The sequence below is a fragment of the Staurois parvus genome, unplaced genomic scaffold, assembly GCF_062004578.1.
Source record: "Staurois parvus isolate SC_StPar_1 unplaced genomic scaffold, SC_StPar_1.0 ptg000262l, whole genome shotgun sequence".
In the NCBI taxonomy this organism is placed as follows: domain Eukaryota; kingdom Metazoa; phylum Chordata; class Amphibia; order Anura; family Ranidae; genus Staurois; species Staurois parvus.
This window is the reverse complement of record NW_028318058.1, coordinates 1587009-1719749: the sequence shown is the minus strand read 5'-3', so window position 1 is coordinate 1719749 and position 132741 is coordinate 1587009. Positions and strand designations below refer to the sequence as shown.

The window sequence follows — 132741 nt, the reverse complement described above, 5'->3', positions numbered from 1 at the left end:
TGAAGTCAAGCTAACCCTTTCTTAAAAATTTCTATTTAGAAATGTTCCATGTTGTGATTTTGTTAATCACCCTTCCCCCCTTTGAGAGTGAGCAGCTGACACTTTGCACAGCTGTTGTTCTTCAGTCCCATTTGTCTCTATGGTCCCCACTAATGATTGTTGTTCCTGATGATGTGATCACTGTTACTGATTACATGCAGACTGTAGGTCTTACTGAGATAAAATTTAAAAGTATATAAATGACAAAACTTCACACAAGCACATGCAGCGGCCGGCAGTGGGCAGATAGGCTTTACCAGGATTCGCATTCTCCCCTCCAGGCATACGAACACATAAGCTGCACTCTGCTTTCTTTTTCGTTGAACCACAACCAGCTCTACAACGTGTCATTAATCATAGAAGTCAGAAATATCCCAATCAAAATTCATGCCATTCAGAATGTGTTTTTTTTATGTAAAAATTAATGACACATTGCAAGGAGACCTGTCCTTCACCTTTGAAACTTTCAATGAAGATCTTGAAACATGAGGTATAAAATAGAGATTATACATTGGGAGGGGATTTACTAAAACTGGAGAGTGCAAAATCTGGTGCAGCTCCAGCTTCCAGGTTTTATTGTCAAAGCTTAATTAAACAAGCTGAAGTTAGAAGCTGATTGGCTACCATGCACAGCTGCACCAGATTCTGAGTGCTCCAGTTTTAACCGCATGCCGCCCAGCCACTGTACATATACGGCGGCAGGGCGGCACTCACAGGCAAAACCACGTTTTAAGACGTGTGTTTTGTAAACAAATAGGGGGCGCGCATGAGGCGCGCCGCCGCCCTATTTGTCCCGCGGTTCTCTGCCGCAGATGTGAGTCGCCGGGTCACAGCCGCTCCTTAGCGGCTATGTCCCGGCGATCGGCGGCAAACAGTGACAGAGAGCACAGCTGCAGTAGCTGTGCTGTCTGTCACTTCCCTGACAGCTCGAGGATGAGCTGATCGAGAGAGAAGAGTTTTTCTTTCTCGATCAGCCTTGTCCCGCCCAGCACACACCCCCGCCCCCTAGTAAAACACTCCCCTCACTCCTATAACCCTTCCCTGCTAAATAAAGTTAACCCCTTCCTCCCCATTGCCATTAGTACAGTGTCAGTTTTTTTTTTTTTTTTGCACTGATCACTGTATTAGTGTTTTTGGGGATATCAGTGACCCCAAGTCAGTACACCCCAATGTCAAAATGTCCGCCGCAGTCCCACCATAAGTCGCTGGTCACTGCCATAAGTCCCTGATCGCCGCCATAATTCGCTGATCGCCGCCATTATCAGTATTAAAAAACCCCTAAAAATCCCAGTATCTTTCCCGCCATTTGTAAACGCTATAACTTTCACGTAAACCAATTAATTTACACGTATTGTTTTTTTTTTTAGCAAAGACATGTCGCAGAATGCATTTTGGCAGAAATTTATGACTAAATTTGATTTTTCCATTTTTTTTTTTACTGGACATGTTTTATAGCAAAAAGTCCAAAATATTGTTTTTTTTTTCCTCAGAATTGTCAGCCTTTTTTTTTTTTATAGCGCAAAAAAAAAAAAACGCACAGGCGATCAAATACCACCGAAAGAAAGCTCAATTTGTGGGGAAAAAAAGGATGTAAATTTCATTTATGTACCATATTGCATGACCGCGCAATTGTCCGTTAAACTATCGCAGCTCTGTATAGCAGAAAAATGGCGGAAATTGCAGTATCTATACCATAGTTTGTAGACGCTATAACTTCCACAAAAAGCAATCAATATACACTTATTGGGATTTTTTTTACCAAAAACATGTAGCAGAATACATTTTGGCCTAAATTTATAACCAACTTTGAGTTTACTATATATTTTTTATAGCTGAAAATAAAAAATATTGTTTTTCTTCAAAATTTTTGGCCTTTTTTTGTTTATAGCGTGAAAAATAAAAAGCGCACAGATGATCAAATACCACCGAAAGAAAGCTCTATTTGTGTGAAAAAAAGACGTAAATTTCGTTTGGGTGCAGCATTGCATGACTGCACAATTATCAGTTGAATTAGTGCAGCGCCAAGTAGCAAAAAGAGGCCTGGTCATTAAGGGGGGTAAATCCTCAGGAGCTCAAGTGGTTAATATATTGTCCTCCTCAGGGTTACTTCACACCAGATGTACAGGGGTGCATTTTTAAACGCTTTTCCAATGCATGGCAGTCAAAAAAATAATGGTCCCCTATGAATGCAGTTTACACCAGCTAGCTCCATTGCATTTGCTTAGCACTGAAAAAAAAGTACAGAATGCACCGCCGTTTTTCAGCGCAACATGTTCAAATGCATGTAAACGACCTCAAACTAAATATATTTATATGGTGCATTTCTGAGATTACTGCTCAGCTGTACAGTAACAATAATATGATTTAACAGTTTATTGTAATAGCTATGTCTTTTATGTATTGCTCCTTTTTAATGCAGAGTTCCACCCAAAAGGGGAAGTTCCGCTTTAAAGACTGGTCCCCTGCTCCCCATTAAGTATTGGCACGAATTTGATAGGTACCTGCTCCCACTTCCGCTGCGATTGCCTAGGTGATCGGAAACGGACGTTGTCCTCCTACCCTCCCTCCCCGAAGTCTTGTGGGACATGTGACAGGTCCCAGAAGATGACGGAGCCATTCAGGAAGCGCAGCGCTACTCACGCATGCACAGTCCCAAGCCCCAAGCTGTCACAGCCGGGAGCCCACACTGAAGATGCCGGCGCCTGGAATACAGGACAGCCTGTGAAACGGGCTGTGGTGGGGGCAACGCGGGATCGTGGGACAGGTGAGTGGCTGTTTTTAAAAGTCAGCAGCTACAATTTTTGTAGCTGTTGACTTTTATTTTTTTACAGAGTGAGTGGAACTCCGCTTTAAGATCGATGCTTTAATAGCAGCTTTGAAGTTTAGGTATTGATATTTTTGCATGGTTAGGACCAATGTAAGTATGTACGTGCCATACCTGGAAGCTATAAATAGGCGTACTAAAGAGTGCTAATTCAGGGATTGCAACCAGCCAGATTGCGATGTCCCCTCTCCACCTCATCCAACCAGAGACCACTTTGAATTCTTTGAGAAAATGCAAAGTGTTGGTGCCAGTGCCAAACCAGCTGCCCTCTGTGTTTACTAAGCAGCAAGGCAGTTGCTTGGCACAGGACCTAGAAGCTAGCTGTGATCACTGTAGTAGCAGTGTCTTCTGTAGACATTTCCAACTTCCATAGGGATCAGCCAGGTGTAGCACAAGCTGGACCAATGTAATTATGCAAAAATGTTCATACCTAAAACTTTAATTTTAACTTTAATGCTGTTACATTGTAGGAGCATATAGTTTCCTATCCTCCTTGACTCATCCACCTCCTATTACACTGTTCAACAGGTAAAAAGTTTTGGGCATAAAATTAGCTAATCTTACATAATTTTGGGGTGCTGAAAACGAAAATGACCCTAAAAAATGTTGATTGGCTCTAGTTTCCATGATATATTCACCCATCTAATGACGTAAGCCATTCAAAATTATGATGCAACTTCAGCTGCATATTGCGCAATTGATACTGGTGACCAATAGAAAATTGCATGTATACTGAGATGATGCAATATTAGCCTTTAATTGCATCACTTCACTGCATAAAAGCTGCAGTATCTGTAGCTGATTGTAGTTCGACAGCGTCTTTACATTTCGTTTTATGCTTATATAGGCTACTCAGTAATGCCTCGAACTTGTGTGAAGAAAGCAGATAATTTCTGCTATATCTGCGGTGAAATAACTTTTATCTCACAAAAAAGGAGGATAACAGGAATGATTAAGAAAGCCTACAACTTGTATTTTGGCTGCAAGATAGGAGACCAGGACAAGAGCTGGGCACCACATATATGCTGCAATTCTTGTGGGACGGCACTGGTGCAATGGTTGAATGGAAAAAAGGCATCTATGCCTTTCGCTGTGCCAATGATTTGGAGAGAGCCAACAGATCATGTTAGTAATTGTTACTTTTGTATGGTGCCTCCAATTCTAAAAGAGCTAAATAAGAAGAAAAAGTTATCTGTGCACTATCCAAATATTCCATCGGCAATACGTCCAGTTCCTCATGGAGAGGGGCTACCAATTCCTAAAGCACCAGAATCCTTCGTGGTTGAGTCAAGTGAGGAAGAACCTGAAGCGTGTAGTCACGTGCAGTTGTAAGAGATAGCCCTTTCCTCGAATACAAGAGAAAAGCCAAGAGAAGCAAAACCGACACAAACTGAAGACAAAACTAGTGAGAATCCTAAGTATTAAAATGATTCAACTTAGCTTATGGCTATAATTTTTCTTGGTAATCCTATGCAATATATTATGCCATTTAGGCTTTGTTATGTAGTCAATATCACTTGCTTTATATTTGTGGAAAGACATCTATCTATATAATTATTGTGCATTATGTAGTCATTACGCCTATAGTAGAAAACTCCGTTTACAGAAAACCTAGAGCCAATTGACAAATTTCATTGTTATATTTGAACTCAGAATGTGAAATTCATTAAGAAATGGATCCTTTTGTTTCCAAAACTGGCAAAAAATAAAAATTTGTTGAACAGTGTTATTAAGCCTTTTGGGTGAAACGTCAGAGGACGAAGTCACATCTGCAGAAGAAGATTGTCTAACCTAATCTGGCAGCAATAAAGCTTGTTGCGGTTCAGCAAAGAAGAAAAAAATACATTAGAGTGCAGCTTTTGTGTTTTTTGAAAAATGAAAGCCGCCTTCTTATAGATAAATCATGCCAGGCTGTAATGTTCCTTCTGCAGCTCCAGCTATTTTTTCCCCCACAAAATAGAGCTTTCTTTCAGTGGTATTTGATCACCTCTGCGGTTTTTATTTTTTGTGCTATGAAAAAAAAGACAATTCTAAAAATATATATATATATATACAGTATTTTAACTTTTTGCTATAAAACATCCAGCAAACAAATTTAGAAAAATCTAATTTCATCATAAATTTAGGCCAAAATGTATTTTGCTATGTCTTTGCTAAAAAAAAAACCAATTCCAATACGTGTGAATTAATTGGTTTACGTGAATTTATCAACAAATGATGGTATGTATACTGGAATTTTTGTTTTTTATACTAATAATGGCAGCAATCAGCGACTTATAGCGGGACTGTGGCAGGCATTCTGGCACTGGGGGTGGGGGACTGACTAACTGCCCCTGACATCCCAATGACACTAATAAAAAGTGATCAGTGCTAATAAAAATCACAGGCACTACTAATGACAATGGGCAGGAAGGGGTTATTATCTGGGCAATCGAAGGGTTACTATGTGTGTTGTGTGTGGGTTTTACTTGTGAAGCATGCTACTATGTATTTTCCTGCTGTACAGAGAAATACACAGCAGCATGTTACTGCTGGCAGGAGAGAGACCTGTGTTTACACACACAGGTCTCTCCCCTGTCACTGGGACCCAGTGATCGATATCTGTAGCCATCAATGGCGGCGCGGGTAGGGCGGCACGCGCGCCCCCTACCCAGGAATGCAAATCACGTGTATATATACTCATGATTTTGCACAGCACTGCCTCCCTGTAGCAGTATTTATGCTATAGGGCGGCGAAGCGGTTAATAATTAGAAAAGACAAAAAATACATGAGAACAAAATTAAATGCATTGCAGTAGTTTAGACTATATCATGCATTTTGTGTGTTGCAGTAGTGCATTGGGTCCTAAACAATGTGAATATTTCCTCGCTAGCTTCACTAGGGGGAGTGTTTGTAACATATCCATAAAGCAGCAACTGCTTAAAAACAAGTCAATCCAAGTTTTGTTATGGAAGTGGTCTTATTTTCTATGGAATAGAATCCATGTCATGAAAAATATTGTATTTTTATAACTTTATGTGGTTAATACCTTTTTAATGACAGTATTCAGCACATGCTCGCTCTTTATTAAAATCTCATATGTCTTTTATATGTATTTCCATATTTAAATGCAGATCAAGTTAACAAGCAAATATGACAGATTGCAATAAACTAGAACAATGCCAGGTGTTTGAGTTGCATAATTTATAACGAACCTGGGCCCATCCAGCCCTTTGGCTGTCCCTATCCAGCCCTTGATGCTGTCAGCATGCCTCTCTGAGCCTGTGATCTTCTCACTGAGATTGGCATAGATGTGCGCAGAGCTGCAAGAACTTGTAGGAGAGACCTTAAGGAGCTGATCGATACAGCAGGGAGACTCAGTTCTGGCAGGTGAGCATTGCTCGGTAGATATCCTTCTGCTCTCCTGCCACTCTCCTACTGGGCCAGGTTCTTCCTTTCTTAGCGCATACGTGCTGAAAACCCCAGAAACCGTGCACCTGGTCTTTTACTCCGGGTCAAGGATCTGCAGACATCCCCACCATACCAATTTTCAGGCTTTCTCCTTCCAGTCACAGTTCTTTTCAGAGGGCATTTGATAAGTAGTGAGGAGGTGTTATGTTGCCTCCTCACTGACTGGTTTAACCCTATATTGCCACACTACCACTCTGCAATCCCATGCATTGCACACGGTTATGGCTAGGCCCTATTGATTTCAGTGAGCAAGTTTGACAAGTGATACTGCTTGTCAAAATCTGCATCACAAGTTAAAAATGCCATGACATGTGAACTGCCCCATCCAGCTGTTATTTTACATTGTGGATGGCTGACCGGGGGTAGTACAACCTCAGCTACCCATTTTTGCCACTGCCCATCTGAGAGAGACCTATTTTAGATTCGTTGTACCTATTATTCCTAGCATAAGGACTTCGTGGTTTTTACATATAACTTATTTTTCTCCATAAGACGCACTTTTTTTTCCCCCCACAAACAAATGGGGGAAAATGTCTGTGCGTCTTATGGAGTGGCCGGGCCGGTATTCCCCCCCCCCCTCGCCACCGCCGTGTTAGAATACCGGGCCGACCACTTGGCTCTACTGTGCAGAAGAAACCGCTCCTCCGCCCTACCTGTTCCTTGGTCCAGCGGTGTCCTGCTTCCATCGGCTGTCTTCTCTCCCTAGTGCCAGCATCTTCAGTGTGGGAACCCGGCTGTGGCAGCTTGTGCCCACTGCGCATTTGCGAGAAGCGCTGCGCTTTGTGAATGGCCCCGTAGTCTTGTGGGACCTGTCACATGTCCAGCAAGACTACAGGGAGTGAGGAAGGTGGGGGGGGGAGGACCTGTAAATTTCGGGTACCTGCCCCCCCTCCCCATAGGTCTGCACTCTATAGTCATCTCCTGTAGTATGTCTGCAGTCTCTGGTCATCTCCTGTACTAGGTCCGCAGTCTCTGGTCATCTCCTGTAGTGTGTCTGCAGTCCCTGATCATCTCCTGTACTATGTCTGCAGTCCATTGATTCACAATTTTTTTTTTTTTGTTTTCCTCCTCTAAAATCTAGGTCTTATGGTCAGGTGCATCTTATGGAGCGAAAAATACGGTATATATTCGTTATGGCCAAAAATATTGGCACCCCTGCATCTCTGTAAAATAATGCACCACTTCACCCAGAAAATTGTTGCAATTACAGATGTTTAGGCAATCTCATGTTTCTTTTGTTTGTATTGGTATGACACAAAAAAATGAGAAAAAATGCCAAAGCTGACACATTCCATGCAAACCCCAAATCAATGGCTTCCTGTAACCATCAATGAGTTTCTTATACCTCTCTACTGAAATTTTGGACCGCTCTTTTCACCAACTGCTCCAGGTCTCTCAGATTGGAAGGGTTCCTTTTTCCCAGCTGCTGTTTTGAGATCTCTCCACAGGTGATCTATGAGATCTGGACTCATTGTTGGCAAGTTCAGTACTCTCCAGAACTTTTGTCTGAAACCATTTCTGGGTGCTTTTTGATGTGTGCTTTGGGTCATTGTCCTGCTGTAGGGTTAATTTTGTTTTTCTTAAAACAATAGATTGATGGGCTTTACCAAAAAACTGTAATTTTGTTTCATCTGTCCACAGCACATTCACCCAAAAGGATTTTGGCTTCCTCAGGTAAGTTTTGGCAAACTCCAATCTGGCTTTTTTATTGTTTCTGTGTGAGAAGTGGGGTCCTCCTGGGTCTCCTACCATAACGTCCCTTTTCATTCAGATGGTAGCATATAGCCCGAGCTGACACCCTGTGCCTGATGGTCAGCTTGAATTTGTCTGGAAGTTGATTGAGGTTCTTTATCCACCATTCAAACTATTTTTCATTCCAATCTTTGATCACGTTTTTCTCTTTCGTCCAAGGAGATTAGCTACAGTGCCAATGTTGACAATGTTGCACACAGTGGATATCGTCTGCAAACACTGAAATCAAGTCCTTAATTCCAACCTCTATATCGGCAGTCTCCAAACTTTCTACTGTAAAAAAAAAAAGGGTCAGTTTACTGTCCCTCAGACATTAGGAGGACCAGACTAAAGCTGGGTACATACGATCCAAATGTCGGCTGGCTCCTGCTCAGGTCTGAGGACCGGCTTTTGTCAAAGGGAAATGCTGGAAAACTAGCATCTGCTTAATTGCTGCAAGTGCTGATTAGTGTGTTCTGGGGGGGGGGGGGGGTGAACACAAAGGAAGAGACCGCTGTACTAACATCGCTTAGTTTTTTGTTCAGCCCAGTTGAATGTGTATACAACTCTTAAGGCCAGTTGACGTACAATATGCTTCAGGAATTGTTTTTAAAAAACCACATGTGGTCAGTAAGAAGAGGGATAGAGCCTCATCATTGGTGTTAGTGGGAGAAACCGTGCCCCATCACAGGTGTCAGTTGGCGCAATAGTGCCCCATTGTTGGTGCACAGTGAAATGAATAGTGTCTCATCATTGGTGCAAGTGGGATGGAGAGTTCCCTAATAATATTATCCAGAATAACAGTCAAATGACTTACACAAATATACATAATAAAACCAGCAATGCAAAGTACACAGATATAAGGAGAGCATGGATCATAACACAAAGCATAGAGCTCTACTGTATTGAGGATATGTATAACGCTTCTATAGTAGACTCTCTAGAAACCACAGTTTAAACATTTTCTACAAAACTGACATAGTTCTGTTCCTATCCTCATTAATGTTTGTCATCAGAATACAAGACATTTATTTGTGATGAGGTTTATGGCAAATATTATTACTGGCTTGTCTAAATTAATGGATCAAAAATTTAATGTTATTGTTTCATAAAATCCCACTAAACTTTTTTCATTTTTTTTGTTTGGTGTTTCCAAGTTCTTTGATCATGTACCTAAAAAATAAAGTAAAATGAACATTCTGAAATGAATTTGTAATTAATACAGTATAAACATCAAATGCATGATATATGGGTAGATATTATCAACATTAAATGGCAAGTAAAAACATTACTTGGTATTTGCCTACACTGGCTTTGAAGCATGGATGTGGGCATGTGTTGCTCAACATGGGTTTATATGCTTGTGTGAAAGGAGATTGTGCAAATATATACAGCACAGGATATTTGCTCCCACCTTTGTGGGGAAATTTTGGGGATGGCCCCTTCCTGTTCCAACATGACTGCGCACCAGTGAACAAAGCAAGGTCCATAAAGACATGGATGAGTTTGGGATGAAGGAACTTGAGTGGCCTGCACAGGTTCCTGAACTCAACCCGATAGAACATCTTTGGGATGGATTGGAGTGGAGATTGAAAGCCAGGCCTTCTTGTCTGACATCAGTGCCTGACCTCACAAATGCACTTCTGGAAGAATGGTCAAACATTCCCATAGACACAAACCTTGTGGACAGCCTACCCAGAAGAGTTGAAGCGGTCAGAGCTGCAAAGGGTGGGCCAACTCAATATAGTGTGTATATGTGTATATGTATGTATGTGTGTGTGTGTGTGTGTGTGTGTGTGTGTGTATGTGTGTGTATATATATATATATATATATATATATATATATATATATATATATATATATATATATATATATATATATATAATTTTAACAGATGTGGAGTTTTCTGTCAAAGTAGACCAATGGTCACAAAATTACTCTGTGCATTTTAGGTCAGTGGCTTTATGATATATATATATATATATATATATATATATATATATATATATATATATATATATATAGCAAACTTGAGTCAAGAAAAATTATTTTGCCTACAGCGGCAAGATAAAAAGCAACTAAGTATAAGGCTAGGTTCACACTTGTGTGAGTTGTGCGGCTCACATTTGTCTAGGCACAGCCGCCCATTCATTCATTCATTTGTACTTGCGGGAAACGAGCGGAAAAATTCCCTGAACCTTTTTTTAAAAATGTGTGTGAAAAACCTTGTGAGCTGCTATACAGATTTATCCAATTAAAAGCTGCTAGTACCAAACACAATCCCATGGATTTTATGTGCTAAAATATATACAATTATAGTGCTGTGCTCATAGTAATCTTCACAAATAACGTAATTCTATTACCCAATATGTAAAAGTGAAATAAATCCAACAATCAATCATAATGAAATCCCTTAAAACATCATATACATGCACATACAGTTGTGTTCAAAATAATAGCAGTCAGACATCACTAACCTGATCAATCACTGTTTTTGGTAGAAATTATATTTCTACATGGCAAATAATTTACTAGCAGGTGTAGTAGTGTAATAGAAATCCAACAGACCCAACAGTCATGACATGCATGCTGCTGAATCTGTGTAATTGAATCACTAATTGAAAGGGGCATGTTCAAAATAATAGCAGTGTGGTGTTCTAATAGTGAGGTCATTCATTCTTTGAAAAACAGGTGGCAATTATTGCCCTTATTTAAGAAAGGAAGGCAGCAAATGTTGTACATGCTGGTTTAAAATGGCAACCAAAACCTGAAAGACGTGGAAGAAAGCGAAAAACTACCCTTCGAATGGATAGAAGAATAGCCAAAATGGCAAGGACTCAGCCAACAATCAGCTCCAGGAAGATCAAAGAAGGTCTAAAGTTACCTGTGAGTACTGTTACAATTAGAAGACGCCTATGTGAAGCCAAGCTATCTGCAAGAAGCCCCCGCAAAGTCCCACTGTTGAAAAAAAGACGTGCTGAAGAGGTTACAATTTGCCAAAGAGCACATTGACTGGCCTAAAGAGAAATGGCGCAACATTTTGTGGACTGATGAAAGTAAGATTGTTCTTTTTGGGTCTAGTGGCTGGAGGCAGTTTGTCAGACGACCCCCAAACACTGAATTCCAGCCACAGTACACTGTGAAGACAGTGAAGCATGGTTGCGCAAGCTTCATGATATGGGGTGTTGGGCCTATTTATCGCATACCAGGGATCATGGATCAGTTTGAATACATCAGAATACTTGAAGAGGTCATGCTGCCTTATGCTGAAGAGGAAATGCCCTTGAAATGGGTGTTCCAACAAGACAACGACCCCAAACACACCAGTAAACGTGTAACATCTTGGTTCCAGACCAACAAGATTGACTTTATGGAGTGGCCAGCCCAATCCCCGGATCCTAATCCAATAGAAAACTTGTGGGGTGACATCAAAAATGCGGTTTTGAGGCAAAACCAAGAAATCGAGAAGAACAGTAGAATGTAATCCAATCATCCTGGGCTGGAATACCTGTTCACAGGTGCCAGAAGTTGGTTGACTCCATGCAACACAGATGTACAGCAGGTCTCAGAAACAGTGCTTATACAACTAAATATTAATTGATTCAAAGGAAAGCAAAATCTTCAAACATTTTTCAGTTTATATAGTGAATGTTTGAGTTTGTAAAGAAGAATACAAACACTGCTATTTTTTTTGAATAGTCTAATATTCACTTTTCTTCAATTTTTTTAAAGGAACAACACAAATTTGATATATTTTTCTTCATGTTTTGATTTGGAATAGAATGTGTAGTGTTCCCAATGCATTTGTGTGTATGGAAATAAAAGCTATTAGAAGGATTCACTTTTTTCAACACACTGCTATTATTTTGAACACAACTGTATATATCCTTAAAAAATGTCCGCATGATAAAGTCACATATGTCTTCCAGTGCTTCAAATCATATAATTTTTTCATAATCACATTAGTGATAATCGGCAGTAAGTGCTCTTCATTGCGTAAAAATTGTGATTTCCCCCACCAGGTGTGCTCTCACCTGAATACCTCTGATCTTACTAAATGAGCATGATCAGTATGCTTTATTTGTGCCACAGGGCCCCAATGCGTTGCTCCCAGATAAACTTCAATCTCTCCTCTATTATGGTGTTTTAAGTGATTTCATTTTAATTGATTGTTGGATTTATTTCACTTTTATGTATTGGGTAATAACATTACCTTTTTAAAACCGTGCCCTGAACGGTTTTGCGGCACCATGTGATGCGATTTCACACACTTAAAACACATTCTGATGCATGGGGGCACCCCTGCACATCTGCAAAATAGCAGCACATTTTCCCTGCTTGTCATACTGATCACACGCATTTCCCAACCCACATATGTGTGAATCTAGGCTAACATTAATTTGATTAATTTTTTTGGTTTGTTTTGCAGCACAGCATTGGAGGAACATGGATTGCAAAGCCTCTAGAGGAGCCACTCTCGCTGTAGATTATGTCAAAACTTGCTGTAGATTACGTAAAATCTCTGCAGAACCAAAAGATAACAGCTGAAATGTTTGGATATACTGTAAAGCATAGAACATTCTACATCCAGTAACAAAGTTTAGTTTGGTTGATGGCACAATGTCTTGTTAAAATAAAGGAAGATCTTCCCTGAACAAACCTGTGCTTTGTCTGATGCCTGCCTTCTACCCATCATTGTGAACAATTCTTTACCTTTATAACAGGGTTTAAACTGAGTTTATATTCCACATAAAGTTGTGAAAGGTGAAAATATTCAGATTTCCAAAAAGTACAGCTTTTTAAAAAATAGTTTTATTTTTTTCTTTTTACAGAAATAAATGTAGTGCAATGTAATTCCAAAAAATATAATACTGATGGTGTGTTATTTTATCATGATGCAATTCATGCCATCTATTATCATGCAATAAAACATTTTTAATGTAAAAGCCAGTACTACATTAGAGTTAGGTTCTTTTTATTCAGTAAGTTTAGATAAACTCTTTACTACAAAACTACAAACAATACATGTCACTCATTTCTTTAATAAGTGCAAAAAATGGTTTCTACTTGAAAAATGTTGCACTATACCTAACATCGTAAGATTAGACATTTCACACATCCGTACACAGTTCTATACTTCTTCCAAATGATCTCAGTGACAGGACAAAGTTTTAGATGGATAAGCATTAGTATGGAATATTAACCTAAAGACTGTTTCTATTACATCTGTTTTTGAAATGCCCTCTTTAATTTTTTACATACTTCTCTGCTACTTGTTTAATATTCCAGTTACCTGTATGATAGTTCTGCTCTTATAACTTATTTTGTACAGTTGTTGCTACAGCAGGTTGCAGGGCCCTTCACATCACATGCATTGGGCTGCACTGATCAAACCAGACCCAACACAATGACAAGCTGAGTGCTATTTATATTTTTTAATAGGCCTGGTTCATATAAAGGCACTGCACTGGTGTGCGCTGGGTAAAACTGGAACATGCTTTACTAGCACTTAGCACACTCCAGTGGTGTGGATCCAGCCTCACGGTTCATATGAATCAAGGGTATAGCTATAGCCACAGGTTAAATTGCTTTGAGGTTAAGTAGTACAAGGTTGGGGGTGTATATCCTATCTAGTAGAACTTCCACAATGGCTCGCTGATGCAATGTGCAATATTGTGTCTTTGTATTACATCCATGTGATGGTGATACTAATGTCACTGTTTCTTGTCCCAAAGGGGTTGATTTACTAAAACTAGAGTTTGTAAAATCTGGAACAGCTCTGCATAGAAACCATTCAGCTTCCAGGTTTTTCCAAGCTTTGAACAAGCTGAAGTTAGAATTTGAGTGGCTACCATGCACAGCTGCACCACATTTTGCACTAACTCCGTTTTAGTAAATCAACCCCACATTAGGTCAAAAATGTTGCTATTACATTCAATAAAAGTTTATAATTTAGTTGCAACTACTTTTTTTTTTTTTTTTTATCAAGAAGAACTCAACTGGGTAAATTTCTTAATTCGGGTACATTTCCAAATCCGTTGTAGCTCTTGCAGCAATGAATCATGCCCAAGAGAGTGGCATATACACAAGTTAGTTCTGAGAGCTGACTTACTGTTACCGTCTCAAGAGAAATGTAGATAACAAAGGACAAAATCATAAGATATTGTACATAAGCCATGTACCACGAATATATATTATAAGAAAATATAATTGCTATAAAATATGGATCCAGACTGTGTTACATTCAGAAATCTTCAAGGATATTCATGAGAATCAACTACCATATACAATCTATTCAGTATAGATATTTAAAGACTAAAGTGTCTATAACTTTTTTATTATGGAAAAAGGACATCTCAAATATATGTCTTAGGAAAACACATTGTATATGTTATCTTGCTGCTTTTGTTTCATCATATCATTATTATATATCTTTTCCACATTCAGGACACAGAATATCATCTCTTTCTGTAAGGAAGCCACGGCCCACCAAGGAGATGGCACACTTCTTACAGTTAAAGCAATCGCTGTGCCACTGACGCTCCTCAAAGGATATGTATTTTGTTCCTCCGAGCCCTGAAAGATGAAAAGATAACAGAAAAAGCTGATTAAGACACATATACTGTTAAGCCTATTTTAACCACTTCAGTACTGGGCACTTTCACCCCCTTCCTGCCCAGGTCAATTGTCAGCTTTCAGAGCTGTCGCACTTTGAATGACAATTGCGTGGTCATGCAACACTGTACCCATATTACATTTTTTTTTCTTTTGCTGGTATGTAATCACCACTGGGGTTTTTATTTTTTGCTAAATAAATGGGAAAAAAACTGAATGTTTTTTTTTAAAAAACCTCACATTTTTCTTTGTTTTTGTTATAAAATTTTGCAAATAAACAATCTTTCTCAATAAATTTAGGCCAAAATGTATTCTGCTACATTTATTTGGTGAAAATAACCCAAATCAGAGTTTATTATTAGGTAAAGTATGTAAGAAAGTTAAAGAGTCCACAAACTATATTATATATACCTGAAAATTGAAAAATCTAATTTCTTGAGCCTCAAAAATGCCAGGACAGTACAAATATCCCCTAAATGACCTTTGGAAAGTGGACAGTCTGAAGTATTTAGTAAGTGGCATGGTGAGTATTTTAAAGTTGTAATTTGTCGAAATTTTTGGGAAAATTAAGAAATTACTTTTTTTTTTTTACATATTGTCACCAGTGCAGGACAGAGTCATCATATAACTGGTGTGTCGGTGACTGGTGACAATATATTAAAGTATTTATAACAATTCTTTTAAAATGTTTTACATTTTTTTTTCTTAAATGTTTTACTCTTTTTAATTTTTTTTTCAATACTGTTAACATAGCAATACAGTGTTACCTTAGTAACACAGTACTACTCTGGGGATGTGATAAGGATTTTTTTTTTTTTTAAAACACTATGATTGCTTATACCAGTGATTTTCAGTGTTATAAGCAACCATTTTTACTGAATGGAATTGCTTCATTCAGTTTTTACTATTGTGGTTAGCTGTGATTGGCCACAGCTATTCACATGGTAGAGATGAGTAATGATTGACCCTGTCCCTACCATGTGATCACTGTGACCAATCACAGAGCTCAACACAATGGATGGCATGAATGAATCCCATTCATTGTGTACAATTGTTATGTGATCTGCTGTGATGGTCACAGTGATTACATGGAACCAGCAGCAGACCAGTACACTAAACGGTCATCCACTGTGTCTGGTGGGTGGCAAATCACGCCGCAGTGCAACCCGTGGGGCACACACAATGCGCATTTTGGGGGGGGACATCATATGATCCCCACCCGGAACAAGTGTCCAGCTCTATGGGCCGGAAGGGAACTGGTTAAAGTTTAAATCTGGGCAAAATGTTCTCATTTAAGATTATAACCTCTGTCAGGTTTTTATTGGTGTCTGTGTCCTACTAGTGTCTTGGTGTCCAACCTGTGGCCTAAAGGCAGCATGTTACCCCTTGTTACGTACTGTGAGGCCCATGAGCCTTAGCAGCCTCTAGTGAATGTATGGCTTACCCGGGTGCTTAATAGGGGACAGTGAATGAGTATGCTTTAACCTGGGTTATAAATGCTTGGTTTGTTTTAAATGCACTTTCTTACCTTTTTGTGCCATTTATTCTCTTTACTCTTTTTGTGTATTTTTTTTTTTTTTGCTGACCTTTTATAAGGGATCTAGATGAATGGATATGATGTTGCAAATTTTAAGGGACTGTAATTGAGGTGATCTCTAGAAGTCTCTTGTAATGTGTACCCGGTCTCTGACAGTCTTCTGCACTCTCTAACTACTGTGGAATGCTGACCATATTCTGTAGCATTGGATACACTGAATGTTATGTGCAGCCCCAAGTGAGTGGCTACACTTAGGGTTCAAGTAGGTTGATCAACACTGTTTTTGGTGAGATTCATCCTCTCTGTTTTTCCTGGTGACTATTTATCGCTGGGGCAGAAAGTGAGAAGAAATCCAAAATTTAACAGTTTCTTTATCAACATAGAACCATTAAAAACTGTTATCTGAAATTAACATTTCATTTTCAAATACTTAAAGCGGTATTAAACCCAGAACCAAACATTTCTTAAATTGCCGCTTACTAATTCTTTTCTTTTTTTAGGCATTTCTCCTTCGTTCAACCTTCCTTGAACAGACCAAGCTGTCCAGCAAAGGTTGCAGGTAGAGGGTTTGAAACAAACCTTTCACCACTGACAGGGGTTCTTGCAATGGTCAGCTTTCATTCATTTATGTAAAACCTTTATCCCTCCACAAAAAAAAAAAACAGTTGCTGTAACTGCTTTTAAAGTGTTAACTGAAGTTCAGCTTCAATTTGTTAGTCAAATCCAGGGGCGGACTGACCATTGGGGAACTCGGGCACTGCCCGAGGTCAGTAGGGGGCCCCATGAGATGTCAATGGTACCTTTCATGGGCTTTTTTGGGTATGGTTTGAGTGTGGGCAAGGACACAGGGGCCCCATGATCCCTTATTGCCCAGGGGCCCCATGATTTGTCAGTCCGCCCCTGGTCAAGTCATCTAAATCTGCTAGTCTAAAGATGGGTAAACTGTAGAAAAAATTTCAAATGAAACCGATCATCTTAAGAACATTAATTTGATATTCTAATTGTTAGTGGGGAGAAATTGACCATACTAATGAGAACATTTAAAGGAACAGAACGAAAACATTTTCCTGAACTAACATTTCTTTATTAGTGTATGTGGTTTTCGTTTTGAGAAATTACATTCATTTCAAAATCAAAATATTAAAAGAAAGTGAAATTTCTAACAACAATCAAATATTTTGAAAATTTTCATTTGAAAATCTACAAGTTTATACCCAGCTTAAAACTATCCTCTCCCAAGAATGACAATCCTGCTGTCCAAAGGTGTCTGCTTTACACCTCCATCCAGAATGCAGACACCCCAAGACAGGAAGTGTGTTACTGGCAGGATCACCAGTTGAAATAAAGGAAAAGAAAGCCTAAAAATAGAAAAATAGAAAACTAATGCAACCAACACATTTAAGGATTGGTAAACTGCAATAATTAGCATTTTTGTTTTTGACCTTAATACTGCTTTATATCAAAATTAACATAGTTTTCTCGCTAATCCAGAAAAAATGCCATTGTTAACAAACAATAAAGGTAAAACAACATTTTGGATTTACCCCAACTTTTATTCTTTGTTATATTCTTGATTATGACAATTAGAGTAAATCTCTAAAGGAGACACAATGAAAAAGCATGGCAATAAAATCTGACAGCTTTTCTAAACCCTCATCACTCTATCCAAATCTATAAAAAATGCATTTAGTTTTACTTTAATGAGTATTTTGTTTTATATTTCCTAATGAAAATAAAATGAATCAATCTGAACTTCATTGAATACTTTAAAGTAATATATAATAATATAAACAATAAATAAATATAGTAAATACCACTTATGGGGGTAGTACAAGCAGCACATTTCTTGGCATACAAGTTGCAGAAGCAGTTCAGGCAATAGGCAAATTCATCTCTAGAAGTAAACCGCTGTCCCGACAGAGGTTTCTTGCATCCTGTACAAAGGAAGCATTCTTTATGCCAGGGCTGATCTCGGTAGGTGACACCTCCAGTGGTGATGGCCTTTAAGAGAAATAATAACTTTCACCAAAAAGTTTATTACTTTACTTTATTTATTCATTTTAATTTTGCAAGCATAATTTATTGAAGTTATAGATAGAGTCAAAAGAATTTTGTTTCCCTGTTTAAGGACAGTTCCTCTTTTGGACATAAATCATCTGTCCTTTTAAATATGGTGTAAAGAGTTGTACACATGAATGTGCTATCAACATTGTTCTTATTGCTCTCAACTTTATGTTTAAAGAGATACTGTCGCCTTGCCCATGCAGGACAGTGTCTCTGTAAAGGGCTCCCTTCATTTACCCCTTATAATCACCAGCTCTCCACTACAGCACATTGCTCCCCCAAAGTTAGCGAGAATAACTGTCACTTCCAGGTATGGGAGACCATGTGAATTTCTCCTTTGTGACAGTGTCAATGCTTATTACCAAACTGCAAGAATAAAGCAGCTGCATAACCATTAATACATTTTAAATGTAAGCAGTGAAAGTACCTGAATATTTAAAAATATTTATATTTTTTTTCTTCATATAATAAAAAATAAAAAAAACCCAATGGTTATTAAATACCACCAACACAAAGCTATGTATTCCAAAAATAACAAGATATTGAAGTACAGTGTTGCATGACAGACTATTTGTCAGTCAAGGTATCACAACACTGGGGAAAAGGTAGCCTAGTAATAAAGGGGTAATACAGGCTGGCACTCAAGTGGTTAATGGGCTGTTTATTTTCTCTTTTTATCTGAGGATGGAGTTCTTCTGCTTATATGTCCTGCACTACTCAAACTCAGGTTACACTTTTTAGATCTGAAAAGGGCTGCATATACCTATTTTACTGATAATATTTGAAAACAGTAAGTATATTAGAGGTGAATAAGAAATACACAAGAATTTAGTTAGAAATCTTTTTGCTCTCTTTTTTTTTATCAAACCTTGTAAGGAGTTACCTTTTTAGAACATCCATAGAAAAAATTATATAGAAAGTGTAATCAATGGAATATTTTGCAAGTCGTTATTGGCCTCTTTGTATTACGGCTGAATTGCCCTTCCTTCCTATCAGTTGAAGAGTGGATTTCCATTAACAAAGTGGTTATTTTCTGTCTTCTTGGCGCTTCTCTCATAGTAACATCCAAAAATCCCTTTATAAACCGCAACCGGGCCCCTAGAGAATCTCTGTATTTTATGGTTGTACCAAAAATATCTGACTTCAGAACCAGCTGGAGAAATGCAAGGTTCAGAAATCATAGATCTCATTTTAGATAAGCCCAGGACCATTGACAAGTATGGCAATCCTATTTATTAAAGCTGAACCCAAAGAAACCCAAGAAAACAAAGGACCCTTACCCATTTCAGGTTGTGGGTGGGCACTTGATGTTCTCCTTTACAATGTAGGACTGCTGGTCCTCGATTGTATGTGATGACAACAGAGTGCCTACGATCGTCAGCAGCAAAGAGAAGTGGCTGTAGGGAACCAATTGTGCAGCTGGAAGGAAGCCTTTGAGGGTGTGGAATAAAGTAAGTTGATTTGCTCCCCCTAGACCAGGGGTGGGCAACCTGTGGCTCTTCAGCTGTTGCAGGACTACAAGTACCATCATGCCTTTGCAAGTCAGAGCTGTAACTGTCGGTTTGCAATGTCTCATGGGAAATGTAGTTCCACGACAGCTGGAGAGCTGCAGGTTGCCCACCCCTGCCCTAGACAAAAGGATAATTTAACTCTTGTAATGTGGGAAGTGCCCCACCCCAAGGTTTTTCCCTAGTGTTCAGCTTTAAATACAGACTAGTATGGCTGTTTCTTTCCCCAGAAGTGCTCTCTCCTGAACCTGATACCACCCCTTCTGTAACCTGGCACTGCTCCTTCCCCAAAAAGCAGCCAAGATTTAGTAGACACAGTCAATGTTCTGCCTACATATTGACATAATTTAGGCAGAGTTCAGGCGGCACGAGTCCTGCTGCTGCATTGCCAGCATAGGGAGTGAGCTCCACCTTTCTTCTAGTAACGATAGAACAAAGGAATGGATAGATGATGTCATGCTGGTGATCAGAGTTTGAGAAGTAGAGTCCCATTGCTGGACTTCTCTAACTCTGCTCACTGGCATGATGACCTAATCCACTTATTCACTACTGGATGAGAGGCTGAGCTTGCTCCCCGTGCAATCCAGTGGCAAGACTCTTGGTTCAAATTAGTAGGACACAGCAGAATCATCTTGGGGTCCCAAGACCCTAGGATTTTTTTCAAAATGTGGGGCAGTTCTGCACAATTCGGGACCGTTAAGAGCTATTGTGGCAGTGTTATTTTACCCCCCCTTACCACAATATTGGTAAGGGACAACGTTATTTAACCCCACAGCACTGGTGGTCAGCGGTCAGGGTCACGCACTGTTCACTCTTTCCCTCCTTATTGCACCAGGACCAGGGGCGGACTGACAACTCATGGGGCTCCCGGGCAATAGGGGATCACGGGGCCCCTGTGTCCTTGCCCAAACTCAAAAAAGCCTATGAAAAAGGTACCAGGGGCATCTCATGGGGCCCCCTACTGACCCCGGGCCCTCGGGCAGTGCCCACGTTTCCAAATGGTCTGTCCGCCCCTGACCAGGACTATGTGTATCACTTCAACAGTGAAAATCATGGGACTGGATTGATAGAAATACAAAACATTTCGTAGGTAAATCTGCTCCCTTATATGAATATCATCTGTGTATTTAGCTGCTGAGTTCAGCTTTAGGCTACTACAGACTTGATTCCACTTTGTAATCAGAATAAAAGAAGTAAGGATTTCTAGTCATCATGTTTTCTACAAAAGGCAGAAGATATAGAGTTCCTGCCTGCTGAAAAGTTGTAAGCTATTCCTGCATATCTTTGACAAATATTTTGCCTTCTCTTGAACTATAACTAATGAGGAAAGGTTTAAACAGTGTGCAGACTGCACTTTTTTATGGTATGGGTTACAGAAAAAATGTTTTCTTCATTATTGTCCATAATTCTTATCTTCAGTGTATTGCTCAATATGCTACGTAGTCCAAGGCAAGGGAGGTTGATGTCAGCAAAGTGCTTTACATATTTTAAAGCACGCAATGTTGTTTGGAATCTTTAACAGATGGCTTGGTTGTCACTTACTTTTTTGCACTGGATGCAATGCATTGCAAACTGCTTTTCATAGCATGGCACACAAAAGTTTTGGTTCTCCTTAGGGATAAAGCTTTTTGTTCCTATTGGCTGCTGACAGCGGGTACAGACAAAGCAGGTCTCATGCCAGCTATTTCCTTTATATTCCATCTTACGTGTCCCTGTTTGGAAAACCATAGATTGTAAAGGTTAGTCATCATCACTTGACCGCACTTACAAGTATATTGTTCTTGTAATAGACACAAGTATGGGGCATATAAACTACATTGTCAAAAGTATTGGGACACCCCTCCAAATCATTGGATTCAGGTGTTCCAATCACCTCCATGGCCACAGGTGTATAAAATCAAGCACCTAGGCAAGCAGACTGCTTCTACAAACATTTGTAAAATAATAGGTTGCTCTCAGGAGCTCAGTGAATTCAAGCGTGGTACCATGATAGGTTGCCACCTGTGCAATAAGTCCATCCGTGAAATTTCCTCGCTACTTAATATTCCACAGTCAAAGCGTGGGATGCAGTGGTGTAAAGCATGCCGCCACTGGACTCTAGAGCAGTGGAGATGTGTTCTCTGGAGTAACGAATCACGCTTCTCTGTCTGGCAATCCGATGGACTTGTCTTGGTTTGGCCAGGAGAACGGTATTTGCCTGACTGCATTGTGCCAAGTGTAAAGTTTGGTGAAGGGGGGATTATGGTGTGGGGTTGGACTTGACCCCTTAGTTCCAGTGAAGGGAACTCTTACGGCATCAGCATACCAAGACATTTTGGACAATTTCATGCTCCCAACTTTGTGAGAACAGTTTGGGGATGACCCCTTCCTGTTCCAACATGACTGCTCACCAGTGTACAAAGCAAGGTCCATAAGGACATGGATGAGCGAGTTTGGGGTGGAGGAAGTTGACTGGCCTGCACAGAGTCCTGACTTCAACTCAATAGAACACCTTTGGGATAGATAGAGCGGAGACTGCGAGCCAGGCCTTCTCATCTGACATCAGTGCCTTACCTCACAAATGCACTTCTGGAAGAAAGGTCAAACATTCTCATAGACACACTCCTAAACCTTCTGGACAGCCTTCCCAGAAGAATTGAAGCTGTTAGAGCTGCAAAGGGTGGGCCCACTCAATATTGAACCCTACAGACTAAGAATGGGATGCCATTAAAGTTCATGTGCGTGTCAGAAAATCTTTATTTTCCTTTCAGAATCAACATTTCTATGGGACACTATACTGCAAAATACTCCCACAAATGTGGGCCATTGATTGCAAACAGGATTTGTTAATTTGCACACACAAAAAAGTATTTTTCATAACAAATTAACTCAAGACCATGTTGCAAATATGCATACACCCCAATGAAAGTCTTAGAAGCAAAGCTAAATTTTAGATAACAAAATCATAATTAACAAGAATTCAACTACAGGTGAGTCTAATTATTCATTAAACAGGTGTCCAGCAGACAGATAATTATAAAAGGGCATTACTTAACAAAGAAAACACCTTCCTATTTCATGCTGTCAGCAATGGCACCACATGGAAGAGAAATGTCTGAGAAAGAGAAAATAATTTATTTACACAAGAAAGGTGAAGGCTACAAGAAGATCAGCAAAGCTTTACTTATCAGTCAGAAAACTGTAGCAAAAGTTATACAAAAATTTAACAAAGATGGAACTGCAACCATCTCACAGGCCATCCATTGAGGTTAACACCTTGACAGGAGCATCTTCTGATGAGAAAGGTTGAAGAAAATCGCCATGCAAGTTCACTGCAGTTAGCTAAAAAAGTAGAAAGCTAAACTAGGGTGATTGTTTCCCGTGACACAATGAGGCATACGCTGCAGGGAATGCATGCATGGGTGTCGTCCATGAAGGAAGCCTCTCCTAAAGCCCATGCATAAAAAATTTGCCAAGGGCCATGCTGAAAAAGACGACTACTGGGATTCAGTACTCTGGAGTGTTGAGTCCAAGATAAATGTTTTTGGAACTGATGGCTTCAAAACTGTATGGAGTAGCAAAGGTGAGGAGTACAAATAAAAATGCATGGTGCCTACAGTGAGAAATGGTGGTGGCAGTGTCTTTTTGTGGGGCTGCATGAGTGCTGCTGGTATCAGGGAGCTGCATTTCATTGATGGGATCATGAATTCACAGAGGTACTGCTCTATTTTGAAAGAGAAGATGCTACCATCACTCAGTGCCCTTAGTCGTTGTGCACATTTCCAACATGACAATGATCCAAAACACATATCTAAGGCCAATGTTGCATTTCTGAAGAAGATCAGGGTGAAAGTAATTCAGGGACCAAGTATGTCTCCTTTAGGAACCCAATCGAACACCTATGAGGAATTCTGAAGAGACAAGTTGAGCATCACTCTCCATCCAGCATCCAGGGTCTAAAAGAGATCATTCTTTAAGAATGGAAAAAGGTAGATGTTGCAATATGTTGCCAACTTGTTCATTCCATGCCTAGAAGACTTGATGCTGTCCTTACAAACCATGGGGGTCATACAAAATACTGGATGTAGTAGTTTTTGTTGTGGGGGGTATTCATTTTTGCATCAACTAATCTGAGTAAAACTGAAGATTTTGTAATCTAAGTTATATTATTAACCTTACTTTCAGGTAATGAGCTACACAAATGTTCTATAAAACTTTTGTAAAAATGTTGAAAATTGTTCATTGAAATATAGATTAAAATCTTACTTTTCAAAAGGGGTGTACTCATTTATGCCGAGAACTGTATATGTGGTTATATAGTTATACAGACAACGACAGGCATTGACAGCAACTAAGGCATAATCTGCTATATAAATGTAGTTATCGTCATTGAATCTGACTAGGAGATGTGGTTCATCTGGTCACAACCTGTTAAATACATTCCACCAATGATTTTGGCAGTAGGCTGTTATATTCCTCTATGAAGATACTGGTGCCCTGGATGCTCTAAACCCTAAGGATTTTATGCTTGGCATCGCAAGTTCCATATCTTTAACAAACCTATTGCCCTACATGAGTTTCTGTACACAGTCCATCCAGTGGTTGCCAGGCTTCAGCATTAGCTTATCCCAAAACTCCTGCATAACAATAATAATACTGCAATTCTTTTCATGAGCATTGTCAAGGATTCAACCATTTTCAGAAGATCTGGAAGAGATGAGTAATCTCTCTTGTTACCTGCAACCCTACTCCATTCCCATTAGTCCTTTTACTGCTATCTGAATCGATGCTTGGTGGCTTATATTCTTTCTAGGTGACCACTGAGAAATCGCTTGATGGTGACATCTGTTCCAGTGGCAACTTTTATAGATGCAAATTTGCCCCCATTTTTGGGAGTTTTCCTTTCACATCCTGCTGTGCTCCAGAAGAAGAAGTGAGGGCAAATCTTTCAAATAGGTAAGCAGACATCAATGAAAAACACTTAAGCCTTTCCCTACTGTATCCAAAATTTAAAAAAAGTTTGAGCTGTAGATTCACTATGCCACAAGAAAATGTTCTATTACGTGGTATAATCACTAGGATAGAAAACTCTCCAAGTTATGAAGTCAAATTATACAGAAATTAGATGGATATTGATATACCTTCTCAAGCAATACAGTTTCATTCTTAGTATTGTTACTAAACTCTAAGCCTTTTCTGTCTAGTCTAATGTGCTATTTAAATCCAAGTCATTGTATAAATGTAAAAACACAGTACTGGTGGTCAGTGCAAATTAGAAACACTTGAGACTGCACATTTTGGAAATTCCACATGCCTTGCCTTTTGCCTTTTTTCTACCTCAAGGGGAATAGTTTCAAATAAGCCTAATGGATATCTATACAAACTGCACAGGATGTAACTACTCTAAAATGAATTTGGTAACTGTAAGCGGATTTGATTTTGGAAACGTGGTTGCTTGAAGAATGATTTATTACTTTGCTATCATGCTAAATATGTAACTGACATTTCTTCTTTTATTTGGTGAATCAGCTTTTATTACCCTGGACATTTACAGAACTGTTTTCATTTAAAAGCACAGACCTTGCTTAAAGCATACCATTATAATAACTTAGGTTCTATGCTCATAATTAAACTTTACTCAGGTGATTTTGCCACCCCCTTTGTGTATATATACAGTTGTGTTCGGACATCACTAACCTGATCAATCACTGTTTTTGGTAGAAATGATATTTCTACATGGCAAATAATTTACTAGCAGGTGTAGTAGAGTAATAGAAATCCAACAGACCCAACGGTCATGACATGCATGCTGCTGATTCTGTGTAATTGAATCACTAATTGAAAGGGGCATGTTCAAAATAATAGCAGTGTGGAGTTCTATTAGTGAGGTCATTCATTCTTTGAAAAACAGGTGGCAATTATTGCCCTTATTTAAGGAAGGAAGGCAGCAAATGTTGTACGTGCTGGTTACAGTGCATTTCTCTCTGAAATTCTGAGGAAAATGGGTCGTTCCAGACATTGTTAAGAAGAACAGCGTACCTTGATTAAAAAGTTGATTGGAGAGGGGAAAACATTTAAAGAAGTGCAGAAAATGATAGGCTGCTCAGCTAAAATGATCGCAAATGCTTTAAAATGGCAACCAAAACCTGAAAGAAAGCGAAAAACTACCGTTCGAATGAATAGAATAATAGCCAAAATGGCAAGGACTCAGCCAACAATCAGCTCCCGGAAGATCAAAGAAGGTCTAAAGTTACCTGTGAGTACTGTTACAATTAGAAGACGCCTGTGTGAAGCCAAGCTATCTGCCAGAAGCCCCCGCAAAGTCCCACTGTTGAAAAAAAGACGTGCTGAAGAGGTTACAATTTGCCAAAGAGCACATCGACTGGCCTAAAGAGAAATGGCGCAAACATTTTGTGGACTGATGAAAGTAAGATTGTTCTTTTTGGGTCTAGTGGCCGGAGACAGTTTGTCAGACGACCCCCAAACACTGAATTCAAGCCACAGTACACTGTGAAGACAGTGAAGCCTGGTTGCGCAAGCATCATGATATGGGGATGTTTCTCATACTACGGTGTTGGGCCTATTTATCGCATATCAGGGATCATGGATCAGTTTGAATACATCGGAATACTTGAGGTCATGCTGCCTTATGCTGAAGAGGAAATGCCCTTGAAATGGGTGTTCCAATATACATATATATATATATATATATATATATATATATATATATATATGGAGGCATACAGCTTTTATGAATACAAAGGGAAATGGGTGTACACATTTCCAACCTAGAGCTTGATTTTTTTTTTTTTAAGTAGAAGAAAGTGATGACTTTTTCCTGTTATGTTCATGTTAATTTTAAAATGTACATAGTTAAACTATGGATTTTTGTTTTTTGGGTGTTTTCACCTGTGCTCAGACAGAAACTGATGGTCATCAAAGTCAGCAGATGTTGGATCTTTACACCCCTATAAGCGTAAATGCAGCCTGACCTAGGCATTCAAATAGGTTGGGCACATAATGAAGAACATTGTAAAACTGGCCTAGACGTGATATGATTGGTACTTGATCCAGCTGTTTTCACTTGGATCGAGCAAAAATCATATGTGTATGGAAGCAACAGACATAGGCTGACCAAGTAGCCTTGGGTAAAATATCAATTTAACAGGTTTGAAACCCTTATCAATTTGTTTTTTTTCCTTTCAAGATATGCTGGAGCCAGTGCTATATACAGTACATGGTCAACACCCTCCTTTATATATTCCTTCACCATTCTGTAAGACATGCATGCTCCTACACACTCAAGTGCCTAAACATGCATGCTTGTGCCAAAACAGGTTATAAGATGATGGTTGGATCTTGCCTGCATATCTTACCGTACAGTTAAGTTTATGGCCACCATTATTCACTTGTCACACTATATGTATGCACTTGTACCCTTTGTACCATTTCCTCATCTACTAACCTGGCATGATTGTTTTCTTGCACTCATTGCACTTTGAAGAATATTCATTAGAATAACATTCTGTACAAATTAGGTGTTCATCTTTTGCTGCAAATGGTTTGTCCACCAAAGAGCGCTTGCACTGGAAACAATAAAAGCAGCCTTCGTGCCAGTGACGGTCCTTGTATGAAAGATCCTGAAACAACAAATATTCATGATGAGCATGATGTCCACTTGGTAAGATGCCTTAAAATATATATTTGATGTATAACCTTTATTTTTTCCCAAATTCTGCTGGTCTGTTCTGTGTGCCTATGGGTGAATGCAAGAGAGGCAAGCCCTTCATATTATTATGCTTACCCACAGTTTTGGGAAGTTTTGAACTTCAAGCTCCTCTTTATATGAAAGATCTTCTGTTTTCCACTGGATAAATAATTTTTGCGTACATTTTTTTCAGTCCAAAATATATCAGATCTGAGGGAAGTCCTAGACACCTCCTTAGCTTTGAAGAATCATATGACACAGCCAAGGACAAGACCTTGGAGGACTTCCTTCTCTCTGCTGGGCACCATTGCATCTGAGGTCTGTGAACACATTTCAGAAGGGGAAGGATGGAGATATTTGTGCTGGGATGGGGAGAGGGATTAGCTTTGGGGAAATCTGAGATGAGTGGGAAGGATTTGCACTGGTAAAAGGGGAGAGGAATTTAGCTCACGAAGGGAATTTGTACTGGGGAAGGGTGCTGAGGGAGGGACACTCTATGCGCTACCTTCACTTTAATTCACGTTCCAGTTCAATAATTTTTAGTAGGGTTTTTAAAAAAGTAGTGGAAATGGTATATTTCACTTTAACCCACATTCACACTAGTGTAGCATGACACCATTTTACACTTGTTCACGAAATGCAACAAAAAATGCATATTGTGCTTGTGTTGTCATTTTTTGTTACTGCCAAGCAAGAATCACAATTCTGCATGCATAAGAACGTATGGCAAACACAGTATTAAAAAATGTGTGAAGCTCAAAGCTTGAAAAAGCACTTGAGCTTTATTTCTACTTTTGTCACCTGTAGGGCATCCCAATGAAATGAATGGTTGCCCTATGTGTGAAAAGCGCACATATGCACAATGCTTGATATCTTGCTACAGTAGTGTGAATGGGGGCTAAACACCATTGTATTCTCCTGACCCCTGCATTCTGTACTTTTAATACTCCTGACCTCCTGCACTCTGTGAATTATGTACTCCTGACCCCTGAACACTGTGTGTGAAGTACTTCTGATTCCTGCATTCTGTGCATTATGTACTTCTGCACCTGAACTCTGTGGGTTACATATTCCTATCCCCTTCACCATGTGGGTTATGTACTCCTGTCCCCTGCACTCTGTGCTATAAGTACTCCAGACCTCTACGCTGTAGTGCTTTACATACTTCTGAATCTCTGCATTCTGTGCTTTACACATTCCAGACTCCAGTGCTCTGTGTGTAACATACTCCTGATTCCTACACTCTGTGCATTAAGCACTCCTGGCTATTGTGCACTGTGTATCACACTCTCCTGACCCATCAACTCTGTGTGCTACATACTGCTGAACTCTGTGCATTATGTAGTCCTGACCCCTGCACTCTGTGGGTTACATATACTTTACCCTTATGCACTGGGCATTACACACCCCTGACCCCTGCACACTGTACATTACATACTCCTTACCTCTGTGGTCTGTGCCTTACATTTTTCAGACCCTTGAACTTTACACACTCCTGACCCCTGAAGTTTCTGAGTTGCTTACTCTTGACCACTGCATTCTGTGCATTAGATGCTCTTGATCCCTGCACTTTGTGCTCTTGATCCATGTCTTTGTACATTATATTCTCCCAATGCTGTGCTCTGTGCTTTACATTCTTCTGTACTTTATTACTCATTCCTGTCCACTGAATTTTGTGCATTAAATATTCCTGCCCTATGCACACTGTGCTTTAAACACTCCAGATGCCTGCACTCTGTGCATTATGTACTCTAGGCCCCTGCACTGTGTGCATTATGTACTTCAGACCCCTGTGCTCTGTGTATTATGTACTCCTGATCCCTGTGCTCTGTGCATCACAATCACCTGACCGCTAAATTCTGTGCATTGCATACTACTGACTGTTGAACTCTGTATGCTACATATTGCTGAACTCTGTGCATTACATACCCCTGACCCCTGCATTCTGTGCTGTACATACTCCTGACCCCTGCACTCTGTGCCTTACGCACTCCTGATCCTTGCTCTAGGTGCGTTATGTACTGCTTTCTCCTGTACACTGTGCATTACACTCTCCTTTTCCCTTAACTCTGTGTGTCACATACTCCTGACCCATGAACTTTATGTGCTTCCTAATCCTGCCCTAAAAAACATGTGAAGCTCGAAGCTCAAACCTCAAAAGGGTGCTTGAGCTTAATTTCCTCTTTTGAAATACAGTCAGGTCCATAAATATTGGGACATCGACACAATTCTAACATTTTTGGCTCTATACACCACCACAATGGATTTGAAATGAAACGAACAAGATGTGCTTTAACTGCAGACTGTCAGCTTTAATTTGAGGGTATTTACATCCAAATCAGGTGCACGGTGTAGGAATTACAACAGTTTGCATATGTGCCTCCCACTTGTTAAGGGACCAAAAGTAATGAGACAATTGACTTCTCAGCTGTTCCATGGCCAGGTGTGTGTTATTCCCTCATTATCCCAATTACAATGAGCCGATACAAGGTCCAGAGTTCATTTCAAGTGTGCTTTTTGCATTTGGAATCTGTTGCTGTCAACTCTCAAGATGAGATCCAAAGAGCTGTCACTATCAGTGAAGCAAGCCATCATTAGGCTGAAAAAACAAAACAAACCCATCAGAGAGATAGCAAAAACATTAGGCGTGGCCAAAACAACTGTTTGGAACATTCTTAAAAAGAAGGAACGCACCGGTGAGCTCTGCAACACCAAAAGACCCGGAAGACCACGGAAAAACACTGTGGTGGGTGACCGAAGAATTCTTTCCCTGGTGAAGAAAACACCCTTCACAACAGTTGGCCAGATCAAGAACACTCTCCAGGAGGTAGGTGTATGTGTGTCAAAGTCAACAATCAAGAGAAGACTTCACCAGAGTGAATACAGAGGGTTCACCACAAGATGTAAATCATTGGTAAGCCTCAAAAACGGGAAGGCCAGATTAGAGTTTGCCAAACGACATCTAAAAAAGCCTTCACAGTTCTGGAACAACATCCTATGGACAGATGAGACCAAGATCAACTTGTACCAGAGTGATGGGAAGAGAAGAGTATGGAGAAGGAAAGGAACTGCTCATGATCCTAAGCATACCACCTCGTCAACGAAGCATGGTGGTGGTAGTGTCATGGCGTGGGCATGTATGGCTGTATATTTATTGATGATGTGACTGCTGAAAAAAGCAGCAGGACGAATTCTAAAGTGTTTCGGGCAATATTATCTGCTCATAATCAGTCAAATGCTTCAGAACTCATTGGACGCCGCTTCACAGTGCAGATGGACAATGACCCAAAGCATACTGCAAAAGCAACCAAAGAGTTTTTTAAGGGAAAGAAGTGGAATGTTATGCAATGGCCAAGTCAATCACCTGACCTGAATCCGATTGAGCATGCATTTCACTTGCTGAAGACAAAACTGAAGGGAAAATGCCCCAAGAACAAGCAGGAACTGAAGACAGTTGCAGTAGAGGCCTGGCAGAGCATCACCAGGGATGAAACCCAGCGTCTGGTGATGTCTATTCGTTCCAGACTTCAGGCTGTAATTGACTGCAAAGGATTTGCAACCAAGTATTAAAAAGTGAAAGTTTGATTTATGATTATCATTCTGCCCCATTACTTTTGGTCCCTTAACAAGTGGGAGGCACATATGCAAACTGTTGTAATTCCTACACCGTTCACCTGATTTGGATGTAAATACCCTCAAATTAAAGCTGACAGTCTGCAGTTAAAGCACTTCTTGTTCATTTCATTTCAAATCTATGGTGGTGGTTTATAGAGCCAAAAATGTTAGAATTGTGTCGATGTTCCAATATTTATGGACCTGACGGTATATGTGGCTCACTGAAATGAATGGCTGCTCTACACATGCATAAAGCAGGCATATGTACATAGTGTAAATGGGAGCTTACCACCACACTCTGTGCATTGTATTCTGAAGCCTGCACCATTCTACTTTAAGCCCCTCCCAATGTGATTCTGTGACCACATATTATTCACTGCAGCACTCTATGCACATCTATATCATTATTCTTCTTGAAGTGCCTTTACATTCCTTGCATCACCCCTGGCAGCTCTCTCTAGTTTTTCCCATACCGTTTATCCATTTCCCCATGGCCTAGCTGCAGTGTTTCAGGAGACATCGTTAATAACGTACTCATCAGTAGATGGTGGCTATCAAATGCTACTTGACTTTTTTTTTTACTATAGCAAGACCAAGGCTTTAATGAGGCAGATCAGCGAATCCCAGCCCTATCCAATGAATCCTACCTACAGTCTAAACACATACTCCCAATGCAGTTTTACTATACACGCCCCTGATCATTTAGGAGGACATAACTGTTCCATTGCCCGGTAGTCTAAGGGAACCATTGCATACAGAAGTAAAATAAGAGTGATTACATGGAACTAAAATTATTTATTTCAGGTACTTATATAGCGACGTCAATTTGCGCAGCACTTTACATATATATTGTATATTCACATCAGTCCCTAACCCTCAAGGGGTGTACAATCTAAGGTCCCTAACTCACATTCATTCATACACATGCTAGGGCCAATTTAGACAGGATCCAATTCACTTACCAGCATGTCTTTGGAGTGTGGGAGGAAACTGGAGTACCCAGAGGAAACCCACGCAGGCACAGGGAGAACATGCAAACTCCAGGCAGGTGGTGCTGTGGTTGGGATTTGAACCAACGACCCTAGTACTGCCAGGCAGAAGTGCTAACCATTTAGCCACTCTGCTGCCCCATTGACTGACAACAGGTTCCCATTCAGGGTCCCTTTGAAAATCCTTATTTTTTATGCTATTTATTACACTTACATAAGGTAAGTGCAAAATAGCAACAAGCCCCCCTGACAACAACGGGGAGAATGTAGACACCGGCACTGTAAAGCCCTTCTTATTCTGAAATAAAAAGAAGTATGATGAAAGAACTTTGCACTTTAGTTCTTCCTTTAGTGATTCCTAAATTGCCTTAGCTGTTCACAGAATAATTTTGACTTGTTGCCTTAAATTGTTTCTTTTTTGACAGCACACGGAAATCATCTCTTTATACCTATGACAGTTATTCTGTGATTTTGTAATTCATTAGGACTTGCAGCACACAGAATAAATCTGTCACAGTATGAACTGGGATTTAGCAACAAAAACTTGGCAAACTCAGAGCAACCAGCTAGCACGGCTCATAAATAATAAAGTGACTAAACAGGATATTTCCCAATGTGTTGTCATTGCTAATAACCCAACAGAGACTATTCTTTATTCCACTGGATAGTTAAACCACAATAAAATGTGAATCTTTTTATATCATGAAAAAAAACATTGCTTGCGCACATAAACTATTGATGGTAATCGCGAGAAACCAATAAAAACAGTCGTCTACATCAGTGTTTCCCAACCTTTTTTCAGTCAAAGCACCCTTTAAAAATTATGGACAGTCCCGAGGTACCCCATTCTAAAATAGGGTGCCTCAAGACTATCCATAATTTTAAAAGGGCACCCCATTCTAAAATATGAGAAACTATTCTAATAGTGTTATATAACGCAGCAACATCCACACTTGTAGGACACCCAATATTAGAGGTGATTTATTAACTAAAATACAGGCCTGTCCATCCACTTACAAGTTTTGGGCAATTTTTAGACATTTTGCCAAGGCACACCTGAAGAAAGCTCAAGGCACCCCAGGATGCCTGGGCACCCTGGTTGAGAAAGGCTGGTGTAAACCCTTCACACACTCAAATGTGTCAAATGATACCATAAATATTGTTTGCGCACATGTTGTAGATATGTATTATTAAAGATTATTTCTACCATGAAAAAGATTTTCTAATGTAACTTAGAAGGGTTCAAATGATTTTGACTCCACCATAAAATAACTCAGAAGCTCCTTCATATACAATCTCCGCTTTGGCAGAACTGTGATCCACCATTAAAGTGCAAAACATTTTTATTGTTTTTTATTTTGGATAGTGTAAGGGGTTTTTTTTTGCTACCTGTGTCCTATTGGGATGATTTCCCTTTACTTCCTGTCCCATAACCAAAACAGGAAGTGATTGGAAATCCCTCCAAAGTGAGGGAATTTCGGTGTCTCACCAGGGTCACTGGAACTAGTGTCTCCATTAGAATATTTTCCCTTCATCAGTGTTCTAATGACAACCCAAAATTTTAGATTTTCTTATACTTTTTCTTTCAATGATAACAGTAAACAGCACAAATAGAGTGAATCTACCTAACGGGGGGCAAAGACAGCAATAAAGACCGACAAGTGTTCTAATCCCTCTCCACTCTATCCAAAATTGCCTTTAGTTACACTTTAAAGTGGTTCTAAAATCTGGACATTTTTTACCTAAATGCACACCCTGCATTAACCCCTTTACGCCGACATCACACAAATATGCGGCCTCACAGAACTGGGCTTTTTTCCGTGGGCCACATATTTGCGTATCTGTCTTTCTGCTGGGAGTGCACCGCACAGCGCGCTCCCAGCACAACGACCGGGGTGTCACTGAGAGCCCCAGGTCCCATTCTAACGATCAGAACCTGGGACTCCCGATTTCGGGTCACATGATCGCTGTGATAGCCTCTGATTGGCTATCACAGTGATCAGTCACTGTACAGCCTGGCCCCCTTGTTTTTTTTTCTCTCTATAAATGGAGGAGAGAGTTACATCTCTCTCACGCCTGGCATAGAGGGGGAAAAAAAAGGTATGTAAAAAAGAAAAGATAAATAAATATTAAAAAATAAAAAAAAATAAAGAAAAATTACCTAGATAAAGGTTTGATCTAGTTCAGTGCCAGGGTAAGTGTTTGGGTCAAGGTCAGGGTCAAAGGTCAAGGTCAAAAGGTCAGAGTCAAATGTCCGGATTTTCTTAAAAAAAAGAAATTGGTATTAGTGTCAGTTAGTGTCAGTGTGTTTTAGGTAAACAAAAAACAAAATGCGCACTATTGTTTCTGGGCTGTACTACGGGTACAATCAACAAATAAAATACACGTATATGGTATCGCTGTGATTGTCAAGAGCTGGAGAATTTATTTTGGGTTGTTTTTTGGTGGTAGGTTATGGTAGTAACAAGAAACACACAGCTGATTATATTTTTTTTACCTTTTTGGGACAGTGTTTCTTTAAAAAAAATCAGGAGATATCCATTACCATTTACCACCAAATGAAAGCCCAATTTGTCCTGAAAAAAACAAGGTATAATCAGGGGTAGACTGACCATTTGGAAACTCGGGCACTGCCCGAGGGCCCAGGGTCAGTAGGGGGCCCCATGAGATACCCCTGGTACCTTTTTCATAGCCTTTTTGGAGTTTGGGCAAGGACACAGGGGCCCCATGAACCCCTATTGCCCGGGGGCCCCATGAGTTGTCAGTCCGCCCCTGGGTATAATTCACCTAGATGTACAGAGTAGTTGTAATGATATGTACAATTTTACTAACACATGTTGCAAAATTGTGCTTGGGCATTAAGATTTGTTTTACCCTTAGGCATGAAGGGGTTAAAATAAAAAATGTCCTAGTGTTTGTATTGTCCTCTCACCCCCTTCCCCCTTTATACTTCCCCATGTCCTATCTCAATCCAGCACTGTGCCCATCTGCAGTGGTTCTGCTTTATCTCTCTCTGGTCACAGAGGAAACAGCGGGAGCCATTAGACCCTGCTGCTCTCGAACAAATCTGTGAGCAGAGAAGCTGGCTCGTGGCTGAACCAATGGGTGTGTGACCATAGGAATTGGCTTCCTCTGGTGGCACACTAAGAGGATTGTAGTGTAGGTTTTTAATGGTTATTCATTTACAAAAAAACTTAGGGATAGTTTTATGTTATCAATTATGTTAGTGCACAGCCATGGCCAAAAGTTTTGAGAATGACACAAATAATACATTTTCACAAAGTCTGCTGCCTCAGTTTTTATGATGGCAATTTGCATATACTCCAGAATGTTATGAAGAGAGATCAGATGAATTGGAATTAACTGCAAAGTCCCTCTTTGCCATGAAAATGAATTTAGGCCAGCCATACATGGGTCGATTTCCAAATTATTATTATTATACAGGATTTATATAGCGCCAACAGTGTTTTACAATATAACAGGAGACAATACAGCAACAATACAGTTCAATACAAGAGGGAAAGGAGGGCCCTGCTCCTTGGAGCTTACAATCTAGGAGGGAGGGGCTAGTGGTACAAAAGGTAGTAACTCTGGGGGATGGACTGGTTGGAAGAGTAGAAGATTCCATTATTAGCTGAGGGCAGGATAGGCTTCCCTGAAGAGATAGGTTTTCAGAGATCGCCTAAAAGTGAACAGAGTATGATTTTTCGTTCGAAAATCAGACCTAAGAACAATTGACCGATTTTCACACTGTTAGTGGGGCAATGGCACCGGCCGATTTTCATGGTTCCTCCCCATTTCATTTATCAGATATGTTGGAAAATTCATGAAAAACAACCGATTTTCGAAATCACTGGTGGCACCATCGGATTACAGAACAAACGATGTTTTCAATTTTCGATCGAAAAATCGTTTGGAAGTCGACCCATGTATGACCTTCTTTAATCCCCCAAAAAAACAAATTTTCTCCCTGCCACAAAAGGACCAGCTGACATGTCAGTGATTCTCTCGTTAACACAGGTGTCAGTATTAATGAGGACAAGGCTGGAGATCACTCTCTCATGCTGATTGAGTTAGAAAAACGGACTGGAAGCTTTAAAAGGAGGGTGGTGCTTGAAATACTGCTACAGGGCAGCAGGGATGCGCAAAATCACATATATAGATATATATATATATATATATACATGATTTTGCATTTTTGGGTAGTGGCGTGCGCAAGCCCCGTGTGCGCCCTTTGCAGCCGTTCTCAGCTATCAATCAACGGGTCCCTCCCGGTAATTACTCGCCCAGTGATTTCTGATGATCACCGACTGGGAGGAGGACTGTTTTGTTTACTAACAGTCCTCCCTGTCAGCTCACTGCACAGCACAGCCATCCAGAGCAGTGTGATTACAGTGAAACACCCCCCCTCCGCCCCGTAGTAAAACACTCCCAACACACAGTTAACCCCTTGATTGCCCCTCATGTTAACCCCTTGCTGCCCAGTGCCATTAGTACAGTGTCTGTGCTTCTTTTTTTAGCACTGATCACTGTATTGGTGTCACTGGGGATGTCAATGACACCAAGTCAGTTCTCCCCAGTGTCAGAATGTCCGCCACAGTCCCGCTATAAGTCGCTGATCACTGCCATTACTAGTAAAAATTTAAAAAAAATTAAATTCCAGTATATACACTGCCATTTGTAAACTTTCACGTAAACCAATTCATTTACAGGTATTGGGATTTGTTTTACCAAAGACATGTAGCAGAATACATTTTGCCCTAAATTTATGACAAAATTTGTTTTTAAATTTTTTTTTCTGCATATATTTAATAACAAAAAGTAAAAAATATTGTTTTTTTCTCAAAAAGGTCGCTCTTATTTTTTTTTCATAGCGCAAAAAAATTAAAAAGCACAGGCGATCAAGTACCACCGAAAGAAAGCTCAATTTGTGGGAAAAAAAGGACGTAAATTTCATTTTGGTGCAGCGTTGCATGACCGCGCAATTATCAGTTAAAGTAACGCAGCGTCGTAAACGCAAAAAATGGCCTGGTCAGGAAGGGGGGTAAATCCTCTGGAGGGAAAGTGGTTAACCTTACCTGCAAGGAAACGTGTGCAGTCATCATTGCTTTGCAAAAAAAGGGATTCACAGGCAAGGATATTGCTGCTACTAAGATTGCACCTAAATCAACCATTTATTGGATCATCAAGAACTTCAAGAAGACAGATTCAATTGCTGTGAAGAAGGCTCCAGGGTGTCAAAGAAAGCCCAGCAAGTGCCAGGACCGCCTCCTAAAGTTGATTCAGCAGTGGGACCACCAGTGCAGAGCCTGCCCAGGAATGGCAGCAGACAGGTGTGAGTGCATCTGCAGACTTTTGGAGGATGGCCTGGCGTCAAGAAGGGCAGCAAAGAAGCCACTTCTCTCCAGGAAAAACATCAGGGACTGTCTGATATTCTGCAAAAGGTACAGGGATTGGACTGCTGAGGACTGGGATAAAGTCATTTTCTCTGATGAATCCCCTTTCCGATTGTTTAGGCATCTGGAAAAAACCTTGTCCAAAGAGGAAAAGGTGAGCACTACCATTAGTCCTGTGTCATGCCAACAGTAAAGTATCCTGAGACCATTCATGAGTGGTGTTGCTTCTCAGCCAAGGAAGTGGGCTCACTCACAATTTTGCTTTAGAACACAGCCAGGAATACAGAATACTACAAAAACGTCCTCCGGGAGAAAATTCTTCCAACCATCCAAGAACAGTTTTGTGACAAACAATGCCTTTTCCAGTATAATAGCGCACCTTGCTATAAGGCAAAAGTGGTAACTAAGTGGCTTTGGGAACAAAACATCAAAATTGTGGGTCCATGGCCTGGGGACCTTAATGCCATTGAGAATTTGTGGTCAATCCTCAAGAGGCGGGTGGACAAACCCCCCCACCCCCCACACACACACATACACACACACATACACACACACAAATTCCGACAAACTCCAAGCATTTATTATTCAAGAATGAGCGGCCATCAGTCAGGATGTGGTACAGAAGGTCTTGAAAATGAAGGGTCAACGCTGCAAATGTTGACTCTTTGCATAAACTTAATGTAATTGTCAATAAAAGCCTTTGACGCTTATGGAATGCTTGTAATTATACTTCAGAATGCCATAGTAGCATCTGACAAAAAGAACTAAAAACACTGAAACAGCAGACTTTTTGAACATTAATATTTGTGTCATTCTCAAAACTTTTGGCCAGAGCTGTGTAAGTAAGTACTTCTGACTATATACAACATGTTTAATGTATGAGACATCTGACTTCATTATTCTGTGGGAAGTTGGGAACATCTGACCTTTATATTCTATTCTATGGTGTGGCTCAAACTAATATATATATATATATATATATATATATATATATAGCTGAAAGACAAAGGGCTATCTGAGTTCTTTCAGGATATTAAGCAATAATAATCCTGAAACACGGACAGAGAGGACGATCACCTCCAGGAACTTCAAATGAAGAAGTTAAGGACTCCTCCTGGATTGAACATGATGTATTGACACTATTTATATTTTTTATCATTTGTAAAGCCTCTTTAAACCAAGTTATGTAAATATTTTTTATTATATTATACTTTTGAGTTGTCTGAAACTATTGCACTATTGTACCATAATCCAAATATCTGAAAGGTTAAACAGAGGAACATTTAATAAATCCAACCCTTTATTACAAGGATGAGCCTGGAGCAGTGGCGGGGACCCCAAAAGAGGTATTTTCAGACCGTGCTGTGCCAAACTATTGCATAGAGCAGGCAAGTATAACATGTTTGTTATTTATATTTTTTAAAAATTACCTTTAAAAATGCTTTAAGGTAAATTTTGCAGTTAATGGGGTTGGGAGCAGCTTTTAAGAGTCCCACTCATGTTACTAATTAGATGCCTCCAATCCTGCCAAAACCATTCAAATATGCTTTTGGGTGAACATGCTACTTTTATTGACATCTAAAGCAGTTAAAATTTATAAATTCCTTCTGTATGTAATGTTGCAAATCAAAACTTTCACGGTAAGTTCTACTGAGACACTTATTGTGTCCTTTAATACAATCATAAAACCTAGTTAAACTACTTTGATGAAAACCTCTGTTCCAAAAGGCATCTGCATGCATGCAAAGTCACTAGCCAGATCCTTTTTATTTAAAGGAGAAGTACAGCCAAAGCTATTCTGGCTGTACTTCTATGGATCACAGGAGTACAGTTCATTCTGCACTCCTGTAACCTGTTTTCAGTTGACAGCAGGCTGAAGCCCACTGTTGACTGTTGGTTGGAATCCACCCCAGAGTCTGGAGAGGCACGTGGCTCAGCCTTTCAGAGAGCTACTAAGAGCCTGAGCCAGCCTCTCCCTCCCCACCACAGCTTAGCTCTCCATTGAGCAAGGAGGGGCAGAGCAGCTCACAGAGGCGGTGAGAACACAGTGATCAGAGGTCATGTGATCACTGAGTTCTCACCCTTAGAACTGGTGGGGGATAGGTGCAGCATTGGACTGAAGCTGCATCCACCTAGGCAAAAATGATTTAAAACAAAATGTTTCCTATACTTCTCTTTTAAGCTAAAGCAATATTGTCTTTCCCGATCACTGCAATGCCGGCAACATACAATTCTAGCCAAATCCAGGATAAAGTCCTGACACATACTATTCACCTTGTACTACAAAACCGCTTTACAAAATAAAATGTATCCCTCAGCCTAAATAAATAAAGTCATGGTCTCAAATTAATCCACGGAACAGTTTATATGGCTACCATCTGCAAATATGAACAAGCAACTAAAAGGATTATAAGCTTGTGATATCTTTCTGCCAAGGCATCTCAACATAATAAAATATGATGTTTTATGAACTGATGAATACCCTTTTATACATACTGTATATACAGCTACAAAATTTACAATAGGCCTCATGGAGCAAATTCTAGATCTGGAAGTCCAGCCAAGTCCTGTAGATTTTGTCTTTTCTATTTTTATAGAAAGTTTGATGATTTAAATGTATCTAGTAAGGACAGTTTGCTAATCTCACATTACAGAGTAAAGACACTATAAAAAGTAGTATTCCTGGGCTTTTTCAAATTTTGTAATGTCACAATTTCCAACATGGAACTAAAATAGATTTATTTAAGATTTTTGAGATTTCCATTTGATTTACACTTTAAAGCCAATGGCGTACCTAGAGGGTGGCAGAGTGTGGTCCACCCCAGATGCAGCCTGCAGTTTTTGCTGCCCGTGTCACTGCAGAGGTACTCACATATTGAAATTTTGCCTTTGCCCCAGTGGGTACAGAACTCAGATATAGAGCAGCACAGAACCAAAGGAAGCTATACCAAGGTTCTCTGGTGGCTCTAGCGTGTTACATGAGGTCTTCCCCTCACTCTGCTCCAGGAGCTGATCTTCATCTGAGGTCTGGTAAGTGTTTTAGGAGAGGGGATAGTGTTTGTGGGAGGAGGAGGGCAATTTTTTGTTGCAAGCAAAAAGAACATACAGCTGAATGTCCACACGGGGTACAAAACAAAGAACAAGTTATGTAGGCATAAGTGAAATCATGTGCAACTGAACATTTTGGAGGTACAAACTTTTAATGAACAACTTCATGGTAGGAACCATCGGTCTGTGTAGGTTGCCTAAGCCTAAAGCCCAGGAGCATACTAAGGAAAATAAAAAAGGTGAACCGACTAAACGGCCCTAAGGGGGACGGGGAGGAAAAGAAATGGAGGGAATGGGAACTAGAAGAAGGAATGGGGAAGGGGGTTCCTGCAGTCTTGGGTGGTAGTATCAGCAGTTATAAGTTGCCCAGGCTGGTTGGGTACAGAGTGGAGAGAGCGTACAAACACCAAGGGGTCCACACTTTCAAAAATTTTGCATGTGAGTCATGTAAGATGCTGGACATCTTTTCATCTATCATCAGGGTGGTCAGATTGCTCTTCACCACTGCAAACGAAACGGAGGTTGCCTTCTAGGCCCTGGCAATAGCACGTTTAGCAGCAATAAACAGGTAGGTGGCGAGCTTCTGCTGGTATGAGAATAAACCCAGAATCGGGCAGTGCAGTAGTGCTAGTTTAGCATCTTTACGAATGGATGCATGGAATAACGTGTGAAAGAGACCAAAGATCTGGAACCAAAACCCCATTAAACGTGGGCAGGACCATCAGATGTGAACCACGTCACCATGTTGGCTGCAGCCTCTGAAACACCTATCACTGCAGGATGGGTTCAGACCTGCAATGCGGGCCGGGACCCCTAAACCATCTCAAAAGGACCTTATAAGCTGGGGGAATGTGAATATCTTGGTAGGTCTTGCTTACTAATGATAAAGCTGCCAGCATCATGGCTGGTGATCTGGTAACTGGTGGGGTAATGATCAAGAAACAGCAGAGGTGGAGGGACATAGATTCACAGAATAAATAAAGCAAAAGCAGGGAGATCCTTGCACTGTAGTTATATAGGAACAGCTTCCCCTCCAGCAAGCTGGTAGGAGTGAGCAGCACACTTGTGACTTTACCAGATCACACTCCAAATTTCATGAGACTAGATGTCAGTGACAGCAGTACCTTAGATAATCTCAAATTTACTTGTTTCATACTATATGTAGGCTAGGCTCAGACTTGTGCAGGTGTTTGCGGGTATAGCATATAAAAAGCACCTTTTCACATACCTGCAACCACCTGCAGCCAAACCACACTGCTCTTTTGCAGACACGTGAGGCTACCATTAATTTCTAATGTATCTAGTAAGGACAGTTTACCATCCATTTTTAATGACACCCCCACGCACCTGAAAAAGCAGTGTGTTTTTAGGTGCTGGATATCGTATGTTGTAAAAGGACCATGTGATTTCCCTGTGGCTGCATTTTAAAAAAAGGTGCAGGAACCTTTTTCTTGAATGAAAATGCAGGTACAGCAGCCCTTTCAAATGAATGGGATGCTGTGCCCACATAGCCTAACACAGCAAATATTTGTTTAAGAGCCCAACTCAGTCTAGGTTTTGCAGCACGTTATCACTATTATTTATTACAAGCACTTATATAACACCAATAGTTTATGCAGCACTTTACATACTGTGCATTCACATCAGTCATTGCCCTCAAAAAGCTAACAATCTAAGGTCCCTATCGCACATCATAGTAGGATCACTGGAGCCTACTAACCTACCAACATGTGTTTGGAGTATGGTAGGAAACCCATGCAAGCATATGCAAAACGTCATGCAGATAGTGTGCTGGCCAGAAATCCTCAGCACTCCATGACAGAAGTTCAAACACTGAGCCACTGTGCTGTGTATAAGTCACTGCTGAAAGGTAAACCTCCATCCCACCCCATCAAATTCCACACAGATGCACTAGCAGATTTAGATACACTAACAAACTGAAGACAAACTCAAGGTAATGCTCTATAATCAGTTACAGCAAACTGTTTTTCCTCTTGGAATAAAGGTTTTATATAAATAAAAGTGTTACTAAACCCAGGACCCTGCATTCACTCTCTCTGCAGTTACAGCAGTCTTGTGACTTCTATCAGTGTTCAGCACAGCACTGGTTATACGGCTTGTAGGAGGAGTTTTCATTCTCCTGTAGCAAGATGCAGGACCCCTGACCTCTGTCTGGACAGCAATGACTGACCCTGTACTGATCACATGTACTCTCCCAAGAAAAAAAAAACCTCTAGCAATACACACCAAACTGAGCATGTGAAGCTTGTCCCTAGCCTCTGTTCTATCAGTAGATATTTGGGAGACACTGGAAGAAGGGGAAGTTCAGAGAAGACAGGATCAAACATCCTTTTAACACAATGTGGAGGATTAACCCCTTAGGGTCCACAGTGAGTATAACAGTGAGTATAACAAGCATGCTTTACTGAATATACAGACTGATTTTACTGTTGTGGGTTTAGTAACACTTTAAAGCTGATCGTAGTAAGCACCCCTGCTACTGTGAAATGATTTGTCTCATCTCTGTAACTTCTACATTCTGTTGGAGATATTGTTCTTTTGAAAAACGACAGACTTACTAGCTGGATCACCAGGTAAAAATAAAGCCTAAGAAATGAAAGTCCTTTCTTTGTTCTCCCTAAGGAACTGCAATGAGTCATGCACCAACAACCAAGTATTGTGGTTGTTGGTTTTGCCAGGAAAAATGATTTGCACATATTTGCAGCATGATCATCCAAACGTATACGGGACTTGGTTCTGTAAAATGGGAGCTCTTCCTTTGTTAAGATTCACTTCGAAATAGCAAACGTTTTTCTGCCATACCTTTGGGATGTGCAGTTAGCTGTAAAAACCTTTAAGTCATGTATCGTATACAGATTCCAAGATAAACAGCATTTTTCACTAATTTTTGCCAGATCATTTTACCACAAAAAATGCAAGCGTTTGTAACTTACTCACTGGTTTTACAAACAACAACTTGAAATGACTACATGCAACGCTGTGGCTTGTTGCCAACTATGTTATTAGTACCACATGTAGTTTCTATTCATCAGACAGAAAGATAAAAGAAAAAAGGAATAAACTAGTTGAAAAAAATCCTTCCTCATTGCAGCAGTCTTTTCTTGTAAATCTTGAAATCCTCTGTGATTTCTTATTTATTTTCTTAATAAATTCTGATGTAAGGATGGCAAGAATGCTGATTATGGGGGTGTTTCGGACTTTTGGGAAGTGAGGATGCACAATACCTCCAGTAGATATTCTAAATTCTCCTGCTCTCTATGGACACACACATTTGACCTATCTGAACAGAGCTCTTAGCCAACAGTTCTCACTCTGAAATGGTAAAAATCAGCCGTTCCAAAGCCAGAGAGCTTTATCTTATACCTTTAGGCTTGGTTCACACCTGTGCGGGTTTATGGCCCATGTTTGCGTGGGCACGGCAGTCCATTCATTTAAATGGTCTACTCTGCCTGCGTTTCCCGCAGAAAAAAAGGGTGCATGCCTCTTTTCCAAAACGCGGCCGCGGGAAATAACATGGTGCTTTTGCAACATGTGATTTCCCTGCCGTTCCCGCACCTGGAAACCCACTGTGGGTTGAGATAGGTGGGGGTGCCATTGAGAATAAATCTCTACAGAGCAGCATGATTTGGCTGCGGGTGGTTGCGATTATGGGAACCTCTACGATTCCCACTCCTACAACCACTCACACTGCTGTGAACCAGGCCTTAAAGCTTAAAGTGTTACTAAACCCACAACAGCAACATTTATTTATGTATTTATTACAGGTACTTACACAGCGCTGTCAACTTATGCAGCGCTTTACACACACACACATATATATATATATCAGGGGCGGACTGACAATTCGTGGGGCCTCCGGACAGTAGGGGATCATGGGGCCCCTGTGCCCTTGCCCAAACTCAAAAAAGCCTATGAAAAAAGGTACCAGGGGCATCTCATGGGGTCCCCTACTGACCCCGGGCCCTTGGGCAGAGCCCGAGTTTCCAAATGGTCAGGCTGCCCCTGATATATATAGTGCATTCGCATCAGTCCCTAACCCTCAAGGGGCGTATAATCTAAGGTTCCTAACTTACATTCATACATACACAACTAGGGCCAATTTAGACAGGATCCAATTCACCTACCAGCATGTCTTTGGAGTGTGGAAGGAAAACGGAGTACCCCAGAGAAAACCCACGCAGGCACAAAAAGAACATGAAATCTCCAGGCAGGTGCTGCCGTGGTTGGGATTCGAACCAACGACCCTAGTACTGCAAAATCAGTTTGTGTATGCAGTAAAGCATGTTTGTTATATTCACTGTGGAACCTAAGGGGTTAATCCTCTGCTTTGTATAAAAAGGATGTTTGATCATGTCTTCTCTGATCCTCCCCTTCTTCTACTGTCCCCAATCCATCTGCTGATAGAACAGACCCTTGGGGGCAAGCCAGTGGTGTAGTTAGGTTTTGTGTTCCCCTAGGCAACACAAAAATTGAATTCCCTCCCAGCAGAGAGAGCCTAACATTGACCAACAACACCCCCACCCGAGAGAGCCTTCCACTAACATACATCCCCCCCAGAGAGAAAGTCACTCACCTTCATAGCTCTGGACATCCCTGGGAATGAGAGTCGGGCTCTGCATACTCCATCAAGCAATATGCAGCCTCTCTTGACTCCCAGCTGGTCCCCATGCTGCAAATATCCCTTCTTCCAGGGGGCAGTGCTGCCTTCCTTGAAAAATGCCGCCCTAAGCAAATGCCTTGTTTGCCATGTGGTAAATACACCCCTGGGGCAAGCTGCACATGCATGCACATAGTGCACATGGTGTGTATTTCTAGAGAGTTTTTTTCTTTTTCTTGGGAGGGTGCATGTGATCAGCACAGGGCCAATCAGCACTGTCCAGAGAAAGGGTCAGGTGTTCTGCAGCCTTATAGGAGAATCAGGGGAAAAGTCCACCTACAAGCTTTAACCAGTGCTCTGCTGGACACTGATAGAAGTCACAAGACTGCTCTAACTGCTGATGAGAAAAGGTATTTAGCAGTTTATATTTACTAAAATAATTGCATTTCCATGTTCTGTGTACTGTGGGAGACCAGATACAGTGAATGCAGGGTCCTGGGTTTTGTAACACTTTAACTCCAGGTATGATCTCAATTGCATAGTTACAGTTGTGTTCAAAATAATAGCAGTGTGTTGAAAAAAGTGAATAAAGCTCAAAATCCTTCTAATAGCTTTTATTTCCATACACACAAATGCATTGGGAACACTACACATTCTATTCCAAATCAAAACATGAAGAAAAATAAAACAAATTTGTGTTGTTCCTCTAAAAAAAAGTGAAGAAAAGTGAATATTAGACTGTTCAAAAAAATAGCAGTGTTTGTATTCTTCTTAACAAACTCAAACATTCACTATATAAACTGAAAAATGTTTGAAGATTTTGCTTTCCTTTGAATCACTTCATTAATATTTGGTTGTATAAGCACTGTTTCTGAGAACTGCTGTACATCTGTGTTGTATGGAGTCAACCAACTTCTGGCACCTGTGAACAAGTATTCCAGCCCAGGATGATTGGACTACATTCCACAGTTCTTCTCTACTTCTTGGTTTTGCCTCAGACTGCATTTTTGATGTCACCCCACAAGTTTTCTATTGGATTAAGATCCGGGGATTGGGCTGGCCACTCCATAACGTCAATCTTGTTGGTCTGGAACCAAGGTGTTGCACGTTTACTGGTGTGTTTGGGGTCGTTGTCTTGTTGGAACACCCATTTCAAGGGCATTTCCTCTTCAGCATAAGGCAGCATGACCTCTTCAAGTATTCTGATGTATCCAAACTGATCCATGATCCCTGGTATGCGATAAATAGGCCCAGCACCGTAGTGTGAGAAACATCCCCATATCATGATGCTTGTGCAACCATGCTTCACTGTCTTCACAGTGTACTGTGGCTTGAATTCAGTGTTTGGGGGTCGTCTGACAAACTGTCTCCGGCCACTAGACCCAAAAAGAACAATCTTACTTTCATCAGTCCACAAAATGTTGTGCCATTTCTCTTTAGGCCAGTCAATGTGCTCTTTGGCAAATTGTAACCTCTTCAGCGCGTCTTTTTTTCAACAGTGGGACTTTGCGGGGGCTTCTTGCAGATAGCTTGGCTTCACATAGGCGTCTTCTAATTGTAACAGTACTCACAGGTAACTTTAGACCTTCTTTAATCTTCCTGGAGCTGATTGTTGGCTGAGTCCTTGCCATTTTGGCTACTCTTCTATCCATTCGAATGGTAGTTTTTCACTTTCTTCCACGTCTTTCAGGTTTTGGTTGCCATTTTAAAGCATTTGCGATCATTTTAGCTGAGCAGCCTATCATTTTCTGCACTTCTTTATATGTTTCCCCCTCTCCAATCAACTTTTCCTCAGAATTTCAGAGAGAAATGCGCTGTAACCAGCATGTACAACATTTGCTGCCTTCCTTCCTTAAATAAGGGCAATAATTGCCACCTGTTTTTCAAAGAATGAATGACCGCACTAATAGAACTCCACACTGCTATTATTTTGAACATGCCCCTTTCAATTAGTGATTCAATTACACAGAATCAGCAGCATGCATGTCATGACTGTTGGGTCTGTTGGATTTCTATTACTCTACTACACCTGCTAGTAAATTATTTGCCATGTAGAAATATCATTTCTACCAAAAACAGTGATTGATCAGGTTAGTGATGTCTGACTGCTATTATTTTGAACACAACTGTACAATCCAGCTTGGAACAATGTAGGCAAATGCATTTTATACCTGATGGACTGCTGTGAAAGCAGGCAATCAATGTAGTAGTTGGTGCCACTACAGTAATTGCCGCAATCTTCCAGGTCCTGTGCCAAGTAGCTGTTCCACTGCAAACTGACCACAGGGGTTGTTCACTCAGAACTGCTATCATTCATAGATTGCACTGTATTTTCTCAGCGACTATAAGGTGTTCTCTGATTGGGCAAAATGAAGAGGGTGGCGACATCACAATCTCCATCATATCCAAGTGAAGAATGCCTTGTATTTGTTTAAAATAATACAAGTGTTCTGGGAAGGGTGGCATTGTTGAGCAAGAGACCCCCTATGGTCAGTGTGCAGAGGGTCAACTGCTCAGCACAAGACCTAAAAGATAGCAGCAATCACTGCAGTAGTGCCACAGCATCAGCTTCCATAGGATGTTCTGAATATAATGGCCAGCAGTGGAGATTCATTCATTCTGAAAGCGTGGATGTGGGAATCAATTGATTTGAAGCTAACACATTTAGATTTGTGACCAGTAGCAGAAACACGAGTAAAAGGACTAATGAGAAAAAGTGACATTTTTGAATTCTTGAATTTCTGTGAAAATTCTTTGAATATTTGGAAAGTTAGAGGATAATGAATCAAATGTGCTGTCAATGTTACTGTGGATGTTATTGTTTTGTTTGCTAAATTGATATTATTATTTTTCTTTCTTTCTGCTTTGATGTTTAAATTCATGTTTTGTTCTCTTTTTCTTTTTTTCTATATATTTGTTATGAAAATTTTCAGCCCTGGTTCACACTGATTTCTCCATGGAAAGTTTTTTCTTTAAGAGGACAAAAACACTACTTTGTCAAAGTAGGATTAAGAGATATTCAGTTTTATGGTAACACATTTTCTATTATCTAATGGTTTACTACGAAATAGGCCCAGCTCCTGTAGATTGTCGTTTTATGTCCTCATTAGATAATCAGTCTGCCAACAAGAATATTTTTTATTTCTGTAAACATATTTTGGAAATGGTATGTGACTGTGTTAAATAACAAACCATAAATCTTGAGTTTAAAAGTTCAGCCTGATTAATGCCTAAATACATTTCTGACTCTGATTTATTGACTCTTTTCCAGCTTTTGAAATTCCTAATGTGCTATACAGAAGAATCAGACAAAGTTCCAGAAAATAAATGTACTGTCTGCTTTCCCAGGGAGAAAAAACAAAGCTGTCTATTTATTCTATCCTCTTTTCTTAACAAATGGCTGTTATAAAAATTCCTCTTTGAGGATTTTTATAAAAATATGTTTTGCAGTTAAAACATATAAAATCAACACAGGGTATTGCTTAAACTGTGAAATTGAAAAAAAACAGAAACAATTTTGTTTGTTTCAGAGGGCTGCGTGACTTCAGTCTGGACTGGGTTATGTCAATGCAGGGAGCATACTGTTCTATTCTATTAGTCGTGTGTTATACAGCTGAGCACACTCTTCTATTATTTCTGTTTGTCGTGTGTGCTACAGCTGGGCTTTAGCAGACTCCAGGACTCTCATGGGAGTTCATGTCTACATTTGTAGCAACAAGAATTCCACAATTTCGTCTTCAACCAAGCCCACAATATATTGTCATTGGCACTGTCATATGGCCACAAAATGTTCATGGTAATGATCAGGGCTGGGACAATGGGGGGTGGGTTGAATGGGCATGTGACCTGGGTGCAGTGTTAATATGTGGAGGGGGGGCACTGGGAGCTTCTTCTGTGCCTTCATGCCTCACTGACAAGAGTGACTGCTGCCTTTGCAACTTAGGAGGAGCAGTAAAAATAAGGCTCAACCATTTGTTTGTTTTTTTTGTTTTATTTTATTATATCTTTTATTAGGTTTTTTTTTTCTTAAAATACAAAAAGATACAAACAAGTTGGGAAAAAAAGAATAGAAAAAAAAATAGGAAAAAAACACATATAATAACTAGCTTCTCCCATTCCTCCCAAATAACTTATTTCATATTTACCCTACCCTGCCCTCCTACCCATCCCCCACAAACCCTAAAGCTCTAAAACCGCACCACTTCCCTGGTTTCTAACCTTCAACGTTATCAGTCTAAATCTGTATTCCCTTCCCCCATCCCTCTTTTCTATGGGGGTCAACCATTTGTTTTAACACCCTAACCGCAAATGTAACTGAGACCTTAGGACCTTTTCCTCCTTTCAGGGACATCACCAAGGCAGGGCTTTTTTTTCCCTCCAGTGACATCAGCAGTGCAGGGACATTTTTCCTTTCAGTGACACCACAGGGACGATTTTCCTTTCAGTGACACCAGGATGCCGGGACCTTTTGCCTTTCAGTGACACTGCCAAAGAAGGGACATTTTTCCTTCCAATGACACCACTAATACAGGGACATTTTTCCTTTTAGTGACACCACAGATGCAGAGACCTTTTTCATTTAATTGACGCCACAATGCTGGCACCTTTTTTCTTCCACTGATGCGGGGACATTTTCAATAACACCAATGACGCAGGAACATTTTTTTACTCCAACACTATATTTGTGCACTTATTTTAAACTCCTTGGTTCAGTGTGGTTTGCCACAACATTGAGACTATTTAAGTGTATACCACAAAGATTGCATTTCTCTGCACACACTGGGGAAGGTGGGTGGGGGGCACAGTTTGCCATCTTCAGCGCCCTGGGCACTGGATGAATCTGTCTCAGAACTGGTCAGAATCCCAGCCATATTCCAGGAATTTGAAACAGAGGAGTGTGCTAGGCCACATCCTTGCAAAAGTGAGCGATATTTTCTTCAACAGCCTGGAAAGGGAAGCAATTTTGATTATTTTTCATGTAGCTAGTGCGAGAATTTAAAGTGTTAATAAACCCAGGACCCTGCATTCACTATATCTGATCTTCTACAGTACACAGAATATGGAAATGCAATTATTTTAGTAAATATAAACTGCTAAATACCTTTTCTCGTCAGCAGTCTTGTTACTTATGTCAGTGTTCAACCGAGCACTGGTCAATCTTGTGGGAGGAGTTTTCATTCTCCTCTGACTGTCCTATGAGGCTGCACGTCCCCTGACCCTCTGTCTGGACAGGGCTGATTGGTCCTGTGCTAATCACATGCACCCCAAAAAACAAACTCTCTAGGAGCACACACAAAACAAAGCATGTGCAGACTTGCCACTGCTGTTCTGTACTATGGCAGATGGATTGGGGACAGCAAAAGAAGAGGAGGATCAGAGAAGACAGGATCAAACAGCCTTTTTACATAATGCAGAGGATTAACCCCTTAGGTTCCACAGTGAGTACAACAAGCATGTTTTACTGCATATACAAACTGATTTTACTATTGTGAGTTTATTAACACTTTAATAACAATATGCAATGCTCTAGTCTACAGCTTCTAGAATTTGGAAGATACTCTCTTGTATTAAATGAGGTATAGGCTCAAGAGAGAGACATAGAAACAGAAATATTACAATAGAGATACCAAAGACATTTCTAGGAGTCAATTTGTTTTCACTTTAGAGAGGCTTTTCCTTTCATTCCTGTTATGTCTCCAGTACAGAAAATGAAGAAGAATCTACCCAACAGACCATTAAAAAAACGACAAGAGTTCTAACTATTCCCTAATTTATTCCCATTTAAAAAATAAACATTTACCTTTAGCATCACTTATCAAGTAATATGACTTTAACACATCTGCCTACCACAGGATTAACAATCATTTATGATCACATAAATCTAGAAATCAGGAATATGTTACAATGGAAAAATGCCAATTTTCCATTATAAAGGCTGTGCTCAGGATGGAAGTAACTCTTATGCAATAGCATTTTCTGCTAACTCAGTTATGGCAGTGACACATGAAAGGAAAACAAAGTCCTTTATGTCTGTTCCTGTATTGTGAAATACAGATGAGCAAAATGTGTTCATTTTAGGAAGGTATGTAATAGCAGGACTGGGATATAATCTTCCTCAGCAGGACTAGGAAAAATATACTTTTGCATTATTTTGCATACATCTAACACTGCTGTACAAATAGTCCATAAAGAAATGGTGTATTTTAAAGAATCCAGGACAGTATTTGGCATTGTCGGCATTTACTACATCTAATATACCGTTAATTTTATACCGCAGTGTTGTGAAAGGACACAAAAGATGGCTGAGGGAAGAGCTGACGGGGGTTTGGCATGAGATTTGGAATCTGCTATACTGGAGGGTTGATTGCTATCAATGAATTATTATTATATGAAAGGTGAGGAAGTGTTTTCTTGATGCCATACTATGAACACGAATAATCGTCTACATCATGTTTAGCTTTGTTAATCATACTCTGTGCTTATCTGTAAGCAGCAGTACCAGTGTGATGGCAGCTTAAGCTGTCAATAATGGCAACTTATCTTCATATTTCCCCTAGCACCATCAGGACCAAATAGTAACTTCCTGATTCTTTCTATTTAAAAAATAATTTTTAAATAATAATATGCAACCTTCACCACACAAATGCATATAGCTACCAAATCCTGCCAAGAAGTAGTTCTGACATGCACATTGTATTCTGGGATGGGCAGAGCAGTTAAAGCCAGCAACCAAGATGTAGGATGGCAGAATGACCACTAGGACAGAAAATGTGTACAATCCGTAATGGCCCACTGAGTCTGCCAAGAGTTTGTCGACATCTTCCTGGGCTAGTTCATTGCAATGAGGATTACTAAGCAGACAAAGCAGTTTTAGAGGGGAAAAGCATAGATCATGCTGAACTGATCCAGCGGAGTCACCAGAGCATCCGCTGCAAATGCCTAAGGATCCCTGAGCCTAGTAAGTCATTGATCCTGGACACCAGAAAGTCCATGTGCAGTGTCTCCCACCTTTGACAAAGCACTGGAAACACCTCTGGTAGAGAGGCCATACTTCAGAATCTAGACTCTGACAATTGAGTAAGTCCGAATGCTATTGTTCCATGCCTGAATTTGGAGTTCTACCCATGCTAGAAATAGATCTGCTTCTCTTTGAGCTGCAGAACTGGTCCCTCCCTGATTCTTGATGTATGCCACTGCCATGACACTGCTCAGGTGAATCCTGATCAGGTGACCTTGCAACTGAGAAGTCCTGATCAAATGCGTTTTCTGATGACCAAGTACTGAGTGGCTCTGTAGACAGCTGATCCAAGATCAGGTCCACATACTCCAATCTCTGGGTTGGCTCATGGAATATTAGGATCTATCCAAACCTCTGTAGGGTTTGCACTGTCTTTTGGGCATTGGCTATCTCCTGCTGAATGAACACTCAGCCAGGTATTCCACAATAAAAATACTCCAAGAGTGAAACAGAGCTAGGACAGTAGCTAGCACCTTGACAAAGATCTGAGGTATTGTGGACAGACCAAAGGAAAGGGCAGCATATAGCTAATGTTGTGTGACCACAGAAGGTGATGACCAAGTACTGAGTGGCCCTGGAGACAGCTGATCCAAGATCAGGTCCACATACTCCAATCTGTGGGTTGGGTCATGGAATATTAGGATCCATCCAAACCTCTGTAGGGTTTGCACTGTCTTTTGGGCATTTGCTGGGTGTTCATTCAGCAGGAGATATCCCACAATAAGAATATTCTAAGAGTGAAGCAGAGTTAGGACAGTAGCTAGCACTTTGACAAAGATCTGAGGTATAGTCTACAGACCAAAGGAAAGGGCAGCATATAGCTAATGCTGTGTGACCACAGAAGGCGTACCACTGGTGGTTCAGGTTTTATAGTAGAATTAGGTTCCGGGCTTGGACTTGGACCTTGAGGCCTGAGAGAAACAAAGGGAACTCTAAGTAATCTCAGGAGCCCAAGGCTTGCCTGCAGGAACTTTTGCCTTCTTTTCTGGGGTAAAGGGGTGTTCATAGCCCCATGACTTCCTTGATGTAGGTGTTCAAGGACTCACTAAAGAGGTGTTTCCCTTTAAAGAGTATTCTCACATGACACGGAAGCAGTAAAAAGAGTGTCAGAGATGGAATCAGAAAGAGAGGCTGAGCTGAGAGAACCCGATTGTGGTATCTTAAAGCCTACCCAGAAATACAAACATAGTGGCTGAGAATTCCTCTCTATATAAACAGAAAGAGGGGGTGTGCCAGAAGAAACTAGGGGCCTGTGAGAAAGGCAGCAACTTATAATGGGAACAGCAGTTACGAATAAAAGAAGCAGGGCCTTTTGAGGAGATGCTAAATACCCCCTCAGAGCCATTAACTGACTGTGAACTGGCAAAGACGGTTAACCCATCCCCCTTGCGCCTATATTTCATTATATGTAAGAAGGGATATCCCTCCGGGGGTACTCCCAACCAGTACTGTGGAGCACAAATTGTTTAGTCTTTGTTGACCAGTCACTGTAGGCAGTGAGAACCCAGAAACGTCCAAGGACTGCTGTGCTGTAAAGCAGTGGTGAGGATGGATCACACATGTGCAGCGAGTCTCCATGAAACAGGCATGCAGCCCAGATCAAGGCAAACAAATAAAAAGACTAAATCACTGCTGGCTGTGACCAAGAGTCCCAACCATAGCTTCATATGTAACACCTTAGGGACTGGAGCAACAGCACCCTGCACTCCCAGTTGAGTTGTATCCCTGACTTAGTGCAGTCTGGAAGTCCTCCTGTCAGTAAAGGATGAATTTTAGGGAACAAGTCCCAGCTAAATTTTCACCCCCCCAGTAGGTATAACCTTAAGGGTTCCATCTGCAGAAGTACCATGGTCCTGGACCTGTATAGCACTCAGTGGCTAACAAGGGTGCTATACAGGAAGGGTGCTAACAAGGCACTACGTGCCTAGGTGAGCACCTAATGCAGGATACAGTGCCCGAAGCAACATTACAAGCCAACCCTGTAACTTCTTGTTGGCAAGTTCTGAGTATGGCCCCCCAAAACTCTGTAAAGCTACACAAAGAAAGCCCCAGTGGCTATGTAGCAGTTTGGAATCTTGCTAGGAGATTCTTGATGAAAAAAATAACAAAAGGAAATGGTTAGCTTCTCTCACAACAGAGAAAAGACATCCGTTGCAGGGATTGGAAGGGGTTATATTAGGGATGTCCTTAGAGCATTAGTTTACCAGTGTCCAGTCATCTGAAGACAGTATATAACCTATGGTCTAAAACTCTGATTGTGTGTCTAGAAATGTACGATCAACAAAAAAATATAACTCCTATGTGGTCTGTGAGCAGGAGTGGCCAGTATTTGACAGCTGGGAACTGGGGTTTAGATTATACTACTGCATTCTGTTTGCTGCAAGTCCTTCCTGTAGAACCGTGTTTGACTTGCATATTCAGGTAAATGTGTCATTTAGCAAGAGCCTGCTTTTAATTCAAAAGGGTGTTTATCATACATCAGCTACATGTGATTGGATCATTTCAATATGCTGCTTTACAGACCAGGCCAGATTCAAAAGTGTATTTACTTGTGCATTATCCTTACTTACAAACTCCCCTCTTGGTCTGCTTTCTGTCTCCTGCCTAGGGTTGTCACCTTTTCAGAAAAACAAAACTGCTTGAGTGTGGCCATATTGGTGTGTGCAGGATTACAATACAAAAACTTCAAAGGCAGTAAAGCTGGCTTGTGGCCTGATTTAATATACTACCACCACCACCACCACTACAATAATGGGTCAATGCTCAGAGAAATCACTAAAGAAGTATGATACCCCTTGTAATGTTCTAAATCGGGATAGGCAACCTTAAAAAGGTGGAGGTCTACTTGAACAACATGGGAGAAGTCAAAGATCACCGGGCACAGTGTCGCGTCCTCACACCTCTAATTGCTGTACTACTGTGTCGCAATCGCATGCATTGCACGACAATCATGAGTTTAAATCAGGGGGTGAGGAGGCAACATATTGCCTCCTCACCACCAGTCAAACACACTTGAATCGGTTTTCAGAGAAGCAGCAGTGCCTGCTACACTTGTGAATGAGCCTTTAGTTGCATTCGGCAGCGTCACTCTTAGAGCTCATTCACACGTAAAGTTGGAGGGTGGCAAAACCCTATGGTTGAGTAGCGGTTTTGCCGCCTGCCCCCAATCCCTACCCCGTTTAGTTACTGAGGAAACAGCCACAGGTGTACACATGCTCCAGCAGGAATTAAACCCCCTGTTGCTTTTGGTGGGTGCTACCGCCTATCAATCGCCTCCCATTCAAGTAAATAGGGCCTCTTTGCAAGTGCCCCACAACTGCATGCTTCTGCGGGATCCAAGGGGTTAAAGCAGGTGGTGAGAAAGCAACACAAAGCTGCCTGATTAACTCCTTCTTTGCTGTACTGCACAAGGTTGCAGGGCACTTGCAGAGCAGCCTCATTCACCTGAATAGGTAATGCTTGGCAGGTGCTACAGCCACCGACCATGACAGGATGTATAACTCCTACTGCGGCTGTAACATGTGTACACCCCTGGCCACTGCAGCTAAAGGGGCACTTGCAGAGCAGCGTCATTGTTTACTTTCACTGATGCCAGACCTGGGACATTATCTACCCCCACTGGCCACAATCCGTACCCCCAAAAGTCTGAAGGACAGTAATCTGGCCCTTTGTTTGGAAAGTTGGAGACCCCTAGCCTAGGAGATCATATCACCCAAAGACTTACAATGGGACATTCGTTCTCGGCTGCTTCTCCTCCAAATGGAAGCCACTTCTGACAGCTGATTCTGAGACCAGACAGGAGCGGCTTCAAAATAGGTAAGTTTACAGATCTTTTGTTTAGAGGGTTAGATAGAATAGCCATAGAATGGGGTTGGAGTAGGTTTCGCCTTAGTTAAGTTTTGCCTGAATTACCACTTTAAGCAAGGCTAAGTAGATCTAGTCGTGTTTCCAATGGCTCTCATTTACAAATATGGATAGTCATAATCAAAATACAATAACGTATTATCAGGTACATATGTGAATAAGTCATTAAAATGCTATATGAATAAGGAACATATCAAAAGTTGACCACCTATGAATGTTTTAGGTCATTCTTTCTAATGTAAAGAAAGATGCATATATATTTAATCTCAAACATATCCACAGATGATTTAAATGCTGGGGTTGTGTCTGAGCCCCACTTGACTTGCACTTTTGTTAATACCTCCAGCTCACTAATGGAATTTTCTGTTTAGTCAATGGAGGCACGATCAGATGAACAGGAAGTGTCAGCATACCTTGCCATCACATCCGATGGGTTTCTTGCATTCCTCACATGTGTTGGAGTACAGGCTTTCATAACATTTCACACAGTATGGGTTCTCTTCCCTCAGCAGGTATTTCTTTCCAAACAGAGATTCCTTGCAGTAATGGCAGTCAAAGCGCTCAGTCATTTTCAATGTAATTTTATTCTGAAAGAAATTACATGTATCATTTTTCTGCTACTGTTTAAAAAATAAAATTTATGACTTCTCTGAGTCTATTTTCAGTTGATTAATACATTTGTGTGGGGATACTTTGCCACGTATAATACTCTTTACTATTGATTTCTTTTACCTTTCTAAATTAGGCCTCATTCCCATGGGCATGCACTTATATGTATTTAAATATGTTTATAGGAGGTTTACTGTAAATGCATATAGTGATTTAAAAATGTTTAATCCCCACTGTTCATTTACCTGCATTCAGTTTTAGGGAAGGGGATGGTGGTGGGGGGTCAGAGTGTCTGTACAAAATGTAGTAAAATGTAATAAATTGAGTCATTGTGACATCATTCATTGACACATCTCTACTGTTTTTTTCCTCAAATGCCGATCAGTCAGGAAAATTAGGCTTTATAACATGTAGACCATAAAACATATAACAATTGTGTATATCCGTGGGCCTTTACCAGATCCCTTTACCAAGGGAAGGGACCTTAAGACTGGATTTAAATGGTAGCGCACACGTGTAGATGTGAATGGACCCATAAGGGGAGATTTACTAGAACTGGAGCACTCAGGATCTGGTGCACATGTGCTTGGTGGCCAATCAGCTTTTTTTCTGATTTCAGATTGTTCAATTAAGCTTTGAAAATAAGGCCTCATGCACACAAGATGTAAAAAACAAATTCTCCTAGAAGCTGTCCTCCTGGCAGCTGCATTCTTACAGAAAAAACACCTGACACTTGTAAAAGTATCTATTGTGGCCACTGAAATGAATTAATGCCCAAGCGCTAAATGCACCTAGCATTTAGGCACATTTAGCCGCATCAAACGACTAACAGCTTCTAAAAGTATATGTACTGTATCTGCTGACTTTTAATTAAAGGATACTTACCTGTCCAGGGATCCAGCGATGTCCTCAGCCAGGCCAGGTCTGCACTGGTTTTCAGGTCCCAGGCACACGCACTGCACATGCTATCCAAACAAAAAGAAGCATGACATTGGGGTTGATTTACTAAGGGTAAAAAAGACTGTGCACTTTGCAAGTGCAGTTGTACTCTGCAAGGGAATTTGCTACAGAGTTTAGTAAATGATAGAAAGCTCTGTTGACATCCATCATCCAATCATGGGCAAGCAAAAATGCTGTTTGATATTATTTTCCTTCTGATGTGATTGGGTATTCTTTGCAAAATGAAGCTTTACCTCAGTTACTAAGCTCTTGCAGAGTGCAGCAGCAGTTGCAAAATGCACAGCTTATTTGCCTTTAGTAAATCAACCCCAATGTCTCACTTCTTTTTTTGGATACTGTAGGGTATTTGGATAGAGTAGTAAATTTCCTTTTGCTTCCTGTCTTGTAAACTTCACAGGAAGTGAAAGAAATTCTTTCAATGTTAGGGAAATTCCTTCATAAACAGTTGTCATGCGAATAAATGTCACCACTGAAAGATTTTCCCTCTGTTCTGGTTCTGGTGGCAACTCCAAATTTTGCATTTACCCTCACTGTCATTCCTAGCAACATTGGTGATCAGGTCAATAAGAACAGGTGAATCTCCCTAATAGGGACGCATACAACAATAAAAAATTGACATTGGTTCTAACCCCCCACCACTCCATCAAAACCCCCCCCAAAAAAGTGTGCCTTGTGTTATCTTTAATTCCTCGGACTCTTTAAACTGCTCGATCCCCACTGACACACCTGGTTGTAAGATGAAGGCTGCTCATACCTGTGTAACTCAAATGTTAGTATGCTACCATGCTATAACAGTATGCAGAAATAGTCCACAAGCAACTGAGTGGTATATTAAATAGATGTATTGTGGCAGAGCAGTTAAACAATGCATGAATCAGTAAAGAAGCAACTGAATTCGTTTAACCTCCCTAGCGGTCTGATTATGTCAGTATTTCTGTGCTCAAAGCGGTACATTTTTTTGCATGGAAATATGTTGTTTTTTTATTGTAGGCCTGTAATTCTTAGGAATAACTCACTGAAATCTGTCCAAACAAGAGTCTAGTAAACATCCCGGGTATGATAGAAGTTTGAAACATAATAATAATACAAAAAATAATAATATAATAATAAATTTAATTCAATAATATAATCAAACCAAAAACACTGAAATTTGAAATATAGCGCCAAGTTCACACATCGCTGAGCTTAGTCGCAACATCGTTTTCAGTGTCTGATGACGAATTTCCCCACAATTCATTATCACTTAATTCTGCAAGTGGTTCTAATTTACTATCACTGTTCCCTAGCTGGTCTAAAACCGCTTTTGACCTAAAGGGACGCTTTTGGACGCCATGGACGTTTCTCAGTTTCCAGGCAGAAAGAACAGTAAATATGCAGGCAGAGCACAGGACAAAGCACTAGGGACAAAATGTATGTGAAATGGTTTGATACAGTAATGTAATACTATCAGATTTTAGTGTATTAAGTGAATGTCACATTTTAACATTTTTGAATTTCCCGCCGGTTCTTTCCCCGCACGTCCCGTACATCCCCATGCTCGCAAGGAACACAACCCGGAAGAAGGCATCAGCCGGAGGAGATGGCAAGGGACGCTGCAGGGGGGACATCGTGGGAGTGCAGGATAAGGTAAGTGCAAGAGGGAATCCCTGAGCAACACTGCAGCGTAATCCCGAGTGTAGCTCAGAGTTACCTCTTTTGGTACTGAATGTTAACCCCGAGCTACACTCGGGAATACCGCCAGGGGGGTTAAAGATGCTGAACTATATTGGGTGAACACTGGCCTATTTTAACCATACTGCGACAGGCTAACCAAATTTTACCCAGTATAAACAAATGGCAATCACTAACCCAAAAAGTGTTGTCCTCAAGTGCGCTTTGTGCATGCAGCCCCTTAGTGGGTGTGTGTACGAGTTCCTGGCAAGGGGTACCTCGGAAGTGGCTACAAAGTACTTTCCGCCTAATTGCCAGTCTTAGTCGGCTAACCTTGGGGTCCTTCCGTAAGGTGGTGCACATGCAGCTGCCCCTTTAAGGCTGTGTCATGGATGGCTGATGGGCTGTTAAGCAAGGAATATGCATTAACTGTGGACAGTAAGGGTTTAAACTCAGTTGTTACTGTGATAATTGTGTGCACAGATATGGACGCGGACAACCATTTTGCTAAGATTCACCATCTTGTATCATACTCTGCAAATATCATTCTCTCTCCCTCCAGCCCCCCTTCCCTTGCAAGGAATGTGGTCTGTGTGTGTGCTGAGTTCAGGAGTGCACAGGGCACAGCTGGATATGCTTCATGGTTGTAAACCCAATTAGCTGGTCCCATGATGTCTATCAAACTCTTGCCATGGCCTGGTCGTAAAGCTATAAATCAGTCAGTCACTGGACATGAAAGCATTCCAGAGTGGCAGTAAAATGTACATCCCACTTGAAACCACTTTTTCATACAAATTCATAAATCCCGATAGGAACAAGGTACAATAAAACAAAGCATATATTCAGATAGGTCAGTTTAATACGAGTCACCTGACACCTTACACCCCTATGTGGCACCTACACGAGAGTAGAAAGCAATATGTCTTTATCTGGAATGGTAAGATATGTTATATTTGATGTCTGGACGTTCAGGATATCATTCTACATATTAATCTGCCAGTGACTAGGATGCTACATGTACCTATAGAAGGTTATTGACCATGGTATAAACGTGGGAGGGATTTGGTCATAGCCTGAGTCCCCGCCTAAACACCCCTCCCCAAATGAGGCGATTTGTTCTCTGCTTTAAGGAGGCACCCTGCTGGGTTCCTAGAAAAAAGGCTGTCATACCTGGAGAGAATGATGAAGAGATTCTCCCTTTTAACATCATGAACCAACTTTGGGAGAAAAGGCACCCTTTTGTTCAGGACACTTGAACTCTGCCTAAACCCAGGACTTCTGCAAGTATTATTCCTTCTTAAACTTCTTTCTGTTATCTCTCTGTTGTGTTATTGCTCTCTCTATTTATTAGTAAAAAGGTCAAAATGGTGCAAAAAAAATATTTACAGAAAAAGATGTGACCAATATATATATATATATATATATATATATTGGTCACATCTTTTTCTGTGATGTTTGAACAAGCGTCTGTGTACACACTTTCACCGCAGACAGATGTATCCAGAGGTTTTAAAACACACGGTAGCACTCTTCAGAGACAGGGATTCTTAGTTTGCATTAAAGAGCTTTAGAAACAGTTTAACACATTTCAGAAAATAGGATTTATTAGTAAAAAGGTCAAAATGGTGCAAAAAAAATATTTACAGAAAAAGATGTGACCAATATATATATATATATATATATATATATATATATATATATTGGTCACATCTTTTTCTGTAAATATTTGTTTTGCACCATTTTGACCTTTTTACTAATAAATCCTATTTTCTGAAATGTGTTAAACTGTTTCTAAAGCTCTTTAATGCAAACTAAGAATCCCTGTCTCTGAAGAGTGCTACCGTGTGTTTTAAAACCTCTGGATACATCTGTCTGCGGTGAAAGTGTGTACACGGACGCTTGTTCAAACATCATAGCGTTACTGCTAAGATTTGTGAGTTTCCTCCTTCTCTGTAAAAAGGTGGTGGTAGCAGTGTGAAGGGTTAATTGCGTAATTAACCTGACCCAGTAACAATCGTTCTCAGGCTGCTGGCACCTAGATTGGGGTCCAGTGAGCTGGAAAATCTTTGTGCAGGGTGCAGCTGAGAATTGCATTGTTACGCAAGTGGCAGCGCGGTTTTAGATTGGCTAGTCCTTCGGTCACAAGTTGGTGAGAAGGGCTGGGGTCTGACACCGTGCCCATCACAGTTACGGTTCACCACTCCTGATATGCAACAGATCTGGCTCCCTCAGCAGTCAGCTGTCCTAGAAGGCTCAGTTCCCATGGTCAGGTCCTCATTATCAGACTCACATTAGTTATGTCCTGACTACAGGCACACGTGGCAACAGGTCCCTCCAACTTTGGTTACTACTATGGCTGAGAACTCTCAGTGTCTCACCCTCTACTCTTTGGTGTGAGTACAGACACCCCAGTGAAAGGTCTGGACTCTCTTGGTTACTCTTTGCAAAAATGACCATGGACCCTGGTCTTTGCATGGTTCCAGCAAATACAACAAGCCTGTAAGGCATGGATTCCTACTGGAAAAGACCCAGCTCTCCACTGAGTTGCCCTGGAAAAGTCCACAGCGCATTATCCTCCATTCACTTACGCTGTGCTCCTTCTTCCAGAATTCTCTCCCCTTTATATCTGATTGGTCCACCACTTTGTAGGGAGCAAGCGGAGGATTTTACACAGAGCCAATCCTGTCAGCAGCACTGAAGACAGAGAAGCCGGCTGAACACACACAACCCACTCTGTTTACACAGAGCCCAGCAGCGGGAAGATCAAGGAGGAGAGCGGGCACAAGAATGCACATCCTGCTCTTCACACACAGCCGGCAGCAGCACCCGGCTGCACAATTAATTTAAATGGCAAGGCCCTTTACAGTTCATATAGTCAACGCATCTAGAATTAGCAAACAAGACCTTGCTATCACCACTATATGCTGAATCCTAGAGCAACAATTTTCAACCTACTTTTTTCTTAAGTATTTTGGATATTCCATCCAAACCCATGCCACAATGTCTATCTGCTGTACTAGTTTGCGCAAATAAATCTTTTACATCTTGAGTTTGTATATTTTCTTGTGCATGCTTGTATATTTGAGCTAATTCCCTTTCATGTTACACTGAGCCAGTTGTTCCACATGAATACACTGAAGTTCTTTTTCTTAGACCATCAATGATTTGGAATATTTCACATTTTTCCCAGAGAGGAGATGAAAGTGTGATTTGAAAAGAAAATATCCAAGACATGTTGTTACAGGAAATAGAGATCCTCATTTCAGGAGATACTGCTAGGTGAGACTACCAGATCTAGACTTCTCTGTCCAGACAGAAGGTCTTGGTGTATGTATAAATAATGGCCCCTCTGCAGAACTTACTATGTGAATATCATATATCAGATCTATAAAGACCGCATTCTCTTGTATATTATTTCATAATTTAATACCAACTCATTATCAACATATCCATTCTGGATCCTGTCACTTTCCACGCTCACTAATGGAATAAAAACAGTGGCATGTGAGCTAAAGGCACACACTCCTAAATATTTACAAGAGAAGCATACATATGGAGTCTAACACTGTCATTGCTGTATAAATTCTTCTTGGCTTCACTAATCCACTTAGCTCATATTTATTTTACTACTTGAGCATTAATAAGGAGGAACTTATTTGATTATATACTTCAGGGTGAACATTGGGTGAATTATCCATTTTTTTTTACATAGACATATAAACCTGTGTGCATGATATTTAAATAATTAGGTTCAATTCCAGCAATTTAAGACTGACAGTATATTAAGAGAGCCTAATCATTTTTAAAATTTAAAACCTGTTATAACAATGTTTACAGGTCCGGGAATGTCTACCTTCCCAATCTGATAACAGGCATGTTGCTTGATATTTCCTTTCTAACTCATTTTATTTATCATCAGTACAAAATATAAGTAAACAGGGTGTAAAACACAAAGCATGCTAAGATAACCATATATTAAAAAATATCACTGGTGCAGATGAACAATTGGAAATGATGTATAAGACTACTAAATGCATTATAATGCTAGGTTCACACTATGTAGGGTGGTTGTGGGAATCGCAGCTGTTTCTGCATGCACAACCAACCACAGCTCTATAGAGACACGTGGGGCTGCCATTCATTCTTAACCACATCCCGACCACCCTATAGCAAATATACTGCTACAGGGCGGCAGGGGTATGCAAAATCACGTATATATACATGCGATTTTGTATTTCCGGGTAGGAGACTTGCACGCCCTCTCCGCACTGCCATTCACAGCCGCGGCTGTCAATCACGGGCTCCTAGCTGGTGATTCCCCGCCGGCGCTCAGTGATTACCAAGGATCTCCGACAGGGAGGAGGTCTGTTTTGTTTACTAACAGTCCTCCTCTCTGTCGGCTCGGGCACACTGCTCTGGATGGCACAGTAAAATTACACAGTACTGTAACGCAAAAAATGGCCTGTCAGGAAGGGGGGTAAATCCTCAGGAGGGCAAGTGGTTAATAGCACTCCACGCATCGACACCTGCAACGTGTTTGCAGGAAATTGCATGGTGCAAAAAATGGTTCCAAAATGATTTTGCTAGGTTCACTCTTGAGTGGGTGGATGCGGGTGTGGGAATTGCAGCTGACCACCAGCACAGAGGGGCAATGTTCCACTAACCACCAGCACAGAAGGGCAATGTTCCACTGACCACAAGCACAGAGGGGCAATGTTTCACTGACCACCAGCTTTTGGCCTGCTCTGAAAAAGGCATCTGAGTGCATTTCTTACCTTGTGGGGACATCTGCTAAAATCACAGCCAGTCCAAGCAAATTTATATGTAATTTCCTTGGCAGGGCACTGATCAGCCATGCAAAAGCTCACGGCTAATGAGTCACGGCACATGACGTCATCTCCTGGCGCCGCCACTCCTTTCCGAGCATGCACATGTACCCTATGTGCGCCATTATCCGATGCTTGGCTGCTGCAGCAATGCTGGGGCGACTTGGCTAACATGCCGACAGAGAGGGTGCTGCGTGCCCACTGTGGCACGCATACCATAGGTTCACCACCACTGCTGTAGGACCTTGGGACCTAATCACACCAACTAGAGGCTGTTTCAAAGTTGTTTTCTTAGTGCTCAGACAATGGTCCTATGGTTTTACATAGAATCTTGCTGGCAGCAAGATCCAACATAAAATCTTGTCTGTACACTGTATGCTTGTAACATTTGTGGTATCATTTACATGTCTACAGCAAGCAGCACAAATGAAAATACAGGTCGTTATTGCTGCCAAGCATCCTAGGTTGCTAGGATGCAGGCAGTTTCTGCTGTCAAGCATCCTAGGTTACTAGGACACAGGTAGCTCCTGTAATCTAGCATGCTAGTATCCTAATTTTCTGGGATGCAGGTGGCTCCTGCTATCTAGCATCCTCAGTTGCTCCTTGCTATTCAGAGCCAGTAGAAATACACCAAATGCTATATGCATGTAAACATTTACACAAGCATTATTCTGTATGAAATGTTTTTCCAGGGTAACCTACAAGGGGCTGTTTCCACCAATTAGTATCTGACAAGGTTCAGGGCTTCCCCACAGCTGGCCCTCATCCAACAATTCCGTATAGGACTCCCATATTATAGTGTAGATCTGTTGCCACATATAAATTGTCAGTTTGTATATGGGAAGAAAGACACATATTTAAGAAGTAAGATTTACTAACGGTCCATACAGATGGTCAGTTTATGCAGGTAATTTCGGGTAATCAACTCGGTAATGGAGGCCTAAGTGTCTCCAAATATCTATCCATCCAGTTGTTTGGGTAAATACATGTAAATATGTGTACGTATGGGTTTGAGTGGAAGGTGGTGATTCATTCATAACCCCATCCAAAACCATACTGAAGTGACTTATACATATCACTGTAGCATGAAGGTAGTGCTAGAGACTGCGGCAAAGTGTGACATTTTGTGCAGTACTTTTAGAATGCTGGAGAAGGATTGTAAATACACAGCATTACAAACAGTACATTTTGAGTCAATGCATGGGTAAAGATGAATCTACCATTTGAATTTATAGCACCTCTATGAGGGTTCCAGAGTTAGAATTCTCTACAATAAGTGGACAGACCAGAGTTAACATTGTATTGTGTTTGTTTAACAAATGGAAAGTGATCTTGGTTAGAGGAGTTTGCTGGATACTGACAATCTGTGGATTAATTCTTTTATCTGGGCCATCACCAATTATCTTTTAAGAAGGTACCAAGACTTCTAACATTCCATGATAAAATACTTACTATTGGACTAGCTATGTTTATATTCTAAAAACCTTTGTAAACAAGTATATTCTAGATGCCAAATAGTTTTACAGATATACAGTAATATTTGGGCTTGGTGACCATAAACAGAACCAAGGTCCAACAATGACCCTCCAATTTTAGCGGTTACCTGCATACAAATTAACAATGGCAACATAATGTGAAACCCATAGGGCTATTGTCCCCATCAAGTAAGTTGTGTCCTGCTATTAGCCCAATAGTCAGTGATGGTGCAAATGGTACAGACATATGGGTCTTGGAAACAGAGAGAAGAAAAGGGTAAAGTACTTGGCTCAGAGTAGATGGGAAGAATGCCAGTTTAGCTCTTGTAGTGATTATCGACCAAGTGAAGGAAATTAGGACTGTGGAATTAGAAAAATGAAGTGGAGGAAGTAATCCAAAACCTGCATAGGAATAATACAAAACAGCTTGCCTTCTTACAGTGACTGTGTGATGTAGCAAAATGCAGGTAACTCTTGCTGGCCAAATGAATTTTATACAGTAGTAGGAGACCTGCTAATGAAATATGCCAGCAACAGTCAGTCAAATTAAGAAGTGGCAAATACACCAAGAGAAAGAAAATAAAAGGGTGTCCCTGGATTCATAAACCAACAAGATACGCTAGTTTTGAAGCCTATAGGAAGAATTTCATATCATGTAGGAGTATACGCAAAGAGGGAGGGAACAAAAGTAGAAACCATGTTAACAGAAAATGGTTATAAAATGTCCAGATGAGGATGGATAATAACACAACTCTTTAACTTGTTTAGGTGCTTTATTTCTGAATTGCAGCCAATCCGATTCGGCCTCTTAATGATTAGAGAATATCAGTGATTTCCTCTCTGACACCAAGCAAAGACATGCTGGGTAAGCGATATTGGATGTTTTTGTCACAAAGCTTAGGTTTAACTTCCATAAAAATGTACAGCTTTCACAATTTCAATTGAAAAATACAGGGAAATAGCAAAATCCTTCTTTTCAATTATCCTTTTTGCCTTGCTAAGTAGAAAACATGGTCTGTATCCTTTCTGTTGAGAAGTCTGGTTACTATGGGTCTAGGAGGGGATTCCCGAAGGCCTTGCTAAGAGCCTATGCACCCATTCCACAGTGAAAGCTGCGAAGAATGTCATTTGTTCAAAAGTGTTTTGGTTTTTTTTTTTAACTAATTTTCCACAAAGTTGTCAGGGTGTTGCCCGTCAGTGCTTTCAGGGACATCTTCAACTGTGATATTATTTCTTCTAAGCTTGTCCACCACAGTCTGGTGTCTATTGTGGTTCATGCTGGCTCCTGGAGTTCCAAAGTCATCAGAGAGGGATAATGGGTGTTCCCCATTCCCCATGTTCTGCACCATCAGGGTGTAAGCAGAACAAAAGTAATGGAGGCTTTGTGAGGAGCTCTACCTCACCTTATGTCCATCTGTATTGTAAGGCTGCTAGCCAGGCCCTGTGATATTCCTATTTTCACTAAATTATGAAAAGCATGGGGAAATTACAAAGAAAAGGAAAAAAGAAATGTTGCTTTATTTTGTACATTAAAGGATAGATGTAGTCATACTAAAGGTGTAACTTTGGCAGGGCTATGAATGAATGTTTATAGCTCTTGCAACAAATGGGCATTAAAACAAGTCCTCACTGAGGTCTGTAGCTGCAGGCACTATGAAGCAATTCATTATAAAGGTTCAGTGCAGAAGCATTGAAGTCATCTAAATCATTTTCTCAGCAGTTCAGCTCAATCTTCTCCCCTGGCCTGGGTCTACATCAGAGATCTAGGCCCCATTCACACGAGGCAAGTACTAGTGTGCCCCGTGCAGAGCTGTGTTTTGAAGGGCAAGAGAATGCACAAGTGTTCCTTGCATTCCCATGCTAGCAGTCCCATAGATATCTATTGGGACACGCAGCTGCACAGACACAGACGCTATGTCCTAATATGACATCCATGAGTGTGTGGGAGCATATCCCCAAATTCATGCGTTCAGGGCCATGCACGCATGGATGCCACACTGGGACACAGTGGCTGTGTCCATGCAACTGCATGTCCCAGTAGACATCTATGGTTCTGCACAGAACACCTGTGCAACCCCTTGCTGGCAAGACACAACCCTGCCTGGATCACACAAATAATCACTCCATGATCCTTAAAGTCTGACAGGCTGCTGGGAGGGAGTGCAGGGTGGATTGAGCTACTGAGAGAACAACTTGTTCAACAGTACCAGCACCTAGGAAGGTCAGTGAGGGCTTATTTTATTTGTCAGTGAGGGCTAATTTACTGCTTGTTAATAATATGTAAATACTTTAATGCCCATAACCTTGCCCCAGTTACACTTTAAGGTCTAAACTGTACATAAGACATATTCCCTTATTGAGAAATGTGTCAGCTCCACATACAGAACCATACACTTACTTTTACAGTGGTCACTGGCTGTTAGAAGCCATTTTTTAAAAGAGAAGTATGGACTTTATTAAAAAAAAAACTTTTTCATTCAACAGGATAAAACAGCAACCAGTCTGTGGCTAGATCTCTACTTTACAGAAGTACAGGTGCATATGTAAAAGCTCAGCTGGAGTACTTTGCATGATAGTACCATGGTAACTTGAGATCGCTAATCCTCATGCAAACATGCTGTAACTGGGTAGTACTGTACATACAATTCTTAGTAGAAGAGGATACAGAACAGTCCTTGTGCAGGTATTCAGATTCATGTGCAGTTCTTTGCATACCAATGGTGACACCAAGGTTCAAACCCAGGTTTTTTTTGGCATGATGCTGGAACTTTGGCTTTAGCTACATCTGTTGTTAACTAATACTGTAGTGCATTTTTTACAGCACATGTGCAGCAACCATTCACCCCGACAAGACTTGCACCTCTTTCTCAATAATTGGACCTGCAGCTTTTAAAACGTGTACCTAGCCTATTGCCGCAATGCACTGTTCTGTGTTTCTGCTACATTTTTTCCCTTTTCTGACTTCCCTTTTGAGATCTTGGGCTTCCAAATTACCTTATGCAAGCCATAGACGGGTCGTTTATCGGCCAAATTTTCGTCCGCACGAAAAATTGGCCGATATTCACGCCGTTAGTGGGGCAATGCCTTCGGCCGTTTTTCGCAGATCTTCTCGTTTCTTTTTATCGGTCATGCTGGAAAATCCACAAAAAACATCCATTTTTCGTAGACATTGGTGGCAGCATCGGCAACGGCAACAACCAACTTTTCATTTATCAGCCGACAAACGACCCGTCTATGACCTGCATTATTCCTATCTGATGATTAGGTATCTTGATTCCTAACCTCCGTTATTGACATCAAACCTGCCTGTTGACTACAATCTTATCTACTAATCTGGTATTGCATTTCAGTACTCTTGCCTGCCTCTTGAAAATGTCCAGTTTCTTTATTTAAAAGAACTTATTGTTCGCCATAGTTACATAATTAGTAGGGTTGAATAAAGACACTAGTCCATCTAGTTCAACCTGTGTGGGTATGTGTGTTTGTGTTTATGTCACTACCATTTCCCATATCCCTGTATTCTTAGATTGTAAGCTCCAAGGAGCAGGGCCCTCCTAACCCTCTTGTATTGAACTATATTGTTGCTCTATTGTCTCCCATTATATTGTAAAGTGCTGAGCAAACTGTGCTATATAATAATAATAATAATATTGCATACACTGAGCATAGTGGCTAAATGGTTAGCACTACCAACCATGGCACCACCTGCCTGTGCCTGCATGAGTTTCCTCCAGGTACTCCGGTTTCCTCCCACACTCCAAAGACATGCTGGTAGATTAATTGGATCCTGTCTAAATTGGCCCTAGTACGTGTATGTATGAATGTAAGTTAGGGACCTTAGATTGTATGCCCTTTGAGGGTTAGGGACTGATATGAATGTACAATATATATTTAAAGTGCTGCGTAAATTGATAACTACCTGAAATAAATAAAAGTTGCTTGAAATTATACACATTCCCTGCATACATCTCCAACTGTGAAAGGGAGTTCCATGTCCTTACCATTCTAGGGTTACATTCACACTTAAGTGACATGCTCTCAGTTGTTTTTTTCAAGCGTATTTTGGAGCAGAATTGCACGTTTTTATCAGGCATTTTTTTAGGCGTTTCTCAACTAGGAGTTTTTTTATGTGGCCAATGGAAAGCTGAAAACGTGGCGGAGAGCTGCTGTTTTAGCTGAAAAAGCGTAACAAAGCGCTTTTTTGATTGATAGGCTACAAGTGACAGAACTCTCAGACGTGAACAAGGGCTATTGAAAACAATATGTTTTTGCTTGTTGAGTGTTTTTGAGCTTCTATCTACAAGCTACAAAATGCTCAAGTATGAATGGGGCCTAATAGTAAGGAACCCGCTTCATTGAGTGGCTTGTGTCAATTCAAGTGACTTGAGAATGAATAATTTTCTCCCCATGCTAGAATCACCCTTTAGATATTTGTATATTGCGATCATATCTCCTTTTATGCGTAAATGCCAGCTAATTATTAATTTCTATTTATTTTGAGGTTTTGTTCCTATGTAATGCACATGAGGGAAGTTGTGTCCTTGTTTTCAGTGGTATCATGGGTTAAGGTTTTATTTTTAGTTGTGAATAGAATTGTGCAGCAATATTTAGGGTACCTCTTTTTTGCTTTTATATGGATCTTATGAACTCTTTGGCTAGCATGCTCTGGGATGGTCTTATTTGACAAACTATATATCTTCCGTTACTCATTCAAACCCATGTGTCCTACCACCATCATCAGAAACTTTCATTTTGAAACAGGTAATTACCTCCAGGCATTCCTATACTTATCCTGGTTTTAGGGGAAATTTCTGTGTCTGTTCTTATTATTTGCAGCCCAACAACACCTCTCCATAAAAGCTACAGTCCCTATATGGGGTCCCCTCCTTATTCTACCCACAGAAGGTATTAGATTTCTGCTTAAACACCCTGCTACAGGAATTACACAAGGAAATTGTTTGACTTCCATGCCCTCAGGATATCTTTCTTTCCTCTATTTCTGTTTTGTCCCTTTCAAACATCACAGCCGAAAATAAAACCCCATTTTCCTTAGTCTTTTCTGTATTGCCGCTTTACTTTTGTCTACCCACAACTGCTAAAAGCACTTATGTCACAGACAGACTGTTACTTAATAGCATTGCAAAACTACCAGAAAACAAAAAGTTAAATGAAACCATATGACTGTGTCTAAATCCCACATATTCAGAGCAGGTCATTTACTTAGAAAAAAAAAATAAAAGTTAAAAAAAATCCCACAATGTATGGTAGGGTGATTACATTCACTCAAATGAGGTTTTATACATGCGATCTTACACTTATTTCCTCCCAAATGGGCTTTTCAAGTTCAACTGTTAATGTCTTTAGATTATATAGGCTTTAATCTTGGAATTGAGAGATTACAAGGTGTTGGGGTGTGATATTCTGCAATTGTGCAAATACTAAGATCATTGTGGTCACTACAGGAGAGCACGTGCTCTCTCAGGCCTAGAATTGAACTGGCTCCTTGGGTGATATGTGTGTTCAGCATTCCTGCTTAAAAAATCCTAGTCCCCGACTTCTAATTTGCAGTCCAGGGTACTGATATTACTGTCTGCCATAATCCTTACCTCATGTTGTGAATTATCCATCCATAGTATTTGCTGATTCTGTCCTGCCATCAGTTGTCTCTGGCCAATTAAAAATCTTTTCACCTGACTACTAGCTTGAAAATTTCTAGTTGTTCATTCTACACTCACTGGCCACTTTATTGGGTACACCTGTTCAATTGCTTGGCAGAAAATTGCTAATTAGCCAATCACATGGCAGCAACTCAATGCATTTAGGCATGTAGACGTGGTGAAGACGACTTGCTGAAGTTCAAAATGAACATCAGAAAGGGGAAGAAAGGGGATTTAAGTAACTTTGAACGTGGCATGGTTGTTGGTGCCAGACGTGCTGGTTAGAGTATTTAAAAAACTGCTGACCTACTAGGATTGTCACGTACAACCATCTCTAGGGTTTACAGAGAATGGTCCAAAAAAGAGAAAATATCCAGTGAGTGGTAGTTGTGTGGATATCTTTTGACTTTTAAGAAGGTGGATCTACTCAGGGATGTGACCATCTCACCCTTTATACATTGATAAATAAGTCACAAAACTCATCTAAAAACTCAGTTCACTCTTCCACACCTTAGACAGCTACGTCATTGTCAAAGCAATACTGCGGCTTTTGCCAAAATTTGTAAATGAGTCTTCTGTTTTTTAAATTAGTCATGTCCAGATGGCTCAAGGGATATAGTGGACAAACATTGTTAATGAAATGGGGATTGCTGCCAAATCATAGCTATATTATTGTCTACTACACAAAGTATATATATACCGTATTTGCCGGCGTATAAGACGACTTTTTACCCCTTGAAAATCTTCTCAAAAGTCGGGGGTCGTCTTATACGCCGGTATACGGCATACTGACACTTTTTAGGGGGGCTGGATGTTCGTGCGGCTGCTCGGCTCCGCCTCCTCACCAGTGATTGGCCGCCAGAACTGTAGCTCAGGAAAGGCACACAGGCGGCCAATCACCGGGGAGGGGGTGGAGCCGAGCGGCCCCGCGAAAATCGAGTGCAGGACCAGCAGGTAAGTGGTCAGTGTAGAGGTGCTGCTGCAACCACATATGCTGGCTGCAGCAGCACCATACGAGAACAGGGTCAGCAAGTGTCAGTGGGAGGAATAGTGCCCCATCATTGGTGTCACTGATACCAATGATGGAGCACTATTCCTCCCACTGATACCAATGATGGGGCACTATTCCTCCCACTGACACCAACGATGGGGCACTATTCCTCCCACTGACACCAACGATGGGGCACTATTCCTCCCCCCCACTGACACCAACGATGGGGCACTATTCCTCCCCCCCACTGACATCAACGATGGGGCACTATTCCCCCCCCCCACTGACACCAATGATGGGGCACTATTCCACCCCCCACTGACACCAATGATGGGACACCATTCCTCCCACTGACACCAATGTTGGGACACCATTCCTCCCACTGACACCAATGATGGGGCACTATTCCCCCCACTGATACCAATGATGGGGCACTATTCCCCCCACTGATACTAATGATGGGGCACTATTCCTGCCACTGATACCAATGATGGGGCACTATTCCCCCCACTGATACTAATGATGGGGCACTATTCCTCCCACTGACACCAATGATGGGGCACTATTCCTCCCACTGATACTAATGATGGGGCACTATTCCTGCCACTAATGCCAATGATGGGGCACTATTCCTGCCACTGATACCAATGATGGGGCACTATTCCTGCCACTGATACCAATGATGGGGCACTATTCCTCCCACTGATACCAATGATGGGGCACTATTCCTGCCACTGATACCAATGATGGGCATTATTCCTGCCACTGACACCAATGATGGGGCACTATTCCTGCCACTGATACCAATGATGGGGCACTATTCCCCCCACTGATACCAATGATGGGCACTATTCCTGCCACTGACACCAATGATGGGGCACTATTCCTGCCACTGATACCAATGATGGGGCACTATTCCCCCCACTGATACCAATGATGGGGCACTATTCCTCCTACTGATACCAATGATGGGGCACTATTCCTGCCACTGATACCAATGATGGGGCACTATTCCTGCCACTGGTGTGCATTGGAAGAGGGGTAGTCTTATACGGCGAGTATAGCTCAAACACTAAATTTTAGCAGGAAAAGTAGGGGGGTCGTCTTATACGCCCAGTCGTCTTATACGCCGGCAAATACGGTACTTGAAATGATTGTATTGGGTATTTAATGATATAGAGGGAGGTATCTGCAGAAATTCAAAAACTTTAGCAATTTGTGTTAATCTAAGAAAGAAACTCATTTAATTATATGTTTATTAATAAAAACAGAATGTTTATGTTTCCGTATAATGCAATGTGTAACTCAACTCATGACATAACTGCAAACTATTTTTGTTTGCTATTAAAAAGAGAATGTAAATGGACAACTGCGAGGTTGGTCTATGGCAGGGATATTGAATTTCAATTCAAGTCCAGTCAGGAAAGTTTCTTCCATCAGAGGTCCAAATCTCATGTTTGTGCTATGTATGTAGCCAATTATGTTTATCAAACAATAAGCAAGGGAACAATTTACATAGCTTTTAAAAAATATTTATTGTCAATTTCCAGTGTGCCCCCTTACATCAGGTGTCCCCATCAGAGTGTCCCCTTACATCACATGTCCTCATCAGAGTGCCACCTTACATCAGGTGTCCCCATCATAGTGTCCTGTTACATCAGGTGTCCCTGTCAGAGTACTCCCTTATATCAGGTGTCCCCATAAGAGTGACCCCTTCATCAGGTGTCCCCATCAGAGGGCCCCTTACGTCAGGTGTCCTTATCAGAGTGCCCCTTACATCAGGTGTCCTTATCAGAGTGCCCCTTACATCAGGTGTCCTAGTCACAGTGCCCCTTACATCAGCTGTCCAGAAATATGATTATTATAATACAGGATTTATATAGCGACAACAGTTTGCACATCGCTTTACAACAGGGCAGACAGTACAGTTATAATACTCTTCAATACAGGAAGAATCAGAGGGCTCTGCTCATTACAGTTTACAATCTGAAAGGGAGGGTCAAGTGACACAAAAGTTAATAAATGCAGGGGATGAGCTGATGGAGAAAGTGGAAATACAGGTGTTAGTTGGAGGTGGGATAGACTTCTCTGGAGAGAAAGGTTTTTAGAGGTCGCCTAAAAGTTAACAGAGTAGGAGATAGCCAAACAGATTGAGGTAGGGAGTTCCACAGGATGGTAGAGGCTCAAGAAAAGTAATAGGAAGAGGTGATAAGGGAGCTAGAGAGCAGCAGGTCTTGGGAGGAACAATTTGGTTGGTATTTTGAGACTAGGTTAGTGATGTAGCTGGGGGTCAAGTTGTGGATGGTTTTGTAAGTTATTGTTAGTATTTTGAATTTAATTTGTTGGGTGAGTGGCATCCAATGAAGGGATTGGCAGAGAGGGGTAACAGACACTGGTGGATGAGTCTGGCAGCAGCATTCATGATGGACGTGAAGGGGGACTGCCTTTGTAATAGTAATCCAATGAGGAGGGAGTTGCCGTAGTCGAGGCAAGAGATGACAAGGAGTGAATTAGGAGCTCTGTGGTGTCATTGGTTAGGAAAGGGTGTATTTTGGAGATGTTGGGGAAGTTGAGGCGGCAAACTTTGGACAGTGATTAGATGTAGAGCTGAAAAGAGAGTTCAGAATCCAGAATTACACATATATACCTGGCATGGGGGGGTTGATGGTTGTGCCATTGATCTTGACGGAGAAGGCAGGGGAAGTGGAAGGGGCACATCGGGGAGGAAATATTATGAGCTGGGTTTTGGATAAATTGATTTTGAGGAAGTGGTGTAGAGTACCTTTTAATGCCAGAGAAGCAAAGGGCGGAGCTGGGAAGCACTGTGATGCTGCAGGTTAGACATGCATGTGACCTTATTGGTTGTTAGGATGCTGGTGGTCCTAACAACCAGTCATTGCAGAATGGGGGGGGAACCTGTGATATGGGCTGGCTGGCTGCATAGAACTGTCGCGAAGTCCATGTTTGGACCACAAACTGCCATTTAGTGATGCCTGGTAACTGATAACTACATTTGAAAGGATAAAGGCTTTGAGACAAGGCTAACAGAAATATTTTTTCATATGTTTTCGGTACTTCAGATGGAGATGGAGCAAGGTAATTAGCAGGGAGGTTCCCCTTCATTGCTTTTCCACATGGTCATTTCCACTACATGGTAAAACCTTGCACATGACTATACTGACACACGATATTGAAACATTCTCTTTTATCATGTTAAATGTTTCACACTTTTCACACTTTAATGTTCATTTTGGAAATAAAGATACCTGTCTTTTAATAACATAGTTGAAACTAATGGTGTGTTGGATGCAGATGTAGTCACAGACAGTCTGTCAGGGACCATCGCGACGCATGGGTCTGCACATGCGTAGGTGTCTGTCAAGACATGCAGGCATCAGGGCACTAGGACCCAGGCGCACCCGTCGCCTATGACGGTGCTGGGCAGGCACTAGGACCTAGGCTGCACCTGTCAGGTGCAGGGCGGGCTACTTAAATCAGCCCTGCACAGACACAAGTTGCCGTATGGTCTGATCTGGTTCCTGTGTTACCGTTGTTTGAGATTCGTTGCTGACCTGCCTGGACCTGACCTCTGCTGACTTCTCCTGCTCTGACCCCTGGCTAAGTTTGACCTCTCTTTTGGATATCCCTACCTGATCTGAACTACTGGTACTGGCCCCGGCGAGTGACCTGACTATTCTTCTGCCTGCTGCCTTGTACCACGCTGACCCCTCTGTTACCGACCTGGCCTGTTTGACCACGCTATTGCTCAGCCATCCATCCGACCCGCACGGATTAGCTGCTACTCTCCAGACCTGTCTGCCTCTTCACGTCAGGCTCTCTACCTGTCATTACCTCTGGTGATTCCTCTACCTCAGGTGGGTATACTCAGGGGCCGCGACCTGGTCACTGTCCGCTCCAAGCCCATCCCCACCATCAGGGGCTCTGGTGAACAAGCGGACTGGGGCTTAGACTCCGCGCCCTGGGGAATCCTGTCCTGGGGACTGCTAGAGTACACCAGGTGGTCCATAACAGAACCATACAGCCATGACGGAGCCTGCAAGAGGATTGACCCCGCTGGAGGAAATCTGTCAGCACCTGTAGGCTCTATCTCAAGCTGTCAAGGTATTACAAGAAGGGTACATGCACCTTGAGGGCCGTGTCCAGACGCTGGCCGCACCAGCCACCGCGGTCCAGAATCCAGTCCCTCCTGCCACAGCAGAAGAACCTTCAGGACCTCCTTCCGGGGCAACGGTCTCTCTGTCCCCTCCAGAACCCCGTGTGCCTTTGCCGGAACGCTTTAATGGGAATCGGGCCAAATACAGAGCCTTCCATAACGCATGTCTGCTGTACATCAGGTTACAGCCACGGACATTTTCATCCGAGTCAGTGAAGGTGGGGTTCATCGCCTCGCTGCTCCAGGATGAACCCCAGGGCTGGGCCCACCGACTAATGGAAACCCAGGACCCCCAGCTGGAAACGGTAACAGGGTTTTTCAATGCGATGGCAGTCTTATATGATGACCCGCATCGCACTGCCTCCGCAGAAACCGCATTGTACGCCCTCAGGCAGGGCCGCCGGGCAGCGGAGGAATATGCCGCTGAGTTCAGACGCTGGATGGGGGACACCCAATGGAATGACGCTGCCTTACGTCACCAATTTCGGATGGGTCTATCTGAGTCCCTTAAAGATGAGTTGGCCAGGGTGGGCCTTCCTGATTTATTGGAGAACCTCATCACCCTGTCCATTCAAATTGACCGCAGACGTGAGCAGGGCAGAAAGGTCCAACCAGGGTCAGAGGCCTGCATGGGTACTTCCTTGCGCTCCTCTTCAACCCCCACCTGGAGGGAACCGGAGCATGGAACATGATGACACCCCTGAACCCATGCAGCTCGGTATGACACGACCATCTCTGTCAGCGGAAGAACGCCAAAGATGACGGGTGAATAACCTGTGTCTCTATTGTGGGGAAGCCGGTCACATGGTTCGTTCTTGCCCAGCAAAAATGAGTAAGTGCCACACAGTTTTTTCCTCTGTATCTGCTTCACATGCTAGTCATTTAAGTTACTTAGCGTTGCCTGTTTCCTTGCAGCTCCCAGGAGGAACCGTGTCAGCGACAGCAATTGTTGACTCTGGGGCATGTAGTTGTTTTATTGATTTGGATTTTGCCACGCAACAGAGAATCCCCCTCCAGACCAGGGAATCAAGGTTAAATATCTTCTTAGCTGACGGGTCACGCATTAAGTCAGGGATAGTAGACTGGCAAACCCCGCCTATTTGCACCACAGTGACCAATCATCATCAGGAGTTTCTCCAACTGGACGCCATTGCGTCCCCATTATTTCCAATCATTCTGGGACTTCCATGGCTGCGGGCCCACAAACCCCAGATTGATTGGAAAACCGGGACCATCCAGTTCCGGTCACCTTACTGCCAGGAACACTGTCACGCCCCGACTTCCTCGGCTCCCCAGCCCCTTCTATGTTTAGACGGAGACACCGAGTTAGTCCAAATTATTCCCCCGGCCTATCATGACTTCTTAGATGTCTTTAGTAAGCGGGGGGCAGACATTCTTCCTCCCCACCGGACCTATGACTGCCCCATTGACCTTCTGCCCAGATCTGAGATCCCGTTTGGATGGATATTCCCTTTGTCAGAATGGGAACTGGGGGTACTCAAGGAGTACATAGATGAAAACCTACAGAAGGGGTTCATTCGGCCCTCCACTTTGCCAGCCGGTGCTGGAATCTTTTTCGTGGAGAAGAAAGACAAGTCCTTAAGACCATGCATAGACTACCGGGACTTAAATAAAATTACGGTTAAGAACCGCTATCCCCTCCCTTTGGTCCCAGAGCTTTTTCAGAGGTTAAAGTCAGCGGTACTGTTTACTAAGTTAGACTTGAGGGGCGCGTATAACCTGGTCCGCATAAGAGAGGGGGATGAGTGGAAGACCGCGTTTCATACTCGATTTGGGCACTTCGAGTACCTCGTTATGCCCTTCGGACTTTGTAACGCCCCAGCCACGTTCCAGCACTTCATCAATGACGTGTTTAGGGACTACCTGGACATTTTTGTTGTCGTCTACTTAGACGATATTCTAATTTTCTCGCCTTCCCTGGAGTCCCATAGGGGTCATGTTAGAAGTGTGTTGGAGCGTCTACGCACAACATGGGTTGTACGCTAAGGCGGACAAATGTAGTGTTGAGCAGCACAGTATTGCATTTCTGGGGCTGATTATCTCCACCACGGGGGTTGCGATGGATCCTCAAAAAGTTTCGGCAATTCTTGAATGGCCGGTGCCCACGGACAAAAAGGGCGTACAACGCTTCATTGGGTTTGCAAATTTCTGTCGGAAATTTATCAGGAACTTCTCAGGCCTTGTGTCCCCCATCACCCAGCTTACCAAACAAGGGGTACGTTTTCAGTGGACGCCCGAGGCACAGTCCGCATTCGAGACCCTGAAGACACTGTTCACTACAGCCCCCATTCTGAATCATCCTGATTCCTCGCTTCCCTACATCCTGGAGGTCGATGCGTCTGAGAACGCGGTAGGGGCCATCCTGTCCCAGAGGAAAGGGACCAAGGAGCTCATGCACCCAGTGGCATTCTGTTCTAGGAAACTTATATCCGCTGAAAGAAATTACGATATCGGTGACCAGGAACTCTTGGCCATTAAAACGGCACTAGAGGAATGGAGGTATCTGCTGGAGGGGGCCACACATCCAATACTAATCTTTACAGACCACAAGAATTTGGAATACTTGAGGACAGCCAAACGCCTGAGACCATGCCAAGCTAGATGGGCACTTTTCTTTTCCCGATTCGTGTTCCACATCACGTATAGGCCCGGGTCCAAGAACACCAAACCGGACGCCCTCTCCCAAATGTTTGAGGATCCAGAAGAAACCACTAAACCCGACATGATTCTGTCCCCTGGGAACTTTCTTGCCCTCCAAACGGAGCTCCGCTCTAGGCTTCAGTCTGCAACCGTGGAAATGGCAAGCTCACCCGAGGTTTCTCTACAGAACAAGGAGGGTCTCCTTTGGAAGGAAGGGTGAGTTGTGGTACCCGAGGAAGTCCGGACTTCAGTTCTAGGATATTGTCATGATCATCCATTAGCGGGCCATTTTGGAATCACCAAGACCCTAGAGTTGCTCCAGCGCACCTTCTGGTGGCCGAGCATGGTCAAAGATTGTGAGCAGTCTGTAAAGTCCTGCGCCATCTGTCAGAGGAACAAGCCCACCAGAAGTAAGGCCTGGGGTTTACTACGACCTTTACCTATACCGAGTCGGCCATGGCAGATGATTGCTATGGATTTCATAGTGGAGCTTCCCCCATCTCAAAACCATTCAGCAATTTTTGTGGTTGTTGATCGTCTATCAAATATGGCCCATTTCTTGCCACTAAGGGGCACGCCCTCGGCCCTGGAAACAGCGAAGATTTTCGTGAAGGTAATAGTAAGGCTTCACGGGATTCCAGAAGACATCATTTCTGACCGTGGGGTCCAGTTTACCTCGAAGTTTTGGAAGGCGTTATGCGAGATTCTGGGTATTCAACTATCATTTTCGTCTGCCTACCACCCACAGACCAATGGGCAGACAGAGAGGACAAATCAAACACTTGAGCAGTACTTGAGATGTTATACATCCTTCCTCCAGGACGATTGGTTGACACTCTTGCCATTGGCCGAATTCGCGTACAACAACGCGAATCACTCCGCAACGGGGCAATCCCCATTCTTTGCGAATTATGGGTTCCACCCCACATTCTTGCCTGACCTAATTCCTGAAGGTCCAGTTCCTGCCACGCAGGATATGCTGAGTTTTTTTTCTGCCAATAACAAGGTGCTTCAAGAAGCAATCAATGAAGGCCCAAGAAGACAGTAAGAGGGCTTTTGACAGGAAAAGAAGAGGGGAACTGATCTTGAAACCAGGGGATCAGGTCTGGCTGGCAACTACCAACTTAAAGTTGTCTTGTCCTTCGAGGAAATTGGGGCCGAAGTTTAGGGGCCCATTTCGGGTCAAACGAAAGATTAACGAGGTGGCATATGAACTTTCATTACCAGGGACCTGGAAGATTCACCCAGTGTTTCATGTCTCGCTACTAAAGCCAGCAGTACCGGATCCTTTCCCTGATCGAAGATCCAAACCCCCGGAAGCCATAACCATCAACGAACAGGAGGAATTTGAGGTAGAATCAATCTTGGATTGCAGAAAGAGGGGTGGCCAGACACAGTTCCTGATAAAATGGAAGGGCTACGGCCCTGAGGAAAATTCCTTGGAGCCGGCTCAATATGTTCACGCCCCTAGACTTGTCCGGGAGTTCCATCGTAGCCACCCACGGAGGAGAGATCAGTTGGGCACCCGGAGGATGCCCATAGGGGGGGTCAATGTCAGGGACCATCGCGACGCATGGGTCTGCACATGCGTAGGTGTCTGTCAAGACATGCAGGCATCAGGGCACTAGGACCCAGGCGCACCCGTCGCCTATGACAGTGCTGGACAGGCACTAGGACCTAGGCTACTGTGCAGGGCTACTTATATCAGCCCTGCACAGACACAAGTTGCCGTATGGTCTGATCTGGTTCCTGTGTTACCGTTGTTTGAGATTCGTTGCTGACCTGCCTGGACCTGACCTCTGCTGACTTCTCCTGCTCTGACCCCTGGCTAAGTTTGACCTCTCTTTTGGATATCCCTACCTGATCTGAACTACTGGTACCGGCCCCGGCAAATGACCTGACTATTCTTCTGCCTGCTGCCTTGTACCACGCTGACCCCTCTGTTACCGACCTGGCCTGTTTGACCACGCTATTGCTCAGCCATCCATCCGACCCGCACGGATTAGCTGCTACTCTCCAGACCTGTCTGCCTCTTCACGTCAGGCTTTCTACCTGTCATTACCTCTGGTGATTCCTCTACCTCAGTTGGGTATACTCAGGGGCCGCGACCTGGTCACTGTCCGCTCCAAACCCATCCCCACCATCAGGGGCTCTGGTGAACAAGCGGACTGGGGCTTAGACTCCGCGCCCTGGGGAATCCTGTCCTGGGGACTGCTAGAGTACACCAGGTGGTCCATAACACAGTCCAATCTTTAAGATTTCTTGGTGAGTTAGAGGAGCTCTAGAAGCTATGACAGGAAGAGTTAATTATCATTCAGAGGTATTTGTAAAAAGCTAGCAGCTAAGGGCCATTGGACCTTTAACTGAGGTATCATTGCAGGGCTGTCTTAATGCATGGGTACCCCTGGGCACTGTCCAGGGGCCCCATGATAACCTTGCATTACATCATGCTTGCCAACTGTCCCAGATTTGCTGGGACAGTCACGGCTTTTACTAAGCTGTCCCAAGAAGGCCAGGGAAGTGTACCAGAACCTGTACTGTACTCTTGATCCCAGTATTGTGCCCTCCTGACTCCCCCTGTACTGTACCCTTCTGCCTCCCTCCCCCCGTACTGTGCCCTTTGTGTTGATTAGTCTTTAATTTATTGCATATTTTCGTATTGTTTAACTGCTTCCTGACCACCCTATAGCAAAAATACTGCTACAGGGCAGCATGGGTGCACAAAATCATGTATATACTGTATACACGTGATTTTTCAATTCCAGGTAGAGGGAGCACGCATGCCCTTCCTGTGCCACCATTTGTGACCTCAGCTGTCAATCACTGGTTCCTGGCCGGTGATTACTCGCTAGCGCCCAGTGATTTTCGAGCATCTCCGATGAGGAGAACTGTTTGTAATGAAAACAGTTCTCCTCCCTGTCAGCTTGTGCACACTGCTTTGGATGGCTGTGCAGAGCACAGCCATGCAAAGCAATGTGCTTACAGTGAAGCACACACACACAGCACATAGTAAAACAGCACACAGTTAACACTTTGATGTTAATGCAGATGTTAACCCCTTCCTGCCCAGTGCCATTAGTATAGTGTCAGTGCTTTTTATTAGCACTGATCACAGTATTAGTGTCAATGGGAATGTCAGTGACACCAAGTCAGTTCTCCCCAGTGTCAGAATGCCTGCCACAGTCCCGCAGTCCCACTATAAGTCGCTGATTGCCACCATTACTAGTAAAAATAAAAAATCCCAGTATATATACCGCCATTTGTAAACGCTATAACTTTCACGTAAACCAACTAATTTACACGTATAGGGATTTTTGTTTTAGCAAAGACAAAGCAGAATACATTTTGCTCTAAATTTATGACAAAATTTGATTGTTTTAATTTTTTCACTGGACATGTTTAATAGCAAAAAGTCAAAATCACACAGGCAATCAGATACCACTGAAAGAAAGCTCAATTTGTGGGAAAAAAAGGATATAAATTTAATTTGGGTGCAGCATTGCATGGCCACGCAATTGTCAGTTAAAGTAACACAGCGCTGTAACGCAAAGAATGGCCTGGCCAGGAAGGGGGTTAAATCCTCTGGAGGGCAAGTGGTTAAAATCAATTTTATTGAAAGTATTATTAAATATATGTTTAATTCTATCAACTCTCAACATTATACTTTAATTCTTGAGAGTAGGTGTGTAAATTGGGGTGGGCTGGTAAGGGCCCCAGGGCATTAGTTTGCCCAGTGGCCCATGATGCTAATAAGACGGCCCTGTATCATTGATGGGTGAGCTCACCATTTAAACTGAAGCGCTCCTATTGAGTTAATTCTCCAATACATGTGTTGTATAAATCTAGGTTTGGTCAAATTTCCCATTTTGTCTATATAAAAATATGTAGGTGGACAGTCTAGATTTGTTTCTACGAAATCATAGTAAACCTCGTGAACAAAATGCCACACTCTAGTATAGTACAGCAATTATACAGTTGAGAAAAAGTGTGTGTGAACCATTAGATAAAGCTCAACATATTTTAGCTATTTAAGCAGAAATCCAGAAAATTCCCCTTATCCCTCTGAAAAAACCAGCCCCCCCATGAAGAAAACAAATGTAAAAAATAAAATCAACATTTACAGTACATGTGCGTACAATGTCATTCAGAATGTTTTCAGTTGCGCACTTCTGAATATAATTGCATCATTCTCATTTCTGCCTATACAAAGCTGACTTGGTTTTATACCAATGTCACACTAATGAGTTAGGCAAACAGATTATTTTTCCTGCATGCATCACAATGTAAGGGAAACAACTCTCCAAGGGAAAATGAAAACTTTTGACACTGAGATTTACCACTGCACTGTGCTATGGATAAATCGCACTTCTGTAGACATTTGCTTAAATACATTAGAGGAAATAACCAGAATTATGCTAATTATGTAAAATTTGGATTAAGATTCATTCAAGGACAATGCATGTTGCTCTAATTTTTACTATAAATATCTATCTATTCAAATCTGCTAATGAAGTCCCTAATAGTCCTTTAGGATAGACTACAAATAGTGTCAGGGTGCAAAAGCAACAAATCTATGGAAAGAAACACTAATTAGGACCAGCAAGTTGGCATCACTTATCTTGGGGGTGACAACAATGAATGATTAGGCATTCTAACTACTGACCAACTAAGGACCAACAAAATTAAGTGATGCCACAAATGTCTTTCTTCTGTGCTCATCTTCTTCCACATTCACTGAAACAGGAATGTTACCTAATGGTCATATCCTGTCCTCCAATATCTAAATGCAGACTAACAAAGTAGAGGTACCATGTGATAAGACACATCACTGAATTTATTCAATAAACTGTCCAAATATTTGTGATGGACTGGTCCTAGAGGATGTTATTAGCGCAGCGGGAACATACAGTATATGTGTGTTTCTCAGCAATATATGATTAGTTGCTATTGACTAAGCCTGTGTTTGACAAAAGCTAAGGATTTTTACAAAATGCTACACTCATATACTATACTGTTTTTTCATTGTAGGAAAACATTTTAAAAATCAAAAAGTCAAAGTTTTCTCAAAAGTCAGAAAATCAAAGTTTCCTCAAAATTGGTGGACAGATCAAACTGTTCCATCAGATGAGGTGGCGATCTGATCTTATTCAATCAGAGAATGCCTTGTGTTCATTGAACAAAATACAAGGTGTTCTCTGAATCGTTGTATAGGAACCAGAAGACTGTTGCTATCACTGTACTAGAAGCAACTACTACAGTGTTTTGCAACCTAAAGCAGAGCTCCACCCAAAAGAGGAAGTTCTGCTTTAAGGAATGGTCCCCCGCTCCCCGTTAAGGATTGGCACCTTTGGGGATCGGGGAGGAGGGAGCAGATACCCGAAACTGACAGGTACTCACTTCCGGTGCGATCGCCTAGGCAATCGGAAGTGGAAGTTGCCCTCCCTCCCTATAGTCTTCTGGGACACATGAAGACTACGGAACCATTCATAAAGCACAGCGCTATTCACGCCGGTTCCGGGAGCACAGTGGCGGTAAACGGGCAGCAGGGGGACACCACAGGATCGAGGGACAGGTAAGTGTCCATTTTTTTTAAAAGTCAGCAGCTACAGTTTTTGTAGCTGCTGACTTTTATTTTATTTTCACCGGAACTCCGCTTTAAGCTGGGTATAAATGTACAAGGTTTTTTTGTTCAACTAGCTGGTTGATTTAAAAAAAAATAAACATATCCCCACATAAACACAAGAGATGTTGATGCAGGGATATCTGCCACTGTGCTATTGTATTCTAACAGGGGGGACTCCCACCCCCCGAACCAGAATGCATAGATCAGTGCTTGTAGCCATTGGCTGATCGAATGCTGGCTTTCCAGCAAGACCAGAAGCTGGTCCTTAGACCTGATGCTGTTGAACAGACAGCGGCACACACGTCCAGAAATTCTTCCAGTTCCTACTGAACAGGCCAGATTTGGGTATGTGTGTTCCGGGCCTTGCACAGGGTTCAGTCAGTTATGAGATATGCATACCTACATTGGTCCAAGCTGGAGAAGAGCAGAAAAGAAGGTGTTCAGTAATGCTAATACACTTCCTGTCAAGGAATGAAAAACACAAATTCTATGCTCTATGCTTCTGTGGTCACTCTACAACCGTAGAGTGTTGGGACTAGCAGAATCACCAGAGCAAATAAAAAAAGTTTAAAAAACAAAAGCACCCCCCACCATCTAAGGAGTGGTAAGTGGTCAACATATTACATTTTTGTGTTTTTAAGCTTTGCTGCAAGGTGAATCACTACACAGCAACCAATTAAATTATGTTTCCTGTAGTCAGATCATTGAAAGAGCAATATTAATGGGTTCCAATCAGCTGTTGTATTTTGCACTGGGCTTTTTGTCTTGAAACTGTAAAGATTTAAACCATACCATGATTGGGTAGCAGTCTGTAAATGAATTATCAAGGTAACCCAATTCCAATTAGCAGATCACCTATTATCTATGCCATCAGTGAAAGACTGGTTACTGAAGGTACAAGACATAATGGAAGCCGAGGAGTGGCGGCATCAGTGCCCGAACAATTATACTAAGTTCTACGAAATCTTGACCTTATGGTTGGATTTCCTGTCCTCTGACTTGTACAAGCAATTAATACAATGATTATGGTAGTTTGCCTATAAGTGTGCAGAAACTAACGCTTCTACCATGTGACTGTTCGATCAGTGGATGTTATGTTAGTGCTTTGATTTTAGATAGTAACTTCCTCCCCATCCCTCTATCCCTTTCCCAATACCCCCTTCCCTTTCCACCCAACTGACTTCCATTCCCTTCTCCTCCATTCCCTATTAGCAGACCATACATTCAAGAGCTTTCTGTATCATTTTGTAATCTATAAATGGAGTAACCCTCTCATCTGAATAGTAGGTCATTGGAAATATTATATTCTCTGACTGCTTAGATACTCTTTTCTGGGAATGTACACATTGTCTTGTTTATTGACTTTCTGAAAACAAAAATAAAGATAAAAAAAAAACCATAGCGTGAACAGATTATTGATTTTTGTAATAGAAAAAAAATAGCCGTTTTTTTTTTTTTGTTAATCAGCTTCAAATTTTTGCATGGATTGCCTTAGCGGTCATGTTAATCTCACATCACAGAAAATACATAGAGAAGCCAGATACCTCTAGTGCAGGGGTTTGAAAGCGGGGGGGGGGGGATAAGGGCCCAAGGGCAGGGTAAAAGCAAGCAAAGGGACACATTTGGCCCTCAGGCCACAATTTGGAGATGAAAAAAAGCCAGGCCACAGTTTGGATACCACTGCTCTAGTGAATGGCCAAAATATCCAACAGGTAACCTGATGGCATCCACCGACATAAAGAATGGGCTGTATAGGGTGACAACTATCTAAAGTTTATTGGAACACTTTCAGTCCCAGGATATTTTCCACTGAAAGCAGTTGTCTAGCATAAACAAGAAAATAATTGTCTATGTATGTAGTACTTTAGTGACCCTACTCCACTGACTGCACTTAAAAATATGGTTGTAATCAGGATGAACAAGTACACTGTTTATATAAGAAGAATCTGAGAATATACATTGAAATTAGAAAAGGGAAGGAAAAGTTTGGATTGGAAACCACAACAGCCCCCTTAACCACTTGAACAATGAGACTTTGGAATGTGTTCTAGAGGTAACTGAAATTCTGTGACATAACTGACTAAATGGGTTGTTTGCTTTGGAAATAGAACCTTGGAAGTACAGAAAAAAAGCTTCTAAAAACTTGCTGAATCTACATTTTTCCCAAGCAGAGTGCAATAAATGAAAGTAATACAGAAAGTGCAGATGTGGATATATGTTTGTCATTCATGCATTAGCTTGTATAAAAGGCAGCTCCCTTTCTCCGCTGTGGAACTATGTGGGGGTTACTATTTTACGGTGACCATACCACATTCCACAGCCTAAGGTATGGCTATACAATGAAAGCTTTGTAGTCTCCTAGACACTGAACATTGGCGGCTGCATGGCCATTTTACAGAGGTCTGTGGTCTACAGACTCCTTGAAAAATGTCTGGGAACAAGTGCTGGGCCGAATGTGTAAATATGATGGTTTCTATATATATTAACTTGGAAATGTACTAATATTAAACAAAGACATATTTTTCAACACGATAAAATAAACTTATATAAATACCAATACAAAATAGACATAAATCCTGCTTTGTCCTCTATTACCTCCTCCCTGAAAATCCCTCCCAGTAAACAAACTAATAAAAATTCTAATAAACTTATGACACATTTTAGAAATTGTATTTCATCATTTACCAAAAAAGATAAAATACAGACAATTGTTTTGGGCAAACATCTACAAATATAAACTAAAAAATTATAAGAAAGCCTTAAATGGACTCTTTTGCTAAAAAAGTGCAAACAAAAACGTGACTTGCAAAGAAGATAGTAATTATTCACTTCTACCACTCTAATGAAAGGAAATAATGCACTGAAATCTCTCCAGAAACTGGCACTTCTGGGAGTGTAAATCTCCTGCTCTCCCGTGTACAATGGTTCTGTGCTGAAGAAGACTAAAGACTGAAAATTAAAACCCAACTGAACCTTTAGTTTCAATTAGTTAAAGATATTATAAGTGTATTAAAGCAAAATGTGTTCAATTCCTTACAATTCATTTTCTTTCCATAGCAGAATAGAAACTGCAGAGTGGGACCCTTATTGCCTGTGGATAAACAGCAGTATCTCTGCAGAGGTCCGACATGCCCCCTACTGACTCAGACCTATAGCACTGCAATCAGCAAAGTTCAAGCTTCCCACTAAACTGAGCTCTAGTTGTGACTCACTAGGGTGGTGCTTTGAACCTCTGCAGAGAGATTACTGCTTCCACGCAGACAGCAAGGATTTCGCTCTGCAGCATGCTGGAAGATCATGGACTTTTTAGAGCAGTAGTAAACTCAACTTTGCAACTTTTATCTACAGGTAAGCTTATAATAAAGCTTGCCTATAGGTAAAATATATATCTCCTAACATGCACCATTTAGGAGACATTCATATGTTTTGCAGCCGGTGATGTCACTGGCACATGCGCACTGAGCTCTGTTGGGATGGCATACTGAGTATGTTGTCCCTTCAGAGCACTGTGCAGCGATCTTGGCTCCCATATGTATGCGCACAAGTGATGCCATCACTGCTCGGCCATTCAAACAGATGGGAGTCTGCGAACCCGGAACGAAGACCGAATGAAGATGGAAGGTCTGTCTGCAGTGACAACGTGCCACTGGAGGGCTTTGTTTTAAGAGAAGTATTTCATAATGTGCTAGCATGTGATGACAAAAACTATTCGTATTAGAAATTGTAACATTGCTGATCTGCTTCTAAAAAATAACTGGTGGATCATCTGTGACCTTAAAAGAAATAATTGCAAACCTTTTTTTTTTTTTTTTTAATTTTGGATAAGGGAGGGTTATAACCCCTGTCCGGTTTTTCCCATCTGTGTCCCATTGCAGAGATATCTCGTCACTACCTGTCCCATAGCCAAACAGGAAGTGAAAGGAAATCCCTTCAAAGTGAAGGAATCCTTGGTTGTCACCAGAACTAATGTCTCCATTGGAATATTTCCCCTCTATTCCTTTTCAAGGGACACCCCTAAATTTTCTTTAACTTTCAAAGCTGAGTGATGATGGTAAACAGAACAAATAAAGAGGGCAGACCCCAACAGAGAAACACAGATCCGTGGATAAGAGGGTAACACAAGTCCTCCTGTACAGGGCTCAGGCCAGCAGGGGGCCCAGACAACTGGGTGAATTGAATGTGGGTAGGGAGGGTGATTGGCACAGCGGGAGGGCAATTACTGAAACCAATCCCCTGTATGGCTCTTTGCAGCAGCTGAAAGCTGGCTTCTCCTCTCCTGCCCATTGGCTTCCAGCTGCTGCAGAGAGAGCCATACAGGGGATTGGTTCCAGTAATTGCCCCCCTGTGCACCATACAGCCCTCCCTTTGTGCCCCCACCCACGCAGTGCTGCCAGCTTCCCTCATCTCCTACCCACCGGCAGCTGCAAGCACACAATACCATCCTTCAGGATGGAGTGGGGGAAGGATCCGGTAAATATGTCACATTTACCAGCCCTTTTCTTGCCTAAATAAACACAATGAGTTATCAGTACCAATCACTCACTGTGTTCGTTCATAACTAAAGCATAGTAAACTGTGTGTGGGGGAAGGGGCCTGTTAGATTGGCTGTATGTGGCCCTGTGGTTTCTAACAGCAGCTCTGGAGAAACAGACAGCAATAAAAACCTGACAGGTGAAGGCGTGGCTGGGATGTGAACCAGCGTGGATGTGTTTTCCTGAAAAACGACTATCCTGCTTGTTTATCCTGTCTAGGGGGAGCGCCTAGCCGTCATCCTGCTCAGCCGACCACTCCACTCTGCCTGGGGCCCTGAGCCCTCTTTGCTCGTGCCGTCCAGGAAGACACCGGCAAAAAAATACCCCTGTACTGGGGCTCGGAGATCCCCTCCTACTACACGTGGCACAGCCATCTTGCCTACACGTCTGCTGGCCGAACACTCAGTGGTGGTGCAGACTGCCTGGAGGGATATGATGGATGGGGATTCTGAGTCCAGGGATGTGTCCCACTCTCCTGTGGAGGCTCTACCTGGGAATTCCGCTACTTCTACTATCCTGGCAGCCATAGAGGCAAGTAAATCGTCCCTCGTGTTCAAGATAGACTCTTTGGCACTAGAATGTGAGCTTATCAGGAAAGACCTGGACAAGATTAGGGGCCGCCTGGGCACTATGGAAACCCGTATTTCTGAGTTGAAGATTTCACATCCTCTCAGGCCCGCACCCTGTCAGACTTACAGCGTACTGTTACTCTCCTTATGGCCCGCTCTGAGGATGCCGAAAACAGATTGCGCTGGAATAATGTACGACTAGTGGGCCTGCCTGAGGGTGCTGAAGGGGAAAATCCTGCTGTTTTTGTTAAGGGCTTTTTTAGGCAAGTGTTAAATTTGCAATTGGTTTCCCCGGCCTACCAGTTAGAGAACATAGAGTCTCAAGGGGATCCAGGACCCCTGGGTTTGAAAATGTTGATCTGCACTTTTTTCCTGATTTTTCACCTGAGCTGCAAAAACGTTGCAGATCCTTTGTTGATGTCCGGAAGAGGCTCAGGGAACGGGGTCTTCAATACTGTATGTTCAATATAAGGTCACCAATCACTATTTTGATACCCCTGCTTCTGTGGTGGACTGGTTGGACTCCCTTTCCTGACTGAAAGTCTACAAGTGTGCCTAATACATTCCTTTTTCCAAGGATGTGGTCAGTGAGATGTTCTCCTTTTTATTCCCACTCTCATTTTGCTATGCGGCCTCAGTTCACACACAGAAGCAATGAGGTTGGTCCTACATTCCACTGGAGAGGGAAGGGATGTAGGACCAATTTGCTCCAATGTTTCACATGTTTAGGGCAATAAAGTTTCCTGGCCAAGTTGAATTGTTGGCTGGAGAAACAGGGATGTTATTTTTTTACTTTTTGGGGTCTTTAGTTTTGTTTTGTTTTTTCATTTTTGTTTGAGAGGAAATCTCTTATGAGTACTATGCCTGTGGAGTTAGTGGGGCGTCCAGTGTTGCGTGAGTCACTTCTCTCACCACCCCCTCTATCCTTTTCCTGCCCCCTGGATTATGGCAACTGATCTTCATGTTATCTCCTGAGATGTCCGGGGGTTGAACTCAAGATTTAAAAGATCTCTCATCTTACAATACTTGAAGACCCACAATCCACACTTGGTCCTCCTGAAAGAAACCCACCTGATGAGCAACAAAATCCTCTCTCTGAAGCGGAACTGGATACAGAGAACCTTTCATGCCACATTTTCTACTTATGCCATGGGGGTCTCTATACTATTGCATAAATCTTTGAGCTGTGTGGTACACAATGTAATCTCAGACCCAGAAGGGCGCTATGTGGCAGTGGTCTTGGAGATCGCCTCTCATAAGGTAGCAGTGGATAATGTTTAAGTCCCCCCTCCCTTTCGGGACGCTGTTCTGTATACTCTTTTGGAGAAACTTGCTCCCCTATTACCTACCAAGCTCCTCATCATGGGCGATTTCAATAATATCCTTGACTACACGCTGGATACGTCTAATCCCTCTAGAGAGCTAAATTTAGATCTTGCTGCATGGGCAGACACGGCAGGGCTTACTGAGCTCTGGCAGTGGAAACATCCCGCTGTCAGACAATTTTCTTTTCTGTCAGTGGTATCTCATTCCACCTCCAGAATTGATCTGGCCTTTGCCAATGCAGCTCTTTTGCCCTGGGTTGCTGAGGCCTCCTATCTGACTGCTGGTATATCTGATCATACCCCTCTTCTGGTTGTATTACACTTACCTGTGACCAGGGGTTTGTGATCCTGGTTGGGTGGTGGAGCCCATGGTACAGCCTGTGGTTACAGCCCAATTGGTGTTCTATTGGCCTGTCAATAAGGACTCCTCCAACTCGCAGAATGTATGGGATGCCTTTAAGGCAGTCACACGAGGTGAATATATCTCAGAGAGAGTAAGTCATAATGGTACACTCAAAGCATTGTTGGACAAGGAGGTTTCTTCTGCTCAACTCCATACTGCTAACCCATCCCCAGCCACTTTGGTGGAGCTCCACCAGGCTAGGAGAGATGTATCAATACAGTACCAGAATTTGACACAATGTATTGTTCAAGGGACTGTTGAACATCTCTTTGAAAAAGGGGATAAAAATGGTAAATTGTTAGCCCTGTTGACAGCTGATGTCTATGCTCCTACTGTTATACCATGTGTTTACTCGCCAAATGGTACGCTTCAAACCTCGGCTGAGGGAGTCCTTTAGGCATTTGTAGACTATTATAGTAACTTGTACTCCCCTATACCAGTGTATGATGCAGCTGTCCTGAATACTTTCCTGGTAGACCTCCCCACTCTCACAAAAGAAGCTCAGACCTGTCTGGATGCTCCGTTCTCAGTTGAGGCAATATCCAATGCTATTGCCTCCTTTCCTAATTGTAAATCACCAGGCCCTGATGGCCTTCAATAAAATGGTACAAGCATTACATGGATGATTTATCCCCCAGGCTCCACCGCCTCTATGAGGACTGTTTGCGCAATAAATCTCTGCCACAGTCCTTTTATGGGGCTCATGTGGTCCTATTGGCCAAACCTGATAAGGATCCCCTGCAATGTGCTTCTTACAGGCCCACAGCCCTTTTGAATACGGATTTCAAAATACTCACTAAAATCCTAACTATCAGATTATCCACAGTATTACATTTATTGGTGTCCTCTGCTCAAACCGACTTTATGCCACTCAAAGCGACTGATATCAACTTGAGAAGGGTTTTTACACACACTGAGTGACATCCTGAGGGCCTGGATATGCATGCCCTGGTCTTTCTAGACTTAGAGAAAGCATTTGATTCTGTGGACTGCGGTTATATGAAGGAGGTCTTGGCCCTTATAGGTTTTGGGGAGGTGTTTCTCAGATGGATTGGCTTGCTTTATGACCATCCAGTACCAGCCATTAAGTCAGGAGGTAGAATATCAGCTCCCTTTTCTGTCGGCAGAAGCATGAGACAGGGTTGCCCATTGTCACCCGGTCTTTTTGCCCTGATGATGGAACCTATTGCACTGGCCCTGAGAAGTTCCCCCTTGGTGTGGGGCATTCAGGTGAGCAGTTTGCTTGAAAAGACAGCATTATATGCTGATGATGTTGTGCTTTTTCTAGAGGATCCTATAGTCTCCTTACGCGTTGCCTTGGACATTTTAGACTATGCAGCCTCTTTTTCTGGCCTGAAGGTGAATTGGCACAAGTCTCAGGTCCTCCCATTGGGTAAGGACCTCTGTCAGCCTCCGGAAGCTACTTCGGCCCTCCGGTGGGTGACTCAGGTTAAATACTTGGGGCTACATATTACTAGGTCAGTTTCTGATTTTGTTAGGCTGAATGTCATGTCTATAGTTTCTCTACTGAAACATAAATTCAATACCTGGAGGAATCTCCCTCTTTCCATGATAAGGAAAATTAATCTGCTCAAAATGAAATTTCTCCCTGTCTTGCTTTATGTCATACATAACTCATCAGTTTAGATCCCTAAATCCATTTTTCAGTCTATACATAGCCTGATCTCTGGCTTTATTTGGCAGGGGGGCCCACCTAGGCTCAGGCTGGCGGTGTTGCAGCAGCCATGGAAGGAGGGGGGAATGGCAGTCCCGGATTTCCATAAATATGTCCTAGCTGGGCAGTTGGTGTTTGCACATAGATGGCTCACGAAACCTCTTGATGATGGAGGCAGTCAGAGAGGGTTCCTATGAAGCCTTAACACACTTGATTCATCAAGGTTGCAAATCCCCTCACCCCTAGACTGTGTCTATGAGATCGGTGCTATGGGCCTAGATGACAGCGCATATAGGAGGAACCCTGGGGAATCTCTCCCTCACTCTCCTCATGCTACTCTCTGGAAAAATCCCTGTTTAGCCCATTTTCTTACTTATTAGGATCTGATAGTGTGAACACGCTATGGGATCAAGACCATTGGGGATATAGTACACAATGGAGTCCTGCGATCTTTTGATGCGTTGAAAGCTATATACCGTCTACCAAATAAGCATTTCTTTAGGTTCCTACAACTCAGACATGCATATTAATCATAGTTTGGAAGGGCCCCAGTTGCCTTTCAGCCTTAGAACCCATGCTGCAAGATGAAGATCTACTCAAACCCTTGTCTACTGTATATAAATCCCTGTTTCCTCCCACTCATAGCTTACTCACTAAATGTATGACCAGCTGGGAGGCAGTGGTTCTCGATCTTGATACAGAAGATTGGGAGGCTATTTGGGGTGCTCCCTTTGTCAGACTCATTTCTGCTTGGGATCAGCTTATCCATTATCAATTTGTTCACTGTATTTATCTGACTCCTGCTAGGCTAGTTAAAATATTTGGTAACGACTCATCCTCCTGCTGGCGTTGCTCTGTACCTGTGGCCGATTTTATGCATGTTTTCTGGGACTGCCCTGCCATACAGTGATACGGGTCTGGAGTAATTCAGTGTGTCCAGTCGGTCACTAGGATTCCCCTTAATCTGTCTGTGCGACATTGTCTCCTGAGTTTGGTGGATGACTTGGCCCCCACTAAGGTTATTCATACTTTTCTCACTCTCCTTTCTATTATGTACATAAACTCATTGCACTGTCCTGGAAGAAACCTGAGACTCCAACTGTTGAAGTTGGAAAACTCTTATAAATAAGCCCCTCCCATTATATAAGGCCACTTAGGCTAATAGACGGGTACCCCATAAATTTAATAAAGTTAGGGGCAGCTGGGTTGCTTCCCCGCTTTCAGTGGCAGATTGAGTACTACACTTTGGTGCACATAATAATTATATTGGATTGTTCATGTACATTGCTTAGCGGTCTTGTTGGCCAGTGAATTCCTGTTCCTGGACTATGTGACAATCCCTTTATCTATTGAAATGGTGTGGAGAGAGTTTCTTTGTAACCTGTAGGATGTATGTGTTTTTGGGTAGGGGGGTGTCTTATTTCTCCTGAATGTATGTGTATACTGATGTTCCCTGTACAACACGGGCATGTTTTTTCCTCTCTTTTGTATTTTGTATTTATTGTTTTTGTTGTGTAATTGAATGACTACCTAGCTTGTTGGCTGTAGCCATAGCTTGTTTTCTGTTGTAATTTATATATTTTTTGAAAAATGTCTAATAAATAGAAATTTCCAAAAGAAATAAAAACCTGACAGGTGTTCTAATGCCTTTCAACTCTTGCCAAAGCTAAAATAAAGTTTTGCTTTTAATTCTACTTTTATACTTCTGAGGGACTGATCAAGGAAGCAACAAAGCCAAAAGGTATTGGTCCACCTACCTGTACTGAACCAAACACCAAGAAAGCATTGAAGCCAGAGAAACAGTATTACAGCCATAGAAATGATATTTCCAGAAAGAAATGTAAGCTTTAACTTTTTTTTATATTTGTCTCATAACAGATTACATTTAATATAAAATAGAAATCATAGGAGGCTGAATTGTAGATTTGAGTAGTTATTTGGGTAAGAGACACACTACGGTATATCTAAACCAAAAAGCAAATATGTTATGTATTGCCGCTTGCCAATCCTTAGTTGTGTTGGCTGAATTAGTTTTCCTTTTTCCCTTTATTTTCACCTGGTGATCCATCTAATAAAACTTCCAGATGAAGGCCATACACAAGTCGAATTCTGAAAGAATTTTCCTTTGAAAATCATAACTAAGAATTTCTAATTTCTAATCATTGATGGGAGAATCGTGCAAGAAATATAATCGAAAAGGAAATGAACATGAGCTTTGACCTGGAAAGAAAAGAAGATTCCCAGCCACCAAAATACTTGATTGGTTGGTCGAATTTCGAAATCAATGGTGGCACCATCGGATTACAAAATGCACAAAACTTCCGATTTTCTAAAGAAAATTCATTCAGAATTCGACCCATGTATGGCCTGCCTTAGAGTGGAGGAGCCACCCTTGGACCAATGGACAGCAGAGTTCTTTTTTTTTTTTTTGCTTTTTTTAATTTTATTGTCACCAGGTGATCCTGACAGTAACATACTTCCTGTCTTAGGGTGGCTTCCCTATCTATGAAAGAACAATGGAGACACCCTTGGTCAGCAGAACTTTCTGGATAGGGTAATATAAAATGGACTAGTAGATTTAGATGGATTTTACATAAGTGACAACACATTAAAGCAAACTCCAGCTACAATGCTTTAATCTGTTACAGAAACAGTTTTTCCTTTTGGAATAAATGTTTTACATAAATGAATAACAGCTGAGCACTGTAAGCATCCTGACAGTTTCCATGGTTTGTCTCAACCTTGTAACTGCTACTTTTTCGGGACAGCTTGGTTTTGTATAAGAAGCTGAAAAACAACAGACTTACTGCCTGGCAGTGAAAATAAGGGAAAAAAGAAAACTAATGCAGCCACCACATCTAAGAATTGGTAAACTGCAATCTATTTCATTTTTGGTTTTGAGTTTAATACTGCTTTAAGGAAGCCAAAAACATTGCAGCATAGAATTTGCAGGTTGTAAATAAGTGAATGAGATGTCAGACAAAACAAAGTACTTTCTTCCCTGTTACAACCATTATTGATGGCTGGTTGGCTCCATTTTCTGAAATAGAGCACTGACCTGATTGTTGTCCTTCCTGTCGGTGTTTGTTTAGTCATTCAGTTATTTACATTTGTAATGAATCCTCCACCAAAAACATAAAACTTGTTACTTTGTTATGTAATGTCTAATGAGCATCCCATATTTAGAAAAGGTATTAGAATGACATGGGCGTGAATGAATGGAATCATCTGGAATATGGGCCAGTTCACACTAACACATGGTGCTGCAAAGGCGAGCTTCGTAAGCATTTTTACCCTAGCACTGCCCTTGCAAACTGCTGCAAATGCCATTACATCATTATCAGCACCCCAAACACAGATCTCAAATGCAGTGTGTTTGCAAGCACCACTGCAGTATCATGTGATTTGATGTGACGCTTTTATTTTTTTTCAAGTAGTGCATGCTTTATATAGTATAGTGCAGTGTGTGTGTGTATATATATATATATATATATATATATATATATATATATATATATATAAACAATTTGAGGAACACTTTTTAATCAGAGTATAGCATCAAGTCAGTTAAACTCCTGGGATATTGATCTAGTCAGTTAAGTAGCAGAGGGGGATGTTAATCAGTTACAGCTGCTTTGGTGTTAATGAAATTAACAGGTGCACTAGATGGGCAACAATGAGATGACCCCCAAAACAGGAATGGTATTACAGGCGCAGACCACTGACAGTTTTTTCCCTACCCAACCTTTCTGATTGTTTTTCATTAGTTTTGCATTTGGCTAGGGTCAGTGTCACTACTGGTAGCATGAGGCAATACCTGGACCCTACAGAGATTGCACAGGCAATCCAACTCCTCCAAGATGGCACATCAATACGTTCCATTGCCAAGTTTGCTGTGTCTCCCAGCACAGTCTCAAGAGCATGGAGGAGATTCCAGGAGACAGGCAGTTACTCTAGGAGAGCTGGATAGAGCCGTAGAAGGTCCTTAACCCAACAGCAGGATCGGTATCTGCTCCTTTGTGCAAGAAAGAAGAGGATGAGCAATGCCAGAGCCCTACAAAATGACCTCCAGCAGGCCACTGGTGTGAATGTCTCTGACCAAAAAAATCAGAAACAGACTTCATGAGGGTGGTCTGAGGGCCCAATGTCCTCTAGTAGGCCCTGTCCTTTCTGCCCGGCACCATAGAGCCCGATTGGCATTTGCCATTGAACACCAGAATTGGCAGGTCCGCCGCTGGCGCCCTGTGCTTTTCACAAATGAGAGCAGGTTCACCCTGAGCACATGTGACAGACATGGAAGGGTCTGGAGAAGCCATGGAGAACATTATGCTGCCTGTAACATCGTTCAGCATGACCGTTTTGGTGGTGGGTCAGTGATGGTCTGGGGAGGCATATCCATGGAGGGATGCACAGACCTCTACAGGATAGACAATGGCACCCTGACTGCCATTAGGTATTGGGATGAAATCCTTGGACCCATTGTCAGACCCTTCGCTGGTGCAGTGGGTCATGGGTTCCTCCTGGTGCACAACAATGCCCGGTCTCATGTGGCGAGAGTAAGCAGGCAGTTCCTGGAAGATGAAGGAATTGATACCATTGAATTGCCCCCATGCTCACCTGACCTAAATCCAATAGAACACCTCTGGGATATCATGTTTTGGTCCATCCAACACTGCCAGGTTGCATCTCAGACTGTCCAGGAGCTCAGTGATGCCCTGGTCCAGATCTGGGAGGAAATACCCCAGGACACCATCTGTCATCTCATTAGGAGCATGCCCTGATGTTGTCAGGCATGCATACAAGCACAAAATCCAAGATTCAGTCAACAGAAATTAAAAAAACAGAGAGATGTGTCCATAAGTCATTTATACCATCTATATTCTATGAACTATAAATGCCATGTACAGTTTTTAATGATAAATGCCATGTTTAGTCCTCAAAGTGACACTAAAAAATATCCTTATTCTCCAAAACAAAATCCATACACATCCACTACTTAAAGTGGTTCTAAAGTCTTAAGGTGTTTGTTACCTTGATGCATTCTCTGTATTACACCCCGGTCACATCCAAGCCAATTTTGAAATTGTGCGATTCATAGTGAAGCCACACGATTTTAAAATCGGGTGATCTGCCGATTTCCTTGCAATTTGCAAGACATCTGACACAGATGTCTATGCAAATCGCAACAAAAGTTGTGCATGCACTACTTTAGAAATCGGTGCAGCTCTGACCAAGTCGGAACTGCACCTATATGACCTCTCTAATAGTGGACAATAGGGTGCGACTTGGGATACGATTTGCAAATCGCATGCCAAATCGCACCCGATGTGACCGGGGGCTTAGGATTGGTTCACACCGGATACAGTGGGACTACTTCATTAGGCAGTTATTCCAGCTCAGTCCCACCACAAAATGCAACAAAGCACAGTTTACTATGTGTAAGTTATGAATGAAAACAGTGACTGATAAATACTTATCATTCACTGTGTTCATTCATAAATGTTATCTATAGTCTTTACAGTGTATTTGACCCACCAAAAATGTAATATATTGCATCCTAGCTGCACTAGTATACTGTTTTAGGCTATTTTCCTTTATTTTCACCAATATATTTCATTTTTGTGTTTGAGTTTTGCTTTAAGGAAGCCAAAGCAATTCAGCATAGAAGTTGTAAATAAGTACATGTGATGGCAGACAAAATAAACATCTTCCCTGACACAACAATTACTGATGGCAGTTAGCTGCCAGTGTGAAATGGTTAGTCTTAACCCTCTACCTGCCACTTTCGCTGGACAGCTTGGTTTATTAAATACAGTAAAAAGTCTAAAAAAAGAAAACAAATGCAGCCATCACATTTAAGAATTGATGAGCTGCATTTTTGCTTTGTGGTTTAGATACGCTTGAAAGTAAAAAAAAACTCTGTATATTCCTTGGGGTATAAACGCCATGTATAGCTCCTAAGGTATAAATGCCATGTATATTCCATAAACTATAAACAATTTTTTTAGGTTAATGGTTATTTAATGCTATCTGGCTGCACATAAAAAATGCCTGTATTGTCTTTAAGGTATAAATGCCACGTACACTGTATAAACTATAAATGCCATGAATATTGGAAAAACTATACATGCCATGTATATTGTATAAACTATACCTGCCATGCATATTCTATAAACTATAAATGCCATGCATATTGGAAAAACTATACATGCCATGTATATTGTATAAACTATACCTGCCATGCATATTCTATAAACTATAAATGCCATATATACTGTATAAACTAACAATGCCATGTATGTTCTATAAACTATAAATGCCATATATACTGTATAAACTAACAATGCCATGTATGTTCTATAAACTATAAATGCCATGTACATTCTATAAACTATAAATGCCATGTACATTCTATAAACTATAAATGCCATGTACACTGTATAAACTATAAATGCCATGTATGTTCTATAAACTATAAATGCCATGTACATTGTATAAACTATAAATGCCATGTATGTTCTATAAACTATAAATGCCATGTACATTCTATAAACTATAAATGCCATGTATGTTCTATAAACTATAAATGCCATGTACATTGTATAAACTAAATATGAAATGTATACTGTATAAACTAAACATGCCATGTATATTGTATAAACTATAAATGCCATGTATGTTCTATAAACTATAAATGCCATGTACATTCTATAAACTATAAATGCCATGTATATTGTATAAACTATAAATGCCATGTACATTCTATAAACTATAAATGCCATGTATATTCTATAAACTAAATATGCCATGTATATTGTATAAATTATAAATGTCATATATATTCTATAAACTATAAAAGACATGTATAGTCCTTAACGTATAAATGCCATCTACAGCATATTATATCCACTACAGTATGATAAATGCCACCTATAGTCTTTAAACAATGCCATCTCTAGTCCTTAAAGTATAAATGCAAGCAATAAATGCCACCTATAAACTATAAATGCCATGCATATTCTATAAACTATAAATGCCAGCTACATTAGATTGTAAGCTCCCTGGAGCAGGTCCCTCCTATCCCTCTTGTATTGAACTGTATTGTTGCTGTATTGTCTCCCGTTATATTGTAAAGCACTGAGCAAACAGTTGGCGCTATGTAAATCCTGTATAATAATAATAATATTCTATAAAATGCCAGGTATATTGTATAAACTATAAATGCCATGTATATTGTATATTCTATAAAATGCCATGTATATTCCATAAACTATCAATGCCATGTATATTCCATAAACTATCAATGCCATGTATATTGTATATTCTATAAAATGCCATGTATATTCTATAAACTATAAATGTCATGTATATTGTATATTCTATAAAATGCCATGTATATTCCATAAACTATTAACGCCATGTATATTCTATAAACTATCACTGCCATGTATATTCTATAAACTATCACTGCCATGTATATTCTATAAACTATCACTGCCATGTATATTCTATAAACTATCAATGCCATGTATATTCTATAAACTATCAATGCCATGTATATTGTATATTCTATAAAATGCCAAGTATATTCCATAAACTATTAATGGCATGTATATTCTATAAACTATCACTGCCATGTATATTCTATAAACTATCACTGCCATGTATATTCTATAAACCATCAATGCCATGTATATTGTGCCATGCGTAGTTTTTAAATGACAGATGCCATATTCAGTCCTTAATGCCAAGTATAGTCAGTCTTGAAATGATAATGCCATGTATAAAGTGTACACACCATCTCTTGAGTCTCTACCGCCCCCCCTCCCCTTTTGTACACTGATCTCCTGGGGTACCCCTTCCATTATTTCTCAATAACCTCCTTTTACCAAAGCAAGCTGCATGTTACTAGCAATAGATCTAAAATACAAATAAAAGGAATAGATCCTTCCATCTACAACAAAAGCCTCCACTTATGAATGAACCCTTCTCATCCAGCTCAGTGCATTGTTTAGAATTAATTGGAAACAAATGTCAGCACGGTACCAGTCATTGGTTATTAATCTACTATACCAACTAGTATGAGATGCAGATATGTCTGCTGTCACATGTCCTCACTATATACCCCCCCATGTCAGTTCTGGACCCGCACACAGGCACACACAGCCCATTGACACAACACACGTGCAGCAGTACAAAGCCTGAAGGCTGCTGGTGATGTGATCAGACAAAGGCACAATACCTGGACGGCGGTGGCACAGTCAGCCGGCGCGGAGTGTAGCGGTGTCAGTGTTGGTGTCGGTGGTGGTGTCGGTGGTGGTGTCAGCTGTGTGTCCCGGGCGGGCGGGCGGTGTGTGCAGGCAGACTCCGATCCCAGCGCCCTGGGAGCCCTCCATATCATTTGACCATATAAGGAGACGAAGCATCCCACACTCTCACTCTTTTACATCCCATCTGCCATCTCACACTTTCTCTCTTCCAGAGCTTGTGCCTTTTTTTCATCGGAAAGATGAATGTCTGTCCTGGAATGTGTCCTGCCATCAGACCTCAGCGCCTTTCCCCTCTATCCTACTCCATCAAAGACGAGAAGCAGACCGTTCCCTTTATCCAGGAATACCTGCACATGGGGAGAGTCAGCCCAGGAGGTGATCTTATCAGTGGCGCCCATCTGATGGACACAGAAGAAGCCCACTGATTCCTATTAGGGAATGCACACAAATCAGGAGGACCATCAGGAGGACCTCACATTTACTAGATGTACTCAAATCGTTGCACACAGAATCCGGTGCAGCTCTGCATGGTAACCAATCAGCTTCCAGGTTTCATTGTCAAAGCTTAATTGAACAAGCTGAAGTTAGAAGCTGATTGGTTACAATAGATGGCTGCATCAGATTGTGAGTGCTCCAGTTTTAGTAAATCGACCCAATTACATAAAAAAAAAACACAATTTCATCATTTCACGATTTTGAATTGCAGGCAGGCTCTGCTCGCGATTCCAAATCGCACTGCAATGGTGGCAAAACGTAACGTGTGCTTAGGTGCCACTCATTTTAATAGCCCCTCAATTGCAGCAAACTACATCATGGTAAGTTTGTCAGAAGGAGCAGGAGCTTCTTTGGGTGCAGTTTTGCCAACAATCTTGGCAAAACCGCACCGTGTTTGAAGTGTTATTGAAAATGAATGGCACCTAAACACGCCTGTTGCGTTTTTCACGATTGCAGTGCAATTTGGGATCACAGGCAGAATCGTGACATTTTTCTGGTGGTATGGCCCTTCAAAATAGCCTGCGCCAGATTACAAAATTATTGATATCCATTTAAGTAACACACTAAGTACTGACCACACTGAGCACTAGCACACTGAGCACTAGCCATCAATATAATGGTGCACTCTGAGCACTGACCACCAATGTAAGAGTGTATGCTGAACACTGACCACCACTGTAAGAGTGTACGCTGAGTACTGCCCACCAATGTAAGAGTGTATGCTGAGTACTGACCACCAATGTAAGAGTGTACGCTGAGTACTGACCACCAATGTAAGAGTGTACGCTGAGTACTGACCACCAATGTAAGAGTGTATGCTGAACACTGACCACCAATGTAAGAGTGTACGCTGAACACTGACCACCACTGTAAGAGTGTACCCTGAACACTGACCACCAATGTAAGAGTGTACGCTGAACACTGACCTCCAATGTAAGAGTGTACCCTGAACACTGACCACCAATGTAAGAGTGTACGCTGAACACTGACCAGCACTGTAAACGTATACGCTAAGTACTGACCACCAATGTAAGAGTGTATGCTGAACACTGACCACCACTGTAAGAGTGCACGCTGAACACTGACCACCACTGTAAGAGTGTACGCTGAGTACTGACCACCAATGTAAGAATGTACGCTGAGTACTGAGCACCAATGTAAGAGTGTACGCTGAGTACTGACCACCAATGTAAGAGTGTACCCTGAGTACTGACCTCCAATGTAAGAATGTACGCTGAGTACTGACCTCCAATGTAAGAGTGCACGCTGAGTACTGACCTCCAATGTAAGAGTGCACGATGAGTACTGACCACCAATGTAACAGTGTACGCTGAGTACTGACCACCAATGTAAGAATGCACGCTGAATACTGACCACCAATGTAAGAGTGTACGTTGAGTACTGACCACCAATGTAAGAGTATACGCTGAGTACTGACCACCAATGTAAGAATGCACGCTGAATACTGACCACCAATGTAAGAGTGTACGCTGAGTACTGGCCATCAGTGTAAGAGTGCACACTGAGTACTGACCACCAATGGAAGAGTGCACACTGAGTACTGACCAACAATGTAAAGGTGCATACTGAGTACTGACCACCAATGGAAGAGTGAACACTGACCACCAATGTAAAGGTGCATACTGAGTACAGACCACCAATGGAAGAGTGCACACTGAGTACTGACCAACAATGTAAAGGTGCATACTGAGTACTGACCACCAATGGAAGAGTGAACACTGAGTACTGACCACCAATGTAAAGGTGCATACTGAGTACAGACCACCAATGGAAGAGTGAACACTGAGTACTGACCACCAATGTAAAGGTGCATACTGAGTACAGACCACCAATGGAAGAGTGCACACTGAGTACTGACCAGCAGCAATGGAAGAGTGCACACTGAGTACTGACCAGCAATGTAAAGGTGCATACTGAGTACTGACCACCAATGGAAGTGAACACTGAGTACTGACCACCAATGTAAAGATGCATACTGAGTACTGACCACCAATGGAAGAGTGAACACTGAGTACTGACCTACAATGTAAAGGTGCATACTGAGTACTGACCACCAATGGAAGAGTGAACACTGAGTACTGACCTACAATGTAAAGGTGCATACTGAGTACTGACCACCAATGGAAGAGTGAACACTGAGTACTGACCTACAATGTAAAGGTGCATACTGAGCACTATCCATCAATGTAAGGTTGTACTCTGGGCACTGACCACCAATATAAGAGTATGCACAGAGCACTAACAACCATGGTAAGGGGGCACGCTGAGCTCTGACTACCAATGCAGGAGAATACACTGAGCACTAACCACCAATGTAAGAGAACACACTGAACACTGACCACCAATGTAAAAGTGCATATTGAGCACTGACCAAAGTGTAAGGGTGCAAACTTAGCACTAAGCACCAATGTGGGGGTCCACGCTGAACACTGACTACCAATGAAGGGGTGCAATCTGAGCACTGACCACCCATGTAAAGGTGCAGGCTGAGCACTGACCATCAATGTAAAAGTGCACATAGAGCATTAACAACAATTGTAAGGGCTCACACTAAGGTATGACCACCAATGCAAGAGAACACACTGAGCACTGATCAGTAATGTGTAACTGCATGCTGAGCACTGACCACCAATGTAAAAGTGCATGTTGAGCACCGACCACCAATGTATAGGACCACATTGCACACCAACACAACAGGAACACCTACTCCTGACCATTACACTGTGCAGACTGTGCTGCACTATTGCATAGTCCTGACCCCCACCTTTGACTACTGCACTGTATGCTTTATGTTGTATATTACATAGTCCTAACTACTGCAGAGTACACATAGTCCTGACCTCTGCACTCTATTCACTTTGTTGTGTGTTTCAAGGTCCCAATTGCTGCACTTTTCATGCTACATAGTTGTGACCCCTGTAATTTATATGCTATTTTGTACATTATATAGTCCTATAGTCTGCACCCTATATGTTGTGTTGTATGTTACATTGTCCTGACAGTCAAGGTCAGTGTGGGGGTGGGGGATGAACAGGCAACTGTCCAGGGGCTGTGTTGGAAGGGGGCAATGCCAAGTTGGCTGCTTGTCCCGCTCCTTATTTACAGGAGTGGCTGCGGTGTCACTCCTGTCAGAAAGAGCAAAGGTCGATAGCTGCTGCTGGAGGGAGGATTCAACTTTCTCCTCCCTCAAGCCTGCATGGGGCAGAAAGCAGCTGGCGCTGAGACTGAGAACAGTCCTCAGTCTTAGCGTGCTGTTGCAGAAGATGGAGGGTAGACTGTGTTATTCTTCTGCTCTCCCCCTGTCATGTGACATGACTGAAGAAAGGAAGGAGAGTACCAATCTGCCAGTGCAAGGGGTAAAGATGGGGGGTGGGGGCAACTACTCAGAAGTATGGGGACATTGATATAGATCAATAATGCAGGCAAGATCTCTCAACTTTCCTGATTTGCATACTTGTTTCATCAGAAGGATGGCCTGGCAACGAACCTTTTCAGGATGAGATCAGCAGTGGCAGTCCCCGTACTTCATAAGCAGTTAAACTGAGTGGGGAGGCAAGGAGGCTAGTATGAGTACGTGCTTCTAAAGGAGGGGAGGAGGCAGCAAATAAAACCTCTCCCTGCATGAGTTTGTTAGTTAACCACTTGCCCTCCAGAGGATTTACCCCCCTTCCTGACCAGGCTATTTTTTGCGATACAGCACTGTGTTACTTTAACTGACAATTGTGCGGTCATGCAACGCTGCACCCAAATGAAATTTATGTCCTTTTTTCCCACAAATAGAGCTCTCTTTCGGTGGTATTTAATCGCCTGTGTGTTTTTACTTTTTAAACAAAAAAAGACTGACAATTTTGAGAAAAAAACACTTTTTGCTATTAAACATGTCCAGTAAAAAATTTTTAAAAATCTAATTTCTTTATAAATTTAGGCCAAAATGTATTCTGCTACATATCTTTGCTAAAAAAAAATCCCAATATGTGTAAATTAATTGGTTTTTTTTGTTTATTTGTTTTTACTAGTAATGGCAGCGATCAGCGACATGTAGCAGGACTGCAGTGGGAATTCTTGCACTGGGGAGAACTGACTTGGTGTCACTGACATCCCCAGTGACACCAATACAGTGATTAATGCTAATAAAAAGCACTGACACTGTATTAATGACATTGGTCAGGAAGGGATTAACATCTGGGGTGATCAAAGGGTTAACTGTGTGCTGTTGCACTAAGTGGGCTGTGGGTGTGTTTCACTGTAAGCACACTGCTTTGTATGGCACTGCTCTGACAGGGGAGAGATTTGTGTTGTTTATACACAGGTCTCTCCCTTATCGGAGATACTCGGCGATCACTGGGTGCCAGCGAGCAATCACTGTCTGGGAGTTGGTGATGGACAGCCGAGTCCGTGAATGGCAACACAGGTAGGGCATGCACGCGGCCCCTACCTGCAACTGCAAAATCACGTATATATATATGTATATACAGTATTTCTGCTATAGGGCATCGCGGAAGCGGTTAATTCTGCATTGAACATCCCCACGTACAATGCAGGACTATTGGCTCTGTATTGTACCTTGATAACATCAGAGAGCCTTAAAGAAGAGACTTTGGGGGACTGGTTACAAAGCATGGAGGAAGCGAAATATAAGGTCCTACACCCAGTGGTGTATTTAGGTTTTGTGCTGCCCTAGGCAACACAATAATTGGAGCCCCCCACAGAGAGAGCCTGACATTGACCAACAACACCCCCACCCGAGAGAGCCTTCCACTACCACTGCTCCCCATACACCAGTCACCATCCGCCATGGAGAGAGAAAGACACTCACCTTCACAGCTCTGGACATCCCCAGGAATGAGAGTCGGGCTGTGCATACACTGTCGTGAAACCTGCAACCTCTCTTAGAAACCACCAGGTTCGCATGCTGCGTGTGTTCCTTCTTCCGTCCCTTCTTCTGAGGGGCAGTGCTGCCTCCCCCTGAACAATGCTGCCCTAGGCAGATGCCTTGTTTGCCTTGTAAATACACCCCTGCCTACACCTTATTCCTCTACCCCTAGACTTAAAGAGCATTTCACTCTTGCAGTGTGAGAAAGAGGGTCCCGCTGCCTAGATTGGGACTTTAATCCAACAAGTAGAGCTCTTTATAACAATATAGAGTATCTTCAGTTTCACTGATCACAATGGATAATGTCTCACTACTACATGAGTGGAAGGGGACAAGCCTCTGTGACTGTGGAGATGTCTGAAGTTGGGGTTGTCTTCAAAGGAGGGGGATGTAGCACTGTCTAGGGGTAAAAAGTGCACATTAGTGCAAGGAGGTACTAAGGTTAGAGCGGTTTATTCCATAAAGTGTTTTTTTCCTGCTTCTCAGATATCCAGTATGAAACAGACAAACTTTGACTTTTTCAAACAGGAATTCAGGCTATGAGAACATTGTCTCCTCTAAAAGGGTTTTGAAAGGAAACAGTCTCTAGTAAATGATCCCCAGAATGTCTCATTAAAACATTCCTAATACAAATACTACTCTAAATGAATAATTCTATTACCCCTATGTGATATTGTACAGTTATTACTCATTTCAAGGTCAGCCCCTTTCAAAGAATCTTTAATCACATATTCAGCAAACTCATGCACAAAGATTATTCACTGCTAGAACAGATTCCAAACATAGCATAGCTCAAAAGTACTAAATGTGAGATATAAATATAGTAGATACCCCAAATACCAGTGTGATCCAATGAACTCCCTATATGCATCTCATCACTTTTAATTTTTAGGAGGTACAGTCCACCTTAAATCCTTCTTTTTTTATTTTCTTCGCATCATTTTATATGATATATAAGTTAATGTATTATTTACATACTTTTTTATGTTGCTCTATTCAAAGAAGAATAAATAATATTGTTACCTATAGTAATCTGTAAAATATTCATGGGTATTTTGGCTGATGAACAGGCCATAATTCGCTATGTGGGTGGCACTGTCAGCCACCTCCCACACAAAAAGCAGCCAGGCTGACGGTTGTCAGGCGAACAGTGGCTGCATCCATTCAGATGTAGTCAGTGTTTGGGAATTCTGACAGGTTCTGGCTACAGCTGTCAGAGTACAATAGCGGCACTAGATCATTCCTTTATGGCATCTAACAAGGTATTAGTCTCACATCGTTTTCCTGTACCGAGATTTCTGGTGTAGTTTTCACTTTCCACTAGATGTCCCCACTTATCATTAGTTCCTTAACTGCCCAGGCAGTCTGATTATGTCAATATTTTTGAATGTCAAAGTGGTACATTTGCATGGAAATTTGTTGTTTTATATTGTAGGCCTGTAATTCTTAGGAAAAACTGACTTAAATCTGTCCAAACAAGAGTCTAGTAAACATGATAAAGTTTGCAACATGAAATCATAAATTATAATATCATAAATAATTATAAAAAATAATAATACAATAATAATAATACACTTAATTCAATAATGTAATCAAACCACAAACACTGAAATTTGAAATAGAGCACCAAATTCGCAGTTGCAGAATAGTCGCTGTCGTCACTTTCAGTGTCTGATGACGAATTTCCCCATGAATCACTATCGATCAATTCTGCAAGTGATTCTAATTCACTATCGCTGTTTTGATAGCTTGTCCAGTGCAGGCAGGGCACAGGACAAAGCACTAGGGACAAAACTGAGGTAAAATGGTTTGATACAGTAATGTAATCCTAATAGATTACAGTGAATTGTGTGTATGCAGGGGCAGACTGACCATTTGGAAACTCAGGCACTGCCCGAGGGCCCGGGGTCAGTAGGGGGCCCCATGAGATGCCCCTGGTACCTTTCTCATAGGCTTTTTTGAGTTTGGGCAAGGACACAGGGGCCCCATGATCCCCTATTGCCCGGGGGCCCCATGAGTTGTCAGTCCGCCCCTGTGTGTATGTCATGTATTTACTTTTTTGAATCTCCCGCTGGTTCCGCCCCCTGCGTTGCGATGCTCACAGGGAAGGGAACCCGGAAGACAGATGCCGGCATCGGCCGGAGGACACAGTGGGAGGACATTGGGGGATCACAGGAATGGTAGATTACACTACAGTGTAATCCCGAGTGTGGCTCGGGGTTACCGCTTTTGTTACTGAAAATTACACCCGAGCCACACTCGGGAGGTTAAGGGAGAAGTAGGGCCAAAGCTTTTTGGCCATACTTCTGGGGATCACAAGAGTGCACTTCATTTTGCACTCCTGTAACCTACTTTCAGCTGACAGCGGGCTAAAGATCTCTGTCAGCTAACATCCCTCTGCCAGTCTAGACTCTGGAGAGATCCCGACTTTATTGTCAGGATCCACCCAAATGCCTGGACAGGCAGTTGGCTCAGCCTCTCAGTGAACTGCTGAAACACTGATCCAGCCTCTCCCACCCCCTCCACAGCCCAGCGCCCCAGTGAGCACTGGAGGGGCAGAACAGAGAGTCGTGACTGACAGTCACCGGCTTTCTGCTCACTGAAGACTGAGAACAGAGTGATCAGTGGCCTTTGATTGCTCAGTTCTTGGTCCTAGAGGTGAATCCTGAACTTCCCTTTTAACTGGAAGTATGTGTTCTGTCTTCTAGAGGAAAGACAGGCATGGCACCAGTGTGTCTTCTGTCATGGACTTCGGATACCATTTTGGGGGGACCTGTGCCTGAATGGAGACAAAGCTCTCTAGATTTGAGTGGCCATTTTTCATAGAGAATAGTATCATATTATTATTATTATTATTACACAGTATTTATATAGAGCCAACAGTTTGCTCAGCGCTGTACGTTACAATGGGAGATAATACACGCGACAGTACAATGACAATACAATGTAATACACAAGGGGTTCGAGGGCCCTAGAAAACTAGGAGCTCGGAGGTGGCAGCGTTATAGGTAACACTGAAGGAGTGCTGTGATAGATAGGAAGAGAGCTAGGACAGAGCGGAGTCTCTGAGGCCAAAAGAGTGTAGTTGTTTGAGGAGGAGGGGGTGGTCGACTGTGTCGAATGCCGCGGAGATGTCGAGGAGTAGGAGCGCTGAGTAGTGGCCATTAGCTTTGGCGGTTAGCAGGTCGTTGGTGAGTTTGAGTAGGGCAGTTTCGGTGGAGTGTAGGGGATGGAAGCCAGACTGTAGGGGATCAAGGAGGTCATTGAGGTGGGAGCTTAGGCGATTATAGACTAAGCACTCAAGGAGTTTGGATGTAAATGGCAGCAGGGAGATGAGTCCAAGGTTGTTCAGGTCGGTGGGATTCAGGGAGGGTTTTTTAAGTATGGGAGTGATGTGTGCGTGCTTCAGAGGGGAGGGGAATGCACCAGTATAGAAGGAGAGATTAAAGATGTGGGTGAGGGAGCGTAAGATGGAGGAAGAGGGAGATCGTAGGAGTTGAGAGGGGACAGGGTCGAGGGGGCAGGTGGTGAGGTGGGCTTCTGAGAAGACCTTAGTGACCTCTTCAGTGGTAGCAAGGTCGAAGGAGTGGAGTGTTGAGGGGGTTTCAGTGTGAGGGATGTTAGGTGGGGTGGAGGTCTGGACAGTGGTGAGGTCGAGGGAGAGGGGTGTTGAGGGGGTTTCCGTGGGAGGGGTGCTAGGTAGGGTCAAAGTCTGAACAGCGGTGATGTCCCTACGAATTGCGTCGATCTTGTTTTTGAAGTGATTGGCAATCTCGTGGGCGGTGAGTGAGGTACTGGGTGGAGGTGGGGGTGGAGAGAGTAGAGAGTTAAAAGTAGAGAAGAGGCGGTGGGGACTGGAGGAGAGGGTATTGATAAGGGTCAGAAATAGGCTTGCTTGGCAGCGTGGAGGGAGGAAGTGTAGGTGAGGAAGGCAAATTTATATCAGGTGAACGCCAGCGCACGACTGCGTCATTTGAGATTTTTAGTATAATCAGTCTGCCAGGGCTGAAGCGGTCGGGGTCTAATGCTTCGTGTGGTTAGAGGTGCTAATGAGTCTAGAGCGGTTGATAGCGAGTTGTTATAAGCAGTAGTGGCCTGGTCAGGGCAGGACAGGGGAAGGATACTGTTGTAAATTTGATCAGCTGCAGAGTGGAAGGGGGCAGGGTTCAAGTTGCGGAGGTTTCAGCTGGTGATAGTTTGACATTTGGAGGGGTAGGTGTTTGAGGACGAGGAGACGGAGAAGGTGATAAGATTGTGGTCAGAGAGAGGGAAGGGGGTGTTTGTGAGGTTGTTTGGAGCGCAGAGATGAGAGAAGACAAAGTCCAGGATGTTCCTGTTGGAGTGGGTGGTGGATTGTATACACTGTGCGAGTGAAAAAGAAGAGGTTAAGTGGAGGAGTTGGAATGTAGCCGGGTTATTGATGTTGATAGGGATGTTGAAGTCCCCAAGGATGATGGTGGGTAGCTTGGAGGAGAGAAAGAAGGGTAGATCATAGAGAGCCTCTGCTGTACCATTTGGTACAGGAAGTAGTTAGGGACAGAGGTCTGGTTGTGAAGGTGAGATGAGTCTAGGGCCTGAGCCTAGGGACAGATTCCTGTGGAGAAGGGACAGGATGGGGACTGGAACCCTTTAGTGTCCAACTGGCATACTGGTCTTGTGCGAGTCTGCTCACCAGTGGCTCAGCAGGTCACAGTGATCTGCCACAAGCAAATCTGCTTAAGGAATCAAGTAGGTGCCTAGTTGCTAATGTTGATTCTGGAAGATTGTTTAACCATATTCTCCAGTGCTGATTACTGGACGCATGTAAACCCCACCTGTGATAATTGTGCGTAGATATATGGACAATGACAACCATATTTTGTATCAGACTCTGCAAATATTCTCTCTCCCTCCAGTCCCCCCCCCCTTTGCAGGAATGTGGTGTGTGTGTGTGCTGGGGTCACAAGTGCATAAGGCACAGCTGGATAGCTTCATGGTTGTAACCCCAATTAAGCCTGGTGCCAGAGGGTCTGATACACCCTTTCATCTGGCCAGTCGTAAAACTATAACTCAGTCCTTCACTTGACATGAAACCTTATCTCAGAGTGGCTGTAAAATGTACATCCCACTTGAATCACTTTTTCATACAAATTCATAAATCCCGATAGGAACAAGGTACATTAAAACAAAGCATATATTCAGATATGTAATTTTAATACAAATCACCTGATACCTTACACCCCTAGGTAACGTCTACCAGAGAGTAGAAAGCAATATCTTTTCATCCGTCACAGCCGGATATGTCATATTTGGTGTCTGGACGTTCAGAATATGAGTCTGCATATTAATCCACCAGTGGCTAGGCTGCTGCATGCACCTATGGAAGGTTATTGACCATGGTATAAACTTGGGAGGGATTTTGGTCACAGCCTGGGTCTCCGCCTAACACCCCTTTTGTACCCTTTTGTTCAGGACACTTGACCAAGGACCTCTGCAGGTATCCTACCTTCTGAAACTTCCTTCTTTTATCTCTCTATTGTGTTATTGCTCTCTATTTATATATATATATATTTGTTACATCTTTTTCTGTAAATATGTTTATTGCACTATTTTGACCTTTTTAGTAATAAATCCTATTTTCTGAAAAGTGTTGAACTGTTTCTAAAGCTCTTTAATGCAAACTAAGAATCCCTGTCTCTGAAGAGTGCTACTGTGTGTTTTAACCCTCTGCATACATCTGCCTGCAGTGACAGTGTGCATACAGACGCTTATTCAAACATCATAGTGTTACTGCTAAGATTTGTGAGTTTCCTCCTTCTCTGTACAAAAAGGTGGTGGTGGCAGTGTGAAGGGTTAATTGCGTAATTAACCTGACCCAGTAACAATCGCTCTCAGGCTGCTGGCACATAGATTGTGGTCCAGTGAGCTGGAAAATCTTTGTGCAGGGTGCAGATGAGAGTGGCATTGTTACGCAAGTGGCCAAACCAGATTTATCCTTTATCAGGTATGGTACTATACAGAAAGTGACATTTGTCATATTCTATATTCAAAATTCTATATCTAAGTATACTCACAGAATGGTTTGTATACTATGTGGTTGATTTAGAAAAGTTCAGATGGCCACACTTCCGGTAAAAAAATTCACCTTTATTAGAAACCTCTAAAAATTCATTCACAAACACATAATGGGGAACACAGTACTCCAGCTAACGCGTTTTCTAATAAAGGTGAACTTTTTTACAAGAAATGTAGCCATCAGAAGTTTACTTTGCTATTGGAGTCTGTGCAGACAGGGCTGGCACCCGGTATCAAGTGAGTGGCTCTTGGTGTAGAGAAGACCGACCTGGAGCAGTGTTTTTTGTCTTTGGTACTGGTATGTTGTTCATTTACTTAAGGAGCCAAAGCTATTCACCTAGAAAACTGTATGCCTCTTTAGAAACACAAATGTCAAATTGGGTGCAGCGGCTGTTTCCGTGCAGCTGCTGCATCCGACTTGACCTGAATGGGACTGCCTGCACAGGAATGCACAGAACACCTTCGCATCCTCATGAGGGTAAACACAGCCCTTTCATAGTCATATGCTGTAGTACACCCGTGTATACGAGGGTATAGCCATGTAGTCACAATAAAAACCAGTTGCCCTCTACCCTATAGAAGAAGTACTGCTACAGGGTGGCAGGACTGCGCAAAATCATGTGTGTGTGTGTATATATGTGATTTGCATTTCCGGGTAGGGGGGCGTGTGCGTGCACAGCAGAGAGATACAAAACAGCATGTCTCCCTAGTAAAACAAAGCAAATGGCGCTGAATCCTGGTGATCTTTGACCTTTATCAAAGGTTGCCTACCCCTGATCTAACCCACTCTTTCACTTAGTAAAGATTCTGGTTCTATTAGAGCAGTGGTCGGCAAGCCACGGCTCGCGAGCCACATGCGGCTCTTTACACACTTCAATGCGGCTCTTCTGTGTGCCGGGTGCCCGCTCCCCTCCCTCCTCTCGGGCGGCCGCCCCGAAAGTCAGGACTCTGCAGCTAGCCCAGCATTGGGCAAACTATGGCCCGGCGGACCTTTTAATCCGGCCCGCGGAGCGTGGCAAACATTGGCTGTCAGGATGTAGGTGGGGCAGCGTGACGAACTCCTCTCCTCTCACAGTCCGCCCTGAAGACCGGAACGGTGCGGGAACACGGCGTGAGGAACGCGCGGAGCAAAGGTAAGTGAATTGACACAATATGGGGAATGAATTACTATAGGGGGGATGAATTACTATAGGGGGGATGAATTACTATGGGGGATGAATTACTATAGGGGGGATGAATTACTATGGGGGATGTATTACTATAGGGGGGATGAATTACTATATGGGGGATGAATTACTATGGGGGATGAATTACTATAGGGGAGATGAATTACTATGGGGGATGAATTACTATAGGGGGGATGAATTACTATATGGGGGATGAATTACTATGGGGGATCAATTACTATAGGGGGGATGAATTACTATGGGGGATGAATTACTATAGGGGGGATGAATTACTATATGGGGGATGAATTACTATGGGGGATGAATTACTATAGGGGGGATGAATTACTATATGGGGGATGAATTACTATGGGGGATGAATTACTATATGGGGGATTAATTACTATGGGGGATGAATTACTATATGGGGGATGAATTACTATGGGGGATGAATTACTATATGGGGGATGAATTACTATGGGGGATGAATTACTATATGGGGGATGAATTACTATGGGGGATGAATTACTATATGGGGGATGAATTACTATATGGGAAATGAATTACTATATGGGGGATGAATTACTATGGGGGATGAATTACTATATGGGGGATGAATTACTATGGGGGATGAATTACTATATGGGGAATGAATTACTATATGGGGGATGAATTACTATGGGGGATGAATTACTATATGGGGGATGAATTACTATGGGGGATGAATTACTATATGGGGAATGAATTACTATGGGGGATGAATTACTATATGGGGGATGAATTACTATATGGGGGATGAATTACTATGGGGGATGAATTACTATATGGGGGATGAATTACTATGGGGGATGAATTACTATATGGGGGATGAAATACTATATGGGGGATGAATTACTATGGGGGATGAATTACTATATGGGGGATGAATTACTATGGGGGATGAATTACTATATGGGGGATGAATTACTATGGGGGATGAATTACTATGGGGGATGAATTACTATATGGGGGATGAATTACTATGGGGGATGAATTACTATATGGGGGATGAATTACTATGGGGGATGAATTACTATATGGGGGATGAATTACTATGGGGGATGAATTACTATATGGGGGATGAATTACTATATGGGGAATGAATTACTATATGGGGGATGAATTACTATGGGGGATGAATTACTATATGGGGGATGAATTACTATGGGGGATGAATTACTATATGGGGAATGAATTACTATGGGGGATGAATTACTATATGGGGGATGAATTACTATATGGGGGATGAATTACTATGGGGGATGAATTACTATATGGGGGATGAATTACTATGGGGGATGAATTACTATATGGGGGATGAAATACTATATGGGGGATGAATTACTATGGGGGATGAATTACTATATGGGGGATGAATTACTATGGGGGATGAATTACTATATGGGGGATGAATTACTATGGGGGATAAATTACTATATGGGGGATGTATTTTCAGTTTTAAAAATGTGGCTCTCAAAATAAATTTCAATCGTGGTTTAGGCAAGATTTGGCTCAGTTGAAAAAAAAGGTTGCCCACCACTGTATTAGAGCAATATCCTGTTTGGAGAGAATAATTTCTCATACCCCCCACCCTACGCCAAAAAAAGAAAGGGCTACATAATTATTTTTGCAATACTGTACTGACTACATGTTTGCTACAAATGCAGATAACTCATGCATATGTCACTATGGGGCACACTGACAAGTGAAGGGAAAATAATTCTGCAACTAGGACTTGCTCAAGGAACGGGTATACCACTGAACAATACATTTTTTCCCAGAATTACCTTTTTTTTATCTGCACCAGATGCATATCATCAATCATATTTCAATCTGTTCATTGAATAATGACAAAGGCCATTGGCTAGATTCAAATATTTTGGACTATGGTCTCCTGTTCTCCCAGTGTGTGTTTAAGGGAAAAAATGTTGGATGACTGAATTGTTTCATAAAATAAGATGATCCTCTAAATCCCTGCTTATGTCTTTGATGTGATTTGCAGCAAACCTATGTTACACTACAGTTGGTTTACTAAAGAAAAATAGGCAATTTGCTTTCTAGTGCAATTTTCACTTTGCCAGTGAATTTTTCCTTAGCTTTGTGAATGTGGCGAAAATGTACTTGGCAAAGAATATCAATTTACATGCAAGGGAAATATAAAATACAGTATTTTTGCTTGCGCACGTCCTCTATGGTACTAAGCAAAGGGTTTGCTAAAGAAAACAAATGTATGTTTTCAGCCTTGTCATGATATATATGAACCAATGAGCTGTACTGCGGTGATCTACTATTGGAAGGAGAATCAATGCTGTAAGGAAATTACCATTTGAGGTTATGTGGAGCCACTGGAGCCTGTTTAATGTGATGCTGTATGGTGTGGAGCTATCTGCTGTATAGGATCCAGGGAGATCCATAAGGCGTTGTGGCCCTAAGGGTCACGGTAAGGAGGTGAGGAAGCATTTCAGCCATTTAAGGATATTTATCCACCTGCGTGTGACACAAGCACTACAAGCACCTGTTGTTGAAGATTGAAGCACATCTATTTGGTATATTTTGCACAACTTTTTTGCACTTTTTTCGACTTTTTAATAATACATCTTCAAGTGTTTTTATTTATTTTTATCACTGTGTTTTTTAGTTTTGGTATATGCATTTGATATATATTTATTGGGAGTCTTAGCACTAGTCACTTTTGATGATAGGTTATCCCAATATTTGGGACTCACTGTGTCACTTTGTTCATTTATCCCAATTTGGGATTGGGTATTTTGCACTATATTGTGGATCCAGATCTGGGACCAGTTATATATGCGCCTAGTCACTTGTTGTTTCACGTTATACAGATCCCTGAACGATCCATCACTGATTTATGTTTATATATGTTTTTTAATGATTATATTTATTTATTATTACATTTTATGTAGCTCTACACCAATATTATTGTTTACTAATTTTAACACACAACACACCTACAATCCACAACACCCGAAAAGCATAAAAACACAATACGGTTGATTTACTAAAACTATAGAGTGCACAATCTGGTGCAGATGTGCATGGTAGCCAATAAACTTCAACTTGTTTAGTTAAGCTTTGCCAAAAAACCTGGAAACGGATTGTTTGCTTCCGATTTTGCACTCTCCATTTTTAGAAAATCAACCCCATGGTGCGAATCTAACGTAGGTCTATGTCTGATAGTAGCTTTAGAAATTATTCCAAACCATGCAGGAATTTTTAGAATATAAAGTGTCTTTCAAATGTTGTGTTTTTTTCCTTATAAAAGACCATGATCAAATATTGATATGCAGCTGCAGGAAATAGCAACGTTCCTTATACCACTGAGACATATCTGTGGTGTCCTATAGCATATGTTGTATACATAAGATTTGCAAAGGTCTTTTAATACTAAAGTTAACTTTCTGTTATATTACAGCCTAAAATTCTCCTCCGGAAAACAAGGTCAACATTATTACATATTTTACCTTGAGTTTTCTAGACAAAGCAAAGTAGCATGTTCATTTGATAGTAGGCACCACATAGGGTTCATACGTTTTGCATTCATCTGCTACCATAGTGCATTAAAGCAGAACTAAAGGTTCTAACTAAAACATTATATAGTAGAATATACATGTAGAGTCAAAATAAACCTACCTGCCTGGTCTTCTTTAGAATGTACACTGAGCTGATTATGCACAGATCCTGTGCATTGGGAGAACTGAACTCCTACGCAAGGAAACAACAATGAAGACCACTGCAGGCAGGCACCCAGAAGGAGCCAGGTAGAAGATGCTGGTGCCAGTGATAGACTTTGGACAATTGAAGGAGAGGAAAGTTTTGCTGACTTTAGTTCTACTTTATCTACTTGGTACTTCCAGGTAAGGAAGAACATGCCACTTTTTCCTGACACCTACAGTGCAATGATTAATGCCTGAGCAGCCAGTTGTCAGGTCTAACACAGCCACATGGAAATTAATAGGGATGTTGGGGAAAGGGAATGGGGGTAAGTATGAATATTCTTAGCAAATTTCAACTTTCTGAATGTCAGAACATGCACAGGAATGTTCAGAGACTGATCAGGGCAGCTGAACAGTGTAGGAAAGGTATCCATTGACTCCTTATGGAGCCTGCCAGCAAATAATCCTTTTATTTGCCTAGCCTAGGCCAATTACAGGTTTGCCAAAAATCTGCTAGTTATCAGTCTGCGAACTCTCACAGCCAAGCATTTGTGTGTTTCATTTTATATACATTATTATAGTATCCATAAATAACTACATATACTGCAATTGTATGGTACAGTAGTGTACTTTGAAAATTAAAGAAAATTGTAATGTGTACTTTGAATATCTGAATATTAGCTATACATGTTTATTTCCAATAGTTCTGAAAAAGACATTTATTTACATTTCTAATATTTGTAATGACATCATTAAGTTATAAGAGGCTGAAAAGAAAAAACAAAAAAATAAACAAAACAAAACAAAAAAAGAAACCATGATGAAATAGTTTTAGAAAAATACTCTTTTTAATGTTTAGCAGCATATTTGTATATTGGCCTTGACCCCTTTTATTCTTACCTCTGTTGTACTCTAAATATTATTGTAACATATTAATGTTAAATGTTAATAAATGTTAAATTAATGTTAAATAATGTTACCTTGTTCTTGTTCTTTGATTTTTGGAATTAGCATGCAATAAATGAATTTAGGTGTCCTTTTATGGTCATTCACAGTTTATAACACTCAGGAGAACATGTTCAGCCCTTCACTGGAGATCTGTGTTCTCTCTCCAGATTCTCCAGCCCAGAGCTGGGGAATCGGAGGGACAGCAAACTAAGCAGAGATAATTTACCTCTGTTTAGTAAACTGATCTTTTACTGTAATCTCGCGAGATTATAGTAAAATCAGCCGTTTTCCAGTGCTTGTAGACCGTTCTCCCTTCATTTGGAGAACTGATCTACATATGCTTCATAAACGGCATTCACAGGAGAACTGTGTTCTCCGAGAATGCCGGAGAACTGAGCAGCGATCTATTACTGCTGGTTCATAAACGGACACCATAGTACCTTATGTATAGCACAATCTGTATAAAAAAAAATCTACAAAGTCTTTCGATCTGATTTTGTTATTAAATATAACATAACAGCTATCTTATTTGGCTGAATGATATTTGAATTTTTTTGTCAGACTATACAGCCCAACAGAAAATATTCTTTCCTGGTGCCTTGCTTTTTAGAGCTGTTCTTGGGGTTATTTGGGCACTGATTCAGAACATTGCATTGGCTAGAATGAATCAGCTCTGGTTTCTTAGATATGGTCAAATTTATATAATTTTTTAGTCTGTTTTTGAAAAGATCTTGCTGATCAACTTGTTCTGTTACCTAGTTTGTGTTTTTGTGTAGAAGTTAGCAGATATAGTGAACATGTTTATGTATTTCCAACTGTAATTTTACATTGGAAACATTGGATTCTATAGTGTAAGTTATTAACTGTAATACAGTTATGATCATATACGAGGTGTGTGTATACTGCCACTCATATATTTTAATTTTTGCAGATCAAGTACCAGAGAAGTTACGGCTACTTTTTTATGTGTTTCTTTTATGCTACAGGGCGATTATATAAAACACTACATTAAAATATCTTTATTTTCGGTGGGCAACCAGAGTGAAGTATGGTATATGGCATTCATACTGTATCTCAAAAAGAAGAGCTGTTAGGGAAAATTGGTGCCATTTTTGGAATCAGCGGGTCAAATATACCCAGGAACAGGTCTAACATTTGAGGCACCAAAATGTGTGTTGGCCTGTGTTAACTATTTTTCCACATTATACATACTGGTGAGCAGATAAGTTAGCCCCATCTTATTTCAAGCTTGTATAGTATTGTAAAACAGTAAATGTATGAATTCCTTAAATAAGGGTTTGGTGATTGGACAAGTAAAACCAAAAATGCACACTTTACCTGGTTTATTTTCATAAAATTATACCTGATCCCAAATCATTCAAGTTTATTAAATCAAGCAAAGAATAGAGAATGAAGTACAGTAGGAATAAAAATTCTATATACCACTGATCATTTCAGTAAATTGAAATTTGATTGACTGCTGTGGGTTTCTGTATTTTTTGGAACGAGCAGTGGCCATTAGTGGTCATGTGCATACTACAAATCCTATAGTCCATGGTCCATTTTGGGATTAAACAAGAGATAGTGGCTATGTTCCTTTATATAGTGGGACCCAGAAGAATAAATGTGGCCACCCTCTAAGAGGAAGTTGGACCACAGCAGCAAAAAAAAAAGATTTTGGAGAGTTGGAGGAGGTTGAGAGCAATAGAAGGTACTTTCATGAGTTAAGAATACATTTTCTTTAAACTGGAGTTTAGTGTTACTTTAACGCCACAGTAAAATTTAGCATAGCCCATAAAAATTAAATAATGAAAACTGCTTTTGTTTCAAATAATTGTCAGTTCTTAACCAGGAGAAATATCCTGACATCTGAAAACTTGGTAGATGTTATAATGAGCTAACAGTTGGGTACCACTCACCTGCTGTGTGTTGGGTCACCTCTCCTAGCAGACTGAGGGAGAGAAAATAACTTCTGCAGAGTTTTGATGGTCCGTATTACTTCAACAATGACACTGCTAATAGGGAGGATGACATTCTTCTGCCTGTTGAGCTATTAATACTGTATCTTTTGTCCAAGATAAAGGATGCAAACACCTCAGTGTCAGCATCCTTTTAAGGCATCAAAGTCACAGAAGTTTAATAAGACGTCTGAAACAATGTGATACTGCAGATGAAGGAAAGAATTACCACTACACACACATGGTTTTGCAATTTCAATTCTAAAAGAACTGCACATATGTTAGGATTTTGGCCTGACTTAATCATTTTGCTAGACTGCAAAAAAGGTATAATAATGGTTATTAAAGTTAAAAGTCCAAACTTTTTTGATTTGTCTGGGCCTATTAAATGAAATAAAGTGTATTGAAGACACACTTAATTCAAAATGGGAAGTTAAAGGAAAGAAGGCTTTCATTCTGACCCAATGGCATGAAGATTTTGGGTCACTAACCCAGGACAAGTATGCAGGTAGATGTGAACAGGACTGGATTTATACCCACAGCTCTCCTAGTCCAGCTGTCTTGTGGAGCCCACTCCTCCTGTTTACCAGCTAGCCAGGCATTGTTCTAACAAGATCAGATATCACAAGTCCTATTAAAGCTGAATTGAACCTTGTATTTTTTCTCTTGTGAGCTTTATGCCATAATGTACTAGTATGCACAGCTTATTAGCACATAATGGCAGACTTACCTGTCAAGTGATCCCACCCAGAACTGTAGTGTCAGTGCTTTAACCACTTGCCCTCCAAATGATTTACCCCCCTTCCTGACCAGGCCATTTTTGGCGTTTTGGTGCTGCATTATTTTAACTGACAAATGCGTGGTCATGCAATGTTGCACCCAAATTAAATTGACTTTCTTTTTTTCCCATGAATAGAGCTTTTTTTCGGTGGTATTTGATCGCCTGTGCGGTTCTTATTTTTTGCACTGTAAGAAAATAAAAGAAAAAAAAACAATTTTGAGAAAAAAACAATATTTTTGACTTTTTGTTATTAAACATGTCCAGTAAAAAAATTTTAAAGATCAAATTTGTCATAAATTTAGGGCAAAATGTATTCTGCTACATGTCTTTGCTAAAAAGGTTCACACTGGTGTCCCACATAGATGTAAACTTACCGTCATTTCATGACCACCTATCTCTAGGTAAGTCACACTCACTTTTTGGGACTATCCCAATATGCAATCCAGTCCTGATGGCCAATATTCCTTCACCCTTATAACCGCGGTTGCTGGTAGTAACCAATAACTTTCCACTAGGACTGCATCAATGTTAGGAAACTCCTCTCCTCCACAGGCAGTATTTCATATTTTCAGCATAAATTAAAACAAAACCAGACATCCCATAGTGTAAAACTGTATAGAACTTTAATATGGGGTCAAACAATAGAAATTCCACTCACAAAAAAAGTGACTTTCCTGGCACTAGGTGTATTCAGCTTTGTGTATTATAGGAATTAAGATGGCCGATGCATTCCAGCGTGCGTTCCAAATATTGGAAGTGACGTCAGCGGAAGTTGCTTCATAAGCCCTCGATGCGTTTCCATCAATAGGTCGTCTTCAGGAAGTACAAAATCCACGATATTGAAGAAGGTATTTATACCCGTCAGTCACCAATTCAATTTCCAATATACTGCAGCTGTGGCACTCGGTTTTTATAACTATAAATAACTGCAACATTGCTGAATACAGCCAGTGCCCACATAAACTATGGATATACATAAACAACAATTTTATTATATATATATATATATATATATATATATATATATATATATATATATATATATATGATATCATCACTGCATGGTGTTCTTAAAGGGGAAGGTTCCCCAATGCATGTTACTATACAAAATAGGGTAAATGCATTTATAAACAACAAAATCCCCAAAAAATTTTTACAAATTTTAAAAAATTATCCCTGCTGCGTCTCTGCATTCAGAAATAACTTTGGATATTTTATTATGGAAAATTATATATATTAATCTCAGAAAAAATGAGTGTAAAATTATTAATATTAAATAATACCAAAATTAAAATAAATATATAAAATATAAAAGTTCTAAATATAACCCTATCCATAATGTCATTATAGTGGATTTATTCCCATACTAAACCATGACATTCTGGAGGGGGAATGCCCCCCATATATTCAAGGTGCAAAATACAAAATTTGCTGTGAATATCACTATATGCCTACGTTACATATATATATATATATATATATATATATATATATATATATATATATATATATATATATATATGCCCGTGGCAATCAAGCTAAATGTAAAATACCTCAATGATATAAATTATCTGTAAATTGAAAAAAATATATATTTTTTTAAAAATGTTATAAAATTAATTTTATTTTTTGGGACCAAGAGACCTCAATATTCAGTGGTAATGATACTTTCTTATAAATTCGTCAGTTTAGATCAGTTGCTACATTTAACCCTTCTGGCGCTAATGTTTGGAGTACATAAATTCATTGGGTTTCCTTTTTTGAAATTTCTCTGGTCATGTGTGATCCTCGCCAATGTCTATCTACTTTATCTATGGCAAGGAAGGATAAATGAGAGGGGTTTTTATTGTGTACCAAGTGGTTGAAGTGGTTGGATACACTGTGCTTAGGATAATTTTTGTTTATAGTAGTAATATGTTCACTGATCCTTTTAGTAAGTTTACAGGTAGTTCTCTCTATATATTGATCAACATATAGGTTACATATTTGGTCTGATAAGTAATGAAAAGTTTAATGTTATACTGTATATGTTTGATGGGACATAAACGTTTTCATTTTTCTAGGCATTTTTTGAGTGGTTTTGCATGGTCCACATTTCCCACATCTAAAAAAACCTCCTTCTTGAAAAAATTAAAAAGAACGTTTTTTTAGGGGGATTTGGGATATTATGTACCAATTTCGTCCTCAACCCAGGAGCAAACTGATGTCCTCATACAGAGATTCCAACAAAAGGGCTATCCTGTAGATGAACTTAGAATAGTAAGAGAAAAAGTAGGCACCCTGGATAGATCCATTCTACTCCATGAGCAATGTAGATCATCAATAAACAAAGGAGAACTAGCCTACATTACAGGATTAAACCAACATTATAAAGCTGTGGAGCGGAGCTTTCAGAAACACTGGCCTATCTTATGTAAGGATCCCACATTAAAAACTATACTCCCTAGAAAACCATAATTTATCTATAGGAGAGCACCTGGGTTGAGGACGAAATTGGTACATAATATCCCAAATCTCCTAAAAAGCTTTCTTTTTCATTTTTTCAAGAAGGAGGTTTTTTAGATGTGGGAAATGTGGACCAAGCAAAACTACTCAAAAAATGCCTAGAGAAATTAAAACGTTTATGTCTTATCAAACATATAGACAGTATAACATCAAACCAGGGGTGGACTGACCATTAGGGAACTTGGGCAATGCCGGAGGGCCCGGGGTCAGTAGGGGGCCCCATGAGATGTCCCTGGTACCTTTCATAGGGTGTGGGTGTGTTCATTTTGGGTGTGGTTTGAGTGTGGGTGAGGACACAGGGGCCCCATGATCCCCTATTGCCCGGGGCCCCATGAGTTGTCAGTCTGCCCCTGCATCAAACCTTTCATTACTTGCTAGACCAAATATGTAACCTATATGTTGATCTGTGGCTGTCAATATATAGGGAGGACCACCCGTAAACTTACTAAAAGGATCAGTGAACATATTACTAATATAAAAATATCCTAAGCACAGTAAATGAAATAAATGATGTAGTGCTACCTAAAATATATAATATATATTAACATGCATAAGTGAATACCATGACATAAACACACAAAAATACATGTGATAAATTCTAAAATAAATAAACGAAAAAAATTATAAGTGACTTGATCCTCATAAGATCAAAAGTAAATACTAATAGTGTCTGAAAGTAACCTGATCCTTTGGGGATCCTCTTGTGAAGAAAGTGAATAACAATCCACTACGGGATTCAAAGTGATACCAATAACTAAAAGTGTCTATACCAATGATCTCGCAAAGTGGGTGTATATATGAATTGATCCTAATTAGGATCTAAGGTGATGGTGAACACTCAAACAATAATATAGAATAGTCCAAATGGGACTGATACATAAACACTGTCCAAAATTAGGACTGAAGGAGAAAGAAAAACGCACATAAATCCAGGAAAAACTCCTTATTACAATACTAACCAAAGAATACCCCCAGAAACAAATGTCTAACCAAACATAAAAAATTGCGTGAAACAAATTAAATCACACGTGTCAATAAACACTGAAGTGAAATAACTGTGTCACACTATGTGTGACAAACATGCATAAAAAATAAACGCATGACACTTATAAAAAATGTATAAAAGTGAACAAAATGTCCAAATTGATGTTTGGTGACTGCTGCTATATAGGTATCTTATATACAGTCAATTCTTTTATATATGTAATTTTTTTCCTAAGCACAACAGCACCCCTTTTCTTTCAACAAATCAGCGACTTATAGTGGGACTGCAGGACTGTGGCTGGCATTCTGACACTGGGGGGAACTGACTTGGTGTCACTGACATCTCCAGTGACACCAGTACAGTGATCAGTGCTAATAAAAAGCACTGACACCGTACTAATGGCACTGGGCAAGAAGGGGTTAACATGTGGGGCAATCAAAGGGTTAACTGTGTGCTGTTTTACTGTGTGCTGTGTGTGTGCTTCACTGTAAGCACACTGTTTGCATGGCTCTACTATGCACAGCCATGCAAAACAGTGTTCAGGAGCTGACAGGAGAGAGAACTATATTGTGTACATACAGTTCTCTCCCTCCATCAGTAATGCTCCTCGATAACCAGGTACCAGCGAGTAATCACTGGCCGGGACCCGGTGATTGACAACTGAGGATGTGAATAGCGGCGCGGGTAAAGCGCGAGCGTGGCTGTCATGCGCCCTTTACCCGGTAATGCAAAATCACGTATATATGCATGATTTTGCGTACCCGTGCCGCCCTGTAGCAGTATTACTACTATAGGGCGGATGGGAAGCGGTTAAGCTGTCATGGGAACTTTCATTATCTTCCATTCTTCCTTCCAGGTTTGTATTCTGCAGCCACATGACTGTCGGGGCCATGATGACATCACTTCCATGCATGCAAAGCATGAGCAGCAGAGAGGTGCCTATGCATGGCTTAGGGTACACTGACAATCAGGGAGAAGCAGTTATGACAGAAGAGATCAATAGCTTGTTGTCAGTTTTTAAATTTGGAGAGTTTAATTCCACTTTAAAGTGGGAGCAGAAGCTAAAAAACACTCTACATCAATACACCTGCAACCAGTGACTAGGAGAGAAAGACAAATCCTACTCTTATAGCATTGAAAATGCACTGAAACATATAACATGTAAATGTGTATCTCTACTCTACTGCATTTTTTAATGAGTTTTGTATGCACATATAGTGTGAAAGAGCACTTAAAGCAGCCTTTCTCAACCTCCTCCCTGAGAGGAACCTCTAAAATAATTTTCAGGGGTTGTCAGTAGGATTAATGCCACCCTTACAGATAACAAAAAAGTGCATTAGTGTCATGCTGCTAGCTTTGCCAAGTGGCTTTCCCCTGGAACTATGCAAGCTCTATCAGATAGGTTAATCAGCCACAGCTCAAGGAACCCCTAGCAACCTCTAAAGGAACCCTGGTTGACAATGGCTGCCTTAGTGAGTTGTCTTAGACACCGGTGTTTCTATTGGAGGGTTTTTGCTCAACTTTTACTTTGAAGACAACTCAAAATTTTTGAATTTCCCATCCCTTTCAGATATGGTCACCAAGATAAAAAGAGGGGTATAGCACTCCAATGGTGTCACCAAGGCCGTGGATAATGGGGCACCACCAGTCCTCCTGTATGGGGTCCAGGGCAGCAAGGGGGCCCAGACAGCTGAGTGAATTGGATGTGGGCAGGGAGCGTGATTAGTATGGCTGGGGGGCAGTTACTGGAACCGATCCCTTGTATGGCTTTTTCTGCAGCGGCTGAAAGCTGACTTTCAGCTGCTGCAAAGAGGGCATACAAAGGATTGCTTTCAGTAATTCCCCCCCTCACCCATTGCTCTCCCTGTGCACCATACATTTCCCCCTGCTGCCCAGGCCCTCCTGTGTGCCTCCACCCCTGCAGTGCTGCCAGCTTACTTCCTCTCCTTTCCACTGGCAGCTGCAAGCACATAATAGGATCCTTCAAGATGGAGAGTTGGGGGAAGGGACCGCTAAATATGTTGCATTTACCAGCCCCTTGTTTTCCAGAATGAACACAATGAGAGATCAGTACCCATCACACATTGTGTTCATTCATAACTGAAGCATAGTAGACTGTGCTTTTTTTTTAGGGGGTGTGGTTTGTCAGGTTGGCTGTATGGAGCCCCGTGGTTTCTAACAGCAGCCCTGGGTGTCACAGACAGCAATAAAAAATTGACAGAGGGTTTAACCCTTCCCTACTCTTTCCAAAAATTCAAAAAAATGCCTTTACATACACTAGGAATATATTACTAGCAGTAATTGTTTGGTAGCTGTCAGGTTGATTTAGTAAAGACAAATAGGCTGTTCACTTTGCAAATAAATTTGCCCAGGGGGCTCAGTTAATGTGGTGAAGTTTTGCTTTGCTAAGAATACCCAATAACATGAAAGAAAAATTACAGCATTTTTGCTTGCACATGATTGGATGATGGAAGTCATCAGAGCTTCACCTCATTCACTAAGCTCTAGGGCGAATTCCCTTGCAAAATGAACAGCTCATTTGCTTTTAGTAGATCAATCCCATAGATTCCATCTCTGATAGTGGGGGTGTCTGTCGGTTGTTGATATGCACAACCTATGTAAAAATCAGACTTCTATGATTAATGCAATTAAAATGTATCCACTTGCCATCTAGATCCATATCCCGCTTCCTGGATGACATCTCCTCCTGGCTACCCTTCTTCCTCTCCTCTGAGCTACCCACCATCATCCTTGGGGATTTCAACATCCCTGTCAACCTCAACAACCCGGACACATCCCATCTCCTCCACTTAACCTCCTCCTTTGCACTTGCACAGTGTATACAATCCACCACCCACTCCGACGGTAATATCCTTGATCTTCTCTTCTCTAACCGCTGCGCTCCCCACAACCTCACTAACACCCCCTTCCCTCTCTCTGACCATAACCTGATTACCTTCTATATCTCCTCATCCTCCAACGCCTACCCCTCCAAATGTCACACTACTACCAGCCGTAACCTCCGCAACCTTAACCCTGTCCCCCTCCACTCTGCAGCTGATCAACTCCATGACAGCATCCTCCCCCTGTCCTGCCCCGACTTGGCTATGACTGCCTACAACAACGCGCTGTCAACAGCCCTTGACTCACTAGCGCCTTTAACCACACGCAACATCAGACCCTGACCGCTCCAGCCCTGGCAGACTGATCACACCAAAACCCTCAAACAACACAGTCGTGCCCTATGGCGCAAAACCAAATCCCAACAAGCCTTCACCCGCTACAGATCTGCCTTCCACACCTAAACCTCCTCCCTCCACGCAGCCAAACAAGCCTACTTCCTGACCCTCATCAAGGCCCTCTCCTCCAATCCTCGCTGAATCTTCTCCACCTTCAACTCTCTACTCTCGCCACCCCCACCTCCACCCAGCACCTCACTCACTGCCCTTGAGATTGCCAATCACTTCAAAAACAAGATTGACACAATTCGCAAGGACATCGTCGCAACTCACACGCCCTCTCAACCCGTCCCCTCTCACACAGCTACCCCCTCATCCCCCCTCCCCCTCGACATAATCCGCAGGGACTTCGTCGCTGCTCAAACTCCCTCCAACCCTGTTCCCCCTCACTCAGCTACCCCCTCATCACCCCTCTCCCACGGCCCCACCACTGCTCTGACCTGCACTTCCACCCCACCCTACATTCCTCATACTGAAGCTCCCCAACACTCCGCACCTTTGACCTTACTACCATCGAGGAAGTCTCCAAGATCCTCTCTGATGCCCGCCTCACCACTTGCCCCCTCGACCCTATCCCCTCACAACTCCTACGACCTCCCTCCCACTCCATCCTACGCTCCCTCACCCACATCTTCAATCTCTCCCTCTCCTCCAGCACTTTCCCCTCCCCTCTGAAACATGCACACATCACCCCCATACTTAAAAAGCCCTCCCTGGACCCCAATGACCCGAACAACCTCAGACCCATCTCCCTGCTCCCATTTACATCTAAACTCCTCGAGCGCCTAGTCTACACCCGCCTAAGCTCTCACCTCAACGACAACAACCTCCTCGATCCCTACAGTCCGGCTTCCGTCCCCTACACTCCACCGAAACTGCTTTACTCAAACTCTCCAACGACCTGCTAACCGCCAAAGCTAATGGCCACTATTCAGTGCTCCTACTCCTTGACCTCTCTGCGGCCTTCGACACAGTGGACCACCCCCTCCTCCTCAAAAAACTACACTCCCTCGGCCTCAGAGATTCTGCTCTCTCATGGCTCTCATCCTACCTGTCACAACGCTCTTTCAGCGTTACCTATAATGCAACCACCTCCCCCTTACTCCCCCTCTCTGTTGGGGTCCCTCAAGGCTCTGTCCTCGGGCCCCTTCTCTTCTCCATCTACACCTCCTCCCTTGGCCAACTCATACACTCTCACGGCTTCAACTACCACCTCTATGCCGACGACACACAAATCTATCTCTCAACCCCCCACCTCACCCCCTCGATCTCCGCCCGAATCACACACCTACTGAGCGACATATCAGACTGAATGTCACTCCACTTCCTTAAACTGATCCTCTCCAAAACCGAGTTTCTTGTCTTCCCCCCAGCCCGCACACCACCCCCCATTGACTTCTCCATCACATCCAACAACGCCACCATCAAACCGACCCCGCAGGCCAGAGTACTTGGTGTCATTCTGGACTCCAACCTATCCTTCCAGCCCCAAGTCCAATCTTTAAAAAACTTGTGCAGACTCCACCTCCGCAACATCGCCAAAATACACACGTTCCTAACCCCAGAAACCACTAAACAGCTCATCCACTCCCTCATCATATCACGACTCGATTACTGCAACTCCCTCCTCACTGGCCTGCCTCGCCGCTGGCTATCCCCGCTTCAGTCGATCCTGAATACTACTGCCAGACTCATTCACCTTTCCAACCGCTCCGTTTCCGCCACCCCCCTCTCCCAATCCCTCCACTGGGATCAAATTCAAAATCCTAACACTGACGTACAGCTGTCCACCATACACACTCCGCTCCTCACAAGACCTCCTTCTCTCCAGTTCCCTGGTCCCCTCCTCCCATGCCCGCCTCCAGGACTTCTCCAGGGTGTCACCCATCCTCTGGAACTCCCTGCCCCAACCCATCAGATTATCACCTACTCTCCTCTCCTTTAGGTGCACCCTGAAAACCCATCTCTTCAGGGAAGCCTACCCCACCCCCTGCTAATTTGCCAACCTCCTCCACTCTTCCTACCACTCCATCCCCCACAGCTATCTCCTCCTGTGCCACCATCCCCTCCCTCCTAGATTGTAAGCTTGAAAGAGCAGGGCCCTCAATCCCTTCATGTTTTGCATTGTATTGGTATTGTTCTGTCACATGTTCTGTCCCCCTTTGTAATGTACAGCGCTGAGCGAACTATTGGCGCTTTATAAATACTGTATAATAATAATAATAATAATAATAAAAGATGAATTGACCATCCAATATCCAACTAGAGTAACCAGGACCCTGGTAGGGTACATGTTTTGTTTAAATTTTATTTTAAATACATTTATTAAAGGTATGTGATTATAGATTGGTGACATTTTGAGAGCAAGATAAAGGATCTAGTGGTATGAAATTTGGAGAATTAAAAGTTTAAAGTATACCTCATACACAAAGGCAGAAAATATACTTACAAGTACTTACCCCCCAGTTTCAGCCCACAGCACCTAGGCAATGATGACGTCACAATCCTTCTGGCACAATCCTAGGAATGTTGAGAATCCCAAATTCACCTTCTGGTGAGACCTTAGCATTTCCAGTTTCTTGGAAGTTTTCACCTTTTGTAACATGTTATATGTTACACCCATATTCGGGGTGTAACATGTAACATGTTACAATCAGACCAGCCCCCGCCCCTCCCCTCGCTCTCCACTTTGACAGCCAGTGGGGGATCTTCTCCCCCCTCGCTAGCTATCAAATTTTTAGAAAGCGCTACCGTGTGTGGCTCCACCCACCTGCCGCACTCACAGTGTTCTGTGAATGAGAGACTACAAGTCCCGACAGCCTTAGTGGCTGTTGGCTTGTAGTCCTCAATTAACTACCACAGCTCTGTGGAGTGCCATGGTAGTTCATTCATTCTTCCTGTCAGTATATCTGCTTGCTCGCACATCCCGTACGAGCAAGTAGATATACTGACAGATCTGCAGGAGAGCCGCATTGCACCAGCAATCTGCTGATCGCTGGTACAATGCTTTACAGGCTCCTGCAGACAAAAATAATAAATGCACATTTTTTTTACCTGCAAAAAAAAGTGCATTTATTATTTTATATGAAAATGTGAACTTATCCTTTAAAGTGTTACTAAACCCACAACAGTAAAATCAATCTGTATATGCAGCAAAGCATGCTTCTTATACTCACTATGGAACCTAAGAGATTAATTCTCTGCATTGTGTAAAAACGCAGTTTGATCCTGACTTCTCTGATCCTCCCCTTCTTCTAGTGCTCCCCTCTTATCTCCTGAAAAGACATATCGTGTGGAGGCACTCTGCACATACTGCTTTTGGTGTGTATTGCTATAGAGGCTTTTTTTTTTTAATTGAGAGAGTGCATGTGATCAGCACCGGGCCAATCAGCACTGTCCAGACAGAGGGTCAGGGGTCCTACATCCTCCTAGAGCAGAATGAAAACTCTTCCTACAACCTTTTACCAGTGCTTGGCTGGACACTGATAGAAGTCATAAGACTGCTCTAACTGCTGATGAGAAAAAGGTATTTAGCAGATTATATTTACTAAAATAATTGAATTTCCATGTTCTATGTACTGTGGGAGACCAGATTTAGTGAACGCAGGGTCCTGGGTTTAGTAACACTTTAAGTAAAGTGTGGGAGGCCTGATATAATAAGCTGATCTTGCCTTTTAGTGCAAAGGTGGCGTTAAGTGGTAATGTTTTGCCCAAGAATAGGAATTTTATTTATTAATGATATTGGTAAAAAATCTATAGGAATTAATACACTTCAGTAAAATCTTAGTAAAACCCTCAAAAGACCTAGAACTTTTATAACATATATAAAATTAGCCATATAATCACTTAGATGTATTTGGTATCTACTGGGCAAGTTTTTTCTTCCAGTGAACAGCCAACAGTACACTGGTTAATATACTGCATGTGTTTCTAACCTAGAACACAAAATTCCTGCTAATAATGTTATACATTATCATCCTTTTATCTCATATTATCTATTAGACACTTCCTGTTAAGTGGTCTAAATTTTTTAATATATGGCTGTTTAAATGATGTTGTGTTCCTGTAATAACACTATGAAATATGAGCTACATGATTAATTCAGAGAAAGAAGCTTTTGTGAAAATGGAGACTAATCCACTGATTAAGTTTATATTTTAGCACTGTCACAAAGCCCACGTCTGAAGATATTAATAGATATTAATAGCTTTGGTAAACATTCTATACAGAACAAAGAGGAAAATGTAATAAAGGGTTAGTACTAGCGTATATGTCTTTATAAATCATATACATGTAGATGTTTGAAAATAAATGTCGGTGGAAAATGTTTCATTAAATTTTTTTAATTTTAATATTCTGTAAAATTATAAATAAAATATATCCCTATACAAAGCATCTGGAACTCTACCATATTAGATTTGTACCTATCAGGCTTAACAAGGAACACAGGACTATGATCTTCTTTCATACAGGTTCAATCCATCTTATCATAAATTTAGTTACTGAATTTTTTACAAATGTAAATTTGGTTTTATCTAACCTTGGATTGAAAAAGTCACTGTACATTCAACATTATGGGCTTGAACATGCAGAGTGGT

At 41.7% G+C, this 132741-nt stretch overlaps 1 protein-coding gene across 4 annotated transcripts; it reads right to left on the bottom strand.

Annotated features, from left to right (window-relative positions):
• Positions 1-12840: 12840 nt before the first annotated feature.
• On the bottom strand, positions 12841-120692 carry FHL2 (four and a half LIM domains 2). Of its 4 annotated transcripts, none has more exons than XM_089681235.1 (6): positions 120595-120692; positions 56419-56592; positions 27215-27389; positions 21313-21482; positions 18013-18199; positions 12841-14622 (listed from the first exon to the last, which is right to left on the bottom strand). In XM_089681235.1, exons 2-6 carry the CDS (start codon positions 56572-56574, stop codon positions 14471-14473), a joined length of 840 nt encoding a protein of 279 aa, XP_089537361.1. In that variant the 5' UTR covers positions 56575-56592; positions 120595-120692; the 3' UTR covers positions 12841-14470. The 4 variants fall into 4 exon arrangements, with proteins under 4 accessions (XP_089537361.1, XP_089537359.1, XP_089537358.1 ...); XM_089681233.1 differs by lacking the exon at positions 120595-120692 and adding an exon at positions 101753-101875; XM_089681232.1 differs by lacking the exon at positions 120595-120692 and adding an exon at positions 101378-101706.
• Between the last annotated feature and the right edge of the window lie 12049 nt (positions 120693-132741).

What these genes read in the sequence shown, in the direction of transcription:
- FHL2 (XM_089681232.1), bottom strand. Translation starts at nt 101,536, where the DNA reads ATGATATGGAGGGCTCCCAGGGCGCTGGGATCGGAGTCTGCCTGCACA. An exon ending in CCATCGGATGTGATGGCAAG is followed by an intron (nt 27,390 to 56,418) that starts GTATGCTGACAC and finishes TTGTTGTTTCAG; the next exon opens with GATCTTTCATACAAGGACCG. An exon ending in ATTGCATCCAGTGCAAAAAA is followed by an intron (nt 18,200 to 21,312) that starts GTAAGTGACAAC and finishes TTTCTCTTAAAG; the next exon opens with GCCATCACCACTGGAGGTGT.